A 123,134-nucleotide genomic window follows, 5' to 3' on the forward strand; every position below is an offset into this window, starting at 1 on the left:
GGGATTGTTTTAGTTTATTTGGTGCTTTGGGCAGATCGTCCCTTCGCGGGATTAATTTAGTTTATTCGGTACTCAAGGCATATTGGCCCTTCGCGGGACAGGTTTGGTTTATTTGGTGCTCTAGGCACATCGGTTGTTTGGATTGGTTATTGGGTTTGATTTTAAAAATAAATATAGTTTTGGTGGTTGCAAATTTGTTTTACTCTTGAAGTTGTTTTGGTTGATTATTGGTTGACATAAATCATTCCTCTATTGCTAATTGAAATTATGTTTTATCTTTTTTTTGGTTGCATCTATGCTCTTGTTTTGCGCTTGGATTCATTTGCAAGTATTTGGTTTGTTTGGATTCATGATTCTGTTTTTGGATTTGGTTGAATGCTCTTGTTTCTGGTTTAGCACTGGTGTTGTAATTTAGATTTGTTTGACAACGTGACCCAGTCTCTTGTTTGACAAACTCTCGATTCAACCCATCGTGAGTTTAAGGGGTAATGTTAACATATATAATAATAATAATATTATTGGATAATCTTAATGTTATAATAATTTTTTATTATGATCTTTTCCTTTACTATCATTTAATTATTGGCTATATTAACCTTCTTTGTATTATAATTGAAAACAAGAGTATAATAAAGCCCTTAATTTTTTATTTTCTTTATACTCTATCACTCGGAACCCAAACGGACAAATCATCAATGATCAATTATTTATAGGACCTCGTGAGATGAATCAGGGTAGACCCATTTACTATCCATAAAAATAGGGATGGGCATTCCATCCTTCCCGCTCTTAACCGATCTGATCTCCGACCCGTTCCCCGCCCCGAACGGGTCGGGGATTCGGGGAATTTTTCGAGTTCGGGGCTGGGAAAGGGGAAAGTTATTTAAAAAATTCGGGGATTTGGGCGGGATCGAGGATTAGGGTATCCCCGGCCCGTTCCCCGACCATGAACCCCGATTATTATATTTAATATAAATAAGTAATAATTTATTAGTGTGTGTGCCCAAGAGAATACACTATTATGTTTACGTTATGAGACATTTGGATTATTAATTATGATTTATATGGATTATTCTTTAGAAATTTATTATATCTTTATTCTCTGCGATAAAATGCTAGATTATTAAATATCCTTGGAACATGATATGTAAATCTATATGTTGTGCAAGACATGCCTATACAATAACAAGACTAAGTCACATTGACAACCCTGAGATTTAGTTGTTTGATAATCAATTTTGTATTTTGTATTGTATTTCTTGAGTCTGTAAAAAGGTTAGAAGATTAGACTGAAGTATTTTTCTGTGAACAGATTCAAGCTAAGGAATAAACTCTGGAAGAAGATCAAGCCATGATCGTGCCTCAGAAAAAAGTGTAGAAGCTTGGAGTTGAATAAATCTATTTTATGAAAAATGTTCTAAGTCAAGATATCGACAAGTCACATATCAAGTTATATTGAGAATTCATTCGAGAAGTCCATAATAGCTTATTGAGAAGTCTAAAATGGCTTATAGAGAAGTCTCAGAGATATCGACAAGTCAAATGAAGATGTAGAGAACTGGAGATATAGACAAGTTATTTCTGCATGTAGAGAACTCAGAGATATTGACAAGTCAAAATGAAGATGTGAAGAATTGGAGATATCGACAAGTCAATTTCTCATTAGAGATCTGAGAGATATCGACAAGTCAAAATGTATATAGAGATCTCAGAGATATCGATAAGATAATTCTACATGTAGAGATCTTAGACATATCGACAAGTTATTTCATATGTAAAGATCAAGAGACCTCGACAAGTCAAATATACCTATATAGAACCTAGAGATCTCGATAAGTCGTTATATTTATCGAGATTTCATTTCTCTATAGAACAAACTGGAGATCTCAATATGCCTCTCAAATATAGAATGTAGACAAGTTCGAGATTCGAGATTATCAGTCAATAAATGATCTATTCACTAGATTAAAAAGTCTACAAAGTAGTTGGGAGAATACAAGATCAAGGGACAAGATTAACTGGACAAAGGATGGTCACATACCTGCAACAGAGATTTGCTAAGCTAGAAATGGAAATAAAAAAGGTTGCTTTTGAAAGTAGTTTAGTACATTTTAGTGCGAGTCTTGTAAACTCATGTTGCTAGTGTATAAAGCATGCGGTCCTTAATTTAGGTGTAATAAACAGATTCATATTTTCTTATATTATCTCAAGGAAGAAGCCGAGTTCTTATCTTTTTAAGAACACAAAATTTGTAGCAAGACAAACTTAAATACTTAATTAATACAAATTAAGTGAGTTTTGAAATATTGCGCTTGTTGATTTATTTTTGTTAACACAATATCTCTGAAAATATTAAACTGCTTTGTTCACAAATATCCAGACAAGTTTTAAAAGGCTAAAAATCCAAAGAAACACATTCACCCCCTTATGTATTGTACTCAAAATCTAACAAGTGGTAAAGTATGAGTGCACAAAAGATAAGCAGTATCAAGATACCAGCCTTTGATAAAATCAACTATACACTTTGGAAGAAAAAGATGATGCCGTTCATAATGATGGCCAATCCAATGTACATCCAGATTCTCAAGAATGGCCCTTTTATTCCCATGGAAAGGGTTGGTGAATCTACTAATGGAGACATGGTCATTCCAACTCACTTTTCCCCTAAAGACCCCTCAAAATACATTGAACCTGATAAAAGTAAATCTCTCTGGATAGTGGCCTGCAACTAATTCTGATAGAGTCACTTGACAATTTAATGTACAACAATATTGTAAACTGTGACACAACCAAACAAATTTGGGAGAAGATTTAGATTTTGAGTGAGGGTACAGAGGAAGTAAGGTCTAATCAAAGGAGAATACCGGTGTCTCGGTATGAGGGTTTCATGGACAAGCCTAGGGAAGGAATTACTGAAGTTTTTGAAAGGTTTAACAAACTGATAAATGACTTGCAACTTCATGATAAATATTATGAAGATGAGGAGGTTACCCTAAAGTTTTTGCTAGCTCTTCTTGACCACCTTGAACAGAAGATATCAACTATTAGAGAAGGAAGAAACTTGAGCAGGATGACACTAGAATTCTTATATGGGATCTTGAAGACATATGAGCTTGAAATGTTGCAAAGAAAGTCATTAAAGGCAAACCAAGGACATGTGGTTGATGGTTTCAGTGCCTTAGTTGTTAATGACAGTGAAGCAAGTGAAGATGAACAAGATGCTCAAACTCCAGTCATTCATGTTGTGGAGCAAAAGAACAAGGGACCTCAAAAATAAATTGTTTTGGAGCTAGAGGAAGATGAATTCTATATTTTTGATGAGCTAGATGAGATGGATCAATCTATGACCTACCTAGCTAAAAAAAATTCTAACATAAGGGTAAAAAAGCTAAGGTTTTTCAAGAACAATGGACAGTCCTCAAATAACAACAATTGGAAACCAAAAACTAAGTATAACTCAGCTAGCAAAGGTGGCTACAAGACTGGATCTGTTGACAGATCAAAGATAAGGTGCTTCAACTGTGATGAGTTGGGTCACTTTGCTACTGAGTGCAGGAAGCCAAAGAAAGTGAAGAAGGATAAAGCATGTCTGGAATTATAAGCAAAGTATGAAGCTCTCCTGAAGAAACAACAGGGAAAGGCTTACATAGCTGGAGGCAAGAGTTGGGATGACACTGATGAAGAAGTTGAGAATGAAGAGTTTGAAAATTATGCACTTATGGCTCTTGAGAAAGGAGAATCATCCTCATCAAAATCAGAGGTACCAACTTTAACTACCAGTGATTTAAATACAAGCCAATATAAAGAAACTATTGAAAAGATGAGTGTAAAGATGTTTTATATCCATACAAGCATGGTGGTAGCTACTGAGGAAGTGAGTAGACTGTCAAAGAAAAATCAGAGGCTTGAGATTGAGAAGCAAGAATTGGAATTGCAGCTTGTTGAGCTTGAAACTGTCAGGAAAGAAAATGAATATTTGAAGAATAAGCTCAAGTGTGCAAGTGAAATAGAAGCTGTGTTGAAGGAAAAGTTGGAAAAGAATGAGGTGAAACTAAAGTCTTTCAGAAATGCATCTCAGTTGGTTGGATAATACCATGAGAAGAACAAACCATGTGCTAATATAGCTATTGGTTTGGATTATGATTCCTTGAAAAGCAACAAGAAAAATGAAGGTGACAAAGGTAAAGCAATTGCAAATCAAGATGTCCCAGTTATGCTGAGAAAAGTTGATGCACCTTTGTTCAAGGCATGTGAAGTCAATTTCAGTGAAGTTGAGTTGGTCATCAAGCAAGAGCTTGCAGATGAAGATAATGAAAAGAAAAATAAAGAAACCACTCTTACTGCTAAAATTAAGAGGAAGCCCATGGTCAACCAAGTTTCTAAGACACCAATCAAAGAAATCAAGACTGAGAATGCAGGAAAGAAAAAGAAGAACATGAATGGGAAAATTGGTGTGAACAAGAGCAATAACTTTGCATTTGTTGAAGATGCTCCCAGGAAACAGTGTCAAAGTGTGGCTCTACAAATAACCTAACTCACCTTTGTAAAAAGGCTGTTAGTGAGCCAAAAGTGGGAGCATGCAAATACAATGAAGCAAAGGCTGAAGATCTCTATTCCATCTGTAACGACTGAGAAATTACGACTGTTTAATATCATAATAAATATATATTATATGTTTTATAATATCATTAAGTGTAATTAGTCGTAAAATATTAGCTGTTAAGAGCTGTATGTGTTCCGTATAGTTCGGGGTATTTTTCGGGTATTTCATTGCGGGTTAAATACTTTTATATCAAAAGTTATACAACCCATACTTTGTTTTAATAGCTGATATTTCATATAAAATAATTGGCCCTATTTTTCCTAATATGGCATATACCATATCGATATTTTGGTCATACAATTAATTTAGAAAATATCTTGTCTCGTAAAAAATGATTTTTTCGGGCCCTTACGGGTGCTCAAAACCCCACAAAAATCATATTTTTATTCTTATAAAATCATGGGACTTTCAAATATTTCATTTCTTTGTATTTTTGAATTATTCACAAGTTTTGGGAAATTTTGGCATATATATTGTATTTATTTGAAATTAAAAATTCAAAAAATATTCCCCATAAATTATTAATTTTGGGATAATTAATTTTATTAAGAGATATAATTAGGGCCTAAATTTTAATTAGGAGTATTATTCAGTAATAATAAATATCCAAATTTTTATTAATTAATTATATAAAAATCATTAATAATCAGAAAATAATCCAAAAATTCTCTGAAATTCAGGTAGGGTTCTTGAATTCGGGTCAAGAAATCAATCCGTGATTTTGATCGATTCCGAGCATCAAATCATATCATGTAAGTACTCAAATTGATGCTTTTGATATGTTCTATCAGTTTACACCATCAATTTCATGTTTTGATTCGTAAATTTTTAATTTTAATTTATAGGGTTCTTGACTGATTTAGGGATTTTTGATTCTATGGTTATTAGATTTATTTGATGATTGATATAGCTTTGTATGATTATTTAAAGTCGATTTATGCTATTAATTTAATCAAACGATAGTTGTAATTGATAGTTCGATTATTAGGGTTTATACTAATTTTTTGATTTGTTCATTTTTGATTTTGAGGGATCCGAGGTTAGTTAGGTGTTAGGGGTGTGATTATACAGTTAATAAGTTTTGATTTGAGATATAGAATGTGAAGTTTCATGTACAAATCAGCCAAATCGATGTTTTGGCCGGAGTTTGGTTTGATTTGACCGGAGAATGGATTTCAGGGATGATTCCAGGATGTTGCCGGAATCATGTTGTTCAGGTGATTTGAAATGAAAACCACTCAAAAATCACACCAAACAGTGTTGATTTGAGGTTGATCGGTGTTGATCGGAGTCCGGGAACTCACCGGAATCTGCTGATTTTCCGGTGTGTTTTTGACAACCCGATTTATTCATTTTGACCCGGTTACAACCCGGTTTTGATCTAATGAAACCCAAATTCTATTTCTGAACACTGTTTTTGGAATTTTTTTTTTTTTATAAATTCAAAAATCAGTTTTATGTAATTAAAATAAATTGATTAATTAATTCAATTAATTAATTAATTAATTTATTTTATGAATAAATCTAAAATATTTTACAAAATTCAAAAACTATTTATTTAGTTATTTATTTATTTACTTATTTATTTATCTATTATTTATTATTTATTTAAATTGTTTAGTTATTTTGATAATTAATTAGTTTATTTAAATAATTTGTTTGAAATTCATTTAAATTCTAAAAATTATGGAAAATCATTTTTAATTCTGTTTTTTCCTAAATAATTATATTAAAATATAATTAATATTTATTTAATTTGAATAATAAATTATTTTGAATAACAATTGAATTATTCTTATTAAATGAATATTAATTGAACTGTTTATCCGTTTTAAATGAAACGAACGCTCCTAAATTCAGAAAAATGATCTGTTTCCGATAGTTTTAAATCTTAATTTCTTCCGAAAACGAGGCGGTTTTCGATATTAATTTATTTACAGACCCGATAATTAGGATACGAGTCTAATAAATTCTAAAAATTAGGAAACGAGTCAGATCTTGTTCATTAATGCGAGTAATGATCCAATTTCAATTTTAAAAATGTTTTAAGGACTAGGATGGCTATCTGACTTATGTATGATGTGATTTATGTGGTTAATTGAGTCCTAAATGCTAGTTAATTATTATACGAGTCAGTTATGATCGTATGGGTAGATGTTAGGGACTGCGTGGATTCGAATTGTTATGCGATTGAGATACAAGTTAATTGATGTGGTATCTTTCCTTGATAAATACCAATCCAACGAGGCAGTATAATCCAGTGATCATTAGCAGTGATAGATTTGGAATAGATCGCGTATCAGGAAAGTTTCTCCCCTATTCTAAATTTAGAATAGTGAATTACTATGCTTAGCTATATCTGATTTAAATTCTTGATATAGTGAATATTGATAACCTTTGTTCATAATCACGAAAACACTATTAATGTTCTTTGATCATACTTTTATCTTACTTCTGATTACCATTGATTCGTTGAATACTCTATTCATATTCCAATAGATTATATACTATCTATATCCTGATATATTTTGATGTTGGGATACATCAAAGCACACCGATTGTTCCGGATGCTTATCTGTGGACTGGATGGTTACGATAAGGGCCAGGGTTGGACTGGACCCTATGGGCTGGAAATGAACCGGACCCCTGATATTGGGCCATAGTGCCTGGGTACCCGAATGGATCTATACAGGTAGGTATAGATCTGCACTGTATCCTGACTGATTACCAGGATATTGGTGCGAACGTTGATTCTGTGTCCAGTCTAGTTTATTGATAATCGCCGACTGCGACCTTCTTTATCTTTTAGAGAGATACATATATACATATAGAATCTGATTACCTATTCATATCAGATTCACTTAACTTTCTTATGATACTATATACATATTACGGACTTGCTGAGCAATTATGGCTCACCTTTTTGTTGTTACTCACTTTATTTTTCAGTAAAAGCTGAGAATGAAGCCTATCCACACCAGGGTAGTAAAGAAGTGAGTGAAAAGGCAGGACCCTCTGGCACCAAGGGTGCTAATCCTAATCCAGGAAGAGAGCTTTGAACTATCGAAATAGGTTTAGTTTAGATAATTGTTGTGAGTGTTTGAAAAAATTAAAATTAGTTTTAAAACATGTTTAGCTAGTTGGTTTATAATAAAGAGAGGTTTGTAAAATTTTGGATTTGAGAATGTAATAAAAGTAGTGTTGTGTTCTTGTCTTCATACCTTAACCTTAAAGATTCCGAGTAGTACTATTAAGGGGTATATATATATATTTATATAATTATTGTACAGGTTGATTTGTGTTGGTACTTGGCAAGTAACCCGTAGATCTAAACCCCGGATTCAGAAGATATTACAGTTTGGCATCAGAGCTGTAGGTTTTGGTCCCTGAAACAAGAATACTAGGACTAAGATATGATAGGAAGATCACATAAGATAGAAATATGATTGCTAGGTTTTATTAGTTTATAGGTTAAGTATCTATAAGTTCTAGGAACGGGAAGTTGACCCTTTTCTTGTGTTTTAATTATGTTATTAGATGGAGACTTCATCTGACCGTTGACGTAGAGGGCAGAAAACAACATGGCCACTAGTACATATACCTCCACCAGTACCTATTGAGCCACCAATTCCCGAGATACCTCATCCGATAGACTATCTGCAGTATTTTGAGCCTCATTTACCGCCACAGTTGCCACCAGGGTATCCCTATCCACAGGTTATGGAGCCCCAACTACATCCAACATTATTTCCAGCCCCTCTAGCAGTGTATGCTCCTGTTCCTTAGGTCTTTCAGATGCCACCAGTAGAGTATATGGCAGAACATGAGGTAGACCATCCTGTGATGCCAGCGCTAGAGATCATTCAGCAGGATATCACTGAGATTGTGAGAGTACCTTCCCGAGGATCAGAGGGAGATATTGGAGAGCCCCATACAGTTCCTTATCATGAGTTCGCTAATATGCGTGAGGACATGCAGTTCTGGAGGGCACAGTGTCGGGAGATACTTGGGTTGGTTGATCAGCGAGAGACTGGTCCGCTAGTAGCTTTACAGCAAGATTACTTCTTGAGAGAGAGAGATTGAGAAAGATAAAAAGTGGAGCTTCCAGAGAGTTGGAAGAGCCGAGACATGAGGGCACCCATACCTATGTAGAGTTCCATCGGGCAGTTAGACTTGCTCAGTGGATTTTGGAGACGATCCGTCAAGAGATAGATCGAGTGCCACCAGGTTTCTGAGAGAGAGCGGGATAATCAGAGATGTTGTATGATATGTGATATATGGATATAGAGGCAGGCATAATAGTAGTAGTGAGATTAGGCATGTCTATCTCACAGTTTTGGTTTGTATCCGACAGAAGTATTTGACAGACTTTTGTAGCAAGCACTCACACCTGTCGCTGGTGTTGTTATATAGAATAAACCTTTTTCAACCCTTTTTTTTATTTATTTAACCTTCAATTTTACAGTATTTACATTTTCTTAACTGTTTTGTAGCCTTTTTCATATTTTTTTAAAATTATGTTTAACTTGTGAAAGGACAAGCAAATTATTTGATACTGATATTATGTGGAACAAAGCTATAAAAAAGAGTTTGATTTGTTTAAATTTTCTGTTTTAATAAAATTTAAATTGTTTCTTTATTTATTATCAACTATTTAATGGATTATTAAATAAATTGCTTATCTTATCACCAGAACAATGGCACCTAAAATATAGACTAGATCTGAGACTTTCAATAACGACCCTGAGGAACAAAATAACCATACCATGAATCAGATGTTTCAATTGATGCAACAGAAGATGGTTATGATGCAACAAAAGATGCAACAACAACAACAATTCCAACAATAGATGTTGCATTAACCACCTCATAATGTACCACTAGTACCACCACCAGTCGTGCCTACAGTTACTTTTAAGAAATTCCAGTCAGTGAAACCACCAGAATTCGAAGGTTCGGTAGATCCTACCAAAGCCAGGACACGGCTAAAAGAGATTGAGAAAGCGTTTACACTAGTAAAGGTCAAGGAAGATCAGAAGACTGATTTTTCCAGTTATTTTCTGAAAGGGAAAGCCAACTATTGGTGGGAGTCGAAGAAGACTTTAGAGGGTACTGATATTGTGACGTAGGATAGGTTAACTGAGTTATATTTGGACAAGTACTTTCCCCGCTACATGAAGAATCAGATGGAAATAAAGTTTCTATAATTGAAGCAAGGGAATATTTTAGTGGCTGAGTATGAAGCCAATTTTATTGAATTGTCGAGGTTTCTGCCAGAGCAAATAGATACAGAGGAGAAACAAGCGAAGAGATTTCAGCAGGTATTAAAATCATGGATTCGCAGTGGAGTAGCAGTGTTTAAGTTGACAACTTATACAGTCATTGTTCAGAAGGCCATGATAATCGAGGGAGAGAGCGAAATGTCCCAAAAGGAAAGGGGACAAGGAAATCTATAGAGCCGTTTCAACAGAAAGCTGGGATTTCAGGCCCGACCAAATATGAATTTTAAAAGGTCAGATCAGGGGAATCAAATGACATGTAACCGTTTCCAAGTTTTGAACCAATAGAGGATAACAAGACTGCCATTTCCATATTGTAAGATATATGGTCAGAAATATACGGGTGTTTGCAATAAGTCGAATGCGATGTGTTTCAGATGTAAGCATAAGGGGAACTATTCCAATGAATGCCCGACATGGAAGATAGATGTTACGTGTTTCCAGTGTGGGAGAAAAGGACTTGTTGTCAGGGATTGTGAAGGACCAACTATGGCAGCCAGTATTCCGAGGATTATGGCACCATCACCACCACCACAAAAAAATCAGTCTAAGGCGAGGACTTTTAACATGACAATGAAGGAGGCAGTGCAGAATCTGAGCGTAATGGCAGGTACGCAACCTGTGAACTCCATAAATGCAAAAGTATTAATTGATTCTGGAGCTACAAGATCTTTAATTTCTGAAGAATTTGTCGATAAGTTATGTTGTGAAATTCAATGGTTGGGTGAGACGTTAATTATAAAGTTAGTGAATGATGACCAAGTTTTCGTGGATAGGGTGTGTCCAGAGTGTGATATCGAAATAGCAGGACATCATTTCTCCGTTGACTTGATACCTTTCAAGTTAGGAGAATCTAATGTAATATTAGGAATTGATTGGTTAACCGTTCATAATGCCCAAATTGATTGTGCGAATAAGAAAGTGAATTTATGAACCGCAGACGATGCAAGGGTAATATTTAGAGGTGAGAAATAGAAGAAGAAATTCCTTACGATGATACAGACTAAGCGATTGCTACGTCAAGGATGTAAAGCTTATCTAGCCTATGTATTGGATGTTAATAAGGAAGGCCCGAGAATTGAAGACATTCCGGTTGTATGCAAATTTCTAGATATATTTCCTGATGAACTTCCAGGCTTACCTCCGGATCGAGAAATTGAGTTTACCATTGATCTAGCGCCAAGTACTGAACCAGTTTCGAAAGCACCATATCAAATGGCACCAGTTGAGATGAAAGAATTGGCGATGCAATTACAAGATCTTTTGGACATAGGGATTATAAGACCAAGTGTATCCCAATGGGGTGCACCGGTACTGTTTGTCAAGAAGAAGGATGGTAGTATGCGACTATGTATCGACTATCGCGAGCTGAACAAGTTAACCATCAAGAATAAATGTTATTCCCAGTGGACTAACAATGAGATTTACAGAAGGGGGGTTGAATGTAAATCTCAAAACTTTTTCAAGTTTTGAGTAGTTTCTAAGGCCAAGTGTTTAAGTGAACAAATGTGTGTGAATTGCTTGAAGTTGATACAGACATATATATATTCAAACACAAATGTAAAGAACACAAAGAACTTAAAAACTTCTCTGGTGGATTTGTTGTTCCACCAGAGATGTGTTATTTCAGAAAATCTGTGATTCAAAGAATTAAATCACAGCTGCTTCCTAGTACAAACTAGATGATTTTCTCTGGATATTTCTAAACAACTCAGGAAAATTCTCGTCTAATTACTAGCTGCTACTTGGTTTATATATCACCAAGTTTACAAGTGAAGACAAAACTGTAAAATATAATTAAAAAGATTCTTCACATGTTTCTTCTTCATTTCTCTATCAAATGCAATTTAGGCTTGGCTGTAGATCTTTGAATACTTCCTTGTTTGCATCAGAATGGAAATGCTGTATTTTCTTGATTCTTCCTAGAGGCTTCCACATTCCAGTTTGTCTCTGTCAACCCATATGCCTCTGTCAGCTTGTGAATTATCACTATCAACTGCTAATGAACTAAGCATCCATTGAAGCTTTCATCCGTTGATGCCTTATCCGTTGAGGCTTTATCCGTTGAAGCTTTATCCGTTGATGCATTATCAGTTGAAGTCTTTATCCGTTGAAGCACTTATCCGTTGATGGATATTATCCGTTGAAGCATTAGAGACATCCGTTGAAGCTTTGTTTCTTATCCGTTGAAGGTCTTCAATATCCGTTGATACTTCTTCACTTATACAAAATTACAAGGCATGAAATATTTACAATTAGCCCTCCTATTTGTATATCCATTAGTAGTCAACATGACTGATAATTTCCTACAACATCTAAGAATTATAACTTGAATCCAGAGAATGAAATGTGCTACAATACTAAACTTATTGCTAAGTAAAGCTACTCCTTCAACGGATAGCCAAGATGGTCTTATCCGTTGAGGCTACAAACACTAGATTTCTACTTAAGTGTTTTGTTTAACTTATCATCAAACTAATACACATATTCCTAACAATCTCCCCCTATTTATGTCTACTAGAACTGTAGGCATAAATTTGGGTTTAGCTTGATGATAACAAAACACTTGACAAATATATAAACTGTAATAAAGTAGAAATTCAAAAGTGCTACAAAAAATGTGTATGCTGAGATGGAATTGAAGAATTACATTGTTTCCAAGGGTGCTCCTTTAGCCTGAGCAGATTAGTTTCTTTTCCTTTTATTCCTTGTTTTCTTTCCTAGCCTCCTGTCATTCTCCTCTATTTTAAGTTGAAGTTGTCTGTAGAATTCAGCTTCATCTTCTTCATTAATGTCTAACTTAGACTGCATATTCTTGAGAGTTTCATTACTGGCAATCTTGAGCTGATCTTCAATTCTGAAAAATCTTCTGACTCCTTTGTTGTCTCTGAACTCCATCAACCAATGAGGTGATTTGTGAATTGTAATTCCTCTTTCTTGAATGAGTAATGTTCTAGGCAAAGCATTGGGCTCCCTCCAAGTTTTCCTTATGTTGGCAATCTTGTTGAGAATCTCAGTCTTGGCAGTCCTGGTAAAGCCAGAATCCCTTTGTATGGCTGAGTAGACTCTAATCAAGGTAGAGTAGCCTTCATTCAGAATTCTGTAAAGAGGCCAGGTTCTTTCCCCATCTCCTTTGTATTTGAACACTAGTCTTTCTGGTAGCTGTCTGTAGGCAGCTATTCCCCTTACTTCCTCCAGCTCATCCAGATAGAGTTCAATGTCTGAAAATTCTTTTATGTCACAGATGTAAACATAATCATCCTTAGAGGCTTGAGGCTTAGGCTTAGGTTTCTGTGTGAATTTGATTGAGGCTTTAGAGGGTGTTGATTTGATTCTTCTTTTCTGCTTCTTTGATGGTGGAGAAGAGGTTAGGAAGGTGGGCAATTTGATGGTGTCCCAATCAATTGGTTCCTCCTTGGGAATGATTGTTTCACCATGAATGTTCATGAAGGGGTCAGGCACAATGGGTTCAGGAATAGAGGGTAGTGGTTTGGATATTGATTGGGTTTCTTCAGTCTCATCTACCATCTTTCTCTTTGCATTGACCTTCTTTCTGTTCCCTTTATGCCATTCTTCTCTTCCCTTACTTCTTTCCTCCATATCAGTATCAACCATATCACCCATAGCTTCATCTTCACTTTTGTCTTCAATTTCTTTCTGTTCTTCAGCCTGACTTGACTTTAGTTGTTTTTCAAGTTTTGCTTGTGCTCTTTTGTCAGCCTTTAGCTGTTTGGCTTCTACCTTCAACCTTCTGGTTTCTTCCCTCTTGGCTATTGAGAATTTGGGATGTCCCTGCATCACACATATGCTCTTTCCCTCTCTGATGATAATAGCCATGTTCCTCCTTACAGCCACATCCATGGTCTCTTTGAGCTTTGAGATACTTCTACCCAAAAGCTTGTCCTCATCAGCCTTTGGAAGAGGAAAATCCACTTCTTTCAAAGGATTCTTTGTAGAGTCCTTATTGGATCTGTTGTTGGGCTTGAGAACCATAGGTTTCAGATCCTTGGAAGAAGTCTCTCCAACCTTATTCCTCCCTACTAGCTTGAGCTCCATAATAATTGATTCCACTTTTGTGCTATGCTTCACAGATTGTGACTGAGAAGTTGTAGAACCAAATATTTGTTGCATCTTTTCATCAATCTTCTTCCTTTGCTCTTTGACTTGCAATTCAGCTGCTGCTATCTGGATTAGATCAATTCCATCAAGCTTTCCTTTGATTTGAATAATTGGAGAAATGGTGATGACAGGAACTAGCACTTGAGAAATTTGAACTGTTGTTGATGGCTCTCCTTCCCCTTCCCTTTTATTCTCCCCCTTTTTGTTATCATCAAGGGTAGGGGTCAAGCCTTGTGCATTTGCCAGCTGCATGAGTAGATTTGTTTGAGTTTGTTGATTCTAAAGAATGGTGACCATAGAGTCTTCAATGATCTGTACTCTGGTTTCCAATTTGGTCAGTCTCTTGTCAGCATCAGATTCTTTCCTCAGTCTCCCCAACAAATCTTGCATAGTACCATAAGGTATGACTGAATCCAACTTCTCAGCATTGTAGGATTTTAGATCAGCAATATCCTGCTTGAGCTCATCCACACTTAGACTCTGTTTGAAATGCTGCAACTGCAAGAGATGCAGAGATTCCAGATGAGCTTGAAGAATTGCCTTGGTACCAGCATCTGTAGTCTCCTGAAGGGCCTTCTGAATTGTCATGACTTGTCTAACCAAAGTGACACCAAACTCTCCTGGTGTTGAGGCTTTTGCCCATGCCCATTCAGGAAGATCAGGAACAGAACTTGGGCCTGCTACTCCCCCTAAGTTCATGCTCTCATCCAAAGAATCAGAGTCATCATCATTAGAATTTACTCCAAATTCTTCAGATGGCTCACCAGCTTGAGAAGGCAGCTTGTTAACAGCAGCTTTGTCTCTGAGAAGAGATTCTGAAGTGTGTACAATGTTTAATGTCTGTTCTGCCTCCACATTCCCCTGAGCAGCCAATAATTGATAGGCTGAGACAGGATGAGTAAAAGTGTCAGCATCCAAGGAAATGTTATCAATTACAGCTTTGTAATGTTGCTGAAATTGTCTTTCCTTTTCTGCATCATCCACTTTTATTGACTCACTAGCAATGGCTGGATCCACCCTTATAACTTCTATACCTGCCTTTCTCTCTTTTTCTCTATTTTCTTGCATCAGGGGCTCCCCCTGGCTCACACACACCCTCACACCCTCACCCTCACCTTCTAAGGTGGCACTCCCCTCACTCACTTTTGCCATGCTGGAAGAAATAACATGCATATGGAGACTCTCAACCTCTCCTTTTGCCTGGGAGCAACCCAGCCTCTCACTCAAAAGATCACTCCCTTCCCTCAAACCTAAAAGTGATTGTACAGTAGCCATGTCCTCTACAGTTGGAATTATTTCTGTTATGTGTGTAGAGACCATCAACGGATAGGGAGTATCCGTTGAAGTGGAAACTGATGGTATCAACGGATAACTGCTGTTAAGCTTATCCGTTGAAGAACAACCACTTGTGAACGGATGAGAGATATCCGTTGAAGAAGGAAAAGATGTAGATATAGAAAGTGACATAATTGTTGAATCTGTGTGAATTGATTTTAAGTGAGGTAACACAGATTCTTCAACTACATCTGAAAGAATTGGCTGATGATCCAACAAATCATCTAAAAGATGATGATCATCAGGTTTTGAGTGGGGCTCCTCCCTTTAATGAGGGAGAATCAGGAATTGATTTGAATATCATATCCACATCCAGAGAGGGTGATGGAGAGTTTGATGATTGATGTGTTTCTATTATGAGAGAATGGGGCTGTGACTCCACATTTGCTGGAATCACATCAAGCTGAATTTGTGAAGGCACAAATAAAGGTGGATGTATCTGTGCTGTGTGTGCCCCTTGTGTGGAAACTAGGGTCTTGGCCTTTTTCTTCCTTGAAAAGGCTTTAATTGGTGAATGTGTGGCTTCAGTGTCCCTCCCTCTCTTGTTCTGTGTCCCTGGTTGGGGACTATTTTTAATAGTTACATCCTTTTGGGAGGATGCAACTAGGGATGTGTTAGACTCCTTTTGAACCACCACAGTCTTTTGAGAGATTGTGGCTTGGCTGGCTTGGGTACCACTCACCTCTCCCACCTTATCCTGGGGGGTTTCTTGATGTTCACCCCTCCCCTCACCACTCACACCCTGTTCACTCCCTTCAGGGTTTATGGTAGTTGTTACAACTGTTGTCTTTTGAGAGACAACAGAGGTAGTTTTCTTTGACTTGAGTTTTAAAACTTTAGGTTTGGTGGCTTTGGTAGGAACCTGTTTGGGCAAAGACACAGATCCCATTGCCACACTGGAAGATTAAGAAACAATGGGGTTGGAGATAGTAGGAGTTATAGAAGTGGTTACCTCACTTACCTGTGGTGCATTCATGATTGGCAAATATACCAATGGCACATGGCTGTTGAGGTTCATTCTCAAAAGGTCTGCAAGGACCCTTTTCTCTTGTTCCCAGCATTTGAGTTTATTATTCTCATTTGATATAACCAATCCTTCAGCAACATGGTTAGCCAATAACATAAAGAATCTAGCATAGTAGATGTTATGTGGTCTATTAGCTTTGTTACCTAATCTGGAACCTAATTCTAGCATGACACAGTTGCTAAAATTAAAGTACCTATCAGAAACTAGCATATAAAGCATATTAACAAGAGATGAAGTTATGGCATCAAAATTGCTAATCTTCCCAGAGAAAACCTTAATAAAGGCATCTCCAAGAGAACTCCATTCTTTCCTAAGGCCTTTCCTTCTAATGCTACCTAAACTAGCAGAATCAAAAGCATAGCCTATGGAATCTAACATAGCAGATACATCTTTATCAGTGTGTGGTGTTATGGCATTATTCTCAGGCAACTTAAAGCAAGACTGTATATCATCACAGTTAATGCAATAATCCTTACCTTTGAGAGAGAAGGCAATAGTCATATCTGTGGAGTTGAACTCTGCAGTTGTCCAAATCTCCTCAATCACCTCACAGTAGATGGTTGGGGCTTCCAGCATTGCATAGCTCAATTTGCAGTTTTTGATGAAGTCCATCATCTTGTGATAATCAGAATGGGCTTCATTCTTTTCAACCAAGGCTAGGAAATTATTCTTTTCATAAACAAATCCTGTTTGAGACATAATTTTGACTACTGGTGCCATTGTTGTGAGTAGAGGTTGCAGAGAAAAACTAGAGAATTTTGGGAGAGAAGGAGAATAAGAATTGCAAGAAAGCGTAAAGTGAAAATAAGAGTTCAATTGGGCTTTTATACTTTTTTGAATTAAAATGAAAATAAAATGATTAAATGATACTTTTAAATAAATTACAGCCGTTTAAGAGGAAAGAAAACTGTAGAAATTCTGAAAACTGCCTTTAACACAAATACATACAACAGTGTATATCTGTATCAATGGTTGAGTAAAAGAATCAACGGCTGTGACTCACTTATAGTAACTGATGTGACACTTCAACGGATAAGGTAAATAGTTATCTATTGATAATCAACACCATTTTATCCGTTGAAGGATAAAATTACCAGAAATGTATTTGTCTTTCAACGGATAATGAACATCCGTTGATAGAACAATTTTGGCTTTCAACGGATAGGGAATATCCGTTGATAGGATAAGTCTTACTTAAAGCCAACTTTGTTCTTGCAGCAAATTCATTTCAGGCTTCAAGGCAGATTACATAGATGACATAAATTATGAATAATTAAGCATACCTAGCTCACTTACTAATCTTGTGAATGTTGATTCATCAAGTGGCTTGGTAAATATGTCTGCAATCTTGTTGGGTCCCAATGTGTTTGTAGAAGGGGGGGGGGTTGAATACAAACAGCACCGAATAATCGAATTAAATGCGGAATAAAAAATGTGAAACAAAATTCAAGTTAAATAAAAATATTATTAAACTTGAAAGGTGTTACAACAACTGTATCGATTACAAGGAATTAATCTCAAATTAATTATCACAAATCTAGAATAAATTCGACATGAACTTTTTCTATTTTTGCAATAATTAGAATCAAATGCTAAACGCGATTTGAGATTAAGTTCTAGGGATTTTGATCCGCTAGATTGTTACACAAGAACAAGATAAATAATTCTAGTGGTTTGGATTTAACATTAACAAACTAGAATTTTGATCTTGATGTAAGCAGAGAAGAAAATAAAATGTTTCAAGGCGGCTGCTTTTCTTGTTCTTTGTTCTTCTGTTTGAATGATTGATAGATTATTGAAAGAAGGTCTTCTGCTTCTTTTTTAATCAACAGCCGAAATGTTAAGCTGGTATGACAATCCTTTTTGCTCAGCAAGACTTTCGGTAGGACTTTCAATTGTACTAGCAAGACAATCTGATTGAACTACAATGACTATCGGTATGACAATCAGTTGAACTAGCAAGACAATCTCCTTCCCAGTGTAACTTTTGGTATGACAATTGAAATGACTTGGCATGACAATCGGTATGACAATCCAGATTGTCATGCTAGTTCATTTTCAATTGTCTTGCTGATTTAAGACTGTTTTTAAACCAATTAAACTTCTGAAAATTCCTAGAATTAATTCAGAATTAATTAATCAATTAATTCAATTAATAAATAAATTATTCTTCGCAGATATAATTTATTTTCTTAATTAAATTAGATGACTTAATTAATTAATAGAGAATTAATTCTAGTCGCGAGCAGCAACCATTCTTCTGCAAATCTTCTGAAAATCACTGAAAATTATGAATCAATTCCACCACTTCAATGTTGACACTCGATGTACTGTCTGGTTCATGAGTGACTAACTTCCGTGACGTTTCTTCATGTCTTGACTTAGATACTCTGATTTTCTTCAGATTAAATCCTTGTAATTAAAGATACTCTGATGAGATATCTGTCACTTGATTAAATCCATGATCTTGATTTATATCACTGAGGCATGATCAACTTCTTGAACTTCTTCCAGTGAATTACCTCCTCAAGTCTGTAGATGAACCTTGTTTCTGAATCCTTTGACAGATATTACTTTGCGAGATCTCTCTGACGGTCGATCCACTATTTACTTATTACATTCTTATTTGAGTTGAGTTGAATCCTCGAATATACAAATAGGTCTATGACATATGACTTACAATCTCCCCCTATTTGTTTGTTAGACAATAACACACAAATACCTAGAGGATAACTCAACTAACAAATAAGAAAAAGATATAAACATACATGCAAAGTAAATAGTAGAAAAGTTCTGGACTAGATTTAACATTTTCCAGATTCCAAGTAGATGTTCCTCTAGACTGAACATATCTTCAAGTAGTTCCATCTTCTTTTGTACAACCACATTTCCTGTTGAGAAGCCCATATTTCTTGCTTCTCCCCCTATGAGAATCAACTGATTAAAGAAGATCACATTTGTTTTACCACCTCTCCCGTACAATAGGATCCGCAGATAAAAACCAATGGTACTCCCCTAACAGCTTCTTCCCTTATCAGAAAATCACCTTGTGTTTACCACCTCTCCTGTACAATAGGATCCGTAGTTACAAACAACAATGGTGTGGTGTAGTGTACATATGATCTTTTTCTTCCTCCCTGCTATTTCTCCCCCTTAGTTGAGGAATCCTCCAAACTATTACTTAAGCTTTTATCTCCCCCTTAAAGAAGGAATGTATGCCGTCGTCTGAAGGAGTTCTCATATTTCACTTGGTTGGAAAAGAAATAACAAGTAGTTTCTTTTTCTTCTTCCTCACTGTGAGTGTGTGATTGTGTTTTAGTGTACCTCACATGTGTTTCACTCTTCTCTCCACTCGTGTTTACACTCATTCTCACAAGTGTATCACTCTTCTCTCATAGCTCCATAATCCAGCTGTACCTGCAAGGAAAATCACCTTAGCCATCCTTAAGGAGGTCACAGGTGGTGCAATGGGAGTTCACAAATCCCCATCCCTGTTAAACTCGTCAGATAAATCTGAGTCATAATCTACAAGTTGCTAGTTTCCCTTTTAGGGTTCCAGATTTGAATTCTGGGAAGGTAAACAATGATCCAACGAATTTAGCATAAAGATCAAAGTTCACTTCTAATGCCTGTGAAGACATTTCCTTGTGACTTATCAGGTAATATCTGAATCATTGTCAACAAGTTGCCGATCTGCACCTATGTCAGATCCACTATCCGCAGATGCATCCAGGGGATTTAAGCCTGGGGAGGTAGATACTGACCACTGACATATGGCTTTTGGATCAGTATCCTCTCCTAACACCTGTAAAGGCAATTGGTCCACTAACGAACCTTGAACAATCGAATCTGACCTTAAAATGGTCGAAACTCTTATTTCCGTCAACTCATCCTTTGTGTGTGTAACCTCTCCTTGTGCATCAAGAATTGATTATGTTTGAAGTGGTGACACTACATCGGATACCTTGGCCGACAGGCAAAATTCAATAGACTCACCCTGTTGAGAGAATGAATCTAGTAACTATTTTTGTGCCTTTTCAGCCATTACATCTTTTTGAGAAGATGTATGGGGGCTAGCAGTTGTCTCGGTTTAAATACTACTCATCTATGTAGGAGACAGAGCTACTGGGTTGACTACAGAACCTTCCTTATGTGGTGCACTAGGCACTATCTCCCTCACGCTCATTCATACTACATTTAGTGGTAAGAGAGTGTTGGTTGGTTCTGTTTTTGTGTTTGTCTTTACAGTCTGGGATAGATGTTGTGGGTTTTCAACCTCATGACTGTCAATGAAAGAAAGTCATTGGAGACTGAACCTGTAACACAGAACATATGGTAATAGAGAGAAAATGATTTACAATAGTGATTTCAAAAGATTTTACATGAAATAAAAAATCACTAATGTAGAAAGAAGTTTGATTTTGTTTTTCAATATGAATGAGTTTTTGATAAAACATTGATCACTTAGGGTAAAGTCTAAGTAATTCTCATTCATGTCAAAAGCTTACAAATATCTGCAACATAATGTTAACAACATATCATTGACCGATACTTGTCAAGTACTTTAGATACTAATTGTTATGTTGCATTAGCAATATACCACTGCACATATAAAACAATATGATTGTGCCTAGTGATAAGATAGTTATAAATATGACGACTCTACTAGTTCATATAAAATTATAACTTCTGTTAGAGTGCCATACCATGTCCTTGACGATTGCTTGAGCAGTATACTAGTTCATACCAACCTGAAGTGAGACTGTGAAGAAGAGATTGCATAGTCCAATAGATCTGCAGCTGCAAAGTCCATGAACTGTGGTGCACTGACTTCCTCTTTTAACTCACCAACCAAGAGTACACTTGTACACATCTTACTAGAGTACAATTCCAAGTGTAATGTGCAGCAGGTGCTTGATATGTCGTAATATTCTCAAGTCTCGTCACTGGTGCTATATGTTGGATACTGCTTCCTGATAATAACCTAGCACAATATACAAAATTACAATGATAACATTCCCAGCTTGCAATCAGCCATATCCCTCAGATAAACCTTTGCTGTTATCTCCAAAGGTAATCATGGGGCCAGCTTCCTCAATCCACATTTGATAGCAGGGCTCTATCTCCGGTCATATGTCTTGATGATCCACTGTCAAGAATCCACACTTCCGGTTTCACCTGTTTAATGCCCTCTATTCTTGACGATGAAGCTTTTCCATCAACATCCATAAGAGCAAGATTTCCTTCTTCTTCATCTTCACTATCAGTATCATCCCAGCTTCTTCCCTTTGCCAGATAAGCCCTTTCAGAGTTCTTTCTTACTTGCTTTGGCTTCCTACATTATGTGGCAAAGTGTCCCAACTCATTGCAGTTATAGCATCTAATGGTGCTCCGATCAACCATCCCTGTTTTGTATCCACCACTGCTGGTGTTAGAGGATGAAGATCCACCTTTCTGGAATTTGTTGTAGTTGGACTTGTACTTAAGCTTGGGATTCCTCCTGAATCTGACATTAGAGAATCTCTTGACAATTTGGGCCATTGATTCATCTTCCAATTGCTCCAGTTCTTCCAAGGAATAAAAATCATCACTTGATTGATTTGTAGTAGGAGGATCATATTCTGCTACTAACTCATTTTCCTCACCCTTGGAAAACTGTACCATTCTTTCTAACTGTTGAGATTGTTGTTGTTGTTGACCTTCAGCTACAAGTGCAGTAGATGTGCTGACCATTCTATCCTTCCCGTAGACTTCCTTCTGTTGAATCTGCTCCAACTCATAAGTTTTTAACACTCCATAGAGCCTGTCCAAAGAAATCTCACTCAGATCTCTAGCTTCTCTAATGGCAGTGATTCTATGTTCAAGATGAGCTGGCAATGTTAAAAGGAACTTTTTGTTGACCTCCCTGATTGAATAATACTTTCCATTGATGTTCAGGTTGTTGATCAACGCATTGTACCTCTCAAACACTTCAGTAATTCCTTCTCCTGGATTTGATTTGAAATGTTCATATTCAGAGGTTAGGATTTCCAACTTGTTCTCCCTAACTTCCTATGTGCCTTCATTAATTACCTCAATAGTTTCCCACATGTGTTTAGAATTTTTACAGTTCATCACATGTCTGTTCATCAAGGGATCAAGGGAATCAATTAATATTAATTGAAGGCTGGCATCCAAGGAGGCTTCTTCCTTCTCAGCAGGAGTAAAATCTTCGGGCTCTTTTGGATAGGATCTAGCTTTAGTAGTCATCACACCATCTATTATTACCTCCGGTTCAATAACCATCGGAGTTTTTATCCCCTTCTTTAACAAGTTTGTATATTTGGGATTTGCAACTTGTCAAAATAATAGCATCTTCTTCTTCCACATGATATAATTCTCTTTATCAAATTGTGGAATTTTAACGGTTCCAACTTTATGTGAAGTCATTATGAATTTTTGAATGAATAAAAATTCAAAGAGTTGAAAAATCACAAAAGTCTAGGATCTTGATTTGTTCGTTAATCAGAAGGCTCTGATACCAATTGTTGGGTCCCAATGTGTTTGTAGAAGGGGGGGTTGAATACAAACAGCACCGAATAATCGAATTAAATGCGGAATAAAAAATGTGAAACAAAATTCAAGTTAAATAAAGATATTATTAAACTTGAAAGGTGTTACAACAACTGTATCGATTACAAGGAATTAATCTCAAATTAATTATCACAAATCTAGAATAAATTCGACATGAACTTTTTCTATTTTTGCAATAATTAGAATCAAATGCTAAACGCGATTTGAGATTAAGTTCTAGGGATTTTGATCCGCTAGATTGTTACACAAGAACAAGATAAATAATTCTAGTGGTTTGGATTTAACATTAACAAACTAGAATTTTGATCTTGATGTAAGCAGAGAAGAAAATAAAATGTTTCAAGGCGGCTGCTTTTCTTGTTCTTTGTTCTTCTGTTTGAATGATTGAGAGATTATTGAAAGAAGGTCTTCTGCTTCTTTTTTAATCAACAGCCGAAATGTTAAGCTGGTATGACAATCCTTTTTGCTCAGCAAGACTTTCGGTAGGACTTTCAATTGTACTAGCAAGACAATCTGATTGAACTACAATGACTATCGGTATGATAATCAGTTGAACTAGCAAGACAATCTCCTTCCCAGTGTAACTTTCGGTATGACAATTGAAATGACTTGGCATGACAATCGGTATGACAATCCAGATTGTCATGCTAGTTCATTTTCAATTGTCTTGCTGATTTAAGACTGTTTTTAAACCAATTAAACTTCTGAAAATTCCTAGAATTAATTCAGAATTAATTAATCAATTAATTCAATTAATAAATAAATTATTCTTCGCAGATATAATTTATTTTCTTAATTAAATTAGATGACTTAATTAATTAATAGAGAATTAATTCTAGTCGTGAGCAGCAACCATTCTTCTGCAAATCTTCTGAAAATCACTGAAAATTATGAATCAATTCCACCACTTCAATGTTGACACTCGATGTACTGTCTGGTTCATGAGTGACTAACTTCCGTGACGTTTCTTCATGTCTTGACTTAGATACTCTGATTTTCTTCAGATTAAATCCTTGTAATTAAAGATACTCTGATGAGATATCTGTCACTTGATTAAATCCACGATCTTGATTTATATCACTGAGGCATGATCAACTTTTTGAACTTCTTCCAGTGAATTACCTCCTCAAGTCTGTAGATGAACCTTGTTTCTGAATCCTTTGACAGATATTACTTTGCGAGATCTCTCTGACGGTCGATCCACTATTTACTTATTACATTCTTATTTGAGTTGAGTTGAATCCTCGAATATACAAATAGGTCTATGACATATGACTTACAAATCTGCTTTTCACTTGGAACAAAATGAAGTTCCACTGTACCTTTCATCACATGTTCCCTAATGAAATGATACTTGATATCAATGTGCTTGGTTCTTGAGTGCTGCACTGGATTTTCAGTAATGGCAATGGCACTTGTGTTGTCACAGAATATTGGAATTTTGTCAACAGTCAAAGCATAGTCAAATAGTTGATTCCTCATCCATAGTATCTGTGCACAGCAACTACCAGCAGCAATGTACTCAGCTTCAGCTGTTGATGTAGAAACAAAATTTTGCTTCTTGCTGAACCCTGACACAAGCTTGTTTTCTAGAAATTGACAGGTGCCAGTTGTGCTTTTCCTGTCTATTTTGCAGCCTGCATAATCTGCCTCTGAGTAGCCAATTAGATCAAAACCAGACTCTCTAGGGTACCAAATTCCTAGATTTGGAGTCCCTTTGAGATATCTGAAGATTCTTTTAATAGCCACTAAGTGAGATTCTTTAGGGTCAGCTTGAAATCTAGCACAGAGACATGAAGAAAACATTATATCAGGTCTACTAGCAGTTAAATATAAAAGTGAGCCAACCATGCCTCTATAAATTGAAATATCAACAGACTTTTCAGCCTTGTTTAATTCAAGCTTGGTGGCAGTGGCCAAGGGAGTTTTTGCAGATGAACAATCCATTAAGTCAAACTTCTTTAAAAGATCATAAATATATTTAGTTTGACTAATGAAAATTCCACCACTAACTTGTTTAACTTGTAAACCAAGAAAATAAGTTAGCTCTCCCATCATGCTCATTTCATATTTACTTTGCATTAACTTAGCAAACTTTTTACAAAGCTTATCATCTGTAGATCCAAATATAATATCATCTACATAAATTTGTACAAGTATTTTAGAGCCATTAACATTTCAAAAGAAGAGAGTTTTGTCAACAGTACCTCTTGTGAAGTGATTATCTAGAAGGAATTTTGACAAAGTCTCATACCAGGCTCTAGGTGCTTGCTTTAGTCCATAGAGTGCTTTCAACAGATAATACACATAGTCTGGAAAATTTGGATCTTCAAATCTTGGAGGTTGGCTTACATAAACTTCTTCCTCCAATTCCCCATTTAGAAATGCACTTTTGACGTCCATTTGATAGACTTTGAAATTGGCATTAGATGCATAGGCTAGAAAGATTCTGATGGCTTCAAGTCTGGCAACTGGAGCAAATGTTTCATCAAAATCTATTCCCTCTTGTTGAGAGTAGCCTTTAGCAACCAATCTGGCTTTATTCCTTATGACAATGCCATTTTCATCCATCTTGTTTCTGAATACCCATTTTGTGTCAATAGAACTCTTGTTCTTTGGCTTGGGTACCAGCTTCCATACTTTGTTCCTTTCAAATTGGTTTAGCTCCTCTTGCATTGCTAAAATCCAATCTGGATCCAATAGAGCTTCTTCCACTCTCTTAGGTTCCTCCTGTGATAGAAAGCTACTATACAAACATTCATCTTGAGTGGCCCTTCTAGTTTGCACTTTAGATGTAGCATCACCAATGATCAGTTCAAAAGGGTGATTCTTGGTCCATTTCCTTTGAGGTGGTAGATTAGCTCTAGATGAGGTTGCCTCAGTATTGTCATGATGTGAGATAGAATGTTGATTGGTTGAAACTCCCCCTGAGTTGCTGATCCTTTGAAAGGAATTGGGAGCTCTATCAACTGATGAAGTGAATTGATTATCCGTTGACAGATTGTGATCAACGAATGCTTCATTATGAACTTCAACGGATGATGCACTTTGTCTTTCAACGAATGCTGCATTGCTTCTTTCAACAGAAGCTGAATTATGACTTTCAATGGATGCAGCATTCTGTGCATTATCCAAAGGCAGATTCTGAACTCTTCTTGAGATGCCTTCTTCATCATTCTCATCTTCACTATCATCACAATATATCTCAATATTATCAAATTTGAGTCCTTCATGATGTCCCTCATCTGTTAGTCCATCAATCTTTTTATCATCAAACACAACATGCACATATTCCATGACAATGTTGGTTCTTAGATTGTAGACCCTATATGATTTTCCAGCAGAATAACCAACAAATATTCCTTCATCAGCCTTTGCATCAAACTTTCCTTTGTGATCAGATTGATTCCTTAAGATGTAACATTTGCAACCAAAGACATGTAGAAAGTTTAAAGTTGGTTTTCTTCTCTTGAATAATTGATAGGGAGTCATGCCTTTTGCCTGATTGATTAGAGAAATATTCTGAGTGTAACATGCACAGTTAACAGCCTCAGCCCAAAAGTAGGTTGGGAGTTTTGACTCTTCAAGCATTGTCCTTGCAGCTTCAATTAGTGATCTGTTCTTCCTTTCCACCACACCATTTTGTTGTGGGGTCCTTGGAGCTGAGAACTCATGTATGATCCCATTTTCTTCACAGAACAACTTCATGGTTGAATTCTTGAACTCAGTTCCATTGTCACTCCTAATATTCCTTACTTTGAAATCAGGATGATTGTTGACTTGCTTGATATGATTGATAATGATTTCACTAGCTTCATCCTTTGATCCAAGAAAATAGACCCATGAAAACTTAGAGAAATCATCAACAATCACTAGGCAATATCTTTTCCTTGAAATTGACAATACATTGACTGGTCCAAAAAGATCCATGTGCAGCAGTTGTAATGGTTCATCAATTGCAGATTCAAGCTTCTTACTGAATGATACTTTCTTTTGCTTTCCTTTCTGGCAAGCATTACACAGTCCATCCCTTTTGAATTCCACTAGAGGCATTCCTCTAACTAAGTCCTTTTTGACTAGATCATTCATTGTCTTGAAATTCAAATGGGACAGCTTCTTGTGCCATAGCCAACTTTCAACTGCACTTGCTTTGCTGAAAAGACAAATAATGGATTCTGCAACTATAGAGTTGAAGTCAGCTAAGTACACATTCCCTTTTCTAACTCCAGTTAGAACCACTTTATTGTCCTTTTTACTTGTGACAATACAAGCTTCAGAATTGAAGGAAACAGTATTCCCTCTGTCACATAGTTGACTGATGCTCAATAAGTTGTGTTTGGGACCATCAACCAATGCAACTTCATCATGATGATATTTTCTTTTGAAATCAAGCCATATTCCATAGTGAATCCTTTGCTGTCATCTCCAAAGGTTATGCTAGGGCCAACTATCTCCTTAAACTCTGTGAGCAGGGTGAAATCTCCTGTCATGTGTCTTGAACAGCCACTGTCCAAGTACCATAGATTCCTTCTTTTTCCCTGCACACAACAAAATCAATCAAGTTGATTTTGGTACCCAAGTTTCCTTGGGTCCAGCCTTGTTAGTCTTTTTCCTAGACTTTATTCCTCCTGCATCTTTTGACTTAGGTAACATTGGGTCAACCTTGATCTCAGATGTAGTTGGTTGAAGTGTAGGGTTAGTCACAGAATCACTTAGCATATTTGATTGAATTTGACAAGGCATGGATTGTGCAAACATGTTATTCCACATAGGCATATTGTATCGCATTTGAGGTATACTAAATGCAGTAAAATAAGGATTATTAATATATGGCATGGTTGCAAAATGTGCATGGGGATTCTGATGAGACATAACAGGCATAGCATGCAGAGGTGACATAGACATGTTAGGCATGGAGGGATTTGAAGGCATGGGAGCATTTTTAACAGATTTGCAATTATCAGATAGGTGATTAACACTTTTACAATACACACAGCTTTTTCTAGGAGCATACCTATCAGGTGTGTAATTGTTATGTTTGTTAATCCCTACCTTCCCATTTCTTTTAGATTTTCTTTTAATTTCCTTCTTATCCTCAACCAACTTAAGCCTATTTTTCAGCTGATCCAAAGTCATGTGTCCTATATTCACCTTACTGGCATCTTTGGATATGCTAGCTCCTTCTTTGACAAAGTTCATGAGAGTTGAATCATTCTTCTTATTAAGGTTTTTATTTTTAAAATTACTTGCCTGTTTTAATTGATGAGCCTTCAACGAATGCTCCTTTTCTTCCTTCAAAGGATAACTTTCATCATCCGTTGATTCCACATCCATTGACAATCCATCAATTAATTCTAACTCCTTTTTGTTCTTCTTCTAGGCATCCTCACAGAATGATTCAATTCCCTGAACCTTGGCAATTTGAACACTAACATCCCTAGATGTTTTCCAGGCCTTGATTACCTCTTGCTCACTTTCTAACTGTTTAGAAATAATTTCTACTTTCTTAACAGCTTCTTCTAGTTCACTCTCAACAGTCAAGCATTTAAGTTTAATCTTTTCAAGCTCAATTACCTGATTCTCTAACACAACATTCCTATCACTTAAAAACATATTATTCTTTTTGATCATAGTGTTTTCTTTAGCTAGTGATTTAAGGGAAACACGCAAATGATATAATTCATTGGACATATCATTTATGGCTTCATTGCATTCATGTTTAGAAAGCTGAGAGAGATCAGTAGTAATTACCTGGTTGCTTGATGAACTAGTTTCATTTTCATCAGAATTAGCCATCAGGGCTAGGTTGACATATTCCACATCATCATCTTCATTGACCCCACCTGCTGCCCAATCATCTTGAGTGAGAAAAGCTCTTTCCTTTTGTTTAAGCAAATCAAAATACTTCTTTTTGTAATCAACTTGCTCAAATTTCTTTTTATTAGAGGTTGACTTCCTACACTCACTTGCAAAGTGTCCACTAATGCCACAGTTGTAACATTTGAACTTTGATTTGTCCACCATGTTTTTGTTTGGCTTAGTGAATTTTGTATTTTTCCTGAACTTCATCTTTGCAAACCTTCTGGACAGAAAAGCCAGATGTTCATTAATATCATCAGAGTCATCCTGACTGGAATTGTCTTCATCCTCAGCTACTTGCTCTTTACCCTTGCTTGATTATGATTTGCTTGTGCCAATTTTGAGACTTGGAATTGTCTTTTCCTCATTCCTGGCTCCAACCTTCTCACTGTCAGCTACAAGTGCAACTGATCCTCCTTTTCTCTTTCCCTTTTCCAACAGCTCTTGCTCCATCTCAAGTTCATATGTCTTCAAAATTCCATATAATCTTTCAAGTATGAAGTCCTTATAATCTTGAGAATTTCTTAGAGAAATAGTCATAGGCTTCCATTCCTTTGGTAGAGACCTTAGAAATTTTAAGTTGGAGTCCTTGACTTGGTACACTCTCCCATACAGCTTCAATCCATTCAACAGTTTCTGAAATCTGTTGAAGGTATCATTCAATGATTCTCCTTCTTTAAAGTGAAAATACTCATACTGTTGAATGAGAAGCTGCATTTTGTTTTCTTTAACTTGCTCAGTGCCTTCACAGATAAGCTACACAGTATCCCAAATTTCCTTAGCAGTTTGGCTGTTGATGACATTGTCAAACATATCTTGATCCAGGCCATTAAACAGAATGTTGATGGCTTTCTTGTCCTTGTGGACCTCTTCAATATCTTCAACAGTCCATTCTGCCTTTGGCTTGGGAATTGACTGTCCAACAGCAACTGTTGCAGTAGCAGCTGTTGCCACCTTGTGTGGGATGTGAGGACCATTCTCAATGCAGTTGATGTAACTTTCATCTTGAGAGAGAAGATGTAAATGCATCTTCACCTTCCAGTGATGATAGTTATCTCTTTCCAGGATTGGAATCTTTACACCAATATCCTTCTTACTCATGATGTTAGCAGAATAGATCTTTAAACTCTTTGAATGTTAAGAGCTTGCTCTGATACCAATTGTTATTCCCAGTGGACTAACAATGAGATTTACAGAAGGGGGGTTGAATGTAAATCTCAAAACTTTTTCAAGTTTTGAGTAGTTTCTAAGGCTAAGTGTTTAAGTGAACAAATGTGTGTGAATTGCTTGAAGCTGATACAGACAGATATATATTCAAACACAAATGTAAAGAACACAAAGAACTTAAAAACTTTTCTGGTGGATTTGTTGTTCCACCAGAGATGTGTTATTTCAGAAAATCTGTGATTCAAAGAATTAAATCACAGCTGCTTCGTAGTACAAACTAGATGATTTTCTCTCTGGATATTTCTAAACAACTCAGGAAAATTCTCGTCTAATTACTAGCTGCTACTTGGTTTATATATCACCAAGTTTACAAGTGAAGACAAAACTGTAAAATACAATTAAAAAGATTCTTCACATGTTTCTTCTTCATTTCTCTATAAAATGCAATTTAGGCTTGGCTGTAGATCTTTGAATACTTCCTTGTTTGCATCAGAATGGAAATGCTGCATTTTCTTGATTCCTCCTAGAGGCTTCCACATTCCAGTTTGTCTCTGTCAACCCATGTGCCTCTGTCAGCTTGTGAATTATCACTATCAACTGCTAATGAACTAAGCATCCATTGAAGCTTTCATCCGTTGATGCCTTATCCGTTGAGGCTTTATCCGTTGAAGCTTTATCCGTTGATGCATTATCAGTTGAAGTCTTTATCCGTTGAAGCACTTATCCGTTGATGGATATTATCCGTTGAAGCAATAGAGACATCCGTTGAAGCTTTGTTTCTTATCCGTTGAAGGTCTTCAATATCCGTTGATACTTCTTCACTTATACAAAATTACAAGGCATGAAATATTTACAATTAGCCCTCCTATTTGTATATCCATTAGTAGTCAACATGACTGATAATTTCCTACAACATCTAAGAATTATAACTTGAATCCAGAGAATGAAATGTGCTACAATACTAAACTTATTGCTAAGTAAAGCTACTCCTTCAACGGATAGCCAAGATGGTCTTATCCGTTGAGGCTACAAACACTAGATTTTTACTTAAGTGTTTTATTTAACTTATCATCAAACTAATACACATATTCCTAACAATAAGTATCCCTTACCAAGGATTGATGATTTATTTGATCAACTGATTGGAGCAACATGATTTTTGAAGATTGATTTAAGATCGGGATACCATCAATTGAAGATTAAGGCATAATATATTCCTAAAACTGCTTTTCATAAGTTATGGTCACTATGAGTTCCTCGTAATGGCGTTCAGATTGACTAATGTACCAGCGACATTCATGGATTTGATGAACAGAGTTTTAAGAAATACTTGGACAAGTTCGTGATTGTATTTATTGATGACATCTTGATCTACTCAAAGACTGAAATAGAACATGCAGAGCACTTGAGAATTGCTTTGGAAATTTTAAGGAGAGAATAGTTGTACGTGAAATTTTCTAAATACGAGTTCTGGTTAAAAGAAGTACAATTTCTAGGCCATGTAATCAGTATTGAAGAAATTAAAGTTGTTCCAGCAAAGATTGAAGCTATTTTGAATTGGGAAAGGCCAAAGACACCTGCAGAAGTCAGAAGTTTCATGGGATTAGCTGGTTATTATCGAAGATTCGTTAAAGATTTTGCGAAGATAGCTACGCCATTAACGAAATTGACTCGAAAGAATGAAAAGTTCATATGGAATGAAAGATACGAGGAAAGCTTCCAAGAATTAAAGAATCGATTGGTAACAACACCTGTATTGGTTTTGCAAGATGATCAAGGAGACTTTGTTATTTACAACGACGCTTCTTACTGAGGACTTGGATGTGTATTGATGCAGCATGGTAATGTGATTGCATATGCTTCTAGAAAATTGAAACCTCATGAACAGAAATATATGACGCATGAACCGGAATTAGCTGCAATTGTGTTCACACTAAAACTTTGGAGACACTATCTATACGGCGAGAAGTGTGAAATCTACACCGATTGCAAAAGCTTGAAGTATATCTTCACTCAGAAGGAGCTCAACATGAGACAACGACGATGGCTAGAATTAATTAAGGATTACAATGTGTCAATCAAATATCACCCGGGAAAGGTGAATGTTGTAGCAGTTGCGCTGAGCAGAAAAGAAAGATTGAACGTGCTAACTTCTTCAGAAGAGTTAATCCGAGAATTTGAGAAATTGGAAATTGAAGTTCGTATTCCAGAAGAGTCCACTGAGATGAATTATACAGTGAAGTTTCAACCAGAGTTGTTGTAAAAGATTCAAAAATGTTATGAAGAGATAACGAATCATAAAAGTGAAAGCTTAACAGGGGAAGAAATTACAAGTCAGAAGGATGACAAGGGAATTCAACGATTTTCCTCGAGAATCCGGGTACCTAACGTAGCAGAACTGAAAGAAAAAATCTTACGAGACGCTCATAGCTCAAGATACTCTATTCATCCAGGGAGCACAAAGATGTATAGGGAATTGAAAGAAAACTTTTGGTAATTATACATGAAGAAGGAAATAGCAGAATGGGTAAGTAAATATTATAAATGTCAACGAGTCAAGGCGGAACATCAACGTCCAAGTGGATTACTACAACCACTCGATATTCCGGAATGGAAATGGGAACATCTTGCGATGGATTTCGTAGTAGGACTCCCAAGAACCAAGGAAAATCATGACCCAATCTGGGTTATCATTGACAGACTAACGAAGTCAACAAATTTTCTTCAAATCAGCGAGAGATTTTTGCTTCACAAGCTAGTACATTTATATCTCAAGGAAATAGTGATGCGATATGGAGTTCCCGTGTCAATCATTTTCGATCGAGATCCTCATTTCAATTAGAGATTATGGAGATAATTTCAAGAATGCTTGGGCATTAAATTAAATATGAGCACCGCATACCATCCACAGACAGATGGGCAAAGTGAAAGAATGATCCTCCAGATAATTGAAGATATGTTACAAGTATGCGCATTGGACTTTGAAGGCAATTGGGATGAACATTTACCGTTAGTGGAATTTTCTTACAATAACAGCTATTATGCAAGCATTGGGATGCCACCTTATGAAGCCTTATACGGGAGGAAATGCAGATCTCCGGTATGCTGGGATGAAGTTGGTGAATGCAAGATTCTAGGTCCATAATAGATCCTGCAAACTAAAGAAAAAGTGAAACTTATTTAAAAGCGACTAGAAGCAGCGCATAATCAACAACAGAAATATGCGGATCAAGCCACAAAGAATATGTATTTCAATGAGGGAGAACCTGTGTATTTGAAGATATCCCCACGGAAAGTACTGACCAGATTTGACAAAAAGGGTAAACTGAAGCCATGTTATGCTGGTCCATTTGAGATATTAAAGAAAGTAGGAAATATTGCATATGAGCTAACCTTACCACCTCATATGCAGCATATTCATAATATGTGTCATGTGTCAATGCTTAAGAGGTATAATCCGGATACGAGGGGTGATAGAGTACGAGCCGATATAGATTCAAGCTGATTTGTCATATGTTGAGTAACCAATAAGAATTCTAGATCGACAAGAGAGAGTGTTGAGGAATAAGTATGTTCCAATTAGGTAGAGTCTTGTGGAGGAATTATATGGCTGAAAAGTCAACCTGAGATCTTGAAAGTAAAATATTAGAAAAGTATTCCCAGTTATTTTCTTAGCGAGATTCTGAAGACAGAATCCTTTTAAGGGGGGAATGATGTAACGACTGAGAAATTATGGCTGTTTAATATCATAATAAATGTGTATTATGTGTTTTATAATATCATGAAGTGTGATTAGTCGTAAAATATTAGCTGTTATGAGCTGTATGTGTTCCGTATAGTTCGAATATTTTTCGGGTATTTCATTGCGGGTTAAATGCTTTTATATCAAAATTATACGGCCTAGACTTTGTTTTAATAGCAGATATTTCATATAAAATGATTGGCCTTATTTTTCCTAATATGGCGTATACCATATCGATATTCTGATCATACAATTAATTTAGAAAAAAATCTCGTTTCGTGAAAAATGATTTTTCCGGGCCCTTACGGGTGCTCAAAACCCCACAAAAATCATGTTTTTATTTTTATAAAATCATGGGACTTTCAAATAGTTCATTTCTTTGCATTTTTGAATTATTCACAATTTTTGGGAAATTTTAGCATATATATTGTATTTATTTGAAATTTAAAACTTTTGAAATTATTCCCCATAAATTATTAAATATGGGCCAATTAATTTTATTAAGATATATAATTAGGCCTAAATTTTAATTATGAGTATTATTATGTAATTATAAATAGCCTAATTTTTATTAAATAATTATATAAAAATCATTAAAAATCAGAAAATAATGCAAAAAATCTCTGAAATTCGGGTAGGGTTCTTGAGTTCGGGTCAAGAAATCAATCCGTGATTTTGATCGATTATGAGCACCAAATCATATCATGTAAGTACTCAAATCGATGCTTTCGATCCGTTCTATCAGTTTACACCATCAATTTCATGTTTTGATTCGTAAATTTTTAATTTTAATTTCTGGGGTTCTTGACTGATTTAGGTTATTTTTTGATTCTAGGGTTATTAAATTGATTTGATGATTGATATAGCTTTGTATGATTATTTAAAGTCGATTTATGCTATTAATTTCATCAAATGATAGCTTTAATTGATAGTTCGATTATTAGGGTTTATACTAATTTTTTGATTTGTTCATTTTGATTTTGAGTGATCTGAGGTTAACTAGGTGTTAGGGGTTTAATTATACAGTTAATAAGCTTTGATTTGAGAGATAGAACGTGAAGTTTCATATATAAATAAGCCAAATCGATGTTTTGGTTGGAGTTTGATTTGATCGGAGAATGGATTCCAGGGATGATTCCGGGATGTTGATGCCGGAATCATGTTGTTCAGGTGATTTGAAATGAAACCACTCAAAAATCACACCAAACGGTGTTGATTTGAGGTTGATCGGAGTTGATCGGAGTCCAGTAACTCACTGAAATCTGCAGATTTTCTGGTGTGTTCTTGGCAACCCGATTTGTTCATCTTGACCCGGTTACAACCCGGTTTGTAACCCTGTTTTGATCCAATTAAACCCAAATTCAATTTCAGAAAACTGTTTTTGGAAATTATTTTTATTTTTATAAATTCAAAAATCAGTTTTATTTAATTAAAATAAATTGATTAATTAATTCAATTAATTAATTAATTTATTCTATGAAAAAATATGAAATATTTTCCAAAATTCAAATTTATTTATTTATTTACCTATTATTTATTATTTATTATTTATTTAAATTGAATATTTATTTTGATAATTAATCATTTTATTTAAATAATTTGTTTTAAATTCATTTAAATCCCAAAAATTATGGAAAAATCATTTTTAATTCTGATTTTTCCTAAATAATTATTTTGAATAATAATTGAATTATTCTTATTAGTTGAATATTAATTGAACCGTTTATCCGTTTAAAATGAAACGAACGCTTCTAAATTCAGAAAAGTGATCTATTTTCGATAAAAATAGTTTTAAATCTTAATTTCTTCCAGAAGCGAAGCGAATTTAGATATTTATTTATTTATAAACCCGATAATTAGGAATACGAGTCGAATAAATTCTAAAAATTAGGACACAAGTCAAATATTGTTCAATAATGCGAGTAATGATTCAATTTCAATTCTAAAAATATTTTAAAGACTAGGATGACTATCTGACTTATGTATGCTGTGATTTATTTGGTTAATTGAGTCCTAAATGCTAGTTTATTATTATAAGAGTCAGTTATGATCGTATGGGTAGATGTTAGTGACTGCGTGGATTTAAATTGTTATGTGATTGGGATACAAGTCAATTGAATTGGTATATTTCCTTGATAGATACGAATCCAGTGAGGCATTACAAGCCAATAATAGAAAATAGTGATAGATTTGGAATAGATCGCGTACCAGGTAAGTTTCTCCCCTATTCTTAATTTAGAATAGTGAATTACCATGCTTAGTTCTATATCTGATTCACATTCTTGATATACTGAATATTGATAACCTTTGTTCATAGTCACTGAAACACAATTATTGTTCTTTGATCATACTTTTATCTTACTTCTGATTACCCTCGATTCGTTAAATACTCTATTCACATTCCAATAGATTATACACTATATATATCCTGATATATTTTGATGTTGGGATATATCAAAGCATACTGATTGTTGCATATGCTTATCTGTGGACTGGATGGTCACGATAAGGGTCAGGGTTGGACTGGACCCTATGGGCCGGAAATGAACCGGACCCCTGATATTGGGCCATAGTGCCTGGTTACCCGAATGGATCTATACATGTAGGTATAAATCTGCACTGTATCTTAGATTTTTGATAATCGCCGACAACGGCCTTCTTTATCTTTTACAGAGATATATGGATACATATAGAATCTGATTATATATTTTTTTCAGATTCACTTAACTTTCTTATGATACTATATACATATTACGGACTTGCTGAGCAATTATGGCTCACCTTTTTGTTATTACTCACTTTATTTTTAAGTAAAAGATGAGAATGAAGCCTATCCACATCAGGGTAGTAAAGAACAAGTGAAGAGGCGGGACCCTCTGGAACCATGGGTACTAATCCCAATCCATGAAGAGAGCTTTGAACTATCAGAACATGTTTAGTTTAGATAGTTGTTGTGTGTGTTTGAATAAAATAAAATTAGTTTTAAAACATGTTTAGCCAGTTGGTTTGTAATAAAGTGAGGTTTGTAAAATTTTGGATTTGAGAATGTAATAAAAGTATTATTGTGTTCTTTTCTTCATACCTTAACCTTAAAGATCCTGAGTAGTAGTATTAAGGGGTATATATATATTTATATGATTACTGTACATGTTGATTTGTGTTGGTAGTTGGCAAGTAACCCCTAGATCTAAACCCCGGATTTTGAGGGCTTTACACCTTCTGTGACAAATTTGATTGCATTTCTTACAATGTGAAAGTGATGACAAGTTGTCATAAACTGAGAATAAATATAAAAGAGGTTAAAATTGTATCTACAACTAAAAAGGAAAATGTGATTCAGTCATCGAACAGTGTTCTTTCTGAATCATCAATTTTTACTTCTGTTAAAATGAAGAAAGTACCCAACATGGCTTGGGTATCTAAACACACTTAATCCTCATTGTGTGCAAGGAAACTGAAGAAAGTCCTATGAATTATAGACAGTGGATGTTCCTGGCATATGACAAGTGATAAAGCCCTGCTATCACAATTTGAGGAGATGGCTGGCCCATTGGTGACTTTTGGAAACAACAACAAAGGATTCACTATGGGATATGGCAAGTTAATTTCCGAAAATGTTGTCATTGAAGATATAGCACTGGTAGGTGGTCTTAAGGTAAAACTCCTCAGTGTCATTCAATTCACAGATAGAGGATTCAAGGTTTCATTTAACAAAGGAGACTGCTCAATTATCAGCAAAAGACCGGTAAAGTTGCTTTAAAAGGAGCAAGAAAGGGAACCTTGTTTGTTGCAGATTTATACTCAGCAAATAAGGATGGTATATGTTGCTTCTTCACAAAGGCATCTATAGAGAAAAGAAAGCTTTGACACAAGAAACTCTCTCACCTGAACTACAAAGCAATTAATACATTGGTTAAAAAGGAATTAGTGAGAGACATGCCAAACTTGGAATTCGCTCAAGATGAAGTTTGTTAGGCTTGTCAAAAAGGAAAAATGAAAAGGTCTAGTCAGAAAAGCAAAGCTGTGAATTCCTTAAGTGCACCTTTGAAACTTATTCACACAGACCTGTTTGGACCAGTTAATGTATCGATTTCAAGAAAGAAATATGCACTTGTGATGATGGATGACTACTCAAGATACACATGGGTAGAGTTTCTGCATTCCAAGGATGAAACTCCACACATAATTATTGAACACATCATGAAAGTGGAGAAGCAGGCTGAAGATCAAAACTGTGTAAAAAGATTAAGGAGTGACAATGGCATAAAATTCAGAAATGCAACTTTAACTGAATTCTGCAAAGATAAGGGTATTGTTCAAGAGTTCTCAGTTGCAAGGACACCTCAACAAAATGGGGTAGTTGAGAGGAAGAATAGAACCTTAGTTGAGGTTTCTAGAACAATGCTGCAAGATGCCAATTTGCCAACTAGTTTTTGGGAAGAAGCTGTAAACATTGCATGCTACACTCAAAACAGATTTCTCATCAACAAAAACTTGGCAAATCACTGTGACGCCCTCCAAAACCGGGTCAGATGTAATATCTGGGATCACGTGTGATTATTTTTGCTAATAAATGTATATTCTGTATTTATTCTGTGAATTAATTGTGAAGTGGTATATGTGTTTGGATATTTAAATATAATATAATTTGAGTATTTTAATTTTTATATGTCCAAAATAAAGTATAGATGTTTTTCATATCTTTCTATTAGTTTTTATATTATTTTATGATTTTATAAAAGATTTATGGATTTAATAGATTATTTTTCCGAGTAATTAAAAACTATTTTGTACAATCGGGAACCAACCGACTTCAACCGTTCTTACGTTTTTACAACCCGAAACTCTTCCAAAAACTCCTTCCTAACCCAATTGCAATACTCCGAGCATTTTCCATGTTTTGACTTTTTCGATCCGGCATACGGTTTTCCCCGTGCGGGTCCCGACGTAATATTTTTGATACAAAATTTATTTCGGTAAATCGATAAAACCCGTATTTTCGAGAAACTGGATCTTTTTATTAAACTATTATATTATCATCTCGTAGTACGTGTAACCAAAGCGTTGAGACCAATACTGCAGTTACAAAATATATAGATTTGGATAATTATCCTAAAACCTGTACGGTTTTGGATCTGTTTTATCAAATAAATGTACTATTTTATATCGGGTATGATCCAACGGGGTACCAATATTCCGTAAATATAAATAGCCTTTACCATATTTTATTTTGTACAGAAAATCATTTGCATACAGTGAATTATAAAATTTTCCAGAGAAAATCCTAATTTCATATAAGTTTCTGATAATCAAACAAGCTTTTGGAGGTGTTATCAAACTCTGTTTGGAAAGCTCGAGTACTCAAAACGAAGGTCTTGAGGTGTACTATCAGAATCAACAAGTTTCATAACTGCAAAATTAAGGGTTTATTTTATGTATTTTTATTTAATTTCAAATTATTTTGAATTAAATTATGAATTTTTGTTCGAGATGTTGTTTGCACGATTTGATGATTGCATGTTGTAGAGCTTTTCTTCCTGATGATTTTGGTATATTATATGACTGATTTGGATTCAATAACATGTTCAAAATTGAGTTTAATTTTCGAATTTTAAAATTAGGGTTTATAATTCGTATGAATGTTCTTAATTGGATTTGGGAGTTTTTCCCAGGGGTTATGAATTTGATTGCTTGTTATGGTTGTGTTGAGCTTGAAAAGAGCCGTCAATTGATGGTGGTTTCATATACAGACGATACCGGAGTTGGCCTGACCGGAGCAAAGAAAAACTCATCGTCCGGCGAGTTTTCTTCGAGCTATACCGGCCAACTCAGGGGTTATTTGTTAATTTTGATTGCATGAATAGATTCCTGGTGTTGTGTAGTTTAATTCTGGAACTCCTGGTGGTGTGATGATTCCGGGAACGCCATCTCCGGCGAACCACGATCGTTTTCCGGCGAGCCCTGTACAAATTGCAGTCTAGTACCTGTAGTTTTCAAAGAGATCCAGTTAGGTCCCTGAAGTTTTCAGAATTTTCATATTTTGGATTCCTGTTTTAAAAATATTTAAAAACCATATTTTCTATTTATTTTAATTATAGAAATTTGATTTTAATTATTAAAAATTCTAAAAATTATGATTTTAATTCTAAAAATTATTTTTAAATCAAAAATAAATCTGATTTAATTAGTTAATTAATTTTAGTTAATAATTAATGAGTTAATTGGTCAATTAATTTGAAAATTATTTGATCAATTGATTTAATTAATTATTAATTATTTTAATTATTTATTTAATTATATTTAATTAGATTTAATTATTTATTTTGATTTAAAAATTCCGAAAAATAGTTTTGAACTTTAAAATATTATTTTAAATTATTTTCATGGGTCGATAATTATTATAAAATGATTTTATAGCCATATTCGAGCAATCGAACTCTGTTTATTGTTTTAAAATAATTCAACGACCCGTTTTAATTCGAAAAATATCTAAAAATTCGTACTAAATATCTAAAAAAATCATTTTAATATCAAATCCTCTTTGAAAAAGTATTTTCATTGAATATCTTTTGTGTTATGTGCTATATGTGGACTGATTGATGTGTTATATACGTATATGTGTATCGTTTGACTGTTTTAATGGTAACTTTCAATTCAATCGAATTTGGGTAAAACGAAGGGTTGATAGAAGTTTATACCGAATAGAATCAAGTGAAATAAGTATTGATAGATACTTGTGATATCTGAGCAGAAGAAGCGAGGCATAGGAAAGGGAAGCAGATAGTTGGTGAATAATAGATAGTGAATGAAAGCCAGTGAAGTGTTAGCGAGTAAAGACAAGGCAAGTGTTCTGAACCTTCTCAAGATATATTGCGAATATTTGATAGTTATGTTTTATATTGCAAGTGCTTTGAAGCACTAAACCCTAAACCTTGATTCCATTTATTGATCTTTGAGCCGTAAGCCTTATTCTTTCCGAACCATTGATTGTTGAATACCCAGATACGAACCATAGATGTACGTTAGTACTCCATAAATACATACAAACTAAATACAATCACTGAACCGAAATTGTTTAACACTCAAACCTTCATATCTTATGCATTGAAAGACTAATCCTTATAACTATAAAATTTTGATTCTTTTGTTATCCAATCCTTTTACCGGCTGATAGCCAATCTTTATATTTACCATGTTATTCCTTTGTGAAGATTGCAAACCATAGTATGCTTGAAACCCGATGTTGTTTATGATTCTGTTTATTTCTTTACATTGTTTATTCTGTTATTGTTATGGAATTTGATGGTTTTATAAAATGTGGACCAGATTCATGGTCAGACCAGATTGGTGGTCGTGTTAGGCCAATGTGTCCCTTGGATCCAGTAATTAGAGCAGAGCCGTGTGCCTTGCTCGGGGTTAGTGCGTGACAGATCAACAACCTAACCTTGGTTTTTAAAATAAAAATGTAATATCCAATTCTAAATCATTACTTATCCATAAACTTGATACCTTAAATCATTTCATGTGATCATTGTTTAATCTCAGTATTGTCAATATGACTTCCTGCGCTAGTTAGCTCATTTGTGCGATTCTATTTATGTTTTTTTCCAGTTAAGAAGGAACCTGTTGGTAGCGAGGATCCCCAATCAAGTATGCGAGCTAGGATTCCAGGTTGAGCGGGATAAACTAGTTGAAGAATTTTGTGATAGTTTAAGTTTTAAAAGTTTGTAAGAATGTTTAATATCCAGTTGTAAGTTTGAATAGTTGGGATTTGGGCGTTTGTAATATAAGTATGTATGTATGGCTTGTGTGAATACTTTAACCTGTTGCGATCCGTGGATGTTGGTAAGTAGGGTCACTGCATATTATTATTATCTCTATTATTATTATAAGCAGGTTTATATATATGGTGTGTGTGTGTTATGGACCCCAAACTTCTGACCCAGGTTTGGAGGGCGTCACAGGTTTGGTATCAGAGCTACAGGTTATAAGTCACTGCTAAAAGCCTAGGTTGTCGGGAATGGGTAGAGGGTTATGATTAGAAGTAAGGAATAGAAAGATAGAACATCGAGAAGTTGAGTGCGACTGTATAATAGGTGTTAGTATGATTCGCGTTGTGGTTTAAGATTCTTATCATGCGATATGATTTTCAGATAGCAGTGATGGTAGATTCCTTTATTCCAGTACCGGCTGATCATTCTGAGCCTTCAGTCGGAGGACCGTCATCTGATCCACATCATGTTCTTCCACCGGTGTTGGCTATACTACCTCCTGTTATGATAGAGGATATACCGCTATGGGCTATTCCACTTCCTGGTATGAGGCCACCTATCCGAGGACCCCCACCTGCTAGTTCGAGTTCTACTGGGCATTCAGTTACAGGTGTACCTTTTCAGTTTTTTTCATACCCTATTCCATACTATTAGTTTGAGGCTTTCCTTATGGAGCAGCGGCATCTACAGGTGCAGATCCAGGAGTTATTGCATATTATGCGTACCGGGGATATCGGGAGTGGTGAGAGGCGGCTCAGAGAGAGGATTCGGGTATTTCGGAGAGCAGCTGCTGTGAGGATAACTGAGGCTACTCATGAGGATATTACCCCTGACTTTTTTGTGGAGTGGGCTAAGTGGGTTTTGGAGGAGCTTGAGGAGATTGAAGGTCCAGATTTGCCATGATCTAGAGACAGAGATGTAGAGACAAAGATGCTGAGTCACAGTTGTTGTGGTTGTTTTTATTATGTACATTAGTGTGTAGTGTGTATCAGCAGACTTTTGGTTTGTATTTATAGACTAGATATGCAGATTACTATATAGGTCTGTGTACCCCTTTTGCTTTTGAAGCATTTTTCACGCTTGTACTACCAAAACTTTGATCTATATATATCAGTACCTTTTCTTTTCCAGCGTTATCATTTACATTACTGTACCTGCTTTATCTTACTTTATTTATTGCACCAGTTATAACTCTTGTGATACCATGTACCCTACCTCATTAACTATTTACATTCTGTAAAGAAGCATGCAATTTACTTAGTTCAACTGTTACAGATGCTTTCAAAAAGAGATAATTCTGTTTTACAAAAACTTTTCATAAAAAGGATTTGATTTAAAGGCTAAATAAGTTGTTTGATTTTTTTTACAGAAAATGCCTCCCAGAAGAAATACCCGTACTACCAACCAAAATGAAGAAACCAACAATAACAACCAAAGACAACAACAGCCAGAATGCAAACTCAGATCCCATAGACCCAACAGTAGCCCGGATTCTTCAGATCTTGGCTCAACAAATAGTTCACTTAACTTAACAGTAGCAAAGATAGACCAACCCCTAGGTAACTTTTAAAACGTTTTAGGCGGTGAATTCACCAGAATTCAAGGGTTCTTTAGGAGGGCATCTGAGTTGGATATTCTGATAAACAAAGTCAGAGTTGTGATCCAAGAAGACACTCTATTTCTAGCTGAACTGAAAAATTCTCAAGTGGCTGATTTTCCAGAAGCATACCTACAGCCAAGCAAAGGAGTGGCAAACATCTGTCCTACCACCAAACACTTTAAACACTTCCAAATCCTTAAAAAATGTGTCATGGCCAACAAGAATCTAATCATGACTCTGGAAACTGCTCTAAAGGTAAAGAAGAATAAGTCTTTTGAAGATGAAAAGATGATTAAGTTGTTGGGGAAATATCTAACGAATGCTGAAGCCAACTTGCCCAAAACTCAAATCAACAAGGATAATTTGGATGATGATAAGCAGAAGAAAGATGATAAAAAACATTCTGGCTTAAATCTAAGTCAATCCTGTAGGGAAGCTGGGAGCAAGGGTGAAGAGAAGAAGGGTGATGAAAAGAAGAATGATGAGAAGAAGAAAGGGAGTGAGAGGAGAAGCAAGAAGAATCATGATGGCTCAGAAATACAACAAACCCTTAACATCCAAACACAACTAACTCAACCTTCAGCTCAACCCTCAAAGTCAACTACCTCAAAAATCAAACCACCTCAACCCTCCAAGCCTAAATTCCTATACAAGCAAACTGCTAATTCTTTTCTAAAAATTTCAATCACCACAAGCCAAACATCTCGTAAGAAAATCTCAACCTTACCTTCTGTCAAACCATCATACAAAACTCATTTCAAGTATGTTGGGAGAAAACCTAAGAAAGCTAAGCCTGCTAAAAAAGTTGAAGTTACTGAAAGGGCCATCTGGAATTGTTTCAAGCAAAATGATTTTCTACCCTTAAACTGGTGCAGTTTAGATGAAGACTATTTTTAACTACTGGCTGAGGAAATAGTTAAAGTCTAGGTTGTTACTCTAAAGGAAGTAAGAATCTACTTTCAAGATGGGTCCTTCACTTTTCTAGGCAGCAATTTGATGGACACTCTCTCTCTTCAATAGAAATTAAAAGAGTGATAAGTTTGTTGAAAGATAAGGATACTGCTACAAGAGCATGGAGATTAGTTCTAGCTGAATGGTTGGTTGCAAGAGAGGAAAGAAGAGCAAGGGGGCATAGCAGAGAATGAGGAGAAAAGGAGAAAGTATGATGAAGAGATTTAAATGTACATCAAAAGATCAGAAGAACTTAAAGCTAAAGGGATGAACGGAATTTCTAAAGATGGAAGATTTCTGAATATAAAAGTTGGCTCATTTTCAAAATTTAGAATTGAAATGTTAGATGGTTATCCAAAGCAAGACAGACTCAAGTTGATATAAGCTTGATAGGGATAAATAAATTATGATTGTATAATTAAATACTGCATTAATTGTACAAGCTGTGGGCTGCTAGGCCCAATAAATAGATATATGATACTCAAACCAGAAAGGTTAAGCCTGATGGACCAGATCAGGCCTGACGGAATAAAAAAGGCCCAAAAGCCCTGATTATTAATTAATTTCGTAATTAATTAATAGGGGAGAAATCAGATGTTGAAAAGAGTCCCGATAAGGATATAAATCCTTAGAGATTAGCCTCAAGGGGACCTAAAAGGATAAGGAATCAGCTTCCTACTTCCTAGGACTCCTAAGTCTATCCTAATTCAGAGGCTTATCCACCAAGTCTCCTATACCAAGTCCAATTGAAGGACTCCTACATCTATATAAGGGGTCTCACCCCCACCAATCAGAACTACATTTTTTGACTTGATCCTTGGCAATCAGCAAGGTACGTAGGCATCTTGTTAAGGCAGATTGAGTCACGAAACACAAGAGCAGTCAAATCGAGCCTCGAAGCTCACGTTCCTTAGTATTAAATACAGCAATTATATATAGTAGTTTTAATCCATAACATTTGGCGCCGTCTGTGGGAATAACGCAACAACAACCATGGCGAGAACACGGAGAACAACCAGCACTCTGGAGGAGGGAACACCATCAGGGACAACCCAGGTGATTTCATCAACCGTGGAGGTTCCTCCCCATTCAATTTATGCATCTACTCAGGGGGAAGCCCAGACAGGGGCAACTCATCCTCAGCCACAAGGGACAACTCCCCCGATTATTCAAGGTACGAATCCTCAAGTTCAACAAATACATATACCTGTGAATTCTCGACCCGTCGGGTATGAATATTCAACTATTGTTACTACTAACCCCCCTTATGGGATGCCCCTTCACCCTGAGGTTGGAGGAAGTGGATATGCGGGGCGAAGCGAAGCACGAGGGCGGTCGCCCCCCTATATACGAGGTTTGGATCCTATCCCTGAGGATCGGGAATTTTCTGGTCCATACACTGAGAGAGACTCCGAATCTTCGGATGATGAAGTGGCCCCGAGAAGGAGGCGTCCTGGAAAAGAGCCAATGGCCGATGGAAGGCAACGCCCCCAAAGCACCCCAGGGGCGAATCCCCAAGAAGTGCAGGAAAAGATCAGGGCTCATGAGGCTGAAATCCAAAGGCTGAGACGTGATTTGGAGGCTCACCAAGCCACCAGATCCCACATACCTCCTAGGGGGAGAAATCCTCCTCCTATCATAGACCTGGATGGTCCGGTAAGAAGAAGGGCTGCTGTCCCAAGAACTGATCCAAGCAATCTCCTTCCCCTTGGAGATCCTGATGATCCAACTCCACCCTTCACAGAAGAGATAATGAATGCCCATATCTCAAGGAAATTCAAGATGCCCACTATCAAAGCCTATGATGGCACGGGAGACCCCGCTAATCATGTTAGGACATTCTCTAATGCACTGCTGCTGCAACCCGTGAACGATGCTATAAAATGTCGGGCCTTTCCTCAAACCCTGTCGGGTATGGCTCAAAGATGGTACAGTCGCCTACCCCCAAATTCTATTGGATCATTCAGAGAATTAAGTCAGGCTTTTATTAAGCAATTCATCAGTGGAAGAGTCCATGAGAAAAGTTCAGCATCTCTTATGAGTCTTGTGCAGGGAGCTAAGGAATCCTTAAGAGATTACCTGAATCGTTTTACAAAGGAGGCTTTAAAAGTCCCAGACCTTGATGATAAGGTAGCCATGATAGCACTGCAACAAGGAACTAGGGATGAGTTTTTCAAGATGTCTTTGGCCAAACGACCCCCTGAGAGCATGTTGCAGCTCCAAGAGAGGGCAGGGAAGTATATCAAGGTTGAAGAAAGTATGAGGAAGACTGTAGTAAGTAATGAGCCCACTGGAGGCAAGAAACGAAAAACTGATTTGGAGTATATCGCTAAGGATAAATATCCTAGAACTGAACAAAACCCTGATTCAACCCCCAAGAAGGGAGGACCTGGGCAAAAGTTCACTGAATACGCTAAGCTGAATGCTCCCAGAAGTCAGATTTTGATGGAGATTGAGAAAGACAGAGATATTCGCTGGCCTAAGCCCTTGAAGGCTGATCCCGCCAAGCTAGATGAGGGCAAGTATTGCAGGTTTCACAAAGATGTTGGCCATGACACCGATGAGTGTAGGCAGTTGAAAGATGAAATTGAGTTTTTGATTCGAAAAGGAAGATTGAACAAGTATACTGGAGATGGAGGAGACAGAAATAATAATGGAAGGAAGAACTTTGAAGATCGTAGGAGGGACCAAGATGATCAGGGGCGGAATCCCCAACCTAGAGGACCAGTTATAAACACCATTTATGGAGGGCCGAGACCTCGAGGGCCTGTGATAAACACGATCTTTGGAGGTCCAACTGCTGCTGGATTGTCCAAAAATTCCAGAAAGGCATATACTAGAGAGGTTATGCATATTGTTGGAGAAGCCCCGAAGAGGGCCAGGACAGAAGTAACATTGGCTTTTGATGATTCCGACCTAGAGGGTGTGAAGTTTCCCCATGACGACCCGCTGGTCATAACGCCGATAATAGGAAATAGCCCGGTTAAGAGGGTCCTGGTGGATAATGGTGCTTCTGTGGATATTTTGCTCCACGACACATTTCTAAGGATGGGGTATAACGACTCTCAGTTGACACCAACCGACATGCCGATATATGGATTTGCTGGAGTAGAATGTCCTGTGGAAGGGATAATTCAATTGCCTATCACCATAGGTACGGAGCCAAGGCAAGCAACGCAGATGCTGGATTTTGTGGTGGTAAAGGCTAGTTCAACTTATAATGCTATCATGGGGAGAACAGGGATACATGCCTTCAAGGCAGTCCCCTCTTCCTACCATTCAGTCATGAAGTTTCCCACCCGAAACGGGATTGGAGAAGAGAGAGGAGATCAAAAAATGGCTAGAAGCTGTTATGTGGCCTCTTTGAGGGCAGATGGAGTCGGGGGGCAGGTTCTTCCTATTGAAGATATGGATGTTCGAGAAAATGATGAGAATAGAGGAAGGCCAGCAGAAGAATTGGTTTCGGTTCCTTTAGATCCCAAGAATCCTGAGAGGATGACTTTCATTGGAGCTACATTAGAGGAGCCCCTTAGAGGGAAGTTAGTGAAATTTTTGCAAGAAAATAGTGATGTGTTTGCATGGTCAGCAGCTGATATGCCAGGCATAGACCCGGAGTTAATTACCCACAAGTTAAACGTGGATCCAAGCCGGAAGACAGTGAAACAAAAGAAAAGAAATTTTGCCCCGGAAAGACAAGAGGCTATAAAGCAGGAAGTGGAAAAGCTCTTAGAGGCTGGTTTCATTGAGGAGATTCAATTTCCGGAGTGGTTAGCAAACCCTGTAATGGTGAAGAAGGCTAATGGAAAGTGGAGGATGTGTATAGACTTCACCGATCTGAATGATGCATGCCCCAAAGACTGTTTTCCGCTGCCTAGAATTGATACTTTGATTGATGCCACCGCTGGACATGAGATGCTGAGTTTCATGGATGGGTTTAGCGGATACAACCAGATCAAAATGCATAAGGATGACATTCCAAAGGTATCATTTATCACTGACTTTGGTGTTTATTGTTATCTTGTTATGGCGTTTGGTCTCAAGAATGCAGGAGCCACCTATCAAAGGTTGGTGAATAAAATTTTTAAGGATCTTATTGGGAAGACTATGGAAGTCTATGTTGATGACATGCTAGTCAAGAGTCTAGTAAAGACTGATCATATAACCCATTTGAGGGAAGCTGTTGAGGTCCTGAGGTACCACAAGATGATGTTGAATCCCACGAAGTGTGCTTTCGGAGTAGGATCTGGAAAATTCTTGGGATTGATGGTCTCAAAGAGGGGAATTGAGGCTAACCCCGATAAAATAAAGGCAATCCTGGACATGGAACCCCCAAAAACTGTCAAGGATGTTCAGAAACTCACAGGAAGGGTTGCTGCGCTAGGACGATTCATCTCCAAGTCAGGAGACAAGTGCTTGTCATTCTTCAAGTCATTAAAGAACATTAAAGACTTTGTATGGAGTGAGGAAAATCAGAAGGCATTTGAAGAGTTAAAGAAGTATATGGGCCAGGCCCCGTTGTTGGCCAAGCCAGTTCTGGGTGAAGTTTTATTCTTGTACTTGGCTGTTTCAGAAAGCGCCTTGAGCGCGGTGTTGGTTAAGGAGGAACTGAAAGTCCAGAAACCCGTATACTATGTCAGCAAAATTTTGCATGGTGCTGAGTTGAATTATTCAGCCATTGAGAAATTCGCTTTAGCCTTGGTAATGGCTTCAAGAAAGCTGCGTCCTTATTTTCAAGCTCACCAAATTGAAGTGCTAACAAATCAGCCACTGAGAAATATCATTCACAGTCCCAAGGCAAGTGGGAGACTAATTAAGTGGGCAATAGAGTTGGGAGAGTTCGATCTCAAGTATAAGCCACGTATGGCCATAAAAGCCCAGGCACTAGCTGACTTCGTGGTGGAATGTACCATACCCAACCAAGAAGTCGGGGGGCAGGAAGATACCACACCTCAAGACAAGGGAGTCGAAAATGGGGACAAGGAGAAAGAATATTGGGTTCTCTATTTTGATGGAGCATCAAAAACAAATTCCAGTGGAGCAGGGTTGGTTTTGCAAAGCCCTGATGGATTCTTAATTGAGTATGCCATGAAGCTAGACTTCCCAACCACAAACAATGAGGCAGAGTATGAAGCCCTGATTGCTGGCCTTGGTCTAGCTGGGACACTTAGAGTCAAAAACTTAAAGGTCCGTGGAGACTCGAAGTTGATCATATCCCAGGTAAAGGGAGAATTTGAAGCAAGGGATGATACGATGGCAAAGTATGTTCGCCTAGTAAGGGCTGTGATGACCCAATTTAATGAATGCCATGTTGAACACATTCCAAGGGAAGAAAATGCTAAAGCAGATGCGCTATCAAAGTTTGCTTCATCTGAGATTGAAGAAAGTTCAGGAAGTGTGTACTTCCGTGTTTTGAAGACACGAAGCATAGATGTTAAGCTTGTGGCTCCCGTAGGCTTGGGGACGTCATGGATTGATCCCATCAAGGCTCACATTCAGACCGGTTGGTTGCCAAGCGATACAATTGAGGCACGGAAGTTAACTGTTCGAGCACTAAGGTACTCTTTGATAGATGGGATTCTATATAAAAGATCTTTCGTGGTTCCTTACTTGAGGTGTCTCAGGCCCGATGAGGCACGCTTGGCTCTTGAGGAAGTGCATGAAGGCATTTGCGGGCAGCACTTGGGGGGCAGGGCCTTGGCTCATAAGTTAACCCGTTTAGGCTTTTATTGGCCAAAAATGATGGCTGATGCCAAAGAATATGTGAAGAAGTGTGACCGCTGTCAAAAGCATGCACCAATTGTTAGACAACCCCCCGAGATGCTGACCTCTATCAACTCACCTATTCCCTTTGCCATGTGGGGGATGGATATTCTAGGGCCTTTTCCTATGGCCACGGCACAAAGGAAATTTCTAATTGTAGCCATTGATTATTTCACCAAGTGGATCGAAGCCAAACCTTTGGCCAAAATCACAACTAAGCAGGTTGCACAATTCCTGTGGGAAAACATTATGTGCCGATATGGAATTCCCCGTATCCTCGTCACTGACAATGGAACGCAATTCAACAATGAGGAATTCAAGAAGTATTGTGAAGAAAATGAAATTGAGTTACGATTCACCTCTGTGGCTCACCGGCAAGCCAATGGGCAAGCGGAGGTAGCAAATCGGATAATCCTGGATGGATTAAAGAAGAGGATCGAGAAGTCAAGAAATAATTGGGTGGACGAGATACTTCCCATATTGTGGGCCTATAGGACTACCTGTAGAGTCACGACAAATGCAACTCCTTTCATGTTGGCATATGGGGCGGAAGCAGTAGTTCCCGTGGAGATATCACATTCTTCTCCAAGGATTCAGGCTTTTGATGAAAAAGAAAATGAGGAAGGGCAGAAGTTAGCCCTGGATTTAATCGATGAAGTGCGAGATAAAGCACACGCAAAGATAGTAGAATATCAGAAAAAGGCTTCATTCTACTACAACCTAAGGGTTAAAGAGAGGTTTTTCAAACAAGGTGACCTAGTCTTGAGAAAAATAGAGGCTTCTGGTGTCGGACAGAAAGGAAAGCTTGCCCCAAATTGGGAAGGGCCGTATAGAGTCAAGAGCGTTCAGGGTAGAGGAACCTACAAGCTGGAGACTATGGATGGTTTTGAAGTCCCGAGAACCTGGCACGCACAAAACCTGAAGGTTTACTACGTGTGAAATGGTCGAAGTACGATTCTCACTCGTCAGGATGGCGAGTAGGTTGAAAAGCACCTTGAAGCTTTGCTTGCTTAGGATTTATATGTTTTAGTTTTATTACGAAATTTATTAAGACTTGTGTAAGGGATGAATCCCAGACAATTTTATGAAATTCATAAGTTCTTCAAAGTATGTTTGTGGCCTAACAAATAAAAATCAAATGCATGGATGCAAGCATAAAAGGTGATAAATGAGATAGATCTGATAGATGTTACAAAAGTTTGATAAATAAAGTCTCGAAAATAAAAAAGCCACGCAGGGCTGAAAAAGCTCTAAGGAGCTGAAGTACCCTCGGCATCCATATCATCGTCCTCTCCACTCTCGCTGGATGTCTCTGTCGTCTCGGAGGAGGAGGAAGAGCTGTCGTCCTCAGCAGGTCTGGAAGAAGACTCGGGAGGAGGAAGGAGTGGATCCTGAGGAACATGGTCTGAGACAACTACTCGGGTACGAAACCTCTGTAGCAAAGCCTCGTCATCAGGACAGATATAGTCCGCCGGGTTAATATCAGGACAAGCCTCGTTCACGGTCCCAAGGGCCGTGTCCCAACCAGTCCTAAAAAACTCGGGAAAGACTGAATCATCCCTAATCCTCATAGATTGGGCAAACTCCTCCGAGTCCAGATAGTTGTCTATAGCCTTGTCCTTATCCGCCCGAAGTACCACCAGCTCGGCGTTAGACTCTCCGAGTTCTTCCTCCTTGCGCTTGAGCTTCTTCTCCAGGGTAGCATACTTCTTCTGCTGCCTCCTGAGGGCATTATCGGCCTTATCAGAAGCCCGCTTCCATGATTCGGCTTGCCTCACAGCGCCTTGAAAGTAGGCGTTAGACTGAAACAAAACAATTAACAAAGTATAAGGCAAGAAAGTGCTACAAGAACGAGAAATAAGTTTAAAAAAGAGAAGGCATACCGAAGCCAGAGATTGGGCTCCCATGAGCTTAATCCTCTCAAGGTCAGGGGTGGCCACCACATCAGTAAAGTCCTTTGGAGTCACGCTATGGTAGGACCAATCCCAAGCATGCTTCGTGGAACCAACCACGGTATCCCCTCGGCGGAATCCCCAGAGAGGCTGAAAGGCGCCTGTAGCAGCAGCAGCAGGGGCAGCAGCAGTGATAGGAGCATTATGGCCCTCAGCTCCTTCAGTTGAAGCCTCCCCCATAGGCTCCTTGTGCTTTCTCAAGAAGATAGGCTCTGTCGCCTTTCCTCGGGTGTCTAGGCCTGCTAACCGAGCTTTCTTCATCCTAGCTGTTTCCTCGACCAAGGGGACATTGTCCTCGTTAATCTCCTTAGCAGCTGAAACAAAGCAAAAGACAAAATAAGTGATGTTAATAATGCGTGAAATAAAGAAAAATTGAGAAGGGAAGAGAAATACCCTGTTGAGAAACAGAGGATAGTCCCACATGAATCAGGGAAAACTCTTCTAAAAGAGTCCAGCTGGTGGTGGTGCCATCATCCTGAGTGAGCCCATTGTAAATGATAGTTTCTTCAGGAGTTAAGTGAATGGATTTGAGGCTACCATCACTGACCTTCCCGAAGGAAGATCGAAAGAGCGTGCCCCAGTCGCCATTCTCCCAACGTAACCCAACGAAACTATTCCTCCAATTTGGATTATTATCAGGAATAGAGGCGCTATTAAAGATATGTTTGCTTTTGGGCCTTTGTTTGACATAAACCCAGCCACAAATATTGGAAGAACTATTGTAACATTGAAAGACTTTCCTAAAAACGGCTACAGAAAGAGGAAAGCCCTCCCTAAGACAACAAACCATAAAACATAGAATATTCCTCCAGGCGTTTGGAGGAAGCTGACACGGGTTGATTTGTAAGTCAGCCAAAAGATGAGGGATAAAAGGATGGAAAGGGAACCTAAGCCCAGCATTAAGGGCGTCGGTGTAGATGAAGAGAGTATCGGGCCTCCAGTGGCAAGTGCGGTCACCACCAGAGACTGGAACTAGTCTAAAGGGGGGAGGGACGTTATAACGAGCATTTAGTTTATTGAAATCTATGTTATGCCAAGTATTACAGTGATTAAAGGAGTCGAGATGTGCAGTGGAAGGATATTCATCCCCCCTAGTATTAATCATATCAATTAAAGACATATATGAAGAGCGGATCTCGATATCCTTACCTCGTTTTGAAGCCGAGGCTATCTTGGCCGCCCTCTCGGAGCTCTTGTCAGCCATCTAGTAAAGACTGGAAAAGACTTGGGAGGAGAAAGGAGTGGATTAGAGAGAGGAGAAGATTAGGAAGTTTGAGATGAAGAGAAATGAAATGAGAGGTGTGAAGAAGCACACTCTCATCCCACCTATATATAGGAGAAATAAGGGGATTTGGGCCTCAAAAAAGCCCATTTGAGCCCAAAAATAAGAAGGTTCTGGAATTATCCAGAAAATCCCTGGAAAAATTGAGAGAAATTTGAATTTTTTTGAAAATTCTGGAAGAATCCAGAATAACCTTAGAAGAATTTGGAATTTGGGCTCAGAAATGAGGCCCAATTCTAGAAAAATCTTGAAAAACCCAAGGCCCAGTACCAAGGCCCAAATACATAAAGCCCTATTTGAGGCCCAAAATGATTTTTCCAGGCCCAGGATTAATAAAGATAGTGGGCCCCAAGGTCAGAACAGCCCAGAAAAGGGCCCAATTAGTTAAAAATACAAAACCCAGTTGAAATGGGCCCAGGTTATAAACCAAAAAAGGGGATGGCCCAAAAGAATAAAGCCCAGGTTTAAGGGCCCAAATCCAAATTACAGAAATATATTCAAGACCAATTCGACCAGGAAACACAAAGGAATCCTGATCGAAACTCCTGAGGTCGAAATCTTGTCGATCAGGGCTGAAAAATAAGCTTAATTCGACCTGAATTAAGACTCATTCGACTAGAAATCAACTGAAAACCCTGGTCGAAACAATCCTGCTCGAAATTGCTTCGACCAAGGCAAGAAAGACGGCTAATTCGGTCAAAACAAAGAATTCTGACCCAAAACCCTGACCGAAAATTTCCTGGTCGAAAAGGGGAAATAGCTGTTTCATTCGATCAGAATGGCAGAACGTTTTTTACCCGGTCGACCAGGAAACCAAATAAAATCCTGGTCGAATGAGCCCTGCCCGAATTTGCATCGACCTGGGCAACAAATGAGGGTTAATTCGGTCAGAAACGGAGATCCTGACCGAAAAGGACGAAAATCCTAGTCGAAAAAAAAAATAAAAAAAAAAAAAGGAAAAAAAAAAATCCTGGCCGAAATTCGACCAGGACCTCTGCTCGAATATTCCTGCTCGAATTTCCTTCGACCAGGGCTGAAAGAAGGTTAATTCGACCAGGATCCTGGCCGAATGGATCCCTGGTCGAAAACTGTATAAAAAAAAAAGAGAGAAAAAAGAAAAAAAGGAAAAAAAAAAAAAAATCCTGGAAAATTACAAAAAAATCAGGAAATTCCTTAAAATAATTTTTGAAAAATGTTAATATTTTCAGAAATTAAGGGAAAAATCCAGAAATTAAGGATAAAATCCAGAAATTAAGGAATAAATCCAGAAATTAAGGATAAATTCCAGAAATTAAGGAATAAATCCAGAAATTAAGGATAAAATCCAGAAATTAAGGAATAAATCCAGAAATTAAGGATAAATTCCAGAAATTAAGGGAAAAATCCAAAAATTAAGGGGAAAATTCCAGAAATTAAGGATAAATCCCAGAAATTAAGGGAAAAATCCAGAAATTAAGTGAGAAATCCAGAAATTAAGGATAAATCCCAGAAAAATAAGGAAAAATCCCAGAAAAATTAGGGAAAATCCCAGAAAAATTAGGGAAAATTCCAGAAATTAGGGAAAAATCCCGGAAATAAGGGAAAAATTCCTGGAAATCAAAATAATTCCTAAATAAAAAAATTCGTTGTAAACGTGTAGGTCGCTCCACACTTTACGGAAAAACGAAACCCTGTAAGGGAACAAATAGATTTAACTTCTGCGAAACCTATTCAATGTTTCCCAAAAGTTGGGGGGCAAATGATAGGGATAAATAAATTATGATTGTATAATTAAATACTGCATTAATTGTACAAGCTGTGGGCTGCTAGGCCCAATAAATAGATATATGATACTCAAACCAGAAAGGTTAAGCCTGATGGACCAGATCAGGCCTGACGGAATAAAAAAGGCCCAAAAGCCCTGATTATTAATTAATTTCGTAATTAATTAATAGGGGAGAAATCAGATGTTGAAAAGAGTCCCGATAAGGATATAAATCCTTAGAGATTAGCCTCAAGGGGACCTAAAAGGATAAGGAATCAGCTTCCTACTTCCTAGGACTCCTAAGTCTATCCTAATTCAGAGGCTTATCCACCAAGTCTCCTATACCAAGTCCAATTCAAGGACTCCCACATCTATATAAGGGGTCTCACCCCCACCAATCAGAACTACGTTTTTTGACTTGATCCTTGGCAATCAGCAAGGTACGTAGGCATCTTGTTAAGGCAGATTGAGTCACGAAACACAAGAGCAGTCAAATCGAGCCTCGAAGCTCACGTTCCTTAGTATTAAATACAGAAATTATATATAGTAATTTTAATCCATAACAAAGCTCTAACAAGAACTCCAATTATAGAGGAACTTGAAATTCTTTTATATTTAAAGGACCTCATTAGAGAAGAATCAAAAGTTCCAGTCTTTGTCTAATGCTTGTAATTCTCAAACTCAAAATCATCTAATGTATAATTGCTGTAATTGTGTCAATTTTTATATTAGTCTTATTTTCTATTATAACTTGGGGTTAGTCTTGTTAACAGGCATGAATTTGTGTTAAGCAATCTTCTCTTAAATTAGGGGAGATTGTTGTGCAAGATATGCCTCTACTTTAACAAGACTAAGTCAAATTGACAACCCTAAGTAAGTTGTATTGTAATATTAGTTTGCATTTTGTACTTGTAACATTTAAAGTCTGTAAAAATATCAAAGGAGCAGACTGGAGTCTTTTTCTGTAAACAGTGTCAAGCCTAAGAATTCTATCTGGAAGAAGATCAAGAAGATCATGCCTTAGAAGAATTATGAAGAAGCTTACAGTTGAATAAATCTGTTTTGGGAAAAATGTTCTAAATCAAGATCTCTACAAGTCACTGATTTATTGTTATTGGGAAGTCATTCGAGAACTCCAGAATGACTTATAGAGAACTTAGGAAATCTACTAGAGAACTCAGAGATATCGACAAGCTAAATTGAAGACATAAAGTTTGGAGATATCGACAAGTCAAAATTTACTAGAGAACTCAGAGATATCGATAAGTCAAAGTGAAGAAATGAAGATGAGAGATCTCGATAAGCCAAATTCTCTTATAGAGAACTCAGAGACCTCTACAAGTCAAATCAACTATGGAGTAATAGAGATCTCGATAAGTCAATATACTTATCGACATGTTAAGATCTATATATGCCTAACTGAAGATCTCGAGGTAAAATCTCAAAGTACAATTTGTAGACCATCAATATTCAAGATTAAAAATCAACAAACAATCCAACCAGTTGGATTGACAAGTCTACAAAAGTAGCTTGAAGAGTGTGCAAGATCAAGGGTGAAGATTAACTGACAAAGGAAGATCAAAGTTAACACAATGTGCAAAGTTAACGAATGTGGTCTGACCAAGAATCTAGTCCATATTTATAAAACCATCCAATTCTAAAATAATTCATTATGATAACCATTGTAATTTAATAAAACAGAATCATAATTAATATTGATAAAGCATTTATCTCTGAGCATAAGATAATTCATAAGTATCACCAGGGTATATCAAGGTATGTATATGAAAAACGGCTTCAGGCCTGTTGAAGAATCAGTATCTGATGAACAAGGATTCAATGATAATACATGGTATAGATCTTTGATTCCGTAGGGTATTATTGGGTATATAAGTTTCTGTATGCTCATGTAATTCTGTTTGGGTATTTGGTATATGGTGTATATGTATTTGTGGAGTAGTATTGTATTTGTATGGTTTAATATCTGAAAAATCAACAGTCGGTGGTTTACAAAGAATGAGGCATACATCTCAAGTTCAATGATGTGATCAGGGTTCAAGGTTGAATAATTTACAGCACTTACAATGTAAAACAACACTATTTTGAATACTAGGAACATGTTATGAGAAAGTTCAGAAATATTTGCAATATATCTCGAGGAAGGTTCAGAAGTACTTGCCTTATCACAAATGATTTCCAAGTTCACTTGTACTCGTTTAACAGTTCTACTCAACAATCACTTGTCTTCTTTTTCTAAGCCTTGCTTATATTCACCGATCACTTGCTTTTTTTTCTACGCTTCAGTTTTATTTACTGATCACTAGCTTTCTTTTTCCATGCCTCGTTTACTCTGCTAGGCATCACAAGTATCTATCAATATTTAATCTCATATTATTCTAATCATCACATATACGTCATAAGCTTTTATATACCCTTCATTTTACCCAAATCCGATTTACGGGTTGAAAGTTATGACCAAAACAGTCAAACAATAACCACATAGACATATAACACATCAATCAGATAGCACGTAGCACATAGCACGAAGGATATTCGATCAAAATAATTTTTCAAAGAAGATTCGGGGTTAAAATGATTTTCCAGGTATTTAATACAAATTTTTGAACATTTTTCGGAATTAAAACGGGTCTCCAAATCATTTTATAATTAAATAATAAGGTCTGAACACCCGAATCTGACTTTAAAATCATTTAATAATAATTATCAAGCCTTGAAAATAATTTAAAATAATATTTTAAAGCTCGAAACTTTTTTTTAATTTTTAAATCAAAAGAAATAATTAAATCTAATTAAATAATCAATTAAAATTAATTGATAACTAATTAAATTAATTAATCCATTGATATTTAAATTAATTGACTAATTAAATAATTAATTATCATCTAAAATTAATTAATCAAATAATTAAGAATTATTCTTGAATTAAAAATAATTTTCAGAATAATAAATAATGAATTTCAGAATTTTACAAATAATTAAAAACAATTTCTGAAAATAATTATAAAAAATACTATTTTTGAAAATAATAAAACAGTAATCTGATTTTTTAGAATGTCTAAAAATACAAGGATTGAAATATATATTTTTGCAAAATTGGGGGTCAAAATTAAATTTGACCACCCCTCCTCCTTCTCTTTTACCCCGCCGGTCGGAACTCCATGGTTGCCGCCATGGAGCTCTTCCGGCAGCCTGAAAAGCTTCCCAGAAATCGCTCAAAATAACAGTGAATGTTCTATTCACTTCCAGGAACACATCTGCAAGACCAAAACGACCAAACAATTAGCTATTTGAACGGAAAATCCGTCGAAAAATCTCGCCGCCGTTAGCTTCGATTTTCCGATCATCCCCTTCCGGTTATCGTTTGTTCACCATATATATATCAATAGATTCATTTTTCAACGATCTATTTAGTGGTACAATCAATTTTAATCAATAACCCCTAACAAAGAAACGCCTAAATTCGATTGAAAATATTCAAACACATATAAACCCTAATTTTAGTATTTTCGAAAATTAAACCCACTTTTCTACATGATATTGAACTCCAAATTCGTCATATAATATACCAAAATGACCAGGACAAAATTATCTACAAGATTCGGCCATCTAATCACACAAACAACGTCAAAATCAAAAATTCCTATTTTAGTCGTAATTTAATTCGAAATAAAAAGTGATGATTGATTCTAAAAGAGCTTTTTGAGAGCTTCGATTTGGTATATGGCACACTTGATTCCGAGTTCGGTAACGCTTTCGTTTTTAAGTTTGATTCTCAAGAACGTGACACTTTTATTAAAATTAAATGGGCCAAATACATGATGACCCATATTATCCATATCACCCACATTCTTTTTCGCCTCTTTTGTTTCGTACCTTCAGAACTTCACGCAACTATATAAACTAAAAACTCTATGTACTAAAAATCTAAAATCAGGCTTCGATTTCAGCTACCAGAGATCAAAATTATGCTATTTTGATATAGAGAATTACTAGGTCATTTATATCTATATATACTTACTTTTGTGTGTTTGATATATGAATTCAGATTATATGTAATTGATTTGTTTTTGGGTTAAAATCTCAAAAATTCTAAGTGATATAAGATTTGTTTGTTAATATTTTATATTTTGTCTTCTCAATTTTAGAATGTTCTTGTTTATGTGCTTGGCAGATGTAGTGTAGTAGAACTGTTTGATGAAATGCCACAACTAACTTATATAATTTTTATTTATCTTTTGAATATTGCAGGTTCTGAAATTTGTTGCCCTTTTCAGGCGAATGGATTTCAAAACTTTCAAGAATTAAGTCGCAGATTCTTTTAACCACTGTTGGCCTCTATTTTTATTCTGTTGTGCTGCTTGTTTCTCCAAACAGGTTCTTTATCATGCCTCCTTATTTCTTATTTATGTGCACTTAATGGAAGAAGAATAAAGTTATTCTAATACTAGTAGGAGTGTGAAACGATATAAAAAGCCTACATAAAAAATTTGGGATTTATTTGTAAAATATATAAATGATCGAATAACTATAGGGAGGTGTAAGGAATGTGGTCAGATTTATATTTGTAAGCACGGTACTAGTAATATGCGAAGACATATGTTGTCAAAACACAGATAAAATGTAGCGAGTGATGAACTAGAAAATGCTTCATTTGATCAAAAAAATTATCGTGACTTACTGGGCAAAGCAATTGTAAGACATAATCTACCATTTATTTATGTTGAGTATGAAGGTGTACAGGATGTGCATACTTACTTAAATCCCAAGGTAGAACACATATCAAGAAATACCATCAAAAGTGATATTTTGGATGCATATATGATGGAGAAAAGTAAAATGAAAAATATATTACAATCCTTACCTGGAAAAGTGTGTCTCACCTCTGATTGTGGTCTTCGTCAGTTATGGATGGATATTTGTCTCTTACCGCTCATTTTGTGGATGGTAATTGGAAACCACATTCAAGGATTTTAAATTTTAGATTTATGCCTCCACCACACAATGGATAATTATTGGCTGAAAAGGTTATTAATTTGCTAAAATATTGGGGAATTGAGAAGAACGTTTTCACATTTACTCTAGATAATGCTTCTGCCAATAATGGTTTGATAGAGGTTTTAAGAAGTCATTTGAATCTGAATGACACATTGCTTTGTGATGGAAAGTATTTGCATGTGCTTTGTAGTGCTTATATCTTAAATTTAATTGTTCAAAAAGGTCTCATAGTGATTGATGAGTGTGTGAGCAACGTTAGAGAAATTATGAAATATGTTAGAGCATCAAATGCGCGGATGATAAAATTTGCAGAATTTGTTAGTGAACTTTCAATAGATTGCATGAAAAAGCTTTCCCAAGATATTTCAACAAGATGGAATACTACTTACCTTATGCTTGATGGTGCATTACAATATAAGGTTACCCTATCTCAGTATGCCTTGGTAGAAAATAATTTGACAAATCTAACAGAAGATGAATGGGTCAAAGTTCACAAGATTTGTAAATTTCTAAAACCTTTTTATGATATAACCGTTCCCTTTTCGGGAAGTGAATACTCAACTTCTAATCTTTATTTTCATGGGGTGTACAAGATACAGTCACATATCACTTTGGCGATGCAAGACGAGAGTAGTATTTTACATGCAGTGGCATTTGAAATGAATGAAAAATTCAAGAAGTATTGGGAGGATTATATCATGATATATTCATTTTCTATCATATTAGATCCTCGGTACAAGTTAAAGTTTGCGGAGTATGTCTTTCAGAAACTCTATCCAAAAAACTTCATTGGTAAAGTTTGGGAAGTTCGTGAACGGTTCGAGGAACTTTATTTAGATTATTGAAGAGTATTACCTGATATTTCTACAAGTGCCACATCATGTCCAGATCCTAGAAGAAGAGATTATAGTGAACCAATGGATGAAATAGACGTGAGTAATATATTTTCAATTTTTGTTTTATTTCATCTGGATAATGGACATAAATGGGTTTCTTATTTAACTTGTTCATTTTTTGCAGGATTTTGAACTTTATTTTAGCCAAGAAAATAAACGTGATGAGAGTAAATCACAATTGGAATTGTACTCGGAAGAAAGTAAGTTATATGCTAGAGTGCATATTGATGTTCTCACGTATTGGAAATCAAGAGCAAGTACACGGTGTTATAAGTCATGGCACAAGATATTTTAAGAATACTTATAGCTATAGTTGCTTCGGAGCCTTGTTTTAGTACCGCATGTCAGATTATTAGCAAGTATCGTAGTTGTATTACTCCTGAAAATGCAGAGGCATTGTTATGTACTCACAATTGGTTGCATGTGGTCGAAGGTAGATTTTATTGATTAACTAAATCTTCTTTTCTTTTCTTTCTTATTTTTGTTTGTAAACGGCTGATGGTTATTTTACACTAATATATATGTGTTATTATAACATGTAGTTGTTGGGGATGAAGAGGATGGAACCGAGACTGTCATGGGTGATGTTGAGCACTTTGTTCTTCGCCTTAAGGTAGGCTATTATTTATTATTAATTTCTTTAGTTTAGTATGTCATATATTTAGTATATTATGTCAAAGTTTGAGTGTGAATAATTTAGCAAGAGAAGAAGAAGTAAGGAGTTGAATTTCTCTTCTTTAGAGTCTAGCAAACATCCGTTTACTGACTCATGTGTTTGTTTTTAATTGATAGATCATGTTGCTTTGTTTTGTTTCAAAGCAAACTAGCAGACTAGCATATTAGTATTTTAGTTCTGTATTTAGTTTTGTATTTAGAATATGATAGGTTCAACTATTTTTGTGTTTTATGTGCGGAATGGAGACGCGACAGCTGAAACATGCTAGTTATATGGTCTGGAGGATTTTATCTACTAAAAGCCTGAAAAGCTTGTTTTGTTCTTCTTTTTGTATTTTAGTAAAAAGGTCTTTTCATTACTTTGAATATGAAGTTTATTGCAACAAGTAGATAGTTACATGTTGAATGGAAATTTTTGGAATTAATTTTATGCGATATGATGCAGGTTTTCTCTCTAAACTTCCGTTTCATTATTAATACTTACATGTAGTTGAATTTCCAACAATTTCTGCTTGCACGTTTTTATCTGATTTATTAAGAGAGGATTCGAGTTTTTTCTCTTATGTAGATTAAATTTGTATAAAAAGCTATAATAAGATTTGTATTTATGTTAACCAAAAATTACAATAATTAAATTTTGTTATTTGTAGTAATTGAGCGTTACAAATGCGTTGCACAGGCTATAAGTGATAATGAGTACAAGAGTGTGAAACACAGAGTAAGTTTGAACAAGCACAAAGAAAGATTATCAATAGGCTACTAAAACAACCATCAAGAACATTAAGAGATTTTAAAAAAATAAAATAAATGGTTTGCCCATAATTGACCCAGAACCATTATAACCCGAACCAAATTTTAACTATATTTTATTTAAATATGGGCCATATATAGTTTTGGGTCAGGATCCGCTCCAAACCGGACTTGTAACTGCAAAAACGATCCAATTTGATACCGGTTTTGGATAATTATCAAAACCGGACTTCTTATAAAATACTTTATACGATGATAATGTAATAATATCCCGTCTTTCGAGAATTCGGGTTTTATTGATCTATAAAAATGATTATCGTATCGAAAATTTTACCCCGGGACTCGTACGGGTCAAACCGTACTCCAGATTGAAAAAGTCAAAACACGGAAAATGTTCAGAATAATCAGATTAGGTTTGAAAGGAGTTTCCCGAAGAGTTTCGGGTTGTAAAAATGCAAAAACGGTTGAAGTTGGACAATTCCCGGTTTTATAAAATAGTTTTATATGTTAGATATATTTGAGATGTCATGTCTAATCTGTTGTGTTTAGTTTCAGAACTTAATATCAGGACTTCCTGGAAATCAGAACTTACTGAAGTCAGAACTTATATCAGAACTTAAGGCCGTCAGGATTTATATCAGGACTTAAGTGCGGATACTTCAGATAAGGAAAGCAGCTGATTTACAGGAAAGGATCGTGACTAAAATAATAGAAGATATGCATGAAGAGTTAGAAGACTAGAAGACTTGTATAAGATAATATCTGATTGATATATTTTAGGAGACAAAATTATATTCCATATCAATTAGAAGATATCTTGTAATTGTGTACTATATAAACATAGCTTAGGGTTTACACTATATGTGTTATCATTCACGAGGAAGATTATACGTTGTAACCTAGCAGCTCTTAGTGATATTGTTCATCACTGAGAGAGAACAACTGTTTTATTGTAACAGAGTTTATTATATTGAATATACTTGATTACTGTTACATACTTGTGTTCGAAATCGATTTGATTGTATAAACACTATATTCAACCCCCTTCTATAGTGTTGTATGACCTAACAAGTGGTATCAGAGCCTCTATGTTGATTTACAAACAGTAAGATCCAGTTTACAATCATGTCTGAAGAAACAAAAACCCCACCTAAGCCCACCAAAACTCAAGATACTCAAAACAATCAAACTCACAGTCGATATGAGAGTATTAGGGTTCCCATTCTGAGAGCATCTGAGTATCCTATATGGAAGGTAAAGATGGCTATGTTTCTAAAAGCCACAGATCCAGAATACCTTGATAAAATCAATGATGGACCATATAAGCCTACCAAGCTTTCTGTTGCAGTTGTTGATCAACCAGCAAAGATGATTTCAAAGGATAAAAGTGAGTACACAACTGAAGACATCTCATCTATTGCCAAGGATGCAAGGGTAAGGCATCTGCTTCATAGTGCAATTGACAATGTCATGTCAAACAGGGTAATTGGATGCAAGCATGCAAAGGGGATATGGGATGCTTTGGAGAGAAGATGCCAGGGAACTGATGCAATCAAGAACAACAGGAAAACTATACTCACAGAAGAGTATGAGCACTTTGACTCAAAAACTGATGAGTCATTAACTGATTTATATAACAGGTTTGCCAAACTCTTGAATGATCTGTCACTGGTGGACAAGGAATTGAAGACTCAATTCTAAAGTTCCTTTTAGCTCATCCTGAAAAGAAATCTACTACCATAAGAGACAACTATGACCTTGCTGAAATTACTCTTGATGAAATCTATGGTATGCTCAAGACTCATGAACTTGAGATGGATCAAAGGAGCAAAAGGCATGGAATAAAGTCAAAGACAGTTACTCTTAAAGATGAGGAGGAATCTCTTAAAGTGGTTATCTCAAAGAGGGGCAAAGGAAAGGCTCTCATCATACAATTTGATTCAGAGTCATCATATCTTGATGATGATGATTCAGAATCTGAAAATTTATCTGAAGTTGATGTTGATGCAGAGATGATGCAACTGTGTGCTCTTATGGTGAAGGGTTTCACAAAGATTGCCTACAAGAAATTCAGAAAGGGCAAGAAGTTTTCAAGGAAAGGTGGAAGTTCTGAAAAGAAAGGGTTCAGAAAGTCTGAAGGCAAAGGAGGAAAGTCTGACAGAGGAGACAACTCAAATGTCAAACGCTACAACTGTGGTGAAAGAGGCCACATCTCTCCTGACTGCAAGAAAGGAAAAGGTGATAAAAGACAGGCACATATCACAAAGAAGAAAAACTGGGCAGACACTTCAGATTCTGAAGACGAGCTGAACTATGCTTTGATGGCAAATGCTGATAGCAGTACTGATGCTGCTGAATTAAAGGTACCTCGATCAACTCTTGCTTTTTATACTGATGATATTTTTGAGCTAAGATTATATCTGAAAACCATGTTCATTAGTTTTAGAGATCAGACTTTAACAAATGAAAGATTAACATCTGAAAGTCTTGCTCTTAGAAACAAAAATGACTATTTAGAAAAAGAGTTAGTTATGTTCCATCAAACTCAGAAAGAAAGAGATGAGGCTTTGTATGTTAGAGATGAAGTGATAAAATTGAATAAATCTCTTAAATCTGAACTGGAAAAGGAGAAGGAAATAATCAAAACTTGGACTAACTCTGGAAGAACAACTCAAAAAATCTTAGAAAATGGAAATTGGAAAGAAGGTCTAGGTTACCTAGATGAAAAGGAAACTGTGTCATCTAAACCAAACTTTACCAAGAAAGCTGAAAAGCCTAAAGTTAATCCTGTTAAATTTGTAGCAAAAACTGATGTGTCAAAGTCTGATTCTAAAACAGAAGTCAAAGAAAAGTCAACTTCTGATAAATTAAAACAGGACAAACCAGCTTCAGTAAACATAGGTTTAATGACAAAGAAGCAGCTTAAGCATAAGCTGAAAGAGATTAGAAATGTGAACAAGGTAAAGGAAGCTAGGAAAAATAAGAATGGAAAGGAAGGTGTGAATAAAAGCAATAATTATATGCCTGTTCCTAATGCTCCTAGAAAGAAATGCTATAACTTCGGAAACTCTAACCATCTTGCTTCTTTTTGCAGGAAAAATAAAGATATAAACTCTTTACCTCCTAGATCAGGAGTTAAGAGTCAGTCTGTTAGGTTTAAACCACAAAATCCTTGTTTTCATTGTGGTAGTTTATGGCATTCTATTTATACTTGTAAGGAATATCATAGTTTGTACTATGATTATTATCAAATAATTCTTTGAAGAAAGTTAGTTTAATTCCTTCTAGTGTAAGTTCTGATGCAAAGTCTGATATAAAGTCTGATAAGAAACAAGTTAGCACAAACTCTGAAATTAAATCCGCTGCAAATGCTAATAAACTTAAAAAGGCCAAAGGATCCAAGCAAGTATGGGTCCTTAAAACTAACCAATAGTGGTCTTTGTGATTGCAGGGCAACTAGAAAAACATCCTTGTTCTGGACAGTGGATGTTCAGGACATATGACTGGAAATAAAGCCCTGCTATCAGACTTTGTGGAGAAAGCTGGCCCATGAGTTTCTTATGGAGATGACAACATGGGAAAGACTCTGGTATATGGCAATATCAATCTTGGGAATGTCATCATTAAAATAGTAGCTCTTGTCTCAGGACTTAAACACAATCTGCTAAGTGTGAGTCAAATCTGTGACAGAGGTTGTCATGTGGATTTCTTTGAAGAACATTGTGAAGTTGTAAGTAATTCTACAGGCAAAGTGGTTCTGAAAGGTTACAAACATAGTAACATATATGAAGCCAGACTTTCAACAAACTCTGATGGTTCTGCAATTTGTTAGTTGAGTAAAGCATCAATTGTAGAAAGCTGGAATTGGCACAAAAGACTCTCTTATTTAAATTTCAATAACAGAAATGAGCTAGTAAAGAAATATCTTGTGAGAGGACTGCCAAAATCAGTATTTGCTCCTGATGGCCTTTGTGATTCATGTCAAAAGGCAAAACAAAGAAAATATTCATGTAAGAGCAAAAATGAATCCTCAGTTCTTGAGCCTTATCACTTACTGTATGTTAATCTATTTGGTCCAGTCAATGTCATGTCCATTGCATAGAAGAAATATGCTATGGTTATAGTGGATGAGTTCACAAGATACACTTGGGTGTATTTCTTGCACAAGAAGAATGAAACTGCATCTACTCTAACTAATCATGTCAGACAGCTGGATAAGTTGGTCAAAAATTCTGTCAAAATAATAAGAAGTGATAATGGCACTGAGTTCAAGAATTCAATCATGGAAGAGATCTGCAAAGAGCATGGAATAAAGCAGGAATTTTCTACACCTGGAACTCCACAGTAAAATGGAGTTGTAAAAAGAAAGAACAGGACTCTCATTGAAGCCGCACGAACTATGCTTGATGAAGCAAAACTACCAACCTACTTTTGGACTGAAGCTGTGCAGACTGCTTGTTTTACATAGAATGCTACACTCATAAACAAGCATGGAAAAACACCATATGAGATGGTGAAGAAAAAGAAGCCAAATCTGAAATACTTTCATGTATTTGGATGCAAGTGTTTTGTTCTTAAGACTCATCCTGAACAACTGTCAAAATTTAATCTAAAAGCTGATGAAGGAATTTTTGTTGGATATCCACTTTCCACAAAAGCCTTCAAAGTCTATAATTTAAGAACAAGGGTTGTCATAAAATCTATCAATGTAGCTTTTGATGATAAAAAGATTACTGGACTTGAAGATTTCAATGATCATGATCAGCTGAGATTTGAAAATGAAGATTTAAATTTTGATTCTGTAAATTCTGATGACCTAAATCCTGATCCTGCAAGTTCTGACGGGTTAAATTCTGATGTCATTGAAACTGTGGTAACTACTCCAAGGGAAAATGCACCTGTTCAGGGGGAGCAAGCTAATGATCCTACCACATCTCAAGACTCTCAAGAATCATCAGAACCTATCCACGGTTCTTCAAGTTCTGATTCATCAAGTTCTAATGAGCCAAACTCTGATAATTCTGGAAACTCTGATTCTTCAATTCCTGAAGAATCCAACTCAAATTCTGAAATTTCAGAGAGCATAACTTCAGGGGGAGTATCAGAAAATACGGATGGAGACAACATGGATAATGGGGGAGGATCCAGTTCTAGAGATCAACTTCCATCTGCAAGGAAGTGGACTAAAGCACATACACCTGACTTAATAATTGGAGATTCTAAAGCAGGTGTCAGAACTAGAATAGCAACATCAAATGAATGTCTCTATCATTCCTTTCTATCTCAGACTGAACCAAAGAAAGTGGATGAAGCTCTTCAAGATACTGATTGGGTGCAAGCAATGGAGGAAGAGTTAAATAAATTTGAAAAAAAATAAAGTCTGGACCCTAGTGCCAAGACCAAAGAACAGATCCATTGTGGGCACAAAATGGGTGTTCAGAAACAAAACTGACAGTGATGGAATAATTACAAGGAACAAAGCAAGGCTGGTTGCTAAAGGGTACTCTCAACAGGAGGGTATTGATTATGATGAAACATTTGCTCCAGTTGCTAGATTGGAAGCCATAAGAATCTTTTTGGCTTATGATGCTCACAAAAAGTTCAAAGTTTTTCAAATGGATGTGAAAAGTGCGTTTCTCAATGGAGAATTGGAAGAAGAGGTGTATGTTGAACAACCTCCAGGATTTGTAGATCCAAAATTTCCTAATCATGTCTACAAACTTGATAAAGCACTTTATGGCCTTAAGTAAGCTCCAAGAGCATGTTATGAGACTTTAGCTCAATTTTTTCTGGAAAGTGGATTTACCAGAGGCACAATTGATAAAATTATGTTCTACCTCAACCATGGAAAGGACTTACTTTTGGTATAGATATATGTTGATGATATCATCTTTGGTTCTACAAATGCCAAACTCTGTGAAAGCTTTGCAAAGCTAATGCAGTCAAGATATCAAATGAGTATGATGGGAGAACTTAGCTATTTTCTGGGACTTCAAGTCAAGCAAACTGAAGAAGGTACTTTCATAAATCAATCCAAGTACACCAGAAATTTACTCAAGAAGTTTGGAATGCAAGACAGTTCAACTGCAACAACTCCCATGGCCACTGCAACCAAGTTAGATAAAAATACTAGAGCATCCTAGATATTACTAACTACAGAGGTATGATTGGCTCTTTACTCTATTTAACTGCAAGTAGACCTGAAATCATGTATGCTACCTGTCTTTGTGCAAGATTTTAGGCTGATCCAAGAGAACCTCATCTAATAGCTGTGAAAAGAATTTCAAGTACCTCAAGGGTACAGCTGATCTAGGATTGTGGTATCCTAGGGAATCATATTTTAAGTTAATAGGATACTCAAATGCAGATTTTACAGGATGCAAAATAGACAGGAAAAGCACCAGTGGAAGCTGCCAATTTCTTGGAGGCAGATTGGTTTTTTGGTTTAGCAAGAAACAGAAATCAATTTCCACATCAACTGTAGAAGCAGAATATATTGCTGTAGGAAGCTGTTATGCACAGATTCTTTGGATGAAGAATCAGCTACTAGACTATGGGTTAGAATTTTCTAAAATACCCATTTACTGTGATAATCAAAGTGTTATTGCTATGACAGGTAATCCAGTTCAACACTCAATGACAAAGCACATCAGCATTAGGTACCATTTCATAAGGGAACATGTGATGGAAGGTACAGTGGAATTGCATTTTGTTCCAACAGATCAACAACTAGCAGATATCTTCACAAAACCACCATGTGAAGCTACTTTTACAAGACTGGTAAATGAACTTGGAATGGTTTCAAGTTCTTTCTCAAAATCTGTTTATTTTTTGTTCTCATGCATCAGACTTTATGATCAATGTTTACAGATTGTCTTATCTTCATGTAATATGTGCTTAAATTATATCATATTAAATACTGATTGTTATCTGATGTGATTCTATATACTCTGATAGTGTTTTAAATGTTCTATGACTATTCAATCCAATGAGGATTATTTGTTAGATGCTGACTTAGTAGTCTTTAACAAACTGTGTATCCCATGTTTGAATTAGTTGTTTATGTGGAAATCCATAACACAAGCAAACTCTGATTTTGATCTTAGTCAAATTTACTTTGTGTATCTTATTACTAAGTCACAAACTAGATTATTGCTTCTCATCTGTCAAATTCTAATGTCAGTAAATCTTAAGGATGAACTACATGCTTGATAAGCCTCACTTATCTGAAGAAAACAAAAGAAAATAAATTGAAGTTAGGTACTCCTTTGAGATATAGAGTAAATATATGAAAGGGAAGACCTAAGTGCATTGCTGGTATTAAGTAATATGTATTAGAAAAACAAATAAATTTTTCTTGGTGACTTTTCACATTCTCTGATACTGGAGAAATACTATGATAATAACATAAATTCTGATAGCAGTTGTGACTCATTTACACTGAGAAGCCACTGTAAAAAGAATGTCAAAAGATGCATAAAATGAGCACAAACAGTTGAGGTGGACTCTTGGATAAACTTTTTCAATAGTAGACTTCAAAATTAAAGACATATTTGAAGCACTTTTCTTAGTTATGCCTTATTTCTAAGATATACTGAAGTTTATTAGACTTAATCATTTTCTGATATTTTGCAAATGCACGCACTTTCACTCCATATGAATGATGAAAATTACTGTGGTGATTAAGTTGTTTTAGACAAACAGTTAAGTATTATTTGCATAAATTCTGAGGACAAGTTCTGATGAAAGTTCTGATGACTAAATTCTGAAGAAACCAATCAGTATTTGTATGAAGAATCATAAAAACAGACATTCACTTTTTGAGTACAGTAGCCATGTTTTGATGACAGTTAAATTCTGATAATAGTCAAGTTCTGATGCAAATCCTGATGGAAACTCTGATGCTTATGTGGCATTATTTAATTACTTGGCTTATTTTTAGTATTTACAGTAATGGTTATATTTTGTCAGAAAATAATTAAGTGAGATAAAGACAGTGATAATCATTTGGTTTATGGGTTGCGTGTTTGTTTTGGTAACATTATGTGAGCAATAATTACTGCACGTTTACCGTGCCCACTCATTACTTTTTGACTGTTTCCATGCTGCCAGGTGTAAAAAGACTGTTCTGCTTCACAAAATTGACCGTTGTCACGTGGAGTGTGTAAATAAGAGAGTTAAAAGATTTTACAATCTTTTACCTACTATTTTTACTTTCTAATCTCTCTTATTCTCTCTCTCACTCTCTAATATTCTCTGACGGACTTTCTTACAGGCTTTTTAACAAACACCTTGTGAACACACATTTTTTACTTATTTCTTTACAGAAATGGCACCCAAAGATCTAATCTACAACGAAGCCAAGTTTGTTCCTAATAACTACATGGCTATTCTTTCCAAGGATGAGGCTCCTTTAGAACTTCATTTCGTCCAAGAATTTCTTGCTCGAAGTGAAATAGGCTATGCACTGACCCAACCCCAGGTTCTCTCAGGCAAGCAAATACTGGAATTTTGGAGGACTGGTGTTTATGATGATGGTGGAAAAGATGGGTCCCCAAGTATTATCTTTACAACAGGGGAGGATGAGCATGCGGTGACCTTGTCAACTATTCGACAAGCACTATATTTGCCAGAAGATTGCACTTTCAATTCAACAGTTGAGGACAACTCTTCAACAAATGATGGCAAATCTTGGCTATGAAAAGTCTTTGGAAAAACTGGGACAAGTGAAGAGACCCCACATCAGGAGGGAGTGGAGTTTTTTCTTTGACTGTATTACAAAAGCTTTTGCCAACAAGTGCTCAAACTTTGATGCTATACCCATAATGAGGCAGCAAATCAGGTATGCCCTTTTGAATCAAACACATTTTGATTATGCAAGTGTTGTTTTAGGGTTTATTGGTGATAGGATGAAATAAGATAGCAATATAGTCTATTTTGCTAGATTTTGTCAACTTATTTATAATTTTTGTTGTCCTGATTTACCTCAAAACTTTAATGAGGCAATTGAACCCTTTAAACTTCACAAAAGGGCTTTCACTGACTTATTATCTACTGATAATAAGAAGACTATACTAAGACCCCTCCAAATTCCTCAGCCTGTTAAAAAATTCTTAGTAAATGCTGATCCTCACACATACAGTACCATATATCCTGATGTAGCACACGCTCAACCTCCATCAGCACCTACACAGCCTACCATCAGAACTTATTTCCAACCTGCTCAATCTTCTCAACCACAACCATCTGCTACAACATCTAGACCCAAACCTTCAAGGGCAAAATTTGTTCCTAAATCTCCACCAATGAGAAGAAGGATGATACTAAGGGATGAGTCTGATGAAGAAGAGGAGCAAGTCCGGGTTCATGCATCAGAACCTGTGATAAAAGAAGCTGAAAAGACAATTTCTCAGAAACAGACTGAAGTTGAGGATTCTGGTATTGTAAAGAGGAAAAGAACTTCAAGTTCTGATGTTGCTCAAGCAACTCCTCCACCATCCAGGAGATCTAAGAAAATGAGAGCAGGAAGGCATATGGCACAACCTAAATCTGAGGATACTACATAAGCTGAGGAAGAGGATCAGGAATCTCTGATCTCATCAAGACCAATAGTAATTGAAGCCTTGCCACCTCCACCTCAAGCTCAAGACACTGTTCCAGATACAGTGATCACACCTCCTGTCTCTCCTATTAAAGAAAATATTCCAGTTGAAGATTCAGGATTAAGTCCTGAAATGGACCTTTAAAGGCTAATCATTCCATCTATCCTGTTTCTGGAAGCACCATAAGGACAAGTGACAACTCCACCCATTTCTCCAATAAATGTTGAAGTTCCAAATACTCCAATTCTGGATATGGAAACAGATGAAGTTGTACCAGAATCTCCAACAGCCACACACACACTTGTGTTATCAGAAGATGAAGAGTTTCTTGCAAGTTCTGGAGAGTCAGCTCCAGTAAATACACCAGCTCAAACTCTTGGAAAGGAGGCACTGATTAAAAAGTTTGTTGAACAAGATGATCTTGTTCCATGGGAAGAAACTCATAGAGGAGTAGAATGGACCAAGAAGTGGAATGAGTCAGATTTCATTCCAAGCTCCAAAGTTTTGTCAGATCACATTGCTAAAGCTGGTGAGTTGATGACAAATTATGACTTTAAAGCTCAACTTAAAGTCACAGCTCTCAGTACTAAAAGCCTTCAAGGTCAACACTCCATTACTCATGCTAAGGTTGATAAGCTACATGAAAATGTTGATAAGATGGACCTGATGATCAAGCTGGACAAGAACAGGTTTATCAAACCTATTCATGAGAAAGTAGAAGCTATTGAGAAGGTTCAAGAAAAGCAACAGGCCCAATTGACTGAGGTCTTGCAGAATCAAGCCTCTCAACAAGCTCAACTGAATGAAATCCAATCTTCAGTAGAACTTCTTATATCTTTACTCCTACCAGATGATGCCAAAAAGGGGGAGAATGTTGTGAAGTCCAAATGCTCTACTATTCAAGTACTGAAGAAAAAGGATGATAAGGAAGATGACCAGGAAAACCCTAGCAAGGGCAAGGGTCAAGGGCAAAACAGCAAAGTTTTTTCCAGGAAACTAATTTCTGACTCTAGCAAATCTTCTAAACAGAAGAAGACAAGTTTTGAAGCTGTAGATGCTCAAGTTCTGAAAGTAAGTTCTGATGATCAAAATCTGATATCAAGTTCTGATGTTCTGATTCAAGCTGAAATTCAAGACTCTCAGAAGTTCTTGCAAACTCTGAAGCTCAAGGGAAGGGAGACTACAATCTATTATAAAGATCCCAAGATTCAGACACTGGATGAAGAATATTTCTCAAGCACAATCCTGGAATGGATTTAGAGACTTTAAAGGATGAAGAAGCTATATTTGCAGCTGAGAAGACAAATCTTAAGTCTAAAGCTTCTGATGCAAAGAAACCTCCAAGGCCAAAGGTAAAAGTCATTATGATCAAGGAAAGCTCTGAGGCTTCAAAGCCCAAGACAAGATCACAAGTTGAAGTTGATCCCAAGGATAAAGGGAAAAGAAAGATTGATGAACCAACAAAGCCACATGAGATGAAGATTCCTCAAATCATGATGAAACCAGTATGCAAAATGGTTCAAGTTTTTGATGATAAAGATGGTGAAGATAAAACTGTTAAAATTCTGAAAAGAAGGAAGATAACTGAAGAATCTAAGACAACCTCTGACATGGCTCAAGTTGTTCATAGTGAAGAACAACAAGCTACATAAGAAACAACAAACTCTGATCAAGTCATCAAGACATCAACCTCCGGCAAAGCTAAAGTTGATTTGAACAAATTGACAGTTACTGATAAGAGAAAACTCCTATGGAAGAATGTTAATCCATCGGATCCTAAGAAAAGTCAATTGTTATCTGATTTCATGACTGTTGGATTGAAAGCCAGAGAAGCAAGAGACAGAGCTGGATTAGGTTCTGAAGAAGCCAAAATCAAGACAGGAGTTGAAGTACTTATAAGAGATCCATTTTTATTGACTGACAAACCTCTTGAAGAAGTTACACAGAAACACCTTGATAAGGTTATATTTGTTCAAGTAGTACTGGATGCTCATGATAAAAGTAATGTCAAAGAAAAGATGATTCTGTTTCTTGAAGATGGAAGAACATACATAATGTCAGAATCAGAAGTGCTGAACAAATCTCTGAAAAAACTTCAATTCTTTCATTATCTTTTGGAGATAAAGTCTGATATTACTAGGAGATGGTCAAATTTCATAATGAAGACCAAAAGGGATAAAACAAGAATTTCTGGATCAAGGGTTACATAATTCATTCCAAATATAGTTGAAGATGATGGAAGTGAAATTCCAATGAAGAAGGATTCTGTTAAACTTGAAGTTATTCTGAAAGAGAAATGTCTGTGCTATAATAAAGACTCATCTCATCCGACAGTAATCAGACTTGGTGATGGTTTAGAAAGAAATCATATCTCAGCACTTAGGACTGCAATCTATCAGATTGGAAGTCAAGATAAAGAGATGAAGCAAGTCAAAGCTACATTAGCTCAAGTCCTGAGGAATGTAGAAGAGAAGCTGATATCAAACTTTGTCAAGAATCACTTTGGATTCAGATTGACTCAGTAAATTTGGTAAAAGCTACAAGGACTGTAAGTTGTAGTTAGTTGTCTAAATAAACTATTATTGCATTTGTACTTAAATGTTTTTGACATCATCAAATCTATTAACTTGTATTTTTTTCATAATTTACAAGTTGGGGGAGATTGTTAGATATATTTGAGATGTCATGTCTAATCTATTATGTTTAGTTTCAGAACTTAATATCAGGACTTACTGAAAAGCAGAACTTACTGAAGTCAGAACCTATATCAGAACTTAAGGCCGTCAGGATTTATATCAGGACTTAAGACCGGATACTTCAGATAAGGAAAGCAGCTGATTTACAGGAAATGATCGTGACTAAAACAATATAAGATATGCATGAAGAGTTAGAAGACTAGAAGACTTGTAGAAGATAATATCTGATTGATATATTATAGGAGACAGAATTATATTCCATATCAAGTAGAAGATATCTTGTAACTGTATACTATATAAACACAGCTTCGGGTTTACACTATATGTGTTATCATTCACGAGGAAGATTATACGTTGTAACCTAGCAGCTCTTAGTGATATTGTTCATCACTGAGAAAGAACAACTGTTTTATTGTAATAGGATTTATTATATTGAATATACTTGATTACTGTTACATACTTGTGTTCGAAATCGATTTGATTGTATAAACACTATATTCAACCCCCTTCTATAGTGTTGTGTGACCTAACATTATAATTATACAAAAAATAATTAATAACTTTATAAATTCTTATAAAATCATATAACAATCCAAAAATTTCCAGAAAAATACCATAATTATCTATATTTTATGCTGGACATAGTAAAACTAACATACTCACATTTTATCACAGACAAACATCTAAATATTAATATCAATCATTAAATAATTCACCAAAATTCACATAATAATCCCATAATAATTATTTATTGATAAAAATAATTACACGCTATATCCCGGATATTACAATCACCCTACTCAATCTTATCAAAAAGGAAGCCTACTGTAAAGCATCTGCATGTGTTTTGAAGCAAGTGTTTTGCTCTAAAAGACAACTTTGAATATGTGAGAAAATTTGACTCTAAAGTTTTTGAATCAATTTTTCTGGGATATTCATTGGAAAGAACTGCTTACGGAGTTTATGTGCTTGAACAAAAGAAGATTATAGAAAGCACATATGTGACTTTCGATGATGACAAGTGTCCAGGCCTGGAATACCTTGATGAAAATGAAGCTGAAGCCCTTAAGTGTGAAAATTTGAACATTGATAGTGATTCTGAAGATGAAGCTGAGATCAACATAAGCAACAGAATGAATGAAGATTTAACCAAGCAAATGAATCATGAGAATGGAAACTCATCTCATACATCTAAATTTGATAGCACAAACTCAGGGGAGAAAGAGGAGAAAGTTCTGCAAGTCATGCTAATGGTGAAGAAAATACAGAAAATTCAAGTCAACAAAATCACACCAGAAAATGGGATAGCAGTCACACAAGAGATGCAATTATTGGTGATCGAAATGCTAGAGTAAGGACTAGAAGTGCAACTGCTAATGAATGTCTACATGCATGATTTCTTTCACAAATTGAGCCTGAGAAAATCGAGGAAGCTCTTCTTGACTCTGACTGGATATGTGCTATGCAATAATAGCTAAATCAATTTGAAAGAAACAAAGTTTGGAAGTTGGTTTCTGCACCAAAGAATAGAAGCATAATTAGAACAAAGTAGGTGTACTGGAACAAAATGGATGAAAATGGAATTGTAACTAGAAATAAAGTAAGGTTGGTTGCAAAAGGCTACTCACGGGAGGAAGGAATTGACTGTGATGAAACTTTTTCTCCAGTTGCAAGACTTGAAGCAATATGGATCTTTCCTGCATTTGTTGCACACTCAAATTTTAAAGTATATCAAATGGATGTAAAGAGTGTATTCCTTAATGGTGAGTTAGAAGAAGAAGTTTATGAGCAACAGCCACCTAGTTTAGAAGATCCTGAATTTCCAGATTTTTTTTACCAATTTCTAGAGGCTCTCTATGGACTAAAGCAAGCACCTAGAGCTTGTATGGCACATTGTCTGAATTTTTGCTTAAACATGGATTCACTAGAGGAACAATTGACAAGACTCTATTCTATAAGCAAAATGGTGGTGATATGATCTAAGTTAAAATCTTTGTGGATGATATCATTTTTGGTTCTTCTAATGAAAAAATGTCAAAGATTCTGAAGACTCATGCAGAGTGAATATGAAATGAGCATGATGAGAGAATTAGGTTACTTTCTTGGAAATCAATTAGTCAAAGAAGTGATGGAATCTTCATCAGCCAAACCAAGTATGCTAAAAATTTATTGAAGAAATTTGGAATGGTTGATTGTTCACCTGCATCAACACCTATATCTACAGCGACAAAGTTGGATGAAGATAAGAAAGGAAAAAGTGTAGACATCTCATGTTATAGAGAAATGATTGGATCTTTGTTGTATTTGATTGCTAGTAGAACAGACATTATGTTTGTAACATGTCTGTGTGCAAGATTTCAAGCCAATCCAAATGAATCACATTTGATGGTTGTGAAAAGAATTTTCAGATACTTAAATTGAACACCAAACTTTGGATTGTGGTATCCTAAGGGAATCGAATTTGAAGTTGTTGGATACACAGATGCAGATTTTTTTGGATGCAGAGTTGACAGAAAGAACACTAGTGGAAGCTGTCAAAATAAGTTACTTAGACGCTAAGTAACTGCAAAAACGATCCAATTTGATACCAGTTTTGGAAAATTAACAAAACTGGGCTTCTTATTAAACACTTTATACGAAGGTAATGTAAAAATATCTCGTCTTTCGAGAATTCTGGTTTTATTGATCTATAAAAATATTTATCATATCAAAAATTTTGCACCGGGACTCGTACAGGTCAAACCGTACTCCGGATTGAAAAAGTCAAAACACGGAAAATGTTCAGAATAATCAGATTAGGTTAGGAAGGCATTTTCCGCAGAGTTTCGGGTAGTAAAAAATGCAAAAACGGTTGAAGTTGGACGATTCCCGATTTTATAAAATAGTTTTATAATTATACATAAAATAATTAATAACTTTATAAATTCATATAACAATCCAAAAAATACCAGAAAATACCATAATTATCTATACTTTATTCTGGACATAGTAAAATTAACATACTCACATTTTATTACATACAAACATCCAAATATTAATATCAATCATCCGATAATTCACCAAAATTCACATAATAATCACATTATAATTATTTATTGATAAAAAATATTACACGCTATATCTCGGATGTTACATCTCTCCACCCTTAAAAGGATTCTATCCTCGGAATCTCTTAAATAAACAAATGAGGGTACTTTTCTCGCATATCACTTTCTAACTCCCAGGTTGACTCTTCAACCCTTGGGTTTCTCCCCAACATTCTTACTAAACTTTCAACTTTATTTCTTAACATTTTCTCATTCTTTTTGTTAGGTAATAAATAACACACATGTGGGTGAATGTGTTTGGTGTTTTATGTTTTTCTAAAATCTTTTATGGTTGTGAACAAAGTAAATTAAATCTTGTAGTGAGATGTGTTAATACTGAAGTTAAACAAATAATAACAGTTAACACAAATCTTTCGAAACTCACTTAATTTTATATTAAAATTAATAATTTTTTGTTACAAAATTTCTAGGCTCTTTGTTGCTAAAGAGCTTAGCTTCTTCCTTGAGAGAATACAAGATTTTTTGATCTAAATTGTTACATCTAACAAAGGACCAGTGTTAACTTTATATGATAGTTAACTACTGGTTTACACAGTGTATAATAAGAGATGCTATTCACTTTAGTAAACTGTCACTAATCATTCCATTTTAGGAAAAGCATATCTTCCATTTATGGCTTAGCATATCTTTGCATATTGTGTTAACTTTGATCTTCCTTTTTCAGTTAATCTTCACCCTTGATCTTGCATACTCTTCAAGCTGCTTTTTGTAGACTTGTCAATTCAACTGGTTGGATTGTTTGTTGATTGTTAACCTTAGATATTGAACTGGTTTGCAATTTGTACTTTGAGATTTTACCTCAAGATCTCCAGTTAGGCACATAGAGAACTTGATATCTCGATAAGTATATTGGCTTATCGAGATCTCTCATTACTCTATAGTTAATTTAACTTGTAGAGGTCTCTGAGTTCTCTATAAGAGAATTTAGCTTGTCGAGATCTCTCATCTTCATATCTTCACTTTAGCTTATCGATATCTCTGAGTTCTCTAGTGACTTGTTGACTTATTGATAACTCAGAGTTCTCTAATCAAATTTGACTTGTTGATAACTCAGAGTTCTCTAGTGAATTTTGACTTGTCGATATGTCTGAGTTCTCTAGTGAAATTTGACTTATCGATAACTTAAATTTCTCTAGTGATATTTGACTTGTCGATAACTCTGAGTTCTCTAGTGAAGAAATGACTTGTCTATATCTCCAATCTTCATGTATTCAATTTGGCTTGTCGATATATCTGAGTTCTCTAGTAGCTTTCCTACGTTCTCTATAAGTCATTCTGGAGTTCTCAAATCACTTCTATATAACACTAAATCTGTGACTTGTAGAGATCTTGACTTAAAATATTTTTCTCTAACCAGAGTTATTCAACTCCAAGCTTCTTCATAATTCTTCTGAGGCATGATCTTCTTGATCTTCTTTTAGATAGAATTCTTAGGCTTGATACTGTTTAAAGAAAAAGACTCCAGTCAGCTCTTTGACATTTTTACAGACTTTAAATGTTACAATACAAAATGCAAACTAAGATTACAATACAACTTACTTAGGGTTGTCAATTTGACTTAGTCTTGTTAAAGTACAGGCATGTCTTGCACAACAATCTCCCCCAATTTGTGAGAAGATTTCTTAACACAAATTCATGCTTGTTAACAAGACTAACCCTAAGCTATAATGGAAAATAAAATTAATACATAAAAATTGACACAATTACAACTTTTATACATTAGGAGATTTACAGAGTTTACATGGTTACAAGAATAAGGTAAAGACTATTTTCGTTTCTGCTTCTTTTCTAATGAGATCCTTTAAGTAATCAAGAATTTCAAGTTCTTCTATAATAGGTGTTCCACCCAAAGCTTCTACAAGTTTGAGTCTGTCTTCCTTTAGATAACCACTGTCTAATAAATCAATCCTAAATCTTGGGAATTTTCCAGCTTTAATGTTTAAAAACTTTTCATCCTTAGAGATTCTACTCATTCCTTTTGCCTTGAGTTCTTCTAATCTTTTGATGAACATCTCAATCTCCTCATCATACTTCCTTATCCTCTCTTCATATTCAGCCTCACTTCTTTTTCTTCTTTCTTCCCTTTCAATCAACCACTTAGCCAAAATTGATCCCCATGCTCTTGTAGCAGCATCCTTATCTTTTAGCAAGCTTATCACTCTCTTGATTTCTGTGGCAGAGATAGAGCCCATTAAAGTACATCCAAGGAATATGAAGGACCCATCTTCATAGTAAATTCTAAATTCCCTTAGAGATACAACCCAGACTCTAACTATTTCCTCAGCTAGTTGTTGAAAATAGTCTTTATCTGAGATGCACCAATTTAAAGGTAGAAAGTCACTTTACTTGAAACAGTTCCAGATGGCGCTTTCAGTAACTTGTACTTTTTCAGCATCCTTAGCCTTCTTAGGTTTCCCCCCAACAGTTTTATAGTTAATTTTGAGTGAAGGCTTGTCTAAAGGTAAGTTTATGATTTTTTGAGAGATGTTTGGTTTGAGGTGATTGGTGTTTTTAGGAAGGTGTTTGCAGTTTGTTTATATAAAAACTTTGGCTTAGAGGTTAGAGGTGGTTTGATGATTGAGGTTGTTGGCTTTGAAGGTTGAGCTAGATTAGTTTGGATTTTTAGGGATTGTTGTATTTCTGAGCCATCATGTCTTTATTTGCTCCGTTCTCCTCTCTTTTTACTTTCACCATCCTTTTTTTCATCCTCCTTCTTCTCTCCTTGACTTTTGTCCTTGCTGCCAGTTTCTTTAGAAGCTTGACTTGGATTCGAGCCAGAAGGCTTTTGTTTGTCATCTTTCTGCTTATCATCATCCTTTTCTTAGATTATATTGAGTATTTGGCTGCATGGTGTCAAGATTTAATAGATATCTGTCCAAAATCTTTATCATCTCAACATCCTCATGCTTCTTGTTCCTTTTGTACTTTAAATCAGACTGCAAGGTAATGATCAGCCTCATGTTTGATCTGACACAATGTTTAGAAACAAGGAGATGTCTGGCTTGTTTGGTTGTTGGATAGACATAAACTATTCCTTGGTTTGGATATAGATAGGCTTCTGGAAAAGCTACTATCTGTGCCTTTTTGAGCTCTTGGAGAAGTTGAGTGTCTTCTTAAATAACTGGATTCACTCTGTCAATCATTACATCCAGTTCAGATGCTCTCAAAGTTTGAAGATTTGTGAGAGTCACCTGAAGACACCTGTCCACACCACCATCATTGATGTTCATGACAATCCTTTTCTCCAAAAAATTATCAATTTTCACCACCACTGCCCTTATGAAGTTGATGTTCTTGGCCAAATCTTTCTTGCAGGTCACATAGTTGTTTTGAAGAGACACTCTTAGTGCTGTAAGAAGGTCATTGAATTCCTGATCTTGATTGGGTCCTTCTGCAGCCCCTTGAAGTCTTTCTTTTCCAACATCAATTTGAGCACTTGAGCTTTGACCAACCTGAATAGGCTCTTTAGATTTTGCCTTAGCATCCCTAGATTGTTGAATCCTAGCCTCAATCTCCCCCTTAGTCTTGGTGACAGGCATGAGGAGGGGAGTTAGTAACTCTGGCCTTATTTGTTCAGGTAAAGAGGGCAGTGGTATGTTGAGCTTCCCCATGATGGCCCCCAAAGCAAAAGAATTTTGCATTTGAAGATGCTTGTGAGAATCCACCAGGGTCTGGATATCTAATTATCGACTCTTGACTAGAGAAGCCAAGGCTTGGACTTGTGCATTTAGAGAAGCATTGGAGGTGTCCAAGTCTGAGACTTTTTATTGAAGAGATTGGATTTGTAGATTTGTAGAGGTTGAGCCAGGATGATAAGAGCTTGTAGATGACGAGGAGCCAAAATTTGCTTCCACAGCCTGTTTGATGCCATCCATAAGCAAGATAAAAGGCTCATATCTGCCCTGGTGAAGCTGTTCTAGTTTAAACTTTGAGTCATTTGTATTGGTGATTTGCTTTTAGACTACTTCATGAAGAGCACTGAAGGATTGTTTGAGATTTTTGACCTCTTTTTCAATGGTAGTCAGATCCATCCTTGTCATTTGATCAGCAAAATGCTTGAACTTGGAGGTGATTTGGACTTGAGATGGTATGATCTCATCTATTTTCTCCTTCACCAACTTCCTTATCTTGTCTTCATGACCAGCCAGCTTAAGTTCTAGAGCTTTACCAAATATGTGAAAAGCCTTGAGTTGAGATTTGTAGACCTCAGTGACTGCATCATAGACATCCTGTGGAGTCAAGACCTTGGCATTGCTTCCAGGAATAGTGACATATTCATTCCTAAACCTAGCCAATACTTGATCTATCTCCAATACAAAGTCTTGAGATAGCCATGCTTCTACATTCCCATCTTGTTCTGTATAATTCACAATCTTCTCCTTCTGTTTTTCAATATCTTCATTGTATGTTAGCATTATGGCTTGATAGTCTTGATTGCTCATGTCTGAAGTGAGTAGATGTTGTGAGATGTTAGCTAATCCAGAAATCTACTCAATAAGAATATCATCTACAGATGTAGGTTGAGAGTCAGATGTTTGCAGCCATTAAGAGAGAAGGTGTTATTGTTGAGGTTGTGAGGTTGAAGGTTGCTGTGAAGTACCAGAACCACCTATGACAGAAATCACAGTTTGACTCAAAGATTTCTCTATGTTTGTGACAAGTTGTTGTTCCTCACATGTAGTGGGAACCTCCAATTGAATTGGAGGGGATTTGACTGGGTAACTGTCATGTGCACCAGTCTCAAACCCTAGTGTTTCTTGCAAAGCACTGTCACATGAATGTGATAAACTTGTCTCTCCCATAGCAGGGTCATTGGCAATTATACTCCTAGCATCAACTGCTAATGCAATTTCTGCTAGGGTTTTGAGGGGAGTTGTTCCTATATGAGGAACCTCCAATTGAATTGGAGAGGATTTAGATGGCTCCCCCTCAGGAGTACTACACTCAAACATAATAGTCTGTGAAGACTGATTTGTTCATGAAGGTGCATTTGTAACATCCATGGGGTCTTCAGTAAAAACTGATGAATCCCCCATGGTTTTGATGGTGTCATCAAGATCTACCCTAGCTAGTAGCCTTTCACCATCTGATTGTAGTGTCTGGGTGGTGAGCAAGGTTTCTTGAACCAAGTCACTTGATTTAGCTTGTACTTGAGAAATAGATTCAAATGTTGTAGGAGAGGAAGAAATTTGTGAGATTAAGATTTGTTACTCAGAATTGAGTGTTGGCAGCTCCCCCTGAATGGATGAGGGAGCTTCAATAGATGTGCTCTCACAGTGTTTCCCATCCTTATTTCTCCTACCATACACTTGAATTTCTTCAGGTGTTGGCTGTGAAGACTCTATATAGGGTGCATTGGGGTGAATGCTCTTTTCAATAGACACATCTTGTTGAGAGAATGTATCTAGAGTCTGTTTAGTCCCCAGTTTTACAACTGCATCCTTCTGGGAGGATACAAAGGTGGTTTGAGTGGTCAGCTCAGATTGTTTAGCCTTTTTTGTCTTTCTGACCAAAGGTGACTCAGCTTGTGTTTGATCCTCACCACTCTCATCCATTACTATTAGGGTAATCTCCTTTCTCTTCTTTTTACTCACTTCACCCCTTTGAGAGGATGAAGTGGTTGGTTTCCTAGCTGCTAGTTGGTTTGAAGAAGTGGTCTCAGCTTGCGAAGGTCCCTGTGGTGTTCCTGTGTTTGTACTTCCACAGGTTCAAGGACCATAGCTGTGATAGACTGTGCATTTGATCTCATGTCAGGCATTGGGTAAGGGTAACTCCTAAATCTCGCCATCATGAATGGAGTGATTTTCAGACTCACATTTACCTTGTTCTTTGTAGTAAGTGAACAAAATATTATTTTGGACACTTGCTTACAATTGCCTATTTTAGTGCTATCTATACCATTCAACAGATGTATGTCTGTTACTTTATGATTTAAAGTAGACATAATGAATCTAGGAAAGAAAATTTCCTTACCTCTAGTAGATTGGGGCATGGTCAGCCTGGTTGCAAGTTCTTCCAGGATCAATAGACCAACATTCAAGTGTCTGTTGTGGGCTATTGAGTACACCAGTTTCTACACCATACTTGAAATGTTGTCATACCCTGTCCTCCTGCATGTGAAGGCCCTCACTACAGAATCAAACACAAAGGACCATTATTTCCTTAAGTTTGTCATGTTCAAGCTTGACAAGTTGATTCTTCCACCATAGTTGATGAAGTTCATATACTCAGTCAGTTCATACTGGGTTGGCACCTCCACTAAGTTTGCAGTTGGAAGACCCAAAGCTATATTCACATCTTGCTCATTAACTCTATTTGTTGGCCTCCAACTGAGCAAGTTACCACCAGAGATACAAAGTTGTCATTCATAACAATCCTTACCATAAGTGTTGTCCAAAACTCATGCAGAACATCCAAGTACAAGACTGGGTTAACAGTTAAAGCTCCTGCATGGTAGGATTCAAACAAGAATTTTACAAACCCCTTGAAACTATCAGGGGCTTGGTTAACATCAGTAAAAGCTAGGTAGTTTGTTCCTTTCTCTAGGATAGTAGCTCTAATAATATTGAGTGCCATTGTTGTTTAATGAGAGTGAATGGGTAAGAAAAAATAGTGAGAAATGAGTAAAAACGAGAGAGAAATCAGTTTTGGATTGAAAAGCTAGCTCACTTGAGTTCTCAAAAGATGTAAGTATGTATATGTATCGAGATGTCTGGGTATTTATAGTACAAGAAAATGACTTATTGAGAAGTCAAAAATAGAAGTTTGGGTTATACTTATCGAGAAGTCAATTTGAAAATGAATTACATATCGAGAAGTCATTTTAAATTACTCTTTTAAAGAACTAAAAAATAACTTATCGAGATGTCAAATAAATATCCAGTTTGTCCAGAAATGGACTGAATTTGATTCCAATTTTTATTTGAATAAATCAAAATAAAATCAGAATAGTTTTGCCAAAAGTATTTTACCAAAATAATTTATTAAATTAAATTATTTTAGTTATGAGTTATTTATAAGTCTAAAAAGATATTTGTAGAGAACTCTGTAAGTTTACACTTATAGAGAACTCTACAGTGACTTATCGATAAGTCATAATAAAACTTATCGAGAAGTCACTCGAGAAGTAAGTAATTGACTTATCGAGAACTCACTCGAGAAGTCCTAAAATGACTTGTCGATAAGTCAGTTAGACTTATTGAGAACTTAGTTCTCTATATACTTTTGATCAATTTGATTCTGCCTTGTGTTAATTTTACATATTGAATATGTAAATTCACATTTAGGCAGTTTTCTTAGAATTTGAAAAATTCCAAGCTGAATTTGTTTTTAAAAAATAAATATGCAGAGATTTTTGAAATATTTATAATTCATATTTCAGTTAATTTCCAATTAAATCAAATTTATTTTGATTTACTAGAAATTGATCTGCTGCAAAACATTAGCTGAGTTCTTGCCTTAGGATGAAGAATTAAGCATTTCAATTTCATCTACAAGTCTAGTGAAAGTTGCTTTATCCAAAGGTTTAGTAAAAATATCAGCTAATTATTTTTCTGTTGGAACAAAAATGAGCTCAATGGTACCATTTGTAGCATGTTCTCTAATAAAATGGTACCTTACATCAATGTGCTTTGTTCTAGAATGATTTACTGGATTAGCCACTATAGATATAGCACTAGTATTATCAGACATAATTGGAATTTTGTGTAACACTAGCCCATAGTCCATTAGCTGATTTCTAATCCAAAGCACTTGAGCATAACAACTTCCTGCAGCTATGTATTCAGCCTCTGATGTTAAAGTTGACACATATTGTTGTTTCTTGCTATACCAGGATACAAGTCTTTTCCAAGAAACTGACAGTTTCCACTAGTGCTCTTTCTGTCAACCCTGCATCCAGCAAAATTTGCATCTGTGTAGCCAACAGCTTCAAAACCAGTTCCCTTAGGATACCATAATCCCAAGTTTGGAGTCCCCTTCAAGTATCTGAAAATCCTCTTTACATCCATCAAATTTGATTCTTTTGGATTGGCTTGAAATCTTATACACAGACATGTAGCAAACATGATGTCTGGTCTACTTGCAGTTAAGTAAAGCAATGATCCAATCATCCCTCTATAGCTTGAAATATCTACACTTTTGCCCTTTTTATCTTCATCCAACTTTGTTACTATAGACATAGGTGTAGATGCAGGTCAACAATCAACCATACCAAACTTCTTCAATAAATCTTTGACATACTTAGTTTGGCTGATGAAGATTCCATCACTTCTTTGACTGACTTGTATTCCAAGAAAGTAACTTAATTTCCTCATCATACTCATTTCATATTCACTCTGCATAAGCCTGAAGAATCTTTGGCAAAGATTTTCATTTATAGAACCAAAAGATGATATCATCCACATAAATTTGAACTAGGATCATATCATCACCATGTTTCTTGTAGAAGAGAGTTTTGTCTATAGTCCTTCTAGTAAAACCATGCTTAAGTAGGAATTCTGATAATGTATCATACCAAATTCTAGGTGCCTGCTTTAGTCCATATAGAGCCTTGAGTAACTTTTACACAAAATATGGAAATTATGGATCTTCAAAGCCAGGTTATTGTTGCATATAAACCTCTTCTTCTAGCTCACCATTTAGGAAGGCACTCTTGACATCCATTTGATACACTTTAAAATTTGAATGTGCAGTAAATGCTAGAAAAATCCTTATTGCTTCAAGTCTTCCAACTGGAGAAAAAGTTTTATCATAATCAATTCCTTCTTCCTGTGAGTAGCCTTTTGCAACCAACCTTGTCTTGTTCCTGGTAACTATACCATTTTCATCCATCTTGTTCCTGAATACCCATTTTGTTCTAATTATACTTTTGTTCTTTGGTGCAGGAACTAACTCCCAAACTTTGTTTCTTTCAAACTGATTCAACTCTTCCTGCATGGCTCTTCAGTTTTCTTAGGCTCTACTTGAGACAAAAAGCATGCATGTAGGCACTCATTAATTGTTGCACTTCTAGTTCTCACACCAGCAGTATGATCACCAATAATTACTTCTCTAGTGTGACTTCTATCCCACTTCCTTGTGTGAGTTTGTTGACTTGTGCCTTCATCATTTTCTTCATCATTGGTATGACTTGTAGATCCTTCTTCTCTCTCTCCTCCTAAGTTTGTGTTGTCAAATTCAGGTGTTTTAGAAGAGCTTCCATTCCCATGATTTTCCTATTCAGTAGTCTCTTCATTCATCATCTATTGTGCATTGACTTCATCTTCTCCATCAGAATCACTATCAATGTTGAGGTTTTCAAATGCAAGGGCTTCAACTTCATTATCATCAAGACATTGCAAGCCTGGACATTTGTCATCATCAAAAGTCACATTTGTGCTTTCCATAATCTTCTTTTGATCAATTACATAGACCTTGTAGGCAGTTCTCTCCAATGAATATCCCAGAAAAATTGCTTCAAAAACCTTTGAGTCAAATTTCCCCACATATTCAGAGTTATCTTTTAAAAGGTACCACTTTCTTCCAAACACATGAAGATGCTTTACAGTAGGCTTTCTCTTAGACAGGATTGAGTAAGGTGATTTTCCATGAGCCTTGTTAATGAGATATCTGTTTTGAGTGTAGCATGCAGTGTTGATAGCTTCTTCCCAAAAACTTATTGACAACTTGGCATCTTGCAGTATTGTTCTAGCAACCTCTTCCAATGTTCTATTCTTTCTTTTAACTACCCTATTTTGTTGAGGTGTTCTAGTAGCAGATAACTCTTGAACAATGCCTTTATTTTTGCAGAATTCACTTAATGTTGCATTTCTGAATTATGTTCCATTATCACTTCTCAATCTCTTTACACAGTTTTGATCTTCGGACTATTTTTCTATCTTCTTTATGTGCTCAATTATGATATATGGAGTCTCATCTTTAGAGTGCATGAACTCTACCCAAGTGTATCTTGAGAAATCATCCACCATCACAAGTGAATATTTGTTCCTTGAAATTGATAAGACATTTACTGGCCCAAACAAGTCCATGTGAATAAGTTGCAATGGTGCACTTATAGAATTCACAGTTTTTGACTTGTGACTTGATCTTTTCATTTTTCCTTTCTGACAGGCTTCACAAACTTCAACTTGAGCAAACTCCAGATTAGGCATGTCTCTTACTAACTCCTTTTTGACCAAGGTGTTAATTGCCTTGAAATTCAAGTGAAACAACTTTTTATGCCTAGCTTGCTTTGTTCTTCTGATGCCTTAAAATAGAAGTAACAAATTCCATACTTATTTGCTGAGTCCAAGTATGCAGCAAATAAGCTTCCTTTTTTTGCTCCTTTCAGAGCAACTTCACCAGTTTTCTTGCTGATAAAAGTGCATTCTTCTTTGTTGAATAAGACTTCAAAACCTTTTTCTACAAATTGGCTAACACTGAGAAGATTCACTTCAAGACCAGATACCAGTGCTACATCATCAATGATAATATTTTGAGAAACAATCTTGCCATATCCCATTGTGAATCCTTTGCCGTTGTCTCCAAAGGTCACCAAATGGCCAGCCTTCTCCTCAAACTGTGATAGTAGGGCCTTATCACCTGTCATATGTCTAGAACATCCACTGTCTATGATACATATGACCTTCGTTATTTTGCCCTGTACACAATGAGTTTTAAGTATGTTTAGCAACCCAAGCAGTGTTGGGCACTTTCTTCTTGTTAACTGATTAAGCAGAAGTAGAATGAGTTATTTCAGATAAAATAGAATTCATTGACTGTTGTGCATTTTCCCTATCTACTATAGACTTAATTTTTGTTTCTTTAAGGTCTACTTTCATCTTGTGGCAACTTTTCATTACTTTCAATTTGCAAGGGATGCAATTAAACTTGTCACAGAATGAGTAGAGACCATTTGCATCTACTTCATTGTATTTGCAGACTCCTTCAACTGGCTTGCTAACAACCTTTTTACAAAGGTGAGTTAGGTGATACACAGAGCCACATTTCTCATATTTCTTTTTTGGAGCATCTGCAACATAAGCAAAATTGTTGCTTTTATTTATCCCAATTTTCCTATTTCTATTTTTCTTCTTCTTTCTGCATCTTCAGTTTTGGTTTCTTTGACAGGTGTCTTGGAGCCTTGGTTGTCTATGAGCTTTTCTTCAGCTTTGGAAGATTGAGTTACTTCTGCTTTTTTCTTCTCATAATCTTCATCAGCAATTTCTTGCTTGATAATCAACTCCTCTTCACTGAAGTTAACTTCACATGCCTTGAACATAGGTGAAATAACCTTTTTCAGCATTGCTGGAACATTTTTATTTTCTGTTGCCTTTTCTTTGTCACCTATATTTTTCTTCTTGTTGTTCAAGGCATCATAATCAAGACCAATAGCAATATTTGCACATGGCTTATTTTTCTCATGGTATTGTCCAGCCAACTCAGATGCATTCTTGAAGGACTTCAACTTCACTTTATTGTTTTCCAGCTTCTCCCTTAACACTGCTTCAATCCCACTTGCACAGTTGAGCTTGTTCTTCAGATATGCATTCTCTTGTCTTACAGCTTTAAGCTCTACCAACAACAATTCAGCTTCTTGTTTTTCATTTTCAAGCTTTTCATTTATCTTTGTCAGTCTGCTAACCTCTTCATTAACAGCAACCATACTTGTATGAATGTGAAACTTTTCTGTGCTCATCTTCTCTACAGTTTCTTTATATTGACTCACATTTAAATCAATGGTGGTGAAAGTTGGTACCTGTGATTTTGATGAGGATGATTCTCCTTGCTCCAAGGCCATTATTGCATAATTACCAACTTCCTCATCTTCATCATTATCTGAGTCATCCCAACTCTTTTCCTCTACAATATAAGCTTTGCTTTGCTGGTTCTTCAGTAGAGCTTCATACTTTGCTTCTAGTTCAAGATAAGCTTTGTCTTTCTTTGCTTTCTCGGGTTTCCTGCAATCGGTAGCAAAATGGCCTAGTTCATCACAATTGAATCACCTTATTTTTGATCTGTCAACTGATCCAGTTTTGTAACCATTTTTGTTATCAGATGTGTACTTCTCTTTTCCTTTCCAGCTGCTGTTTTTATTGAATGATTGTCCTTTACCCTTGAAGAATCTTGGCTTCTTTACTCTAATATTGGAGAACTTCCTTGCCAGATAGGCCATTGACTGATGAAGCTCATCGAGTTCATCCTGGGTGTAGAACTCATCTTCTTCCAATTCCAGTATGACTTGCTCCTGTGAATCATTGTTCTTTTGCTCACTGACTGAGGTAAATGGAGTCTGGGATCTTGGCTCATCATTAGAGGTATGGCTTTCATTGACAATTAGAGCACTTGAACCATCTACAACATGCCCTTGACTAGTTCTTAATGATTTCCTTTAAATTATCTCTAATTCATATATTTTTAGGATTCCATATAGAACTTCCAGTGTTATTCTGCTCAAGTCTCTCCCTTCTTTGATTGCTGAAATTTTCTGTTCCAAATGGTCAGGGAGTGTAAGCAAAAACTTCATGTTCACTTCTTCAGCTTCATAGTATTTGTCATGCAGCTGCAAGTCATTTATCAGCTTGTTAAACCTTTCAAACATATCAGTGATACTTTCTTTTGGCTTAGCCATGAAACTTTCATACTGTGAAATCAGTATCCTTCTTTGATTAGATCTAACTTCCTCAGTTCCTTCACAAAGTATTTCAATCTTCTCCCAGATCTGCTTAACAGTGTCACAGTTGACAATGTTATTGTACATTACATTGTCAAGTGACTCTATCAATATTAGTTGCAAGCCATAATCTAGGGAAACTTTTTCTTTCTCAGGCCCAGTGTACTCAGAAGGATTTTTGGAGCATAATGAGCTGGAATGACCATATCACCATATGTAGATTCCTCAACTCTAACCATAGGAGTGAAGGGCCCATTTTTTAGAATCTGAATGTATAGTGGATTGGCCATCCTGATAGTCAGCAACATTTTCTTTTTCCAAAGAGTGTAGTTAGATTTGTCAAAAGTAGGAATTTTGATACTACTAATTTTATGTGTATTCATTTTTCCAAAATCTTGAATCTTTTTGCTTTCAGATTTTGCTCTGATACCACTTGTTAGGTAATGAATAACACACAGTAGGGGGTGAATGTGTTTTTGGTGTTTTATGCTTTTCTTGAATCTTTTATGATTGTGAAAGAGTAAATTAAATCTTGCAGTGAGATGTGTTAATACTGAAGTTAAACAAGCAATAACAGTGAACACAAATCTTTCAAAACTCACTTAATTTTATATTAAAATTAAGAATGTTTTGCTACAAAATTTCTAGGCTCTTTGTTGCTAAATAGCATAGCTTCTTCCTTGAGAGAATACAAGATTTTTTTATCTAAATTGTTACATCTAACAAAAGACCACTGTTAACTTTATATGATAGTTAACTACTTATTTACACATTGTATAATAAGAGATGCTATTCACTTTAGTAAACTGTCACTAATCATTCCATTTTAGGAAAAGTATATCTTCCATTTCTGGCTTAGCATATCTTTGCATACTGTGTTAACTTTGATCTTCCTTTTTCAGTTAATCTTCACCCTTGATCTTGCACACTCTTCAAGATGCTTTTTGTAGACTTGTCAATCCAGCTGGTTGGATTGTTTGTTGATTGTTAATCTTTGATATTGAACTGGTCTATAATTTGTATTTTGAGATTTTACCTCGAGATCTCCAGTTTGGCATATAGAGAACTTGACATCTCGATAGGTATATTGGCTTATCGAGATCTCTCATTACTCTATAGTTGATTTAATTTGTAAAGGTCTCTAAGTTCTCTATAAGAGAATTTAGCTTGTCGAGATCTCTCATATTCATATCTTCACTTTTGCTTATCGATATCTCTGAGTTCTCTAATGACTTGTTGACTTGTCGATAACTTAGAGTTCTCTAGTAAAATTTGACTTGTCAATAACTCAGAATTCTCTAGTGAATTTTGACTTGTCGATATATCTGAGTTCTCTAGTGAAATTTCACTTGTCGATAACTGAGAGTTCTCTAGTGATATTTAACTTGTCAATAACTCTGAGTTCTCTAGTGAAGAAATGACTTGTAGATATCTCCAATCTTCATGTCTTTAATTTGGCTTGTCGATATCTCTGAGTTTTCTAGTAGCTTTCCTGAGTTCTTTGTAAGTCATTCTGGAGTTCTCGAATGACTTCTCTATAACATTAAATCTGTGACTTGTAGAGATCTCGACTTAGAATATTTTTCTCAAAACAGATTTATTCCACTCCAAGCTTCTTCATAATTCTTCTGAGGCATGATCATCTTGATCTTCTTCCGGATAGAATTCTTAGGCTTGATACTGTTTAAAGAAAAAGACTATGGTATGCTCTTTGACATTTTTACAAACTTTAAATGTTACAATACAAAACGTAAACTAAGATTACAATACAACTTACTTAGGGTTGTCAATTTGACTTAGTCTTGTTAAAGTACAGGCATGTCTTGCACAACACTTTTATAAAATCTCTATTGGATTCTCTACATAAGACAAATCTGCCTGAAGTTCTATCGGCTCATCCTCGATTACATGCGTAAAGTCTAGATTGTACTTCTTAAACATTGCCACATATAAAACATTATGAATATGTGTTATGGATAAAAAACTAAGGTTATTATTTGCTGTATTTATTACTAAGATTCGGGAGCTCAAGGCCTTTAATGGCTGCTCTCGTGTTTCGTAGCTCAACTCTGCCTTTACGAGATGACTACGTATCTCTGTGAATTAGAGAATCAAGCCAAAAAACGTAGTTCTGATCTGTGGGGTGAGACCCCTTATATAGATGTTGGTGGTCCTTGAATTGGACTTGGTATAGGAGACTTGGTGGGCAAGTCTCATAATTAGAATGGACTTTGGAGTCCTAGATAGTAGGAAACTGATTCCTTATCCTTTTAGGTCCCCTTGAGGCTTATCTATAAGGATTTATATCCTTATCAGGACTCTTCTCAACAGCTGATTTTTCCCTTATTAATTAATTACGAAATTAATTAATAATCAGGGCTTTTGGGCCATTTTTATTCGACCAGACCTGATCTGGTCCATCAGGCTTAACCTTTCTGGTCTGAATATCAAACATCTTCTTATTGGGTCTAGCAGCCCATTATCAGGATTTATTTATCCCTATCATTTGCCCCCCAACTTTTGGGAAACATTGACTATGTTTCGCAGAAGTTAAGTCTATTCATTCCCTTACAGGGTTTCGTTCTTGCGTAAAGTGTGGAGCGACCTACACGTTTACAACGAATTTTTCCTTTTATTTAGGAATTATTTTGATTTCCAGGAATTTTTCCCTTATTTCCGGGATTTTTCCCTAATTTCTGGAATTTTCCCTAATTTTTCTGGGATTTTTCCTTATTTTTCTGGGATTTATCCTTAATTTCTGGATTTTTCCCTTAATTTCTGGATTTTTCCCTTAATTTCTGGGATTTATCCTTAATTTCTGGAATTTTCCCTTAATTTCTGGGATTTATCCTTAATTTCTGGATTTTTCCCTTAATTTCTGGGATTTATCCTTAATTTCTGGATTTTTCCCTTAATTTCTGGGATTTATCCTTAATTTCTGGATTTATTCCTTATTTCTGAAAACATTAACATTTTTCAGAAACTATTTAAGGAATTTCCTTATTTTTTGTAATTTTCCAGGATTTTTCTTCCCTTTTTCTTCCTTTTTTCTCTCTTCTCTCTTTTTTTTTATACAATTTTCGACCAGGAATCCATTCGACCAGGATTCTGGTCGAATTAGCTTTTGTTGTGCCTTGGTCGAAGGGAATTCGAGGAGGATACATTCGACCTCACTTCCTGGTCGAATTTCGACCAGGATTTTTGCTTTGTATTTTATTATTTTTTTATTTTTTCGAGCAGAAATCTTCGACTAGGAATTTTCGTCCCTTTCGGTCAGGATTCCTGTGTTTCTGACCGAATTAACCACCTTTCTTGCCTTGGTCGAAGCTATTTCGAGCAGGATTGGTTCGGCCAGGATTCCTTCGTATTTCTTGGTCGAACGGGTCTAAATCCTGATCGAATTAAGTCTGGTTTTGAGCCTTGATCGAATTCTATTCGACCTTAAGCATTTCGATCAGGAATTCTTATGATTTCTGGTTGAGCTGGGTCAAGAAGCAGGGTTAAAAACTATTCCGGTATTTTCGACCAAGAATTTTGGTCAGAATTTTTTCTTGACCGAATTAGCCCCTTTTTTCAGCCCTGGTCGAAGGAAATTCTACCTCAATTCATTCGACTAGGATTTTAAGGCAAGTCCTGATCGAATTGGGTAAAGGGTACCAACTTTTTATTTCTAACTTTCCTGGGCCTCTATCTTGGGCCATCCCTTTTTCTGATTAGATTTTCTTGGGCCAACCCTTTAGTGGGTTTTAATCCTGGGCCCATTCCCTAATAAATCTGGGTTTTCCCTTTTGGGCCTTTGATTTTCAATTAATTGGGCCCTTTTCTGGGCTAGTTTTATTGGGCTAATCTTTGGGCCCTCTGTTTTTAACTGGGCTTTTCTTTCACCCCTCTTAAAAAGGTATTTGGGCCTCAAACATGGCTTTTATACCTGGGCCTTAGTTCTGGGCCTTTATCTTTAAGCCCAAATTCCAGGTTCTTCTAAGATTTTTCTGGATTCTTCTAGAATCTTTTAAAAATTAAAATTTTTCACTTGGTTTTTCCAGGAACTTCTTGGATAGTTCCAGAACCTTCTAAGTTTGGGGCCCAAATGGGCTTTTTAAGGCCCATTATCCCCCTTCCTTGGCTATATAAAGGTGGGGTGAGAGTTTGATTTCTCCACACCTCTCATTTCACCTCTCTACTCATTCTACAACTTCTCCTCATCCTTCCTCCAACTTCCTAACCTTTCCTCTCTCAAATCCCCTCCCTTAGTTTTCCAACCTCTCCTTCAGGCTTTTTCTAGCTTACTAATGGCTGACAAGAATTCTGAGAGGGCGGCAAAGATAGCCTCGGCTTCAAAACGAGGTAAGGATATCGATATTCGTTCTTCGTATATGTCTTTAATCGATATGATTAACACTAGGGGGGATGAATATCCCTCCACTGCACATCTCGACTCTTTTAATCATTGTAATACTTGGCACAACATAGACTTCAATAAACTAAATGCTCGTTATAACGTCCTTCCTCCTCTTAGATTAGTTCCAGTCTCTGGTGGTGATCGTACTTGCCACTGGAGACCCGATACTTTTTTCATTTACACAGATGCCCTTAATGCTGGGCTTAGGTTTCCTTTTCATCCCTTTATTCCTCATCTTTTGGCTGATTTACAAATCAACCCGTGTCAGCTCCCTCCAAACGCCTGGAGGAACATTCTATGTTTTATGGTCTGCTGTCTTAGGGAGGGCTTTCCTCTTTCTGTAGCTGTTTTTAGGAAAGTCTTTCAGTGTTACAATAGTTCTTCCAATATCTGCGGCTGGGTCTATGTCAAGCAAAGGCCCAAAAGCAAACATATCTTTAACAGTGCCTCTATTCCTGATAATAATCAAAATTGGAGGAATAGTTTCGTCGGGTTACGTTGGGAGAATGGTGACTGGGGCACACTTTTTTGATCTTCTTTTGGGAAGGTCAGTGATGGTAGCCTCAAATCCATTCACTTAACTCCTGAAGAAACTATTATTTATAATGGGCTTACTCAGGACGATGGCTCGACCACCAGCTGGACTCTCTTAGAGGAGTTTTCCCTGATTCATGTGGGACTATCCTCTGTTTCTCAACAGGGTATTTTTCTTCCCTTCTCAATTTTACTTCATTTCATGCATTATTAACTTCACTTATTTTGTCCTTTGCTTTGTTTCAGCTGCTAAGGAGATTAACGAGGACAATGTTCCTTTGGTTGAGGAAACAACTAGGATGAAGAAAGCTCGGCTCGCAGGCCTAGACACCCGGGGAAAGGCCACGGAGCCTATCTTTTTGAAGAAGCACAAAGAGCCTATAGGGGAGGCCTCAACTGAAGGAGCTGGAGGCTATGGTACTCCTATCACTGCTGTTGCCCCTACTGCTGCTGCCACAGGCGCCTTTCAGCCTCTCTGGGGATTCCGCCGAGGGGACACCGTAGTTGGTTCCACGAAACATGCTTGGGATTGGTCTTACCATAGCGTGACCCCCAAGGATTTTACTGATGTGGTGGCCACCCCTGATCTTGAGAGGATCAAGCTCATGGGAGCTCAGTCTCTGGCTTCGGTATGCCTTCTCTTTTTTGAACTTATTTTTCGTTCTTGTAGCATTGCCTTATACTTTGTTAATTGCTTTGTTTCAGTCTAACGCCTATTTTCAAGGCGCTGTGAGGCAAGCCGAATCATGGAAGCGGGCTTCTGATAAGGCCGATAATGCCCTCAGGAGGCAACAGAAGAAGTATGCTACCCTGGAGAAGAAGCTCAAGCGCAAGGAGGAAGAACTCGGAGAGTCTAACGCCGAGCTGGTGGTACTTCGGGCGGAGAAGGATAAAGCTATAGACAACTATCTGGACTCGGAGGAGTTTGCCCAATCCATGAGGATTAGGGATGATTCAGTCTTTCCCGAGTTTTTTAGGACTGGTTGGGACACGGCCCTTGGGACCGTGAACGAGGCTTGTCCTGATATTAACCCGGCGGACTACATCTGCCCTGATGACGAGGCTTTGCTACAGAGGTTTCGTACCCGAGTAGTTGTCTCGGACCATGTTCCTCAGGATCCACTCCTTCCTCCTCCCGAGTCTTCTTCCAGACCTGCTGAGGACGACAGCTCTTCCTCCTCCTCCGAGACGACAGAGACATCCAGCGAGAGTGGAGAGGACGATGATATGGATGCCGAGGGTACTTCAGCTCCTTAGAGCTTTTTCAGCCCTGCGTGGCTTTTTTTTATTTTCGAGACTTTATTTATCAAACTTTTGTAACATCTATCAGATCTATTTCATTTATCACCTTTTATGCTTGCATCCATGCATTTGATTTTTATTTGTTAGGCCACAAACATACTTTGAAGAACTTATGAATTTTATAAAGTTGTCTGGGATTCGTCCCTTACACAAGTCTTAATAAATTTCGTAATAAAACTAAAACATATAAATCCTAAGCAAGCAAAGCTTCAAGGTGCTTTTCAACCTACTCGCCATCCTGACGAGTGAGAATCGTATCCGGCTTCCCTACACATAGTAAACCTTCAGGTTTTGTGCATGCCAAGTTCTCGGGACTTCAAAACCATCCATAGTCTCTAGCTTGTAGGTTCCTCTACCTTGAACACTCTTGACTCTGTACGGCCCTTCCCAATTCGGGGCAAGCTTCCCTTTTTGTCCTACACCAGATGCTTCTATCTTCCTCAAGATTAGATCGCCTTGTTTAAAAAACCTTTCTTTAACCCTTAGGTTGTAGTAGAATGAAGCTTTTTTCTGATATTCTACTATCTTTGCATGTGCTTTATCTCGCACTTCATCAATTAAATCCAGGGCTAATCTCTGCCCTTCCTCATTTTCTTTCTCATCGAAAGCCTGAATCCTTGGAGAGGAATGTGATATCTCCACGGGAACTACTGCTTCCGCCCCATATGCCAACATGAAAGGAGTTGCATCTGTCGTGACTCTACAAGTAGTCCTGTAGGCCCATAATATTGGAAGCATCTCATCTACCCAATTATTTCTTGACTTCTCGATCCTCTTCTTTAGTCCACCCAGGATTATCCGATTTGCTACCTCTGCTTGTCCATTGGCTTGTGGGTGAGCCACAGAGGTGAATCGTAACTCGATTTCATTTTCTTCACAATACTTCTTGAATTCCTCATTGTTGAATTGTGTTCCATTGTCAGTGACAAGGATACGGGGAATTCCATATCGGCACATAATGTTTTCCCACAGGAATTGTGCAACCTGCTTAGTAGTGATTTTGGCCAAGGGTTTGGCTTCAATCCACTTGGTGAAATAATCAATGGCTACAATCAGAAATTTCCTTTGTGCCGTGGCCATAGGAAAAGGCCCTAGAATATCCATCCCCCACATGGCAAAGGGAATAGGCGAGTTGATAGAGGTCAGCATCTCAGGGGGTTGTCTAACAATTGGTGCATGCTTCTGACAGCGGTCACACTTCTTTACATATTCTTTGGCATCAGCCATCATTTCTGGCCAATAGAAGCCTAAACGAGTTATCTTATGAGCCAAGGCCCTGCCCCCCAAGTGTTGTCCACAAATACCTTCATGCACTTCTTCAAGAGCCAAGCGTGCCTCATCGGGCCTGAGACACCTCAAGTAGGGAACCACGAAAGATCTTTTGTAAAGAATCCCATCTATCAAAGAGTATCTTAGTGCCCGAACAGTTAACTTCCATGCTTCAGTTGCATCACTTGGCAACCAACCGGTCTGAATGTGAGCCTTGATGGGATCAATCCATGACGTCCCCAAGCCTATGGGAGCCACTAGCTTAACATCTATGCTCCGTGTCTTCAAAACACGGAAGTACACACTTCCTGAACTTTCTTCAATCTCAGACGAAGCGAACTTTGATAGCGCATCCGCCTTAACGTTTTCTTCCCTTGGAATGTGTTCAACATGGCATTCATTAAATTGGGTCATCACAGCCCTTACTAGGCGGACATACTTAGCCATCGTATCATCCCTTGCCTCAAATTCTCCCTTTACCTGGGATATGATCAGCTTCGAGTCTCCACGGACCTTTAAGTTTTTGACTCTAAGTGTCCCAGCTAGACCAAGGCCAGCTATCAGGGCTTCATACTCTGCCTCATTGTTTGTGGTTGGAAAATCTAACTTCATAGCATACTCAATTAAGAACCCATCAGGGCTTTGCAAAACCAACCCTGCTCCACTGGAATTTGTTTTTGATGCTCCATCAAAATAGAGAACCCAATATTCTTTCTCCTTGTCATTCTTCTCCCTGTCCCCATTGTCGACTCTCTTGTCTTGAGGTATGGTATCTTCCTGCCCCCCGACTTCTTGGTTGGGTATGGTACATTCCACCACGAAGTCAGCTAGTGCCTGGGCTTTTATGGCCGTACGTGGCTTATACTTGAGATCGAACTCTCCCAACTCTATTGCCCACTTAATCAGTCTCCCACTTGCCTTGGGACTGTGAATGATATTTCTCAGTGGCTGATTTGTTAGCACTTCAATTTGGTGAGCTTGAAAATAAGGACGCAGCTTTCTTGAAGCCATTACCAAGGCCAAAGCGAATTTCTCAATGGCTGAATAATTCAACTCAGCACCATGCAAAATTTTGCTGACATAGTACACGGGTTTCTGGACTTTCAGTTCCTCCTTAACCAACACCGCGCTCAAGGCGCTCTCTGAAACAGCCAAGTACAAGAATAAAACTTCATTCAGAACTGGCTTGGCCAACAACGGGGCCTGGCCCATATACTTCTTTAACTCTTCAAATGCCTTCTGATTTTCCTCACTCCATACGAAGTCTTTGATGTTCTTTAGTGACTTGAAAAATGACAAGCACTTGTCTCCTGACTTGGAGATGAATCGTCCTAATGCAGCAACCCTTCCTGTAAGCTTCTGAACATCCTTAACAGTTTTTGGTGGTTCCATGTCCAGGATTGCCTTTATCTTATCCGGGTTAGCCTCAATTCCCCTCTTTGAGACCATCAGTCCCAAGAATTTTCCAGATTCTACTCCGAAAGCACACTTCGTAGGATTCAACATCATCTTGTGGTACCTCAGGACCTCAAAAGCTTCCCTTAAATGGGCTATATGATCAGTCTTTACTAGACTCTTGACTAACATATCATCAACATAGACTTCCATAGTCTTACCGATAAGATCCTTAAAAATTCTATTCACCAACCTTTGATAGGTGGCTCCTGCATTCTTGAGACCAAACGCCATAACAAGATAACAATAAACACCAAAGTCAGTGATAAATGATACCTTTGGAATGTCATCCTTATGCATTTTGATCTGGTTGTATCCGCTAAACCCATCCATGAAACTCAGCATCTCATGTCCAGCGGTGGCATCAATCAAGGTATCAATTCTAGGCAGCGGAAAACAGTCTTTGGGGCATGCATCATTCAGATCGGTGAAGTCTATACACATCCTCCACTTTCCATTAGTCTTCTTTACCATTACAGGGTTTGCTAACCACTCCGGAAATTGAATCTCCTCAATGAAACCAGCCTCTAAGAGCTTTTCCACTTCCTGCCTTATAGCCTATTGTCTTTCCGGGGCAAAATTTCTTTTCTTTTGTTTCACTGTCTTCCGGCTTGGATCCACGTTTAGCTTGTGAGTAATTAACTCCGGGTCTATGCCTGGCATATCAGCTGCTGACCATGCAAACACATCACTATTTTCTTGCAAAAATTTCACTAATTTCCCTCTAAGGGGCTCCTCTAACGTGGCTCCAATGAAAGTCGTCCTCTCAGGATTCTCGGGGTCTAAAGGAACCGAGACCAATTCTTCTGCTGGCCTTCCTCTATTCTCATCATTTTCTCGAACATCCATATCTTCAATAGGAAGAACCTGCCCCCCGACTCCATCTGCCCTCAAAGAGGCCACATAACAGCTTCTAGCCATTTTTTGATCTCCTCTTTCTTCTCCAATCCCGTTTCGGGTGGGAAACTTCATGACTGAGTGGTAGGAAGAGGGAACTGCCTTGAAGGCATATATCCCTGTTCTTCCCATGATAGCATTATAAGTCGAACTAGCCTTTACCACCACGAAATCCAGCATCTGCGTTGCTTGCCTTGGCTCCGTACCTATGGTGGTTGGCAATTTGATTATCCCTTCCACAGGACATTCTACTCCAGCAAATCCATATATCGGCATGTCGGTTGGTGTTAACTGGGAGTCGTTATACCCCATCCTTAGAAAGGTTTCGTGGAGCAAGATATCCACAGAAGCACCATTATCCACAAGGACCCTCTTAACCGGGCTATTTCCTATTATTGGTGTTATGACCAGCGGGTCGCCATGGGGAAACTTCACACCCTCTAGGTCGGAATCATCAAAAGCCAATGTTACTTCTGTCCTGGCCCTCTTCGGGGCTTCTCCAACAATATGCATAACCTCTCTAGTATATGCCTTTCTGGAATTTTTGGACAATCCAGCAGCAGTTGGACCTCCAAAGATCGTGTTTATCACAGGCCCTCGAGGTCTCGGCCCTCCATAAATGGTGTTTATAACTGGTCCTCTAGGCTGGGGGTTTCGCCCCTGTTTGTCTTGGTCCCTCCTACGATCTTCAAAGTTCTTCCTTCCATTATTATTTCTGTCCCCTCCATCTCCAGTATACTTGTTCAATCTTCCTTTTCGAATCAAAAACTCAATTTCATCTTTCAATTGCCTACACTCATCGGTGTCATGGCCAACATCTTTGTGAAACCTGCAATACTTGCCCTTATCTAGCTTGGCGGGATCAGCCTTCAAGGGCTTAGGCCAGCGAATATCTCTGTCTTTCTCAATCTCCATCAAAATCTGACTTCTGGGAGCATTCAGCTTAGCGTATTCAGTGAACTTTTGCCCAGGTCCTCCCTTCTTGGGGGTTGAATCAGGGTTTTGTTCGGTTCTAGGATATTTGTCCTTAGCGATATACTCCAAATCAGTTTTTCGTTTCTTGCCTCCAGTGGGCTCATTACTTACTACGGTCTTCCTCATACTTTCTTCAACCTTGATATACTTCCCTGCCCTCTCTTGGAGCTGCAACATGCTCTCAGGGGGTCGTTTGGCCAAAGACATCTTGAAAAACTCATCCCTAGTTCCTTGTTGCAGTGCTATCATGGCTACCTTATCATCAAGGTCTGGGACTTTTAAAGCTTCCTTTGTAAAACGATTCAGGTAATCTCTTAAGGATTCCTTAGCTCCCTGCACAAGACTCATAAGAGATGCTGAACTTTTTTCATGGACTCTTCCACTGATGAATTGCTTAATAAAAGCCTGACTTAATTCTCTGAATGATCCAATAGAATTTGGGGGCAAGCGACTGTACCATCTTTGAGCCATACCCGACAGGGTTTGAGGGAAGGCCCGACACTTAATAGCGTCATTCACGGGTTGCAGCAACAGTGTATTAGAGAATGTCCTGACATGGTTAGCGGGGTCTCCGGTGCCATCATAGGCTTTGATAGTGGTCATCTTGAATTTCCTTGAGATATGGGCATTCATTATTGCTTCTGTGAAGGGTGGAGTTGGATCATCAGGGTCTCCAAGGGGAAGGAGATTGCTTGGATCAGTTCTTGGAAAGACAACCCTTCTTCGTACCGGACCATCCAGGTCTATGACAGGAGGAGGATTTCTCCCCCTAGGAGGCATCTGGGGTCTGGTGGCCTGGTGAGCTTCCAAGTCATGCCTCAGCCTTTGGATCTCAGCCTCATGAGCCCTTATCCTTTCCTGCACTTCCTGGGGATTCGCCCCTTGGGTGCTTCGAGGGCGTTGCCTTCCATCGGCCATCGGCTCCTTGCCTGGACGTCTCCTTCTTGGGGCCACTTCATCATCCGAAGATTCGGAATCTCTCTCAGTGTAAGGACCAGAAAATTCCCGATCCTCGGGGATAGGAGCCAAACCTCGTATATAAGGGGGTGATTGCCCTCGTGCTTCACTTCGCCCAGCATATCCACTTCCTCCAACCTCGGGGTAAAGGGGCATCCCATAAGGGGGGTTAGTGGTAACAACAGTTGAATATTCATACCCGACGGGTCGAGAATTCACAGGTATATGTACTTGTTGAACTTGAGGATTCGTACCTTGAATAGTCGGGGGAGTCATCCCTTGTGGCTGAGATTGAGTTGCCCTTATTTGGGTTTCCGCTTGAGTAGATGCATAAGTTGAATGGGGAGGAACCTCCACGGTTGATGAAATCACCTGGGTTGTCTCTGATGGTGTTCCTTCCTCTAGAGCTCCAATTGTTCTTCGTGTTCTCGCCATGGTTGTTGTTGCGATTCCCACAGACGGCGCCAAATGTTATGGATAAAAAACTAAGGTTATTATTTGCTGTATTTATTACTAAGATTCGGGAGCTCAAGGCCTTTAATGGCTGCTCTCGTGTTTCGTAGCTCAACTCTGCCTTTACGAGATGCCTACGTATCTCTGTGAATTAGAGAATCAAGCCAAAAAATGTAGTTCTGATCTGTGGGGTGAGACCCCTTATATAGATGTTGGTGGTCCTTGAATTGGACTTGGTATAGGAGACTTGGTGGGCAAGTCTCATAATTAGAATGGACTTTGGAGTCCTAGATAGTAGGAAACTGATTCCTTATCCTTTTAGGTCCCCTTGAGGCTTATCTATAAGGATTTATATCCTTATCAGGACTCTTCTCAACAGCTGATTTTTCCCTTATTAATTAATTACGAAATTAATTAATAATCAGGGCTTTTGGGCCATTTTTATTCGACCAGACCTGATCTGGTCCATCAGGCTTAACCTTTCTGGTCTGAATATCAAACATCTTCTTATTGGGTCTAGCAGCCCATTATCAGGATTTATTTATCCCTATCAATATGTTTCATATGCGGGGGTAATTCCAATTCATATGCTACCTTACCAACATGTTTCAAAATTTTCAAAAGGTCCAACGCATATAGGACTCAGCTTTCCTTTCTCTCTGATTCTGAATGATCTCTTTCACGGTGACAGTTTTAACAAGACTAAATCTCCTTCTTCAAACTCCATGTTTTTTGAAGCTCGATTTGCATATTTCCTTTGACAATCCTGTGCTACACTTAACCTTTTCTAACTAATCTCGATAACTTCCTTTATCTGTTGTACCAACTTTAGTTCAAGTATCTCACATTTTCCAACTTTATCTCAATTTCTTCTAAAACCATTAGCATAAACACGTAACCTATCTTCAATGATCTGGATCATTTTCTTCGCTTTGGTCGCAAGTCTGTGGATGATAAGTTGTACTTATATTCAACTTAGCTCCTCAAACATTCTTGAAAACTTTCCTAAATCCTTGAATTAAATTTTAAATCTTGGTCAAATACAATAGACGCGAGAACTCCATGACGAACTACTATCTCCTCCAATTACATGTGAACCAACTTGTCCAATGAAATTCTTTCATTAATAGGTAGAAAATGAGTTGACTTAATTAGTCTGTCCACTATAACTCAAATGTCATCGTGGTTCGCTTTTGTCCTTGGTAATCCGACTATAAAATCCAGAGCAATATGCTCCCATTTTCATTCTGCATTTTTAACGGTTGCAATCATCCACTAGGTCTCTAATACTTCGCTTTAACTCTTTGATATGCCTAACACCTATTAAACCATTCTGAAAATTTTCTTTTCATATCTGGCCACCAATATTCTTCTTTAAATTTATGTATATCTTAACATTTTCTGGATATATTGAATACTTAGAATTGTGAGTTTCGTGTAGGATCTCATCCTTTAATTCCATCACTTGTAGCATTCAATTTATGGAAGAAGATCTGAGAATATCATGATCATTCTTCTGAGTACATAACTTTCCTCCTACTAAACTGTTAACATCCTGATCCATTATCTCCTCTTGACATATCTTTATCTTCTCTAACAACTCTGACTGAAAGATCATGCTATACATTCTTGCTTCTTTTGGATTATAAATTCTGACTTTCAAATCCCAACATCTGAAATTACATAGATAACTCTTCTGGTGCAGTCAACACATTCACTTTCTCCCTTTTTAATTATCGTGTTGTTAAGAAAATCTCTTTTGAAAACTGGTTTAAAATTTTGAAAATCATACACCTGGTTGTCATTACTATATAAGTTGGTTGTTGTCCTTCTCAACCACTACAAGGTATCAAATTAAGGAAACAATTAGATAAGATCCCATTCTTTTCCATATATCCTCTATCCCTTATTGAGTCTATTTTTGCCTTTATTAGTTGATGAGAACTTCAGTTACCGTTGCATATTATCTTATTCGTAACTTCACTTCAAGGATTCTATCCTGGTAATACTCCCATCATCATTTTTGCTATTGCTAAGTACACCAGGTCTATTAAATAGTCAACAAATCTATTCTATAAAATAAAGTCTGTTGATATCACATCGCATCACTACTATACATGTCACGTTTGTCATAACATCATCATCTAATTCCAAGAAAACTCCGGGTCTCCAATCTTCTCAAACTCCTTTAAAACTCATCTAGCTCACTCCATAAGATAATCATGTGTGGCCTACTTACCACTGGCTCCATATAACCTGATGGCAGTTATCCTCCGGAACACACGAATCCTCTCTCTAGGTTTCTTCACACCCTTCTTAATATCTCGTGTACTTACCATATGTTGTAGCTTTCAAATCCATCCTTATATGTGTTGTTTCTCCATAAGACATGCCTCAACGGATGGTATGGGATAAGGTGTGGGATAAATTGAAAAGATGTACTTACGGCTAAATGTCCGGTATAACCAGAATCAGCAGGTGGGGATCCTCGAATAGGTGGTCTCACATCAGGGGATGGAATAATAGCTTGAAGAGGTGCAATCGTCACAACATGAGGTAATATGGCTACCACTGGTGGAAGAGCAGGGCATGGATTAGATTATGGTCCTACGACTAAAAGCTCCAAATGATCAGATGATGCCGAAATAAAAGAAACGGCCATCACTGCTATCTGAAAATCGCGTTTCCAGATAAGAATCTCAAATCTCATCACAAATCATACCAAAACCTATTATACTTTCGCACTCAACCTCCCGATGTCCTATCTTTCTATTTTTTAATCCTAATCCTAACCCTCTATCTATTCCCGATAATCTAGGCTTGTTTCAGTGACTTATAACATGTAGCTCTGATACCAAACCTGTGACGCCCTCCAAACACGGGTCAAAAGTTTGGGGTTCACAACACACACACACGCCCAATATATAAACCTGTTTATGAAAGTAATATATGAAATGACCCTACTTACCATTACCATGGATCGCAACGGGTTAAAGTATGAAAACAAGCCAACATCTTAACTTTTATTATATTGTACCAAATCCCAACTAGTTCAACTTACAACTGATAGTGAAAACATTCTTACAAGCTTACATAATTCAGAACTAAACATAAAGATCTTGCTAGCTCAATCCAACTCATCCTGGAATCCTACCTCGCACAATGGACTGGAAACTTTGCTACCAACCATTTTCTTTTTAACTGTAGATTCACATAAAAGATTCGCAAGAGTGATCTAACTAGCTCAGCAAGTCATAATAGCAATAATCGAGGTTAAACAATGATCAATTGAAATGATTCAGGAGAATCAAGTTTATTGATAAACAATGATTAGAATTAGATATTCACTTTTTATTTTAAAAACCAAGGTTAGACTGCTGATTAGTCACGCACTAACCCCGAGCAAGGCACACAGCTCTGCTCTCTATACTGGATCCAAGGCACGCATTGGCCTAATATGACCATGAATATGGTCTGACCATGAATCTGGTCCACATTTATAAAACCATCCAATTCTAAAATGATTCAATATGGTAACCATTGTAATTCAATAAAACAGAATCATAATTAATATTGATAAAGCATTTATCTTTAGCATAAAATATTTCATAAGTATCACTAGGGTATATCAAGGTATGTTTATGAGGAATGGCTTTAGGCCTATTGAAGAATAAGGTATCTGATGAACAAGGGTTCAATGATAATACAGGGTATATATCTTTGATGTCGTAGGGTATTTTAGGGTATATAAGTTTATGTATGCTCACGTAATTCTGTTTCGGTATTTGGTATATGGTGCATATGTATTTTTGGAGTAGTATTGTATTTATATAGTTAAATATCTGAAAAATCAACAGTCGGTGGTTTACAAATAATGAGGCTTACAGCCCAAGTTCAATGATGTGATCAGGGTTCAACGTTGAATCATTTACAACACTTACAATGTAAAACATGACTATTTTGAATACTAGCAACATGTTATGAGAAAGTTCAGAAATATTTACAATATATCTCGAGGAAGGTTCAGAAGTACTTGCCTTATCACAAATGATTTCCAACTTCACTTGTACTTGTTTAATGGTTCTACTCAACAATCACCTGTCTTCTTTTTCTATGCCTACTTCTATAAACCAATCACTTGTTTTCTTTTTCTACACTTCAGTTCTATTTACTAATCACTGGCTTTCTTTTTCTATGCCTCATTTACTATGCTAGGCATCACAAGTATCTATCAATATTTAATCTCATATTATTCTAATTGTCATATAAACATCATAAGCTTTATCTACCCTTCATTTTACCCAAATCCGATTTGCGGATTGAAAGTTATGACCAAAACAGTCAAACAATAACCACAGAGGCATATAACACATCAATTAGATAGCACGTAGCACATAGCACACAGATATTCGATCAAAATAATTTTTCAAAGAAGATTCAGGGTTAAAATGATTTTCCAGGTATTTAATACGATTTTTTGAACATTTTTCAGAATTAAAACGGGTCTCGAATCATTTTATAATTAAATGATAAGGTCCTAACAGCCGAATCTGACTTTAAAATTATTTAATAATAATTATCGAGCCTTGAAAATAATTTAAAATAATATTTTAAAGCTAAAAACTATTTTTCGGAATTTTTAAATCAAAAGAAATAATTAAATCTAATTAAATAATCAATTAAAATTAATTAATAACTAATTAAATTAATTTATCAATTAATACTTAAATTAATTGAATAATTAAATAATTAATTATCAATTAAAATTAATAAATCAAATAATTAAGATTTATTTTTGAATTAAAAATAATTTTCAGAATAATAAATGATAAATTTTGGAATTTTAAAATAATTAAAAATAATTTTTGAAAATAATTATAAAAAGAAAATACTATTTTTGAAAATGATAAAACAGAAATCTGATTTTTTAGAATTTCTAAAAATACAGGGACTGAAATATATATTTTTGCAAAACAGGGGGGTCAAATTAAAATTTGACCACCCCTCCTCCTCTTTTACCTCGCCGGCCAAAACTCCCTGGCCGCCGCCATGGAGTTTTTTCGGCGGCCTGAAAAGCTTCCCAGAAATCGCTCAAAATAACAGTGAATGTTTCATTCACTTCCAGGAACACATCTGCAAGACCAAAACGACCAAACAACTAGCGATTTGAACGGAAAATCCATCGAAAAATCTCTCCGCCATTAGCTTTGATTTTCCGATCATCCCCTTCCGGTTATCGTTTGTTCACCATATATATATCAATAGGTTCGTTTTTCAACGATCTATTCAGTGGTACAATCAATTTTAATTAATAACCCTTAACAAAGAAACGCCTAAATTTGATAAAAACATTCAAACACATATAAACCCTAATTTCAGTATTTCGAAAATTAAATCCACTTTTCTACATGAAATTGAACTCCAAATTCGCCATATAATATACCAAAATGACCAAGACAATTTTATCTACAAGATTCGGCCATCAAATCACACAAACAACATCAAAATAAAAAGTTCCTATTTTAATCATAATTTAATTCAAAATAAAATAATTAAATAGAAAAATAACCTTGATTTGTGCACTGAAAGTGATGATTGATTCTGAAAGAGCTTTTCGAGAGCTTCGATTTGGTATGTGGCACGCTTGATTCCGAGTTTGGTAACACTTTCATTTTTAAGTTTGATTCTCAAGAACGCGACGAGTTTTCAGGTTTTTCTATATAAATTGTCGGTTTTTACCGTTCGATTATGATTATACGAATATTAAGTTACTTAGCCGCTAAGTAACTGCAAAAATGATCCAATTTGATACCAGTTTTGGATAATTATCAAAACCGGGCTTCTTATAAAATAATTTATACGAAGATACTGTAATAATATCTCGTCTTTCGAGAATTTGGGTTTTATTGATCTATAAATATGATTATCGTATGGAAAATTTTGCGCCGAGACTCGTACGGGTCAAACCGTACTTCGGATTGAAAAAGTCAAAACATGAAAAATGTTCAGAATAATCATATTAGTTTAGGAAGGAGTTTTCCGAAGAGTTTCGGGTTGTAAAAATGCAAAAACGGTTCAAGTTGGACGATTTCTGGTTTTATAAAATAGTTTTATAATTATACAGAAAATAATTAATAACTTTATAAATTATTATAAAATCATATAACAATCTAAAAATTACCATAAAAATATCATAATTATCTATACTTTATTCTAGACATAGTAAAATTAACATACTCACATTTTATCTCATACAAGCATCCAAATATTAATATCAATCATCAGATAATTCACCAAAATTCACATAATAATCACATAATAATTATTTATTGATAAAAATAATTACACGCTATATCCCGGATATTACAATCATCCTACTTAATCTTATCAAAAAGGAAGCCTACTGTGAAGCATCTACATGTGTTTGGAAGCAAGTGTTTTGCTCTAAAAGACAACGCTGAATATGTGGAAAAATTTGACTTTTAAAGTTTTTGAATCAATTTCTCTGGAATATTCATTGGAAAGAACTGCCTACAGAGTTTATGTGCAAGAACAAAAGAAGATTATGGAAATCACATATGTGACTTTCGATGATGACAAGTGTCTAGGCCTGGAATACCTTGATGAAAATGTAGCTGAAGCCCTTAAGTTTGAAAATTTGAACATTAATAATGATTCTGAAGATGAAGCTAAGATCAACACAAGCAACAGAATGAATGAAGAGTCAACTGAGCAAATGAATCATGAGAATGGAAACTCATCTCATACACCTGAATTTGTTAGCACAAACTCAGGGGGAGAAAGAGGAGAAAGCTCTGCAAGTCATGCTAATGGTGAAGAAATGCAGAAAATTCAAGTCTACAAAATCACACCAGAAAATGGGATAGAAATCACACAGGAGATGCAATTATTGGTGATCGAAATGCTGGAGTAAGGATTAGAAGTGCAACTGCTAATGAATGTCTACATGCATGCTCTCTTTCACAAATTGAGCCTAAAAAATCGAGGAAGCTCTTCTTGACCCTGACTGGATATCTGCTACACAAGAATAGCTAAATCAATTTGAAAGAAACAAAGTTTGGAAGTTGGTTCCTGCACCAAAGAACAGAAGCATAATTTGAACAAAGTGGTTGTACTGGAACAAAATGGATGAAAATGGAATTGTAACTAGAAATAAAGCAAGGTTGGTCGCAAAAGGCTACTAACAGGAGGAAGGAATTGACTATGATGAAACTTTTGCTCCAGTTGCAAGACTTGAAGTAATATGGATCTTTCTTGTATTTGCTACACACTCAAATTTCAAAGTGTATCAAATGGATGCAAAGAGTGCATTCCTTAATGGTGAGTTAGAAGAAGAAGTTTATGTGCAACAGCCACCTGGTTTTGAAGATCCTGAATTTCCAGATTTTTTTTACCAATTACTAAAGGCTCTCTATGGACTAAAGCAAACACCTAAAGCTTGTATGAGACATTGTCAAATTTTTTGCCTAAACATGGATTCACTAGAGGAACAATTGACAAGACTCTATTTTATAAGCAAAATGGTGGTGATATGATCCTAGTTCAAATCTCTGTGGATTATATCATTTTTGGTTCTTCTAATGAAAAAAATGTCAAAGATTCTGAAGACTCATTCAAAGTGAATATGAAATGAGCATGATGGGAGAATTAGGTTACTTTCTTGGACTTCAAGTCGGTCAAAGAAGTGATGGAATCTTCATCAGCCAAACCAAGTATGCTAAAAATTTATTGAAGAAATTTGGAATGGTTGATTGTTCACTTGAATCAACAGTTATGTCTACAGCTATAAAGTTGGATGAAGATAAGAAAGGAAAAAATGTAGACATCTCAGGTTAAAGAGAAATGATTGGATCTTTGTTGTATTTGATTGCTAGTAGAACAGACATAATGTTTGCAACATGTTCGTGTGCAAGACATAATCATCACTTTCAGAGCTTGATGACTCAGTATCAGACTTTGTGAAAAGAGCTTTACCCTTGTCTTTCCTTGAGGTAGCTGCCTTGGGGGATTCTTCTTCAGCCTTAAGAGCAACTGTCCTTGACTTTCCTCATTTCCTCTTGCTTCTTTGTTCCATCTCAAGTTCACGAGTCTTGAGCATTCCATAAATTTCATCAAGAGTTGTTTCATCAAGACTGTAGTTATCTCTTATTGTTGTTGCCTTCAAATCCCAACATTCAGGAAGAGCTAACAGGAATTTAAGATTTGAATCTTCAAGATCATACTCCTTATTAACCAGTGACAGATCATTCAAGAGTTTGACAAATCTATCATATAAATCAGTCAATGACTCATTAGCCTTTGAGTCAAAGTGTTCATACTCTTGAGTGAGTATTGTCTTCCTGTTCTTCTTAATTGTATCAGTTCCCTGATACCTTGTTTCCAGAGCATCCCATATCTCCTTTGCAGTCTTGCAGTTAATTACCCTGTTTGACATTACATTATCAATGGCACTATGCAGTAAGTGTCGTACCTTAGCATCCTTAGCAATTGATGCGATATCTTCAGCAGTATAATCACTCTTCTCCTTTGGTACAGTCTTTGCTGCTTCACCTGCAACTGCAACAGTGAGCTTGGTTGGTTTGTGAGGTCCTTCCTTGATTCTATCAAGATATTCTGGATCCGTAGCTTCCAGAAACATGGTCATCCTCACCTTCCATATGGCATATTCAGATGGTCTCAGTATGGGAACTCTGATGGTTTCATACCGACTTTGAATTTGTTTCTTTGGAGGTTCTTCAGTTTTGGTAGGCTTAGTTGGATTTTCTGTGTCAGACATGATTGTGTTTGGATCTTTAACTGTATGTGCGTTAACAGATAGGCTCTGATACTACTTGTTAGGTCACACACACTGTAGAGGGGGTGAATACTGTAATAACCCCAATTTTTGGAAATTTTTGAAACTCTTATGAATAGTGATTTTGCAGATTTTGCTGAATGAGAAAACTTTTCATGCCACACTATGTAGGGGTTCTGGTATGGATATTCTGAGATTTTATTAGTACTCTATATGTTATATAAGTGTATGTAAAGATCGTCAATTCCGAACACTTTGATTTTTCCCGGAAATCCACTAGATACGAAAAGAATTGAGTATAAGGTAACAAGATAAGAAGGATTTAAATTAAAGGATTATAAGATAGGATCATAAAAGGAATATAATATATTGAGAAAGGTTAAGGGAACCTAAGTAATAAGATCCCGGGTATGATTCCTCAAACGATAAATGAAAACGAAAGTTAAGCGAACCGTATAACAGATCAGCGGTCATTAGGCAAACAATTAGAAGCTAATCAAAGAGATTAGTGGGGATGATGTCATCCAACCAATAGAAAGAGGACAAAGGAGGGATGATGACATCACAAAGTGATGCAAGCATGACATAAGAAGGAAGGAAATGTGGTGGATTGTTAGCCACACAAAACCAAGGTTAAATTCGTAATTAACCTAAAATAAAACAAATCTAATTTCATCCACCAAGCCAAACAAATCATTTCTCATCAAAACAAAATTTTATTCTTCATCACCAAGGCTTGCTCTCGGCTTTTTTTAACTTTAAAGGGAAGAATTTTCAAAACTCAAGATCAAGGCTTCCTAAATTGGTAAGATAATTCCCTAGTCATCCTTATGCATAGTTATGGCTATCTTATGAGTTTAAGCCTTCAATTCTTTCTCAATCTTCTTCAAGAAATCAATGAAGAAGACAATGAATAGTGACTTCAAGAATTTTAACTTGATTTTCTTGTTTTTCCTTTAAGATCCAAGCATCCCCAAGTCATCTCAAGACTTCTTAAGGCTTCCTAACTACTCACACCACTTCAAGGAAGGTATATCATCTCCAAACCCTAGCTTTACTTTGTTAAATAGGATGATTCTAGTTGTTATGGTGATATAGTAGCTTAATGCTTGTTGGTTTAGAATTTGGGTTGGAGTGGTAGTGAAATGGATGGTGAATCTTGTTGTTTTGGTTAAAAGAACTTAAGTATAGTTAAATTCAAGCTTAAGCATAAGTATAAATGTTAATATTAAATTGATTGGGGCTGTTAGGATGTGGTATGGATGGATTTTGGATTGGGATATGATTGTGGCTTGATTATGGGTTGAATTGGAAGGGTATAAAATTGGGAAATCGCGTAAACATAGTCGTCGTAATGCCCGATTTACCGTAGACTGTTTTTGTTCTTAACATCAGAACCCTTGAACTCACTTCTAGGTTTTGACCATTGCCATGTTTAGATATTTCATGTTACGAGCTTCGTTTTGATATGTGGTTCGTTTGATTCTGAGGAACGGTTTAGGAGAAACGGCCGTTTTAAGTAACGACGTTTCGCGAACGAACCCTTACCCCTCGCCTTACTTTGAAACATAGGTTAAAGACCTTAAAGTACTAATTGAAGTATGAAACATTTATGTAAGGTGTAATAGTCAGTTGGTAAGACACTCGCGAAGGAATTGCCTTAAAACTCGTAATGGTTAAATTATTAAAAATGGTGGAGCCGAGGGTACTCGAGTGACTTAAGAGAATCAGTAAGCGCAAAGCGAGCGTTGGAGTCTAAGTTGGTTAATGTATAGATTTACAAGTGACTTTGGTTTAATTCCAACTTACTTGTTGTTTATAGGTTACCAGACTCGTCCCGAGCCATTCCTAACCCCCAGTCGTTCAGGCAAGTTTTCTATCCGTCATACTGTTGTTGTGATGTATACACTTGTATATGCATTATCTTGTAATAGATGCATGACGGTTATATTAGCAAATTCTTGCGATATATTGTAGCATGTGATATGGTACATATGCATGCCTGTTTCGTATCTTGCCATATATATCTGTTGGTTTAGTTGATAATACCTATGCTAGAGAATAGCGGTAAATTGCATATACCCTTAGTATAGGGACCCAAAGGTGAAAACATTTTCTAAAACCGGGAGTCGAGGATCCCGAGTAGATTTTATATATATATATATATATTTATATATATATATGGTTATAGTTTTCAAAACTATTAATCGAATAAGGTTTATTCGATAACTTTATTTTATTATTGAATATTATTTCGAATATTCATCCGAGGACTTATGACTCCTTAATTTTATTATTGAATATTATTTCAAATATTCATCCGAGTACTTATGACTCCTTTATTTTATTATTGAATATTATTTTGAATATTCATTCGAGGGCTTATGACTCAGCTTAATTTATTTATTGAATATTATTTGAATATTCATTTTAGGATCTATGACTCCGATTATTTGCTGAGATATATTCTTTATTTTATTAAAGAATAATGTTTCGATAATCAAACTTATTTTCGATTATTCAAATAAAGATTGTACTTTTGTATAAGTATATCTTTGATTATTTAATATCCATTTCAAGTATAAGTTTTAAAACTTCTACTTCGATTATTTTTTATAAGGATTATCTTTATGAGAATATTATTTAAATAATAATATTCAAATATTTTCTAATATATCGGGACTGATTTATTTTAATAAATCAGCAGTACTCCAAACATTCTTAAAAATGTTTTCGAGTCTTCAAAATGATTTTTAAAGTTAGAGCGGACCCCAAAACTCATTTTTTTATATTTAAGATCTTCCTTTCAAAGGGGATTTAAATACTCGCTCAAAACCTGGGGGATCCAGCTCTGTGGTGCATTTTACATTCGCAATGTGGTTGCTATTTTGAGAAAACAAATGAATTGATTACTTACCCAATGTTCGGGAAGTAAGCCCATCTAATTGAGTCGGCATAAGCGACAGGCCGGGGTACGGTCTATCAAAGTGTAAGTGGCTGGGTGGCAGTCCATCAACGCGTAAGAGGCCGGGTGGCGGTCCAGCACAAGGTCCTTATGTGGCCAGGGTGATGACCGGTGGGGGATTCATCCATCTACTAGTAGAAAAGGTTACTTATTGGTATCTTTGCCTGATCAGCAAGATATCAGGTTTATGCCAAAATTTCTTTTCTTTCCAAATTCATTGGATATTGCAACTCTGTTCATACTTTACATGACAGAGGTTTTCAGGAAATGTATGAGAGATATATATAGGTGTATATATATATCGGGACTTAATGAAGTATCTCGTAACTTCATTTCATTCAATAATATTTCAAAGATTGAATCTATTCAAGTATTATCTTGTAGTCTCATCTATGTGATGAACTTTTGAAACTAATTATAACTTGAACGGTGGTAGTTCAAGTAGTATTTGGAAAAGATATAAGTATATTGGAGTATCTTGTAACTTCATCTTTTAAACTTATATCTAGTAAATGATTATCTTATGTATGTCAAAGATTTTCAGAAAAACGTTGAGACAAGGTTAGATATATGAGATCACCTTGCAACGATAGTTTTATACAGTTATAAACTGAAACTCTGTGTATATTATGCATGGAAGAGGACTTCCAAGATTTTGAAAAGTATATATGTATATATACTGAATATTTTGCGACTTCATCGTATTAAGATATCAAACTTGGTTCATTTCTTTTGACCAAGACTTTCATGAGTACTATGAGAAGGCTCATATATTGTTAATCATTATACATATTATTTTGGTGGGCTTGCTGCTCACCCTTGCTTTCTTCTTTCATCACACAACATCAGATAGACAAGATGAACGGGACCAAGCTTCCAATTCGCAAGCGGTTAGAAAATGTTCCGCAGTTTTCTGGAAGCGTTGATGCCGCCGTAGCTGAGGTAGGAGCTACCAATAGGCTAAATTTTCAACTATTGATGAACTAGATTTATGTATATTTATGAATTGTAATAATTGCAAAGAAATGTAAATTTATTCAGAAACCCTTTTAAGGTGTATTGTCTTATAATTGTGGAATAAAAAGACTTGTGATTATTTTTGGATATTCATCTCTGAGACTATAACTTGTGGTGTGTGTGTTTATGGTGGGGTCACAGTATAGAATAGTTGATTATTTATTAAGATTGGGTGTTATTAAGGGAAATGGAACTCGTGACAACCCGGATCCCCGACCCCAGATTTGGGGGTGTTACAGAAATGGTATCAGAGCTAAGCGTTATAAACCTCAGAGATGATGTGACGTAAAGATAATAAGTTCACTAAGATAATAAGAACTCTTGCCAAGTTCATAGTCGGGCTACCTAACGTAGTACTGACAGTTAAAACCCTTACGGGAACCCTTATAAATATCGTGATAGTAACATAGTTCGTTCTCGTATAGGGCAGCGGGGCACCGAACCCTGAGGATCAGGAGCATCAGCATGAGGATGTTTTATTACAAGCTGGAGATCAAATTGTGAATCCGATGGAGTACCCTAATGAGGGACCGGATGAGATTCATATTGAGAATGTTGCGGTTGAGGATGTTATTCCGGAAAGGATTGTGGCTGAGGAGGATCTCATGGAGGATCCTGATGAGAATGAAGAGAGGACCGCGGAGGAATTGATGACCGTAGTCAGGGCGACTACCAGAGCAAGAATGGCCGCGAGGGTGGCACTAGAGGATGAAGAGTTACCAAGGGCACAAAGGTTAATGAGGGCAGAAGGAGTGGGGCCTTCCACGACCCCAATTATACCAGTATCAGACCCTCTTCCAGAGGTTCCTGTAGACATCCATGAGGTTCCACCAATTCCTGTTCCCTCCCCTGTACAGAGCCCAGCACCTACTGAGGAAATGCCACCTTTATCTCCTGCACCATTGTCACCTGATACCGTGCTTGGTTATCCGTTTGGATCTCCTGGGTCTGCACCACCTGCACCCCATGGACTGCTAGATGCTAGCACTCAGGCTTCTCTTATCGCCAATTATCACATGACTTTGGGTGGCCTGTCCGAGGCCCGTAATGTTAGGAGTGATCTGTTGGATCGACTTACTGCACCAAGGATTGAGGGCGGGGTACTTCCGGCAGGATTAGCTCATAGCATGGAAAGGATTGAGGCTACCACCCGTGTTACAGCTAGAGGCCATCTTGAGGGTCAGATTGATCCAGCTCTACTTGCAACTATCCTAATCCTCATCACCGCTTTAATGGAGCAGGTTAGGGATGTCGTGCGTACCCGTATTTCTTGATCCATAATAGTGTGCAGAGTCTGAACAATCTGACAAGAATTTCATGCAGCACCGCTTTTGGAGGATTAACCTAAGTTATGGATGATTAGTTTTAATGACTAGATGATTATCTATGGTAGTACTTTTGGGTTATAAGCGATCAGATCAAATGATGTAATTCTCTTTAATATGCTCAGTTGTTGTACCCTTGAACAAATGGTTATGTATATATCCGTTAATTTCAGTTCAGGTCAGTTTGTTTGTGATAAGATCACATTGTTAATTGCACTATTAACACTTAAGAGAGTGTCATGAAGTTTATCGAACTTAAGAATTCATAATTTGCAATCGTGCAAGGACTAAACGAGGGGAAGACTTAAGCAAAGTAAGTAAGACAAATATCCGGAGATTCTCAAAATTTTCCAAGTAATATGCCCCCACAAGGAATAAGATTAGGGGCAAACCCTGAATGTGATAATCAGGGAGGTCGCAATTAAGATATAAAGAACCCGGAATATAATAAAGTGGAAAATGAGGATTTTAAATTAAAAGATGACCCCAATTATGGGGAGTAGGAAGAAATATTTAGACTAAGAAAGCAAAACTCGAGCGAGATAAGGAGACCCGAGACGGTACTCCTATACGGGAATTCATGGACCTGTCTAAACAGAACTTATACTTTATTTCCAACCACCACCTTGAGGGAAACAATGTAGTGGGAAATTCTTTCAGGACCTTTAAATCGCTAAGCTCTCAGTGTTCCAAGGAACAAGTTGACCCAGTCGAGGCAATAGCCTGGCTAAAGGAAATATAGGAATCATTTGAGATTCTAAATGATTGACGAACCACAAAAGACTATTTTTGTCACTTACCCTCCTAAGAGAGAGACCACCCTCTGGTGAAAGACCAAGGAAGGCACGGAGCAAGAGATTATAATAAACTGATTTAAGTTCAGTCAATTATTTTCAGGAAAGTACTTCCCAAGGTTATGGAGATAGTGTAAAAGCTTTAGAGCCAGAACAAAGGCAGACGAGTATGATGAATTATGAACCTAAGTTGTAAAAGTTGTCAAGATTCGTTCTGAGGACACGAATCCAGAATGACGGGATGTTTGAAATCAATGCTTATGTTGTGTTAGTTCATGAAATAATGATAAGAGAAAGGAAAATAAAAAGGAATTGAAGTGGAAAGGAATATAAAGGCAATAGAGTTTGAGGAATGATAAGGGAGTTGGGTATGAGGAAACCCTAAAGACTCGTAGCAATAGAAATAGAGAAGTATGTAATCGTCAGGATAAGGGTGATTCACCATGAGTTAAAGTTGATGATTGAAGGAATAAGAGATACATATATTTTATCCCCTGTAAGTTGGGAGGATTCGAGGAAACCTTGAGATAGTTCGAAGGATAAATAATGAGACGCGGATAGACTGAGGAGACAAGGAAGTAAGAAATTAGGAAAATTGGATGAAGGAAGTGACCTTCAAGAATGTGAAGTGTAAGACCGATGGCTTGATACCCAGAAAGGGAGACGCCAGGTATGAAAGATATCCCAACATTGAGATGACTGTTGAGATAAACAACAAAAGTAAATAAGGAATTATTAAGAAGAAGTTCACGTTGAACACGACCAATATCTTCCAGAACATCCTTGTTATCATTACCAAATTAGGCAAGAAAAGCGGATAACCGTTGTTATCTTTTGGAGGCCATATTAATTGACCCCATTTTGAATACAGATGTTATTGTAAAATTAGGTATAGACTATCGAGGTGGGAATGATGAATAAGATAATCTATCAAGGATATATGACTTGATTTATCCATGAAAGGATGCAAGTATTTTTTAAAGGTGGAATTAAGGATATAACTTCGATAACTTGAGATGAATCCTAGGGGAATGCATAAAGGTTGGCATCCACCCTTAATAGGGACAGCATGAGTTTTGACAAGTATGAATTGGAAAGGATCAAGGTAACAACAACCTTTAAAGATCAGTAAATAAATTTTTCAGAAGTACATGGACAATGGTTCTAGTATTAGTAAATAGTATTTTGATATGCCCTGTATCTAGGGGATACAGGAGGAACGATTTAAAGATAACCTTAAAGGTTTTACAAGGAGAAAGGTAATATTCAAAATTCTCAAGAATAGAAATGTTGATAAAGTAAATATGACGTAATTATAATGATGCCAAGTGGGGCACGTGTTAAACCACGATAAAGTATAGATTGAACCCAACGAAGGTCAAGAATGGTGAAAACAAGAAGGACCCAAAATAAGAGACGTCATAAGTATGATCGAGAGTCAGTCGTGACAATGATTAACCTCTAAAAACTGAGGCAATAGCTTATGGAAAAATGGTGATATTTTTTTTACTCATCAGATTTTAAGGAAAACATCTTCACACAAGCAGTGATGGGAAATTAGGTAGAAAATTTAGTGAAAGTGGTTAAGATGACATTGATTGTAAGGAAAATTTACTATCAGGAAAGGTCAAAGAGGTGGCCGACACTTTAAAGGTAATAGGATAATTATAGACGCTTGTGCCAAAGGAATACAATGATGATGGTTAAAGCTGTGAAGGTTGTATTATAGTTTGGAAGATTGACATTCTTTCTGATGATTGTGCAATACCCAACCGTAATAGTAGTTGGTAAAGGTTTAATTCGTGTAATCGCCATGAGCGGGCTATCTATCTCAGAAGGTACTATCTTGAGATAAGCCAGGACCATGTTTCAAAAAGGACTAGACGAACCTTTGAGTAAGTCTTCTATTTAAGGCATATGATTAAGAATGGTATTAACCTGCTATCGTTGCTTTGATTGAAACTCTTCTGCAATTTTATCTGCTTCATGTCATGAAAGTACGTCAGAATTTGGAGTGTTCTTCATGAATTATGAATGGTGATTATGTTAACTTCTTAGAAGAATTCTATACTACATGTATGGACTCCGTATGGTTAGATATTAAGATTTCATGGAAAGTGAATGACGGCAGTAGGTCAGTGGTGGACCATAGTAATGCAGCAATGATTCTGTGAGTAATGAGCTGATTACAACCGTGAGAGTTGTATTGGAATGGATGTTGAGATTGAGTACCACTAATCGTGTCGTGTTGACGTATGAGTTATTAATTGATAGACTAATTAAGTAGATTATCTACCTATTGAATACTTATTCCTTCTTATCAATAGAGAGTCGTATTACTATACGAGGAAGGTTGCGGTGCAAGCATAGAATTCTAGAAACGATGATGTATAAAATGAGATTCCAGATTCGATTTTCGATGTCGAGGGAGTTTCAAAGGTGATTGAGTATAAGCTCGAGGAAGAGCATGGGTCCATAGAATGATGGACGGAATAGCAAAAATATTTAGGCATGTGAAATACGATGCTATAATACTTGATGTTGATATAAATACATATATGTTTTGTTTTCCTATGACAAACCTCTATAGTTCAGAGGTAGATTCCGAGCCAGATATTTTATGGCAATAAATTTTTTTTTTTTTTACGAATATACAATTCTCTTCAGTTCGTTCTTTTCTCTTCTTTTCATTTCATGTAAGCTGAGAAGAACAACCCTTCCAGAAGGGGAGGTATTGCCGAATGACTATCTATCTTTGTGATAGAAGCCTAGTAGGATACCACATGTTGTTTAATTGCTTGTCAAGTACTAAAGGCTGGCCACCTTCTGTACTAACTATGTGATATAACAAGTGTTCATAATCATAGTGATCTCTCAACAAATTCCTTTACTTCTATATGATTGATCAAATTTTGGAAAATAGAAACTGCTGAAAAAGGAGTAATAAAGTTGTGGTAGTATTCAGAATGGAAACACATTCGTGATACTAAGGTTGACGTGGTTATTAAAAGGTTATAGAACGCTAACGAGCAAAAGTATAACCAGTATAATATTAGGAATGGAAGGTAGTAGCGATTACGAACTGGAAAAGAATGGGTATTGAGACGCCAAAGCTATAGTGCTAGAAGCTGTGATAAAATTCCATGCAATAGACTTGAAAGAATTTGGAATGATCACTTAACGCGGATTGAGTTATCTTACGACAATAGATCATATGTCATTATCGAGATATCGCCTTATGAGATCCTTGAGGGAAGACAATGTCGATCTCCCTTATGTTAGGATGAAGTTGTAGAGCGCAAGATACTCGGACCAGCAGTGGTCCAAAGGACCAAGGATTTAATAGATTTAATCAGAGGACGGCTGGTAGTAGCCCAAGATGGACATAAGAAGTATGTTGATTTGACACGAAAGGACAAGGAATGGGAAGTAGGGTACCTAGTGTTGTTATAGGTATTCCTTTGGAAGGGGTTAATGAGATTCGGAAAGAAAGGGAAGCTAAGTCCACCAATTGTTGGATCCTTGGATATATAAAGACGTTTTGGGAAGTTAGCATATGAGCTAGCCCTACCCCCGAGCATGTAGCAAGTCATAACGTGTTCCACGTAACAATGTTAAGGAAGTATAATTCGGATGCCAGACAAATAGGGGCATATGAGCACATAGACACGCAACCCAACGTAACCTATATGGAGCAACCAGGAAGGGTTAGAGAGTGAAAAGGAACAAGTGCTTAGGAGAAGGGTTATTAAACTAGGCAGAGTTGGTGGTAGGACCATAATGTGGGAAAATTTACTCGAGAGTTAGAAAGTGCAATGCTAAGAGAGTATCCCTATTCATTTTCTATCTGATTCCGGGACGGAATCCTATTAAGGAGGGGAGACTGTAATAACCCCAATTTTTGGAAATTTTTGAAACCCTTATGAATAGTGATTTTGCAGATTTTGCTGAATGAGAAAACTTTTCATGCCACACTATGTAGGGGTTCTGGTATGGATATTCTGAGATTTTATTAGCACTCTATATGGTATATAAGTGTATGTAAAGATCGTCAGAATCCAATTCCGAACACTTTGATTTTTCCCGGAAATCCACTAGATACGAAAAGAATTGAGTATAAGGTAACAAGATAAGAAGGATTTAAATTAAAGGATTATAAGAGAGGATCATAAAAGGAATATAATATATTGAGAAAGGTTAAGGGAACCTAAGTAATAAGATCCCGGGTATGATCCCTCAAACGATAAACGAAAACGAAAGTTAAGCGAACCATATAACAGATCAGCGGTCATTAGGCAAACAATTAGAAGCTAATCAAAGAGATTAGTGGGGATGATGTCATCCAACCAATAGAAAGAGGACAAAGGAGGGATGATGACATCACAAAGTGATGCAAGCATGACATAAGAAGGAAGGAAATGTGGTGGATTGTTAACCACACAAAACCAAGGTTAAATTGGTAATTAACCTAAAATAAAACAAATCTAATTTCATCCACCAAGCCAAACAAATCATTTCTCATCAAAACAAAATTTTATTCTTCATCACCAAGGCTTGCTCTCGGCTTTTTTTAACTTTAAAGGAAAGAATTTTCAAAACTCAAGATCAAGGCTTCCTAAATTGGTAAGATAATTCCCTAGTCATCCTTATGCATAGTTATGGCTATCTTATGAGTTTAAGCCTTCAATTCTTTCTCAATCTTCTTCAAGAAATCAATGAAGAAGACAATGAATAGTGACTTCAAGAATTTTAACTTGATTTTCTTGTTTTTCCTTTAAGATCCAAGCATCCCCAAGTCATCTCAAGACTTCTTAAGGCTTCCTAGCTACTCACACCACTTCAAGGAAGGTATATCATCTCCAAACCCTAGCTTTACTTTGTTAAATAGGATGATTCTAGTTGTTATGGTGATATAGTAGCTTAATGCTTGTTGGTTTAGAATTTGGGTTGGAGTGGTAGTGAAATGGATGGTGAATCTTGTTGTTTTGGTTAAAAGAACTTAAGTATAGTTAAATTCAAGCTTAAGCATAAGTATAAATGTTAATATTGAATTTATTGGGGCTGTTAGGATGTGGTATGGATGGAGTTTGGATTGGGATGTGATTGTGGCTTGATTATGGGTTGAATTGGAAGGGTATAAAATTGGGAAATCGCGTAAATATAGTCGTCGTAATGCCCGATTTACCGTAGACTGTTTTTGTTCTTAACATCAGAACCCTTGAACTCACTGCTAGGTTTTGACCATTGCCATGTTTAGATAGTTCATGTTACGAGCTTCGTTTTGATATGTGGTTCGTTTGATTCCGAGGAACGGTTTAGGAGAAACGGCCGTTTTAAGTAACGACGTTTCGCGAACGAACCCTTACCCCTCGCCTTACTTTGAAACATAGGTTAAAGACCTTAAAGGACTAATTGAAGTATGAAACATTTATGTAAGGTGTAATAGGCAGTTGGTAAGACACTCGGGAAGGAATCGCCTTAAAACTCATAATGGTTTAATTATTAAAAATGGTGGAGCCGAGGGTACTCGAGTGACTTAAGAGAATCAGTAAACGCAAAGCGAGCATTGGAGTTTAAGTTGGTTAATGTATAGATTTACAAGTGACTTTGGTTTAATTCCAACTTACTTGTTGTTTATAGGTTACCAGACTCGTCCCGAGCCATTCGTAACCCCCAGTCGCTCAGGCAAGTTTTCTATCCGTTATACTATTGTTGTGATGTATACACTTGTATATGCATTATCTTGTAATAGATGCATGACGGTTATATTAGCAAATTCTTGCGATATATTGTAGCATGTGATATGGTACATATGCAT

At 36.6% G+C, this 123,134-nt stretch overlaps 3 protein-coding genes across 3 annotated transcripts; all 3 read left to right on the plus strand.

Annotated features, from left to right (window-relative positions):
* The first annotated feature begins 10,248 nt into the window (after nucleotides 1-10,248).
* LOC141691261 (uncharacterized) lies at nucleotides 10,249-10,815 on the plus strand. Its single transcript, XM_074495998.1, has one exon. The coding sequence runs from the start codon at nucleotides 10,249-10,251 to the stop codon at nucleotides 10,813-10,815; it is 567 nt and encodes a 188-aa protein (XP_074352099.1).
* A 60-nt stretch (nucleotides 10,816-10,875) lies between these two features.
* Nucleotides 10,876-60,626, plus strand: LOC141691262 (zinc finger BED domain-containing protein RICESLEEPER 2-like). Its single transcript, XM_074495999.1, has 2 exons — nucleotides 10,876-11,193; nucleotides 59,847-60,626. The coding sequence occupies exons 1-2, from the start codon at nucleotides 10,876-10,878 to the stop codon at nucleotides 60,624-60,626; spliced, it is 1,098 nt and encodes a 365-aa protein (XP_074352100.1).
* A 34,765-nt stretch (nucleotides 60,627-95,391) lies between these two features.
* LOC141691263 (uncharacterized) lies at nucleotides 95,392-96,380 on the plus strand. Its single transcript, XM_074496000.1, has 2 exons — nucleotides 95,392-95,721; nucleotides 95,798-96,380. Exons 1-2 carry the CDS (start codon nucleotides 95,392-95,394, stop codon nucleotides 96,347-96,349), a joined length of 882 nt encoding a protein of 293 aa, XP_074352101.1. The 3' UTR covers nucleotides 96,350-96,380.
* Nucleotides 96,381-123,134: the final 26,754 nt, after the last annotated feature.

The sequence above is a fragment of the Apium graveolens genome, chromosome 10, assembly GCF_009905375.1.
Source record: "Apium graveolens cultivar Ventura chromosome 10, ASM990537v1, whole genome shotgun sequence".
NCBI classification, from domain to species: domain Eukaryota; kingdom Viridiplantae; phylum Streptophyta; class Magnoliopsida; order Apiales; family Apiaceae; genus Apium; species Apium graveolens.

Excerpts from the sequence above, each read along its gene's own strand:
- LOC141691261 (XM_074495998.1), top strand. The coding sequence starts at position 10,249 with ATGTGTTTCAGATGTAAGCATAAGGGGAACTATTCCAATGAATGCCCG.
- LOC141691262 (XM_074495999.1), top strand. The coding sequence starts at position 10,876 with ATGATACAGACTAAGCGATTGCTACGTCAAGGATGTAAAGCTTATCTA. Across the intron at positions 11,194-59,846 it reads TATCCCAATGGGGTGCACCG|AACGTTTTCACATTTACTCT; the intron begins GTACTGTTTGTC and ends GGAATTGAGAAG.
- LOC141691263 (XM_074496000.1), top strand. The coding sequence starts at position 95,392 with ATGAAGAAAGCTCGGCTCGCAGGCCTAGACACCCGGGGAAAGGCCACG. Across the intron at positions 95,722-95,797 it reads GAGCTCAGTCTCTGGCTTCG|TCTAACGCCTATTTTCAAGG; the intron begins GTATGCCTTCTC and ends GCTTTGTTTCAG.